This window comes from Erpetoichthys calabaricus, chromosome 13 (genome assembly GCF_900747795.2).
Source record: "Erpetoichthys calabaricus chromosome 13, fErpCal1.3, whole genome shotgun sequence".
Taxonomy (NCBI): Eukaryota; Metazoa; Chordata; class Cladistia; order Polypteriformes; family Polypteridae; genus Erpetoichthys; species Erpetoichthys calabaricus.
This window is the reverse complement of record NC_041406.2, coordinates 90,239,330-90,360,945: the sequence shown is the minus strand read 5'-3', so window position 1 is coordinate 90,360,945 and position 121,616 is coordinate 90,239,330. Positions and strand designations below refer to the sequence as shown.

The 121,616-nt window shown below is 38.8% G+C and overlaps 3 protein-coding genes across 4 annotated transcripts; 2 read left to right on the top strand and 1 right to left on the bottom strand.

The window, feature by feature from the left end:
* Positions 1-7,949: 7,949 nt before the first annotated feature.
* Positions 7,950-74,853, top strand: LOC114663470 (ATPase family AAA domain-containing protein 2-like). The gene is made up of 28 exons (XM_028817220.2): positions 7,950-8,444; positions 13,732-13,886; positions 14,314-14,363; positions 16,674-16,827; positions 20,635-20,728; positions 20,823-20,919; positions 24,959-25,057; positions 28,959-29,070; positions 31,729-31,827; positions 32,150-32,258; positions 33,447-33,562; positions 33,734-33,908; positions 39,083-39,171; positions 42,537-42,696; positions 42,852-42,942; positions 47,232-47,546; positions 49,722-49,839; positions 51,188-51,374; positions 53,684-53,869; positions 57,144-57,273; positions 62,014-62,207; positions 63,277-63,436; positions 66,222-66,344; positions 66,634-66,780; positions 70,334-70,660; positions 73,819-73,943; positions 74,080-74,208; positions 74,314-74,853. The coding sequence occupies exons 1-28, from the start codon at positions 8,250-8,252 to the stop codon at positions 74,356-74,358; spliced, it is 3,981 nt and encodes a 1,326-aa protein (XP_028673053.2). The 5' UTR covers positions 7,950-8,249; the 3' UTR covers positions 74,359-74,853.
* Positions 74,854-81,398: 6,545 nt separating this feature from the next.
* cdca8 (cell division cycle associated 8) lies at positions 81,399-96,672 on the bottom strand. Of its 2 annotated transcripts, none has more exons than XM_028817221.2 (11): positions 96,569-96,672; positions 93,695-93,785; positions 93,126-93,254; positions 91,803-91,843; positions 91,057-91,129; positions 90,828-90,898; positions 89,603-89,679; positions 89,406-89,501; positions 86,694-86,817; positions 85,923-86,009; positions 81,399-81,897 (listed from the first exon to the last, which is right to left on the bottom strand). In XM_028817221.2, the coding sequence occupies exons 2-11, from the start codon at positions 93,774-93,776 to the stop codon at positions 81,880-81,882; spliced, it is 798 nt and encodes a 265-aa protein (XP_028673054.1). In that variant the 5' UTR covers positions 93,777-93,785; positions 96,569-96,672; the 3' UTR covers positions 81,399-81,879. The 2 variants fall into 2 exon arrangements, with proteins under 2 accessions (XP_028673054.1, XP_051791685.1); XM_051935725.1 differs by lacking the exon at positions 96,569-96,672 and adding an exon at positions 96,420-96,540.
* Positions 96,673-97,595: 923 nt separating this feature from the next.
* snrnp48 (small nuclear ribonucleoprotein 48 (U11/U12)) lies at positions 97,596-120,495 on the top strand. The gene is made up of 9 exons (XM_028817219.2): positions 97,596-97,849; positions 100,413-100,526; positions 103,725-103,785; positions 104,307-104,384; positions 108,387-108,572; positions 114,094-114,215; positions 115,192-115,313; positions 116,939-117,052; positions 120,291-120,495. The coding sequence occupies exons 1-9, from the start codon at positions 97,685-97,687 to the stop codon at positions 120,340-120,342; spliced, it is 1,014 nt and encodes a 337-aa protein (XP_028673052.1). The 5' UTR covers positions 97,596-97,684; the 3' UTR covers positions 120,343-120,495.
* The last annotated feature ends 1,121 nt before the right edge of the window (positions 120,496-121,616 follow it).

The following is a 121,616-nucleotide window of genomic DNA, read 5'->3' as shown; positions in this document are numbered from 1 at the left end:
CAACTGAACATTTTAGGAGTAGCTTCAGTGGCCTGATGCTCAGTTCTGCATAAGTCTGGGGAGTGGGGAGTGGCAGTGGGAGACAGAAGGAGCAAAGTGAGGCTCAGCGTGGCGTCCTGCTGGAAGCCATGGACAGCAGGGACTGGAGCCTGTGGGAGAAAAAGATTGGTCAGGCCTGTCGGCAGGACATCTCCTCTGTCTGCAGGATCCCAGGGTAAGCGTTGGTTTTAGAAAGGATACACCTAGGACTGAGTCTTTAAGAAACGTTTCTGTCTTAGAATTTTTACCCTAAATTGTAATAGATATTTAATTGGATTTGGTTTTAACCTTCTCAAATTGCACAATTTTATGGATAATTTACTGCACTGCACTGTTTTGGACACTGTTGATTAGTGCTTTTATAAAAATCAATCGAAATAACTTTTTACACCTACCCCTTTCTGCCTGTGTGTGTCCTCATTTGCCCGGCTCATCTCGGTTATGATCATCGATGGTGGCAAGTTAAAGGCGGTCCCAAATGGAACAGGGAGCGTGGAGCCAACCTGCAATGTCATAGTAATCTTAACACTAATTACATTGTTGGATTGATTGGAAACAAAGAAAAGGATGTAATTCTACTGTAGAGTGGTTGACACGTATCAAAAAATATAAATGGGTTTCTACAACCCCACAAAACCCCCAGCACTTGGGGAAAAAATCTGTTTCCTAAAAGACTTTAATTGGAATGTGTTGACAAAAAAAGGGGGGGGGGTTCTTTATGCAAAATATCACATTTTATGCAAATATGGGATAGTAATGTACTGTAAGTGCCACATGGGTTGGACGGGCATCCCGACCAGAAGAGGAGATTGTTTCTTACCCGGATGGGAGGCTCCTAGCAGGCAGACAAGCATCCTGAACAGGGGAGAGAAAAGTGCCTGACCCAGAAGAGATGGTCAGAGTGAATGGATGGACAGCCCACCAGAAGAAGAAGATATGGCTGGGGACTCTTTATTCCCCCCAGCATACTAGATAGCAGTAGCCCTGGATTTCGATACCCAGTCGGAAACCAGCAGGGCATGTTGGGATGTCCGTCAGAGCAGCCCTGCTGGGGTCCGTGGGTGCTGCAAGAGGGCGCTGCATGGAAATGTGCTCCCTGCAGTAGCCCTGGCCCCGGAAGTACTCCCGAGTCAGCAATAAAAGGGACCGCACTCCGTTATCCAGGCGAGTCAAAGCTGGGAGGAAGGACGGCAACACTCAACTGGAGGAGGGCAGTCCGGTGATGAGAGTAGAGGAATTGTGAGAGAGATTACTTGTGCTTTGTTACTTTTGGAGGTATGTTTGGTTAATAAACCACCCTTTATTTGAACCCGGGACTGCATTTGTGTGATTGTGCTGGGTTTTGGTGCCCCAGTTCAATCACAGAACATAAAACTTTAATTACTTAAGTTAAATCACCTTCATTTAACTGTGCATAAGGAAAATTGGGTTACCATGTTTTGAAGATTAGAATGTACTAGGGGGCTCCGCCCCCTGCTCGCTTCGCTCGCCAACCCCTGGCGTTGGGACATGAGAAAGAGTCAGATGTATGAATTAGATATAGAATAGTGTGCAGCTTTGGATGATGCCCATAGAAATAACAAATAGAGTGTTTGTCATATATTAATGTTTTATTGGAATATTTCTTTGTATACAACATTAGCAGTAAAGATGGTGTCTTGTCCTTGAATGAGTCTTCCTTGGCATGGATTATTTATAATTTTAACTTTAACGTCAGATGAACGGCGAACACGTGAGAAGGCAACATAAAGTTGTCCATGTCCAAAAACGGGTTCAGAGAGGTAGATGCCAACCTTGTCCATGGTCTGTCCTTGTGATTTGTTGATGGTCATGGCAAATGCAGGTTTAATGGGGAACTGTCGGCGTTTCAATGTAAAAGGTAATTCTAGCTCAGAACTTGTAAGGTCAATTCTAGGAATGAGAACAGTATTGTTAGCATGTGATCCTGTAAGAACTGTCGCTTGAATAACATTGCGTGTCATGGTGTTGACGACTAACCGTGTGCCATTGCATAAACCCTGTTTTGTGTTAAGGTTTCTTAATAGCATGATTATTGTTCCGTTTTTAAGGGCAAGGTTGTGTTGTGGTAATCCGGCAGGGTTAATAGTGTTCAAATATTCTAAGGGGAAATTTATATGTTCATTGTCGTCATCAGAGTCAACTTTGTCTGAGCTTAGAAAGATCTGTGTCTCTCCAGGAAGTAATGAAATGACTTGGTTATTAATGTGATTAACATTAATATTTTTTGGACATAATATAGTGCATTGTGTTAACAGGGGTATTTGGTCTAATGTGATTGCTGTTCCAAATATCTCTTTTACTAAGTCGTCTGAGATAAAGGATTGTGGAATGGAAATAATATCTGGGTGAAGTCCATCTGTATTTGTGAGTGTACCATTTCCCAGTTGTATTAGCCAACTGTTATATTCTGGATCTGGACATCGCATGTTTTGTACCAACTGTATTGTTTTAAAGCAATGCCAATTGTCTGCGTATTTTAAGGTGGACTGAACAATAGCTGAGCGCATGGCATGTGGAACAATAGCTAAGCATTGTCTAAAATCTCCTCCTAATAAAAGAACTTTTCCTCCAAAGGGAATATTATTATTCATCAATGTTTGTAGAAGTTTATCAATGGTGTTGAGTAAGTGACTGGATGCCATTGTACATTCATCAATAATTATCAGTTTTGCAAGACGGATGTCTCGGGCATTGCTACTGTGAATGTTCATAGTGGATACTGATGTCTCTGTGATTGGGACCGGTATTTTGAATATTGAGTGACATGTACGACCATTTATTAACAGATTTGCTGCCACTCCGGAGGATCGTAGTCACTGTTAATATGTTTCCTTTTCTGCAGTTGAACGGTTAATAGTGCTTTATTGTAAGGAGATCCACCTATGCTGACACCTATGCTGTCTAGTGTGAAGGTGTTGACGTTCACTTTAGAATATGTGGCTTTGGGTGTCACTTCTTATGGATGTGTGTGTGTGTGTGTGGGGGGGGGGGGTGGTGAGGATTGTTGTTGCGCGAGCGTCTTCTTTCTTTTTATGTTCCTGTGTCTTGTTTGAATCCCCCTCTTTGTGTGTGTCCCGTCCGTTGCTTGTAGGGTCTGTGGGGTGGGCTTCGCTCGCCAACCCCTGGTGTTGGGAATGACAAAGAGCGTGATGTATGAATGAGATATAGAATAGTGTGACGGTGTAGATGATGCAAATAAAAATCAAACAATAAAGTGTGTGGCACAGTGTAAAGGTTTATTTGAAAATTTCTTTGTACACGCCGTTTAAGTGTAAAAGGTAATTCCAGCTCAGAACTTGTAAGGTCATTTAAGATGGTTATTGTTGTGATCAGAGTCAAGTTTGTCAGAGCTTAGAAAGAGTTGTGTCTCTCCAGGAAGTAATGGAATGACTTGGGTATTTATGTTTTCCACATTAATATTTTTTGGACATAATATAGTGCGTTGTGTTAAAAGGGGCATTTGGTCTAATGAGATTGCTGTTCCAAATGTCTCTGTAACTAAGTTGTCGCAGATAAAGGCTTGAGGAATTGTAATAATATGTGTCTGAAGTCCATCTGTATTGGTGAGTGTACCATCTCTCAGTTGTAATAAGCAATTGTTATGATCTGGTTCTGGACATCGTATCTTTTTTACTAACTGTATCTTTTGAAAGTAATGGCAATTGTCTGCGTATTTTAAGGTGCACTGAACAATAGCTGAGTGCATGGCATCTGGAAGAATAGCTAATCACTGTCTAAAATCTCCTCCTCATAAAGGTACCTTTCCTCCAAATCGAATATTATTATTCATAAACGTTTGTAGAAGTTTATGAATGGTGTTGAGTAAGTGACTTCATGCCATTGAACATTCATCAATAAACAACATTTTTTCAGGGCTGTTTGTTGCGCCGGCGCAGTACGTCTTTTTGCAGCTACGGCCCATGGCCGGATGTGCCTGCGTCCATCATCTGGTTTAGCATTCTCGGTTAGTAATATGGATTAATTTTGAGTAAGGCTAACATAAATTAAGTGAGGAATGACAACAGTCCCTGAGATGGATTGAGCTTCTGTTGAGCAAAAATAATAGAAGACCATTTGGGAACAAGTGCTACAGGTCATGTTTATAATGTCGATCATGCAAGGGCTCATAATAAAATGCAAACTATTTACTCTTGCTTGGTTACAAAACTTAAGACAGCCATTATTAAAGAAATTCACCAAACAAAAATGTCTTCATATGCTTCTTTAACGCATTGGGGGAGTCAACAGTTTGAATGGAGGTGATCAGCTCAGCTAGGAGCTACACATGAAGAGTCTGAATTATCTTTGACACACTCAGACACAATGGCTGGTTTGTGGATGTGAACTGCTCCTTTCAGGTCTTACACAGCATCTCTGTTGGGTTCAAGCTGGGACTTTGACTGAACTATTCTAAAATGTGAACTTTTATTTTTCTAAGCCACTCAGTTGTAGACTAGCGGTTGTGTTTTGAGTCATTCTCCTGCTGCATGACACAATTACACTTCAGATTCAGGCCACAAATGCAGGTCTGGACATTCTGCTTATAAATGTTCTGGTAAAGTGCAAATTACTTGCTTCCTTCACTTTGCCTTTGTTTCTTATCCAGTCAGGCTGATGCTACTCCCATCACTGTGCCCACCATCAGTTTATTTATTTAGTCTGCTTCAGTCCACACCATCCTCAAGTTGCCCTTAAACTGTGCTGTTTCCTTCAACTTTTATCCACACTCAGATCTACTTTTCTTGTATAAAGGTTTTGAACACATAGCACGAGGGGGTGCTCAGCCTACAAATGCTTCCCAGGGCATGGGTACTACCAAGATGGCACAGGGTATGGCTAAATTCCACAACTGACTTCCAAGAGAGGCAGAAAAGATCCTACTAGTTTTGGAATGTACAATTCACTACCCCATGCGTGTGCTGTGTGGCCCCCCGAAAGCCAGTTTGCAGAGGTGAAAGAGTGAGAGAGACAGAGAGGGATGAAGCCCAAGTGGAAACCTGCAATGCTTCCTCAGGGCAGTAGGGGACAGTCAACTCAGCAGAGGGCAGGGATGCATGACACTTAACTAAAGAGAAAGAAAGTTCAAGGAGGGACTGGCAATGGTGGCAACTCCTCTTGGCAAGTAGAGTGCAAAAAGTCCTAGAAGAGAATGCCGTGGATGCCGAGAATGCAATTTTTCCTGAAGTTCTGTCTATCTATCCATCTACAATCCTGTTTTCACTTTGTCATTTTGGGATATTGAGTGTCACTTGATGTGGGGAAAAAAATAACTTAAATGATTTTAACAGAAGGAATCAACAATGCAAAATGTGAAAAAGTGAAGGTCCCTGAATATTTTCTGAATCCACTGTAAATACTGCATTTACACAAAATGCAAAATGAGAATTTTACTATATCAACTTTTTAGTACAATTTTCCTCAGACGTGGTGACAGTAACAACTGACTCACCTGATTTGCAACTTGAACACTGTCCAGTCACATTTGATTCTTAAATACTAATGCGTCAAAATACAGAGTGGTGGCTCAGAGGCGAAGGATCTGCACTGGTACCAGGAAGGTTACTGGTTCAAATCATGAAAATGCCAGAAGGGATTTTACACACTGTAAAAAATGTTTTGTTGGATCAACCTACATAAATTACTTCACAAGGTAACAAGCAATTTAATTGATTTCTTTCAAATTTTAAAAAATATTTGCGTAAACTTAATTCATTTGAGTTTGTTTTAACCTTTTCAAAAACTTGAATAAAAGCAAAAAATGTATTTAGCTCAAACCAAATTTCTTTAAAAACTCAAATTAACTGCGGTGGGCTGGCGCCCTGCCCGGGGTTTGTTTCCTGCCTTGTGCCCTGTGTTGGCTGGGATTGGCTCCAGCAGACCCCCGTCACCCTGTAGTTAGGATATAGCGGGTTGGATAATGGATGGATGAACTCAAATTAAAATTTTGTCCATTATTGTATTCACTGTAATGCCAACTTAAATTCTATATATATAGTCACAAACTCGAAGCACAGTCATATAAAGGTTTGGGGCAGCCAAGTTTCCTGGCTGCAAAGTTGCTTTTCAAAATAATACAGCACCGATGTGCACAAAACCGAGTCCAAACAGAACTGAGGGAATAGGGAAAAGGTGGAGGCTTTTAAAGGGGGAGACAGGAAGTGAAGTCAGAGGGGTCGGGCTCATGTAGGTCTTCTGCCATTGGTGTGAGCCCGGACGTGACATCACAGGGGTCGGAGCCGGCAAAGTCTCCAAAGCGATTTTTTGCTTTAGACTAAATAGAAGAAGTTACATTAAGCGACAGCAAGGTTTTTCAATTTGAAGTAAAGCAAAAAATTACGTTAGGTGAACAAGCGTATTAATATAGTTCATTACAACTACTAAAATTACCTTAAATCAAAAAGAGCCCCTTTTCTCTTTTTAGAATGCACTGTTGGGCCCTTGAGCAAAGCCCTTAAACTGAAAATTGCTCCAGGAGTGGGGTACAATGGGTGACCCCCAAAGGTCATGTGAAAGGAAAATTTACCCTCTGGGATCAATACAGTGTACCAAAAAATTACAACTAAATTCGTACAATTATAACTGATTTTAATATTACGGAACACCCCCCTTTTTATTACCTTTTCCTTTTTTCTCTCGCTGCCAGAAAACAGCAACGGGGATAAATGTCATAATAATTTAAACGTGATTATTATTAACTCGTCTTTTTCATTAAACAGTGTAGCTTTTAATGTTTTCAAGTTTGCAACGAACATTTTCAATTTAAACGACAGTGTAACTAAGAATGCAGAAAAATTAAATGTGTTACAAAAATCCTGTGACCTAACAAAAATGGTGGTAGCGAAATTACATAATATGGACATGTCGTTCATTTTCAATATGTAGGTTATAATGCGTTATTGTTTTGTAATGAACATGTTAAGAGTAATTTAAACGTGAACTTAAAGTCAAAGCGAACTTTATTGTCATCTCAGCCATATACAAGTATACAGATAGACAAAGTTGCGAAGTGTAACAACATGAAGTGCAAATACATTTATAAATAAATAAATCAGCAGAATTAGATAGGTTCTATAATTTATTTTTACAATTTTCCCGGTTTTTTCTCTCTCAGTCTACAACATACGTAGAAGCCTTGGTTAACAAGCGCGACTTGCCCGATTCCGACATCGGTTCACATAAGCGAGGCTCCCTCGCTAACAGCGCTTCGCGGAAAACCTCTCATGTGTCTTGGATGTGTGGCAGGACTATATATCCAGTTAGCCTTCAGGTATTATCATGGTTTAATACAATATACAACGTACGCACATAATTTTTGTAGGTACTGCTAGTAAAATGTAAATAATGTGCATATTACCTTTTAATAGTTAAACGCGGCATTGGCTTTGTTGCCTTATACTGTCAAAGACGGGATCAGGGCATATTTCACGGCTTTCCTAATTGTACCGACCCCCCCAATATAAAGCTATCGTGTCGCTACTCCTGACACAGACAGCCATCAACATTTCTGCTGTAAGGACTTTCTTGTGGACGAAAAGTATCTCGAGAACAGCAGCTCCATGGAGAGATTTCCTAAGGCACGTCCAATTGATTACAAATCCTGAAGGGTGTACACAAAATCTCGTTTTAAAATTATTTGACATTTTAGATTAGTATTGGAATAATATGGTCTAAAGTCGCGCAGAAGCCTCTCGGCAAACACAGGTGACAACCAAGCGAGCCACAGGCTTTCTTTAATGTCTTTGTTATTGTTTTGTGTCTAATTTCCCCCCTATTTTACCTGTCAGCCAACCAGAGTTCAGTCTCTCACAGTGGGCGTGCCTTACCATATCCAATCATATTTCAATTTTTGGCTTCATTTAGGATGCGCCAAACGTGGTTTTGAACGCAGTGTGTCTGTACTGTTCCGCGCTTTAGTTACATGTCCTATTTGTTCAATACATGCTCATAAAACATACTTTTAAGGCTAGTTTGGAGGTGCGGAACATCGTTGTCTTGAAAGCGAGAATAAATCTATGGTTTAACTTGAAAAGTTGGAATAATAATGAAGCAATTGCGCGGGAACTAGTTGTTGTGGCGGCAGAACAACATAGTGCGCCAGGACTCGGTGACGTTTGTGGCGCCAGAAATCAAGAAGAGGAAATATTAGGCAGTTTGGGGAGAAGTAACAAAAGCGGACTCAGAATAGGGCGATGGGGGTTATAAGAAGAACGTCCGCCGAAGGGCTCGATTCGAGCTCGGAGTTTTTATCACTACGATCGCTTCGATCGAATCGAAGGGTTTTGGAGGAAAATGGGAGCAACGGTGGCAGCGCTGTGACACCCAGGGCGCTGCGAGCTGCTAGGAGAAGTCAAGAAGAGTGCGAGCCTGATACCCGACGTACCAATGTGAGTCCCTGAAACTACCGTGTGTGATGTTTGAGTGGGTTATGTAAAACCGCTGCATGCTAGGTTTCAGTGGATTATGATTTTTAACTTAACATTCTGCCCCTTCTTTCAGTTTACCCGTCTGTATAGATGTTCCGGATAATTTGTGTATGTGAATATCACAAATTGTATTATTTGTTCAGTCTTTATTTTAATATTGAATTTAGTATTTTACTCTGGTTTAATTTTTTTCTTCTCTTTATTTTATCGATTGCTTTGTCTGTCCTGTATTTATCTGATCTAGTGTTATATGCAGAATATATTTGTATCCAATGTTACATATATTCTGCCGTTTTTTCTGCGACTCTGTGAAGCCTTGAACATGGAAAAGGCGCTAAATACATAAAATGTATAATTATTATTATTTTTATAACGAAATCAACCGCGGTTGGCACGGACTGGTATTTGTCGTCCTGGTAGATGGTGTGATTTTGTGAAGTTCACGCGGGCTCAGCGACTTGATATTTGAAGTATTATCTTTGGCTGCATCGGTAGTTTTTTAGGGCTTGCATAGTTGCTGCTGTGTGTTTAGTCACCAATTGCTAAGTCCAGAAAAGCTTAAGTTACTGGAACAAAGTGCATTAGTAATCGCGCGCGTTTTGAATACGTTGAAAACTCATCGTTTGATATTTCTTTCTTATATTCCACCATGTTAATGTACGCAGAACGAGGTGGCCCTGCCAAGAGACAAAAGCTGATACATTCTAATTTTCACTCCAGTCAAAAGAAATTCTGAAATTCAAATCACCCTAAAAGTGCGCCAAGTCCAGGGATCACAGCTCGAAGCAGCTACTGCGCAGAAGGGGGGGCATGGCCTACGTGTCCCATAAGGGGCGTGGCTTCGGACAGACCGGCGTTTAGTGGGCGTTCCTTAGACCATAGTCGCCTTGGGGGAGAGCGGTCTTTAATGTAAAGCTGCGTGTCATCAAAGCTAGGATCGGGTGTCATAGGCATAGAAAACTGCTGTTTCTCACGCTTTTATTTATAAGATTTTGTTTGATTAAGGTCTGCTGAATGATTCCTCCTTTTTACATCTGTTTAGACTCCCACTGGGACAAAGCAGAATTCAAACCTGTTGCGCTGCAAGTCCATTACAGGGCACATTTGAACACACTCAGAACTAGAGCGGCGGTTTAGAGACCCTTCTGACTTAGTCATTTGTTTGTGTATGTTATATAGCTTTATGTCAAAAGTGTCATACTCAGATCTTGGAGGGTCCTGGTTTTCATTCCAGCCCATTTCCTAATTATTAACCATTTACTGCTGCTAATTTAACAGATTTTATTGTCCTTGATTGTAAATAAGGGGGCGCTTTTTTCTTAACCAGCAGCCAAACAATAAAAGATATACAATTCAAGTCAACAGATTACCGGCAAAGTTAGGGGGCCTCAAACAGTTCTGGAGAGCCACCATTTTAACTCGAAACCGTTTTACCCGTTCTTACATTCTATGGCTCTAAATGCTTCCACTCTTCCTCACCTGTCATTTCCAAAGCTGCTTTTTTTTCTGAGATCATACAAATAATTTGCAGAGCAATATTTTTTATGACTTTTTTCTTTTTAAACATTTTATTGAGACAGATAATTTATGAAAGACACTGGTGCAAATGGGATCCAAATTAGTCTGGTTGCCTGTTATCTTGCTTTGCATCTCACTTCTGTTTGGCTGCTGGACAAACAAGAAAAAAAGACAATTGAAATGCAAGTTAGTGAAAATTCAGGCAAAACAGTTTGTTACATTAGCATTAGCAACTGGTTACTTATGAAGAAAGTGACTGGAATGAAAAGCTGCAGCTAGAGTTTGACAGCCCAAGTTTATGGAGTCATTATTGTCTGGTTTAATGTTGACATAACATGTTTCCATATTTAGTGATAATATTAATTTATCTTGAAAATCTTTGTTTTCCACTTTACAAACCAGCCTGAAAATATCTTTTGAAGTTGTAACCCTACTGAATGGGCCACTAAATCCTTCATTTGGACACAATTCCGTTCAGGACACTTTTACTAAGGCCTCTAAAGAAAAATCAGTTTACAGTAACTAAAACTTCATTCTTGTATTTTCTGCACCTAAATTTAAACAACAGCTGCAAGGTGACTTCAGTCCACCTTGTACTAAGTATTGTGACTGAAAACCACAGTCTTATTACACATGAAAAACAATACCCTTAAAGTTACTGAAAGTGTGTGCTACCCCTGTTTATCAGTATATATTCCTGTCTCCTTTTCTCTTCACTTTGTACACCTTGGACTATAAATATAGCACAAGGTCATGTCACTGGCTGAAATTCTCATATGATTCTGCAGTAATCGGATGTGTTGATTAGGTGGATAAGGCAGATGAGAGAAGTCAAATGGGGAACTTTATTTCTTGGTGCAGAAAGGATGGTCTGCAACTTAATATCAGCAAAACCAAGAAAGTAGTGACTGACTTTTGCTTCACTAAAGACATTGTACACCTGATCACTTATCTGGGAGTGGATGTGAAGATGGTGATCTGCTACGAGTACTTAATGGGAGCCCACATCAATGATGGGCTGGATTGGTCCTCTAACACACAGAAACCTATATAAGAAAGGTCAGACTTTTATTTCTTAGGAGACTGAGCTCCTGGATAGTGACATCCTTTACATGTTTTAAAACTCTGATGGCCAGTGTGATTTTCTATACAGTGGTGTGGTGTGCTGGGTCGGTAATATTACTTACTAAGGCAGGCACAGTTATGGGATGCTCTTTTGAACCTCTGAAGGTAGTAGCAAAGGAGAGAAGGAAAATAAAACTGAGTATCATTATGAATAATGCTGTCCATCCTCTCTGTGACACATTAAGACCTTTCAGTCAATTAATTATTCATACTTACAGCATTAAACTTTTATTTTTCCTCACAGTTAATGTGACTGCTATTTTTGACTGCTCTTTTTATCTTTAGCCGTGTGAGAAGTTTTATTTCCTTTTAGTCAGTCTGATGTGTATTTGAGAGTTGGTTTTTTTTTTTGTTTTTCAAAATGTTGTATTATTTTTTTATTTGTTTATTGTGCTTCTGTAAAATGATAAATTTCCCCCTAGGTCAAATAATGCATGTATCTATGTATAGTCTGAGATTTTTCAGGTAACAAAGACACAAGTTTCAAATTAATGTTGTTTTATAACTGGCATCAGAGAGTGGTGATGTGTTGCATGTTGATTAGTGCATGCAAGTAAGAATTTGATTGAATTCTGACCACGTGACAAAAATGACCTATAACACAGATGTCATCATATCTTGGATTTAAACTTTAAGACCTGAGGCCCATCAAGTAGAAACCTTTTCTGATGGTCTGCCAACTCATTCATTCATCCTGGTATTTTGCTTTGTTTTAATGCTTTAAATTTCAATACAAGTCTTATTTGTATTTACCGATAAAGGGCTACAGAGTGTGGAGAATGAGGCATTAGAGCACAAACACTAACATTATGTGACCATGAGCAAGTCACTTCACCTGCTTGTGATCCAACTGGAATAACAAAAATCATATAACCAATTGTATATTTAAATGTTGTAAGTCGTCTTGGATAAAGGCATTAGTTAAATAATAAAAATATAAATAGGTCACTGGAGCTGCTTTCTCTTGAACTTGCTATATATAATTTTCCAGACGTTAAAACTTTCCTACATCAGATCAGTTCCTGCTTTTTTCTGTTATTCCTAGTGACTCGGTTTTGTTGATGGTCATTGCAAATTACAATATTTCAATTGTAGTACTAGGGTGTTGTACCGTGATAGCCATTATGAATGTAGAGAAAAGCCAAGCAAAATGACACCTTTTATTGGCTAACTAAAAAGATTACAATATGCCAGCTTTCAAGGCAACTCAGGCCCCTTCTTTAGGCAAGTGGTAGGGGCAGGCCAATATAAAACAACAAGAGGAAAAATTTAATATTAAGACCGGACGCCATTTTAAAATCAAAATTTCGGCCCCAGTCTACTATTTTAGGTTTAGGGCCCTGGGTAGAGGCAAGCCCCATCCCCACGAACCTTAAGGTATCTTGCCTGAAGAAGGGGCCTGAGTTGCCTCGAAAGCTTGCATATTGTAATCTTTTTAGTTAGCCAATAAAAGGTGTCATTTTGCTTGGCTTTTCTCAATATTTCAATTGAAAAGAATAATCAGTAGGAATAATGTGAAATTAGACTATTTTATGAATGTGTTGAGAGAGGAAATGCAGGTGGTGAGTGTCACAGAGCAAGATGCAGAGGACAGGAAGATATGGAAAGAGATTATCTGCTGTGGTGACCTCTGTCGGGAGCAGCTGAAAGAAGAAGATGATGATGATGATTAATCATCATTAAATGTTTGTGATTTTTGTTTGTTTTTCACTCGAGTACAGGATTTCCTTTTATGATTTTCGTTAGTTGTGTGTAGCCCCCCCCCCCTTTAAAGTCCACAGATGTTAATGTAGTTGTAAAGCAGTACTTGAAGTGAATATAGACCAGTGCTGTTAACCTATCTTATGTGTAGCATTGATGTATTAATGTGAAGAGTGAGAAGTGCGGAACAGTTGCTTAGAGCGTGTGGCACAACTTCAATTCAGGCAACCCAAACTAAAAGTGACTCTGGAGTGTTGCGCAATTTAAGTGATGTGATTGAAGATTAGGGGTGCTTAGCCCCTGCCTTAGGGTTTTTCAGTGCCAAGAAGTCAAAGCGTTTTTTGAAATTTTGGGGATTTTTATTTCTGGTGTTGGGGGCAGGGTGGGGTTTGGGGTGTTTGCCATCACCCATGATATTGATATATCAAAATGTCCTTTCTTAGTGGATGCTTCATGCCCTATTTGTACCATCCTGTCAAATTTTAGCAATTAAACAATGCAGGAAATATATAGATTTTTTTTCTTGATAAGCGTGTATGCTATTATTAACTAAATGTAAATAAAAATGAGTGCATATAGTATATAAAGAGACAAAGAGTTAATTAATACAAGAGTATTTTATAGCAGGTTGTATCAAAAATTGTTTAAAACTGTATACTTGTAGAGCATTTAGTTTTTAGGCAGTTAAAGTTCAGACGATGTGCTCCCTAGGTTGACTGGGGATGTCATGGGTAGTTCCTCTCCTGGGTGGTTTTCTGCTTTGTGATCATTGCCCTGTTGGGTTAGGATCAAGCCCTCTGTGACCCTAAATTAGATGCTCCTGGGTTGATAATATAATTTCATGTTTTGATCATGACTATATGTCTTTATCTTCGTCACTTCTATCACTTTTATTTTTTTTTAGGGTTGCATGTCCATCAGGGATGAAGAGGACTTTGGTAGACATTACTTGAGGAGTAGAAGGCCACTGGTGGAAAAGCAGAATGTGTCAACTGACTCAAATGACAAAAGCTTGGCCATGTCAAAGCAAGAAAGCTTGGAGCCGAAGCAGTTTACCAGGTGAATTGATAATCAATTAATGAACTGAAGTAAAGAATACAGCTTTGTTTTCTAGTGATCAAGAAGCTTGATTTATAACCTCAGAGGACTGTAAGTCTACTGGAGATATTTACAAGTCAATTAACTTGACTGTCCTGACTGACTCTATTGTATTATAAAGTGCATTGAGTTTGTCTTTCTAATAAAACACACAGGTCTTTTTATTTGTGTATTTGTTTTTCTTATGATGTTTTTTTCTACTTCTGAGGCAATGAGCTGTACGAATTGTGCAAGGCAGTTTGGTAGAAGTACCAAATTTTGGTTGCAAAACTTGATGTCTCAGCATTTTGTTCTCTTCAGGGTTATCAATAGTATTAAAATGCGTATAAGTTACTTTCAGCAAATAACAAACTGACACATAAATCGTTTTTGTTTTGTTTTTTTATAGGAAATCTGCCAGACTGCAAGCAGGTGCACAGAATGGGGTTGCTACAAAAGGTGAGCACAGAAATACAATTGGAAGTGGAGATCCTTTTTATGCTCTACTTAAGCTGTGTAGTTACTGTGATGTTTTATTTTTAATTCAGAACAAAAATTCTGATTGTTTTGACTTTGACACAGTATATGTATTTATTAAATGGAAAAAAAATCAATTGAAGTTACATTAAGATTATGTATTTTAACACACTGTAATATGATAAAGTCAGGAGCATTTAAAGTTTAAAGAAATTCAGCTGTAAGTTGATGTGTGTATACTAAAAAAGCATATTAAAAAATTGCCATCCTACATTACAGTTCAGCTATGAAAAAGTCAAAATTAAAAAAGTTAATTTTTAGAGTTTTTTCTCATTCAGTTTATTTTTGTAAAACACTCTTCACTGGGTGCAGGCACAGAGTGCTGTGACATGTTCTTAGGTAAGATGGAAGTAAAGATTTTACAAATAACTAAGTATATTTATTGACATAAATGTAAACCATAACTAAGTTATTTTTACAAATAACTAAGAAATTAATTAAGATACATGTAAACCAACAGTATCTGTCTGTTAATTAAGTGTTGAACTATTGCCATGGTGCGGTGGGCTGGTGCCCTGCCTGGATTTGTTCCTGCCTGTGTTGGCTGGGATTGGCTCCAGCAGACCCCTGTGACCCTGTGTTAGGATAGAGCGGGTTGGACAGTGACTGACAGACTATGGCCATGGTATCTCCTTTTGGTAAATCTTTGCTGATTTTTGGTGGATAACAGCAAAAAGGCCACCTCACCACTTATTTATACTTAGCTTTTGGGATAATAAGCAAAACACTAAATATTAGAGAATCTAAGGTTACAACTGGAAATTGTAAGTAGGCAGACTCTACAAAAAATAGGAAGGAGCAAAATTATTTAGAGCTTTATATACCATTGATAGTATTTTAAAATCATTTCTAAAAGACACTGGTAACCAATGTAAAAATATTTAAACTAAGATCCTTGCTGCTGCATTTCGGACTAATGGCAACTGATTAATGTTTTTATTATGTAGTCCTGTTAGGAGTGCAGTACAGTCAACTTAAAAACAAAACAGTAAATTTCTCTGCATCTTGCAATGTTATAAGAGGTCTTGAGCCCAAGGGCTCTAGGGCAAGGGACTCCATGATCAGGTGCTGAAACCCATTGCAGAAGCTATCTGCATGGGAATTATAAGCAGACCAAGAACATGTCTAACCATGCAAAAATAGGTGTGCAACTTCATGAAGGCTGGATAGCTTCCTTGAGTAAGAAGCCATAGTGAGTCCTGGCAACTGTTCAAGATTGGCAGCTCACTGTCAGTTTGAAGTAGAGGCTGGTATTTCCTTGGTGCATCACCCCATCTTCCATGAACCAGACCTCCTCCCCATCTCTAAAACAACTACGAACATTATTATTTTGGAGCTGACAGTCCTATGGGAGGACTGACCACAGAAGGCCCATGAGAGAAATAATATAATATAAATTCACTCTATAAAGTATTCTGTATACTTTGCATCACCAGTGAGTGGAGGAAAAAAGCCATAAATAACATTTCAGAGGCAGCAGAAAAGTCCTTTGGATCTGGAGAGGTGGGCCATGGGGGCAGGCAAGTGTCACCTGAGCACAAGCCATGGCCTCATTAAGCATGGCTGGGTTGCCTGGGAGAGGGTGACTGCTAGTGAAAGGCCCGAAGCGCCCGATGACACCAGGTAACATCACTGATAACATGGCTGGGAGCATTGAGAGATGTATCTTCATATAACTTTTGCAATGTACATTAAATGAAAAAATACAGTCCTATTAATACAACATATATAACAATCAAAAAGCAGACACTGTATTGGTTACTGCAACTTAGTAGGGCCTGATTTTTTTTTTTTTTACATTATCTTCTAGACAAGTGTTGTGCGACGAGTGTGGATTCAGTTTACCATTAGAGGTGTTGGTGACTATATATGAAATCATTTCAAGGACCTTTCAGGAAATATTGAGACTAACTTTGGATCTTGGCCTGCTCACCGTGTTTGTGGAATTTGCACATTTCCCCTTGTCTGCATTGTTTTTTTTTTTTTTCTGCTGTTACTTCGTTTTACTCCCACATCTCAAAGATTAGCATGTTGGATTAATTGGCAATTTTAAACTGGTTTTAGTGTTCTGTGGTAGAATGGCACCCCATCAAACGTCATTTCCTGTCTTACTCTGCCTGAGGCTACCAGGATAGGCTTCGGCATCCTGTAATGATTAAACAGTATAAGTGGGTCCACTACATGCATCTAAAAATTTATGTGTACTTTGTTTATTTTTTGACTCTTCAACAGAGGCTCCTCCTATTGAGCCTTCATCCTCTGCAGCAGTGAAAGACCGACAGCCAGAAGAAGAAGGAGACAACAACGTTAGACGCAGCTGCAGAGTTCGTAGATACCGATACAACACTTTAAATCAGTCTGTCCTATATGATCGCCTCATCACTAAGTAAGGATATTTAAATTGCTGCCTCCCTGTTTCAATAATCCTTTAATGGGTGGTTATAGGCATTTATCCAGCAGGTTCAACACTTTCACAGTCTGCTCTAATTAATCATTGGCTTATTATCTACAGTTGGATATTGCTGAAAGTTGTTGAATGACCGCTTCTGATTCAGGGAGTGGAACTTTTATTAACCTTAAAGTATCTTTTAAAAATTCTTATTTTTGGGGTCTTTATAAGTCACAAGCAAACACTTACTTTACATACTTTTTAAACTTTTTAATCCAGTTTTTAGTGAATTATTATTAATTTTTTTCTTCAAAATTACAGTGAATATAGAATATATTTACCCCCATAGTTTTTAAATCCTATATCCTATTACATGTTATATGTTATATCCTATTACAATATGGAATCTTACTTTTTTCTCCAAAAATGAACATGGAAAGTTATGGAACAGCAAAATTAAACAATCTATGGGTATATAAAAATGATTTGGAAGGCAAAACTAATTTAGATTGTCCACTCCCATCCAAAGTTGTTTATTTCTTGACTTGCACCAGGTGTTATTGGAGCAGGCTTGTATCACCACATGACCTCACGGTGGAGAAAGAAGGTTTGGAAAGTCATCTTGAGCCAATATATGTTCTCTCTGAGACCTTTGGGAGATCTTAAGCTCATAAGCATTATCAAAAAGTTTTCATTGGTTTAAATATCTGCTTTGAAAAAAAATGCTCTTAAGTGGGATGAGGACAACCAGTGAAGATTAATTTAGTCTAAGATGTGGGCTTTGACTAGGCAACACTAGAACTTTGACTTTGTGTTTTGTAGTAACTAGTGATGACAGAAATGGAACATTTGAGAGATCAAATCAACTGAAACAAATCATTCAAGAAAAGATTTGATCTTTCAGAATGTTTGAAACATCATTTCACAGTTACATCCAGTGGCAGAACGTAAGAAATAAATGTTGCTTTGAAGCCAACACATTTTCTTGATTTATACTGCCTGATGATGTTGTATTAAGTATATATCTCTATATTTGGGTGGCACGGTGGCGCAGTGGTAGCGCTGCTGCCTCGCAGTTAGGAGACCCGGGTTCGCTTCCCGGGTCCACCCTGCGTGGAGTTTGCATGTTCTCCCCGTGTCTGTGTGGGTTTCCTCCGGGCGCTCCGGTTTCCTCCCACAGTCCAAAGACATGCAGGTTAGGTGGATTAGCGATTCTAAATTGGCCCTAGTGTGTGCTTGGTGTGTGGGTGTGTTTGTGTGTGTCCTGTGGTGGGTTGGCACCCTGCCCAGGATTGGTTCCTGCCTTGTGCCCTGTGTTGGCTGGGATTGGCTCCGGCAGACCCCCGTGACCCTGTGTTCGGATTCAGCGGGTTAGAAAATGGATCTCTATATTTGTACACATCTTTATCTATCTGTACATATCTACATCATACCGTAGATAAAAGAGAAAGATGTATCAAAGAACTTTTTATTCCTGAGCTTTTGACACCTGTCTGGGATCTTTTTCAGACGACAAATTATCAGACATTGGGGGAAAGCAGCATATCATGTGGAAGGAGGTGTGAGTCTTTGATGGCATAGTTTCATTAGCTTTGAGTTGGGCTTAAGCAGAATTCGGGGAGATGTGGATGTTATTCAGGTTCTCATCTATGAATCTTGCCACCAATAAAAATCTCACTAAACTCCTTTCCTTTTGTCCTAACTCGAGCTGCGTTCCAATGAAAGTTATGTCTGGATGAGTCAATGTGGCCGAACACTATTGATTTTGGGTCTTTTCTCTTCATAGCATTTAGATGGTCATAGATATGTGAGCCCAGTTTCTTAGAACTCTTTAAAAATGCCTAAGTGATATGAATGATGGACCTAACAGTGCATTATAGATCTCGGAGTCACAAAGAGAAAATAGTTGGTTCACGTAAACAGACTATTGGAATAACGGCTCTGCACAAGACACTCGGGAGATTAAGACAAGACTTTGCAATAACAGTCTTTTATGTTGTTGCAAATTGGGTCCGGTCAGGTAGCATCCAGTTAAAAGTACATGGAAGTAAAATGTAATTTTGTTACCATGTAATTTTGTGACTTTTAGACTACTTAAGTGTTGTTTTGTGGTTAATATTCTGAAGGAAGGTCATTAGCTTTCATTTAATCATTCATTGTTAAAAGGACAGCTGGAGCTTTTTGGAATAGGTATTGATGTATTTAATGAAGCTTTACTCAGCATAGTCGCATGATAACACGAACTTCAGAACAGTGTTTTAAAACCAAAGTATTGCAATGGTTTCAGAGTGTTTCAAATCAAATTTCAAATTTGCCATCACTAGTAGTCCCCCCGGAATGGTTTTGACCAGGGGTGCCCAACTCCAGTCCTGGAGGGCCGCAGTGGCTGCAGGTTTTCATTCTAACCCTTTTCTTAATTAGTGATCTGTTTGTGCTGCTAATTAACTTCTTTTGAATTCATTTTAATTGACTTTGTTTTTTTAAGATTTGTTTCCCTGAATTTCTTCATCGTTCCTCTGATTTGCTTCATTTCTTCCTTCAATGGCACCCAAACAGAAGTGAAATGTGGAATGTGGGAGCCAACAGAAGACCAACTAAGTCAGGGCCTCAAACTCCAGCCAATTTCACTCCAACCAGTTGCTTAATGAGGTGGCGAGTCTCATCGTTAATTAAACTCGTTCTTTAATTGTGTGGCTTGTTGCGGCTCTCATTGTGCAATAGCAGACATGTCCGAAATTGTGTATTTTCTCTTTCTAAGAGCAGATCAGCATTCCTGAGACCTTCACCTTTCTTTATTTTCAGATATTGTATGATGGTCGCAAGTTGCTGGTCCTGTTTTGGCTCATTTTGTATCTCATTATTGTTTGGCTGCTAATTAAGGAAAAAGAAACAATTGAGGGGTCTGAGTCTGAGCAAGTCAAATAAAATGAATTCAAAAGAAGTTAATTAGCAGCAAAAACAGGTCACTAATTAAGAAAAGGGTGAGAATGAAAACCTGCGGCCCTCCAGGACTGGAGTTGGGCACCCCTGGTTTTGACTATATGAACTGGGTTGTTGACTGGGTAGTGTGAAATATACCACGTGTTATGCAGACCTCATCCATTTTGCCATGTATCTATGTAAGTCTTTGAAGTCTTAAAGCAGGAATTCTTCCCATGTCATTATGCTGACAATACAATTCTTCATGTTAAGGGTGGTATACTCAATTTTTCCCAATAAAGAGGTTAACATTCCGGCTGAAGTCAGGAACGTGGAAATTTCCATAAATAAGTATGTTCAGTTTGAACTCCTGTGTAGTACCATCTCTGTATCTATGTTCAACAATTATTCTAATCATGTGATTTCTAAGGACATATGGTTGTGTCAGAGAACTATTTATATATGCCATAGCAAAGGGAGTAGAGGGATACTTAAGCTTAAGTAATCAGTTCAGCAAATACTTTCTTAAGACACCATAAAAATGTGTGAATTGTTTTAATAGATGAACCAAAGCTGCCTATTGCAATGCCCCAGCATATTCCAGTTGCATTAAATTCATAAATTGGATTTACCACACTTACCTTCACATGTTTAGCCATGTTATTGTTATTAGCATTTTTCTTTCATGTCAAAGGTGAGGTCCTCCCATAACTTATTTCTAATTGACATTTTTACACCAGTTGTTGACTTGAAGACTTTTTCAAACATACTTTCTGATTATTATGATATCGGTCCATAAATTCAGGCAGGTAAAAACTGATGTATTATCTGATCTGTGGACGTCCAGTTCCTGGTCTAACTCTGCATTTATTACTTCATTTCCAGTACTGCAGAGGCTGTTTTACAGAAAATGGATGATATGAAGAAAATGCGTCGTCGAATGAAAAACTTCGATAACCTGCATGATACAGAAGAAGAAGTATGTATCTCTTGTCTGGCTAATGCCATTTTTACAGCTTAAAAATTACAAATGATAAAACTCGCTTATCCTAATTTTATCATTCTCATCTCAGGAAAATATTGATTTGTATTCTGAAAGAAAGAGAAAGAGAGGAGCTGTAACCATGGATGAAGAAACTACAGATAACCAAGATGAAGATGGCAACGGAGGTTTGTGTCCAGTGCTCCTTGTGTTTTGAAATTGTTTTAAATTTTTCTTTGTGTCGACTCCCAGATGGGGGTTTTACATTAGTTCCAGTTCCTTCAGTGCTTTTAACACTTGTGCCCCATTTAGACAGGGTTAGTTTTATACCAGGAGCTTAGTCAAAGAAATTATTACCAAAGTACCTTTGTAATTTTAGTCCTCTGAATTGCTTATGTCCATAACTTTTCACAGACCGTGCATTCACATCTCTGCAAAGATTACTGAGCCTTTTACCTTTTATAAATCTATATATAAAAGTCAATGTGTGTGTGTGTATGTATGTACAGTATGTTCCAGCATCACTTCTGAACTGCTGATGCAATTTTCATGAAACTTGGTACACATGTTTCTCATTGGTCGACTAAAAATACTGTAGTGTGAAATCAACCCTAACCCACCCCCTTCTCTTGATCTTGTGGTCTTGTATGCATGTTATCATCCAGTTGACACTCGGAACGACCACCAGAGGGCGAACTGGAGGTGACTGCCAGCATTCTTATTGTCTGAGCACCACTGCGCCCATGTTGCTTTTGAAATTAACTAGAGTTGGCCAGTTCTGAGCGTCAACTGGATGTTAAAATACATACAAGACCTCAAGACAAGCACATTAGTGAGTCTTATTTGTTTGTTAATTTATTTTTATTTTTAAAGTTTTGTTTTTTTAATTATATTTTTTAGAAACAAAAAAAAAAAAAAACTGTTTTCCTCCCGGGCAACGCTGAGTATTTCACTAGTAGTCCATAAAAAACAACCCCAGGTTGAACTAGGCATGTGCGAATCAGCATGTCAGTAAAATTCTTTGAGTAGTTTGGTGTTTTGTCGTGATAGGGTACTAGGTGACCCTATTCTTCCCTTTATACTCTTTATTTTGTAGACCTTAACAAAGTGCCTCTAATCCCATATTCTTACCACACTGTCAGTTACAGTAGTTCAGCACTTTTCCTCTTCCTTGTATATCTGTAACCCCCAGGCAATTAGAGAAAGTAAAAGAACAGGCAGGAAAAATAGTTACACATTTATTTATGTACAGTGCATCCGGAAAGTATTCACAGCGCATCACTTTTTCCACATTTTGTTATGTTACAGCCTTATTCCAAAATGGATTAAATTCATTTTTTTCCTCAGAATTCTACACACAACACCCCATAATGACAATGTGAAAAAAGTTTACTTGAGGTTTTTGCAAATTTATGAAAAATAAAAAAACTGAGAAATCACATGTACATAAGTATTCACAGCCTTTGCTCAATACTTTGTCGATGACCTTTGGCAGCAATTACAGCCTCAAGTCTTTTTGAATATGATGCCACAAGCTTGGCACACCTATCCTTGGCCAGTTTCGCCCATTCCTCTTTGCAGCACCTCTCAAGCTCCATCAGGTTGGATGGGAAGCATCGGTGCACAGCCATTTTAAGATCTCTCCAGAGATGTTCAATCGGATTCAAGTCTGGGCTCTGGCTGGGCCACTCAAGGACATTCACAGAGTTGTCCTGAAGCCACTCCTTTGATATCTTGGCTGTGTGCTTAGGGTCATTTGTCCTGCTGAAAGATGAACCGTCGCCCCAGTCTGAGGTCAAGAGCGCTCTGGAGCAGGTTTTCATCCAGGATGTCTCTGTATATTGCTGCAGTCATCTTTCCTTTTATCCTGACTAGTCTCCCAGTCCCTGCCGCTGAAAAACATCCCCACAGCATGATGCTGCCACCACCATGCTTCACTGTAGGGAAGGTATTGGCCTGGTGATGAGCGGTGCCTGGTTTCCTCCAAACGTGACGCCTGTCATTCACACCAAAGAGCTCAATCTTTGTCTCATCAGACCAGAGAACTTTCTTTCTCATTGTCTGAGAGTCCTTCAGGTGCCTTTTGGCAAACTCCAGGCGGGCTGCCATGTGCCTTTTACTAAGGAGTGGCTTCCGTGTGGCCACTCTACCATACAGGCCTGATTGGTGGATTGCTGCAGGTATGGTTGTCCTTCTGGAAGGTTCTCCTCTCTACACAGAGGACCTCTGGAGCTCTGACAGAGTGACCATCGGGTTCTTGGTCACCTCCCTGACTAAGGCCCTTCTCCCCCGATCGCTCAGTTTGGATGGCCGGCCAGCTCTAGGAAGAGTCCTGGTGATTTCGAACTTCTTCCACTTACAGATGATGGAGGCCACTGTGCTCATTGGGTCCTTCAAAGCAGCAGAAATTTTTCTGTAACCTTACCCAGATTTGTGCCTCGAGACAATCCTGTCTCAGAGGTCTACAGACAATTCCTTTGACTTCATGCTTGGTTTGTGCTCTGACATGAACTGTCAACTGTGGGACCTTATATAGACAGGTGTGTGCCTTTCCAAATCATGTCCAGTCAACTGAATTTACCACAGGTGGACTCCAATTGAGCTGCAGAAACATCTCAAGGATGATCAGGGGAAACAGGATGCACCTGAGCTCAATTTTGAGTTTCATGGCAAAGGCTGTGAATACTTATGTACATGTGATTTCTCAATTTTTTTATTTTTGATAAATTTGCAAAAACCTCAAGTAAACTTTTTTCACGTTGTCATTATGGGGTGTTGTGTGTAGAATTCTGAAGAAAAAAACTAATTTAATCCATTTTGGAATAAGGCTGTAACACAACAAAATGTGGAAAAAGTGATGCGCTGTGAATAGTTTCCAGATGCACTGTATTTTAGGTAATATGCATAAATTATAAGGAAGCAGAGTACAATGAGTGTTGGTTAGAAACCAATACATTTTGATAGTGCTTAATATGTAGTTTTAGGAGGCAACTAAACTTGTAGGTACACTAAGTTCTTAGTGGTTAGCTCATTTCTGGTCAGCTCTGCTCAGATCATCATTTTGGCCTGCTTTCTTCAGGTCATCATCTGGTCTGCTCTCTTTAGAATGGAAAATGACAGATTGAGCATGCCTTTACATGCTTCCTTCTTAATGTGTCTGTAGCTCCACACACACACACACGTACACACACACCCCTCCTGGACACTTCCTGGGTCATTTGCCAATGAAACAGCTTTGCCACAGCCCCATCCCCAGGTTAGCTGCTTTATTGCACCTATAGGGGTGTAGTATTCACCATTTAAATATTTCAGGCAGATTCAACCCTACTAAGTCCAACATTTTCTTCTACTTTTAAACAAAAAAGTAATAAGGGATGTAATTAGGTCATAAAGCTATCTCTCTCTGGTTGTTCTTATCAGTGAAGTTCTGGGGGTCGCAAATACTGGTTCATCCAGCTTCCTTGCACTTTACAATTAGTTAGACAATTGTTTGAATGTGTATGTTGTCGGACATTAATAATACAAAAATATTATGAGCCCATATGCTAGATATGAGTTTGTTTTATGCACATTAGACTGATCCTTGTTTTATACAAGATGCATTGTCAAGAACCCAGTTTATATTTGGTTGAATTATTGTGCTTAAGGGCAGCCTAGTGGTTCAGTGATCAGCACTGGTTTCTCGTAGAACTAGTGTTCTAGGCTTGAAGCTTATGTCTGCTTCCTCCCTGTGTGGGTATATCACATTCTTTGAATTTCCCCATAATTTCCTCTCCATGTGTTTTGATTTTCTTTCCACATTCCAAAGATATGTAAATTAGTTATACTGGCTGAGCGTCACTCTAGTTTTGAGTGGGCCATGTGATGTGCTGATGCTCCATCCATGGTTGATTCCTGCCTTGTGTCTAATGCTACTGAGAGAGGTTTTGTCCCACCAAACCACCATGCCCTTCTTGACCATGAGATTATGTTAAGTAGTGCTGAGTGTGTGGTGTAAAGTATGTTATGTATGTTTTAGTATTATCTGTAACTGTCCACTGTTGTCCTTTTCATAAAAACAACCATAAAGGCATTCTATGCATTTGCTTATTTACTGTAATTAAAATGGACTTCTTAGTTTTTGAACTCGTTATATCATATGAATACTTTATCATTACAATTGTTGATAGCACAATTTAAAGAAGAGTGTAAAGGCTTAAACAAAATTATTTATATTTGTATTTGCAGAGTTTTCAGGCGATGATCAAGAAGATGAAGAAGATAATCAGAAGCGTTATGATTTTAGAAAACGAAAAGCTATGGTGCGCTACCAGGCACCACTGGATGGTAAGCTGGCTAATATAACAGTTTGTTCATTTTTCCATTGTGATCCTGGAAGACTATTCCTTTACTTGAGTTTGATTCAGATTACGGTGGAACCTCGGGTCATGACCGTAATTCGTTTCATAACTCTGGTCGCAACCCGATTTGGTCGTGACCCGAAGTAATTTCCCCCATAGGATTGTATGTAAATACAATTAATCCGTTCCGGACCGTACGAGCTGTATGTAAATTTTTTTTTTTTTAAAGATTTTTAAGCACAAAAATAGTTAATTATACCATAGAATGAACAGTGTAAATAGTAAACTAAATGTAAAAGCATTGAATAACACTGAGAAAACCTTGCACAGAGAAACTAACATTGCAAGAGTTCACGCTACAGCCTTACGAACCGCTCCCTGTAAACACTTTTTTTAATGAGTTTTAAGCACAGGGAAAAAAATTAACATTTGAAAAATCCGTAATTTATACAAAAACTAACCATAAACAACCAAGAAAACTAACCTTGCATGAGTCGAGTTCTGGCATGAAGGAAGTGTGGAGGAACTGGGTGGAGAGGAGATTACAGTTTTGAGGTAAAGTCCCTCTGCGCGATGCACGTCTGACCGAGAACAATGTACTGTACAGGGAGAGACTGAACACATGCTTAATTCACCGGCGTGTACGAACCAGAAGGGAAACGAAATAGAGCACAAAGAGTTCACAGCGAATGCACAGGGAGAGACTGAACACATGTGGAAATCATTGACACGTACGAACCGGAAGGGAAACTGGCTTGTTCGTCACCCGAGTGTGTGGTCATGAACAGATGCAAAAGTTTGGCGAACTTTTTGGTCATAACCCGATTTGTACGTGTTCAGGGACATTCGTGACCCGAGGTTCCACTGTATGTACATTGTAGAGAGGCGAGCAGAGTTTGTGTGAAGCCCTTTTTATAAACTTGTCTTTGCTTCCAAGTACTTTTAAAGTGATATTGATTGTGTGGAAATGTTTTGCTAATTCGGGTCAAGACTAATTTTAAAATAAAATGTTTTCCCAACAGTTTGCTTCAGAAAAGGAAAATGGTCCTAACTGGCTCAAAAATCTCAGAGTGATAAAAATTTGATATTACTCTTAATGAGTTGGCAGTAATAGCGTTTTATCAATTCTCCTAATTTAGGAAACCACACCTAACTTCACCAGGATTTAGCAGGGCTTGTGAAGTGCCCTAATTCTCTAGGAGCTATAGAAGATGCTGTTCATGCAGAGACCGGCACACATATCCTAGAAAAGGCAGAGTGTTTTGGAAACGCTAAGCAACAATGAACTTGTGTAAATATACTGGTTTGAGATGGAATAATATTTGTAATACTGTATATATTGTAGATCACATGATCGCTCCATCTATGCAAATAAGCCATGCACTGTAGGCTGAAAGGAAAGTGTTGGTGACATTACATTTTTTGGACACAGGGGAAATGTTATTTTTCAATAGCGATGGTTTGGGAATATCATAACCAACAATTTTACACAATTAGGACATGAGAAGCAGTCATGAAGTGTCTTACTTCTACTACCGGTAAGGAGTAGGAGGCTACATTTGAGAATGAATGATGTCAAGATTTTATGGCACCCTGAGATGAAAAATTGACACTCACGATGTTTTTTAGTTTTCTGATATTAAAGCTAATGCTTCATCTCATGACAATATTGATAATAATAATAATATTAGGAGAAGAAGAAGGAAAACATAATAATGTAGGATATTGTGCACATAATTATTGTCACATCACAGCAACATCAAGAATAATACTGTAACAAACACTGAGATAGAAAAACTAAGATACACACAGAGTAAAGCCCAATAGTGGGCATGTTTATTTAACAATGAATAACCCACAGCCATACTTTCAGAAGAAGCACCTTCTCGCTGTTATGGCCACAGGAAGTGCCCCTAAAGTAACAAAGTTACTTAAACTAGCCATGACCATTCTGGCACTGATCCCAATGTTGTGTTCACTCTCTATTGTTCCCAATCGTCTTTCAGAGTTGCATGCTGTGTCTGTCACTGTGACTACCCCTTTTATGCCCTGGGTGTCTCTGCATGCCGTCTTGAACCTTCCTGGTCTTGTAAAGTGAAAATTCCAGGGATTTTAGGAATGCAGAGCTCAGTGTACTGTTGTAACATTTTGCTGTCAATCCCATTCAGCCCCGCTTGCCTTCAGAGTAATGTGCTTGCTACTACAGTACAGTTTGCACCCATGACCACCTGCATATTGATATTGTGATACTGCTTTTGATTCACATATGTGTGCTCATCTACACTTACATGAATGCAGCTTGCTTTAACATTACGCTACATGACATCCTAGGGAAATTTATAAATCGGCATATTACCTCACATTGTAAGAGCACTTAAAATTTGATGCCGAATTTGAGAAATGGTAGCTTGTGACATTCCCAAATCATTGCTATTACAAAGCTGCTTTTTCCTGTAGTGAAAAAACATAAATGCATAGATGGAGATGCATAGATGAAGTTTTTTTACGACTTTTATGACACCTTTCCTGCAGTGTGCAATCCGATCTCTGCCTGAATGCCATCCTTTGGCAGCTCCTAGTGTTTTGAAATCCTGGTGAGGTTAGGATTTGTTTCCTTAAACAGGAAAATAGGTGAAATGCTATTTCTACTACTCCTAAGAGTATGAACAAATTTACATCATTATGGGGTTTTTGAGATAGTTATGACCCTTTTTGTACTCTGAGACACTTGATAATAAGGGCACAGGTATTCTTCCACATCTCAGAGTTCTCCATATTATTGTAATAGATTATTCTAAATTGGATTTTTACTAGTATAAATTTGTTTGTAGTTGAGCATTCTCTGCACTAGCCTGGTATTTTAGCTACAGTTGGTTACTGAATTGTGCCTTCTGCGGTGACAGCGCAATGGTAGAATCTTACTAAGAAAATTAATGGATGGATTGCAGTTTGATAGTGGCACTGTTTGCACCACTGCCTTATAGTTCCAAGGACTTGTTTTCATTAGAACCTCTTTATTTACTCACTGTACAGGACTGCTAACATGGGAAATCTGCCTGACTGAAATAGACTGAATCCCCATCTAGCATTGTTTCCTGCATTGTGCCTGACACTGCTGGAATAGATTGATGATTGTTCATTTGTTTGACTGATTGATTAATTATGTGGCAGCATATGGAGATCTATTTTGTCCTTACTTTGTTTGGATTGTAGTTTAATTTCTGATTAAACAGCTTCAACTCTGTGTGTGCTTTGATGACCGTAGTGTTCTTGGTGGGATAAAGAGATCATCTTTCTCTCTTCTCTTCTGTTTTGCTATAGGATGAAGCTTCATAAAATAGATGGATACTGCGAGCAATGAATTTTATGTGTGTGTAATATATATATATATATATATATATATATATATATATATATATATATATATATATAAAATACACACACATGTATGTATATGTGTGTATGTATATATATGTATGTATGTATATATAATATATTTATAAATATATATTTATAGATATGCAATATATGTATGTTTATATGCGTGTGTGTATGTGTTATTAAAATTATTTTCTTTTTTTTTTTGTTTTTTCACTATACAATGTACTGTTTTTGCTGGGAAAAGAGACTCTGTTTCTCCTTCCTGTCTTGCACTGAGGGAAAAAATATTAAGAAATAGATGGATGTTTACAATATTTTCCATTAAAAAGCAAAAACATACTCAAATAGTCTGTTCATATCATTTCCTTTAAAAGAGCGTACATCGGCCTATAAAGTGCTACTCATTAAAGAGACGAGTGGATACTTGTCAGAAGCATTTTCATTCGTCTCTGTAGCGGATTCATTTTATTTTATTTTTATTTATTTATTTTTTTATTTTTTTACAGAACCAAGAAAGCAAAACATATTCTACAGAGGCCATACCTCTCCTGCTAGGCGAAGGTATCGGTTCCGCACTAATGCTCCTCAGAGCTCTTATTGTAATGGAAGAAAGAACAGGTTAGAACAATTTGACTTTTAACTAAAACATTTAATGTAACCACATTCTCTAATAATGAAGTGAGGTGGTCGGATTCCATATCTTGTGTGCGAATTACAAATAAATGTTTGATTGATGCCTATAGTAATGCATTATAGGTGAGTTAATTTTTTTCCTGTTACGATTATTTAAGTTGTAGACCACATTACACTAATACTACAATAAAGAGAGAACACTTTGGCATTTTGCAAAAGTTTTTTGGTAAAACAGTAGATTCACTCACTGTCAGTGAATGCTATGAAAGCTTTATCATTTCTAAACAAAATGTGTATTAACAAGCAATGAACTATATTTTCTTTCATTGAATATTTCAGATTTTATAATTAATAATTGTATGTCATTGTCATCCTATCAAGTTTTTTATTTACTCTATTCAGCAAAATAATTAGAATTGTTCAGTTATTAATAGGATAATGTAAATTTGTTATAAAATGTTATGTCTTGTTTGCTTACATAATGTATTCCTTATGGCACAGTGCTTAAATCAGTAAAAAAAATGCCTGTATATGCATGTGTGTGTATATACTGTAACACATATCCATATTTTCTTGTATGTGTTGCTGCCTGTATGTTGATATGTCCAGTACTGTGCAAAAGTCTTAGGCACTTGTGAAAAATGCTGTAAAGAAGGTTATGTCTTCTGAATTAGTGTGCCAATAGGAAAGAGAATATTGTAGAGTTCCAAAAATAGCTTTTGCAATAAGATATTTAAATGTTCGTAAAGAAACTAACATAGTAATAGACAACTTTCTAGTTTACAAATGACAGATCTGTGTAGGCACACAGCCCAGTGCTTGAAGAAGGAAATATAACAGGTGCTACTGATCAAGGCCATAATATGTAGGTTGAACGAAAAGTGAAGAACTGAAACAGACAGTTGTAAAACTAAAAAGGTGAGTTTGTGTAAAATGTGGCAGAGCGGAGTATAGTGCCGAGACACAAGGCAGTCATCTTACATCATCAAAGTCTCTCTGAAGCAGAAATTCCATGACAGACAGATGTTCCCAGATGTGCTATCCAAGCCATTCGGCTGAAGCACAAACAAATGAGCAAAGCTGGAAACACAGTGGTCAGGCTAAGTGTAACTAACCAGAAATACATCACATTTACTTCCTTTTGAAATCAGAAGATATATAGCACTGCCATCGGCTCAGAACTGACCGAGAACTTTTATTAGAAATAGTCTTCATGGAAACAGTTTCCATAGAGGTGTTGCCACAAATAAATGCATTCCTCTGAGGTGGAAACAACTCACCTATGCACTAAAGCACAAGGACTGGGATTCAGAAAAATAGCAGCAAATGCTCTGGACCGATGAATTAAAATTTGAAATTGTTGAAGGGCAGGAGAACAGTAAATGGATGAATGTCTTCAAGCAGCAAAGAAAGACGTTGTGGTTTCCTGCAGATTTGGGGCTGCATTGTAGCAAAATTGGATTTGGTGATTTGATCAGAATTGATGGGCTCCTCACTGCTGAGAAATACAAGCAGATTATTATCCATCATGCAGTATCATCAGGGAGAATCTGATCAGCCCCATCTTCATTCTGCAGCATGACAATGACCTCAAACACATGTCCAAAATCATCAACTGTAGCAAAATGAGGAACAGGGAATCCTGCAATGGATACCATGGCCCTCACAAGCCTAGCTGGTCTAGAATTACTTGAGAGACGAAAGCAAGTAAGACCACCAAATTCTGGAATTGGACTTGGGCAAGATCTTCAAGCTTGGAACAACCTAACATGCAAGTCCGTTGAGAAAGTGCATGCAAGTGTACCTAAGAACGTTGCTTCTGTTTTTAAGACAAAGTGTGGTCACACCAAATATTCATTTTTTATATATATTTAGGATGGAATTAATAAAAACATGTTGGCATTATTTTTAAAAGCATTACTGCTTTGCAGCATTTTTTCACAAGTGCCTAAGACCTTTGCACAGTGCTGTGTTTGGTTGTGCATCTACTGTATTTGCTTAATTTTACATGATTTTTACTACTAGATTTGCATTTGTTTTTTTTTAGCCATATTTAATTACTGTTTAAACTGCTGCACTGTTAAGCAAAAATGCACCTAATTAGAAAAAAATAAATTTGTTTGAACTGAAACAGTTTTGGTCATATACTGCCATTGTATAATTATAACTACAAACTCCAAATTGCTTTATGTTCTAGCAGCATCTTTAAAAATGAAGCGGTGCTGCCTTCATATGAATCTGTTCAAACAGCATATATTTCACGCTCTTCCAGATGTGGTCTTGGAAGGATTCATGTAGGTTGAAAGATCAAGTATGTTTTAGGCTTAATTCAACTAAATCATATCTCATACAGTAAAATACTAGAGACTTTCTCTATATTTTAACTGTTTCTGTTTTCTAAAATATGCATAAACTTGCTTGAACTTTTATTTCTTTAAGGCAGGCATATTCCCCCCATGCCCACATGACTTCTCTTCCCTCAGTACTCCAGTATTTTTAGTGTTTTCTCCATCCTGCATACATTACAACTGGTCATGGAACTAACTAAATTGTACTATTATAATTAATATATGTAATTTATGTTTTAGGCAGCTGTTTTAATTTCTGGGATAATGATGAGTTTGTTTTTTTTTATTTTATTAGACGAAGACATGCTGTTCACAGCAGTGATTCCACATCTTCATCTGAATCGGATGATGAACAGTATGAGAGGCGCAGGAGTAGAAAAAGAATTCAGAACGGGTAATGTTTGCAAATTGTGAACAATGCTACATAACGTTTCATTTCCCAGGAATATTCTTTTATTTTCTAAATTCTTAAATTGTTTATTTCCTTTAATTCTCATTTTAAGTTTTTTTCCTGTCCTGTTTTTACCAAAACGTCTGTCATGGTGATGGTACGTTTCTTGCTTATACTTGCAACATGTATTAGGTATGTTTCTACATTGGTAGTGAACATGAAAGTGTTACTCTGCAATAATTTGTGTAGGTAATGTTATAATAGATATTATTTGGTTTTATCAATACCTCTATTAAATGGTTTCATTTAATTTTCACATTAACAGGTGCCTTCCACTGAATTTCCGAAAAGACGATTTACTGGGAATTCACAAAGATCGCATGAAGATTGGCTCGAGCCTTGCCGATGTTGATCCAATGAGCATTGATAAAACGGTAAAGTGTGAATGCTGGATCATTTGTGATTTCATCCACTCATTAATAAGTCTGCAAACTTCTTAATCCTGTTCAGGGTTGCCTATTAAAGCTCTCATTCACTTGTTTCAGGGCCAACATAAGGTTACTAATAATGTTAATCAGTGAAATTTGCTAAAGTGTTTTTTGCAGCAAATATGCGTGATTTGCCAGTGACCTTGCGAGTTTTCCGAACTCACAGTGAAGCGAACTCTGTAGGGTTTGCTCATTACTAGTTACTAATTCGCACACACATTTTGTTTTTTTCTCTCCATGCTTTACATACCAGGGTTCATAAGAAAAAAATAATCGGATGTTGGTATAGCGTGCTATCTCCACAAACTGAAAAGGTTGGGGTTTTGAACCTCGTCTAATGGAGCATTGAGGCAGCAGGGCTAAGAATCCCAACACTGTGCCATCCTCAACTACACAAGACCTCGCTCACCTGCTTTACATTTAAATTGTAAAATAACTTCAGGGTTTTTTTAATTTGTTTTTAGCAGTATGTTTTATTTGGTTGTGAAACTACAGCCCTCCATCTTCTCATCAAAAGTATATACAGTATATTCTTCCATATCATAACCAGTTTTTCCAGTTCAGGGAGCCAGCACTAATTCCAGCAACACTGAATGAATAGACAAAAATAATTCCGGGTTGGATACAACCCCATTGTTTGGCTCATTTTCACATGCGCACTCTCATTATCGTTCACACTATGACAATTGCCAGTTATTCTAACATGCTTGTTTTTCGGAATGTGAGAGATAAACTAGGACACACAGGGAGAGATTCTGACTGACATAAGGAGAATGCATAATCACCACACAGAAAATTCTCAAGGCCAGCATTTTAATCTGAGACTGGATCTGTGAGGCAGCAATGCCAACAAATGCATCACCATCGCTTATCATGTTGACTACCCTGGGTGGTATGTTGACAGAGCAGCTCTCTATGTATTGAGTTTGATTCTTTCTGTAGGTGTTTCCTTGAGAACTATCCAGAGCCTGATGATGTTGTCAGAGGTGCCAGCTATCTGTGACCCTGTAATGGACTAAGCAGTTTCAGAAAAAGCAGTGGATGTGCTGTATGAAAGAAAGAACTGATTTAAGGGAGGATTCATTAATTGAAGCTGATGAGTAAAAGGGATATATTCCTCTGTTTTTGTAACAGGTGACTTTTGACAGTATTGGCGGTTTGAAAAGTCACATTGCACTTTTGAAAGAAATGGTGCTGTTGCCCTTGTTATACCCAGAAGTGTTTGAGAGGCTGAAAGTTTCACCTCCACGGTGAGTAACTGCTGACTTGAATCAATTAACATGCATATTTATGAGAGACATTAGTTTGTAAATGCTTGGTAGAGTGAAGTGAATATGCATTATGTACTCTGAGTATATATCTATGCAGTATCTTATTTCTTCTTCTTTGCTTTAAACTTTTCCTTCTTTTTTTGTTTTTAGAGGCTGTTTATTTTATGGACCCCCTGGCACTGGCAAAACATTGTTAGCCAGGGTGCTGTGTAATGAATGCAGTCAGGGAGGACAAAAAGTTTCATTTTTTATGAGAAAAGGTGCAGATTGTCTGAGCAAGTGGGTTGGTGAATCAGAGCGACAGCTCCGCCTGCTTTTTGATCAGGTAATTTGCACATTTTGTTGTCTTGTCTAATTTTACAGTCATCATTTTTATACTAGCTATATCTCGACAATAGACAATAGCTAAAGTGGGGTATAACTTTCACATACATCTATCAATTATAACATAATTATACTGACAGGCGAAGTGATTAACATTGATTATCTTGTTACAATGGCACCTATCAAGGGGTGGGATACATTAGACAGCAAGTGAACAGTCAGTTCTTAAAGATAATATGTTAGAAGCAGGGAAAATGGGAAGCATAAGGATCTGAATGACTTTGGCAAGGGCCAAATTGTGATGGCTAGATGACTGGGTCAGATCATTTCAAAACAACAGGTCTTATGGGAGGTTCCATGTATGTGGTGGTTAGTAACTACCAAAAGTGGTTCAAAGAAGGACTACTGGTGAACTGGCAACAGGAGATTTTAATGTTGTGATTGATTAGTGTGTGTGTGTGTATTCAGTCAATTATTATTTTTTTCTTTTAGGCATTTCTTTCTAAGTGATGTCTGTGGATCAGGATTTGAATTTCACAATAACTCTATGTATCAACATTGGCATAATTATTATCATTGTAAAATGCTAGAGAACATTTTTGAATAAAACTGCTCCAGTAGATACTTGCTCTGCAGAGATAACTGTACATACATTGGGAAAGCATTATGGCAAGGTCCGATTAATGTAGGGTAAGCCGTGTGCTGGACAAATCAGATTTTTTGCATTATTGTTATAAAAGATTGCTTTATTGCTTTCTTGGTAGGTTTTAGTACTTAAAGAGGCATGTACATTTGAGTCATGTGGGCCCTTGCCAAAGTATATTTATTATCCATCCATCCATCCATTTTCCAACCCGCTGAATCCGAACACAGGGTCACGGGGGTCTGCTGGAGCCAATCCCAGCCAACACAGGGCACAAGGCAGGAACCAATCCCGGGCAGGGTGCCAACCCACCGCAGGACACACACAAACACACCTACACACCAAGCACACACTAAGGCCAATTTAGAATCGCCAATCCACCTAACCTGCATGTCGTTGGACTGTGGGAGGAAACCGGAGCGCCCGGAGGAAACCCACACAGACACGGGGAGAACATGCAAACTCCACGCAGGGAGGACCCGGGAAGTGAACCCGAGTCTCCTAACTGCGAGGCAGCAGTGCTACCACTGTGCCACCGTGCCGCCCTATTTATTATCCTTTCACATATATTTTTTTTAACTGCAGTGCTTTTCAGATACCACAACCATCTCTTATGTCTTAATTTCTCTAACTTGTGTTGATGTCGCATTACATGACTTCTAGTCATGGGCTATGTTTGCTCACTGCTGTTGCTGGATCTTATCAGTTGAAATGACTGAAAATCACTATCCATATCAAATTTGGCGATTGCATGCTAACCTTCCAGCACAGTCATGCGCGTTACTTTTTCTAACTGTCTGTAGCATGCTGCTTGACGGAGCCCAAGCCATACGATGGGTTGACAGGTACAGTAAATTCAGCTGTAATCTCTGCCCTCCCCTCCCCAAGCCCCCCCCCCCCCGCCATTCTGTCTTGGTATGGAAAACAAATGACATTAGACAAATGAGTTCCTTTTCTGTTTGTGAGGTCCATAACCCCATGTTTTATATATCTTGTCACTGCATTATATGTATTGAATGTCTGTATATAGACTATGAATATTAGGGGTTCTTGAACCATCTAAGAATCCAAATAATACAAAAGAATATACATAAAATAAGAGGTGTTTTATTCTAAATTAAAGGTATTTACACAAATATTTATATGAACAGGAGATTAATAATGGTCCCTCAGTGGGCCTTCCCACAAATGTGGTGATCTTTGACTACCACTAGAGCAGGTTTGGTCATTTACCCACAGATTCAAATAATGATCCCAGCTTATCTCACATGTTCAGATTCTTCTCTGACTAGGGGGCTTCGCCCCCTGCTCGCTTCGCTCGCCAACCCCTGGTGTTGGGAATGACAAAGAGCGTGATGTATGAATGAGATATAGAATAGTGTGAAGGTGTAGATGATGTAAATAGAAAGCAAACAATAAAGTGTGTGGCTCAGTGTAAAGGTTTATTGGAAAATTTCTTTGTACACGCCGTTTAAGTGTAAAAGGTAATTCCAGGTCAGAACTTGTAAGGTCAATGAAGATGGTTATTGTTGTGATCAGAGTCAAGTTTGTCAGAGCTTAGAAAGAGTTGTGTCTCTCCAGGAAGTAATGCAATGACTTGGGTATTTATGTTTTCCACATTAATATTTTTTGGACATAATATAGTGCGTTTTGTTAAAAGGGGCATTTGGTCTAATGAGATTGCTGTTCCAAATCTGTCTGTAACTAAGTCGTCGCAGATAAAGGCTTGAGGAATTGTAATAATATCTGGGTGAAGTCTATCTGTATTGGTGAGTGTACCATCTCCCAGTTGTAATAAGCAATTGTTATGATCTGGTTCTGGACATCGTATCTTTTTTACTAAATGTATCTTTTGAAAGCAATTCCAATTTTCTGCGTATTTTAAGGTGCACTGAACAATAGCTGAGCGCATGGCATGTTGAAGAATAGCTAAGCACTGTCTAAAATCTCCTCCTAATAAAAGTACCTTTCCTCCAAAGCGAATATTATTATTCATAAACGTTTGTAGAAGTTTATGAATGGTGTTGAGTAAGTGACTGGATGCCATTGTACATTCATCAATAATTAACATTTTTGCAAGACGGATGTCACGTGCAGTGCCACCGTTAATGTTCATAGTGGATACCGATTTGTAGGATCTAATGCAGTTGATAAAGATTTCACTTTCAGGTACATCGTTAGTTATAAGCTTCTGTAGATATTCAGGATATGAATGTAAAGGAGGCAGTCTAATTTGACCCTTTTGACAACAACGTGTAAATGTATTACTTGTATTGCCAGTTGTTTCTTCAGGGAAGTGAACTGAATGACAATGATTGCAAATGACATTCATTAATCCGAATGAATTTTCCTGGTGTATGTTTTGCTTGTGCCGTTTGAGAGGCGCGTTGTTGCATGTGTAGTATTTGGGACGTGTTGTTTTGGAGCTGTAATCGATTTGCCTGTGCTGTGTGAGAAGCCTGTTGTAGCCTTCCTTGCCGTTAACGTATGTCTGAGACGGGAGATGTTTCGTTTTGAATCCGTGCCTGTTGCGATGCAGCACTTTGATTGATAGATTGCGTCATGTGGATCTAGGATGTAGATTTGTGCATATTTGCGTTGTTGATTTGTTTCAGGGTGCACTCTTCCAATGCGATGCAGTATTTGTGCACATATGCGAAAGCAGTATGGGCCATTGCCTTTTGGTGGCCTGATATTTACTCCGGTAGATGCAAAAGCAAATGAACTATTGTAGGATCTAATGCAGTTCATAAAGTTTTTACTTTTAGGTACATCGTTAGTTATAAGCTTTAGTTGAGCTTTGCGTTTTTGGAGCCGAGACATTTTTTCTTCTCGAAATATGGATAAGTAATAAGGAGTATTGCACTCACTGTTAATATGGAGCCTTTTCTGCGGTTGAACGGTTAATAGTGCCTTATTGTAATGAGATCCACCTATGCTGCATAGTGTGAATTGTGTTTGGTCCCGTTATCCGAGCGGTATCGTTTTGTACCTGTGATCGTGAATTCATGACTTGTTTGTTCTTGAGCGTGAGAAATATGGATAAGTAATAAGGAGGATCGCACTCACTGTTAATATGGAGCCTTTTCTGCGGTTGAACGGTTAATAGTGCCTCATTGTAATGAGATCTACCTATGCTGCATAGTGTGAACGTGTTGAGATGACGTATGTTTAATACGGACGGTTCATTTAGAAATGGGGCTTTGTGTGTCATTTGTTATTTATGTTACTGTGGTCGTGGGTCTGAATCGTCGTTTTTGTGTACGTTTCGTGTGCTATGTCCGTAGTCTGTCCCGTTTCGTGTCCAATGGGCTTTGTGTGTTGCTCGCGGCTTCTTTTTTTTTGTGTGCTTGTGGCTTGTTGAATCCTCCTCTTTGTGTGCGTCCCGTTTCGTGTGCAATGGGATTAAATCCTCCTCTTTGTGTGTGTCCCATCCGTTGCTTGTGTGTGTGTGTGTGTGTGTGTGTGGGTGGGTGGGTGGGTGGGGGGGGGGGGGGGGGGGGGGGGTTTGCGGGCTCTTTTTTTTTGTGTGCCAGGGGCTTGTTGAATCGTCCTCTTTGTGTGTGTCCCATCCGTTGCTTGTGTGTGTGTGTGTGGGTGGGGGGGGGGGTGTTTTGCTCGTGCGGCGCTGTGTGTGTCGCCTGCGTTTGACTCCTTTTTTCTGTGCTCACTCCTTTTTTCTGTGGTCTTGTCCGCCTCTCGCGGCACCTCATTTCTTGGGGCGCCTGCGCAGTATGTCTTTTTGCGGCTACGGCCCATGGCCGGATGTCCCTGCGTCCATCTGGTTTAGCATTCTCGGTTAGTAATATGGATATAAATGTCCACCTTTTTCACCATCTGTGCCTAAGAATCCCTCATCTCCTGAGTCAGTAGGCCAAAAGGAGCTTTTAAGCTCTGGCCAGTGACTTCTTCAGTGTATGCAAAGGGAAAAACTTCCCAATGTCCCAAATGCTATGTAGACATCCTGGAGTCACATAATTGAAGCTTCTTCTAGCATTTCCAGGCATGTATACACTGCTGTTTTTTGATCTAGCCAATTAAAGCACAGGATTTTTTGCTCATTGCATTAGCAGTTTTTCTGTCTTACAATCCTGCCATGTTCCTCCTCCCCAGCTCACCTTCCGCCTCTAATCTAAGCACAGCTCTGTCTGGTTTAAGGCAGCTTTACATTTCCTACTGGTGCCATGAGTAACCCATCTTTGACACCTGAATAATATAATCACCAAGCCCTCAGTAGACTATAAAGGGTCAGAACTATCTGTACTGTCCTGCCTGCCCTCTTAAAGGGATATCAGTTTTTTGTCCTGGAGCTGTGTGTCCTCTAGTGACCATATCTTCATGGGGTCAAAAAAGCTTATTTTTATCCCCTGTGTTTACTTGTAACTGAACATATGAAACACATGTTTAAATTGAATTAATGGATTTTTGTGGAATGTTCATGATGAAGAAAATTGGTGAAAAAAAATAGTTTTCCTATATTTTTAACATGTTCTTTGTAGAAATTAACTTTTTTTCATTTCAATCTCTCTCAGGCGTACAAGATGCGGCCGTCAATAATATTTTTTGATGAAATTGATGGGCTGGCTCCTGTTAGATCCAGCAAGCAAGACCAGATACACAGGTAAGAATGCAATTGGTGTGCACCACTTGAGCATGCAGAAATCTGGATTAATGATATATTTCAGAATTTTAATTCCTTAGTGATATCAATGGCATTTGAAACCATGATGGAGGAGATGATTGGTTCTGTTACAAATATATGTGCTGATTAAAATATATGGTGGCACACAAGGGGGCTCCGCCCCCTGCTTGCTTCGCTCGCCTACCCCCGGCGTTGGGTATCCTGAAATACATTAGTTGACCCAAGCAGCACATTATTCCTAACTTCACTCCGCAGTAGTGCCACTCACAATATGGCGCTGACGCCTGCGCCTTCCGTACTTTATGGACCCGTGGGGCCTCCGTAGCCTCTTCCGTTTGAATGTGGGCTGCAGCGCAGAGTCCTCTTTTTTGTGTGGCTGTCGGTAGTCGTTAGCCATGGGCGCATTGTTGCTTCATTTCTCATTCACGTCAGTTGAGCTCTTTCGTTTTTGGGCCGTGACTCCTTCGTGCGTGGTGGATACAACTTCGCATGCGGTTTATGATATGCGCGCTGTACGCGCCTGTGCAGTACGTCTCATGATCCCATCGCCGTGTACCTGTGTCCATGCCATCCGGTTTACCATTCTCGGTTAGTAATATGGATAATGTAAATTATTTGAAACATTCAGGTACAACTATAAAACTAAGATTAAAATTTGTCATGTCATTTTCTAACCCGCTTAATCCAGACCAGGGATATGGGGGTGCTTGCTGGAGCCTATCCCAGTTAGCATAGTTCACATGGCAGGAACAAACCCTGGACAGGATGCCAGTCCACAGCAGGGCGAAGACACACACCAAACACACAGTAGTGCTAATTTATCATCGCCAATACACACCTAACCTGCATGTCTTTGGACAGTGGGAGGAAAATGGAGCACCCAGAAGAGACCCACGCAGACACAGGGAGAACATGCAGACTCCAAGCAGGGAGAACCTGGGACACAAACACCGGTCTCCTTACTGTGTAGCAGCAGCACTATCACTTGTCAGTTTAAAATAACATTAAGAATTACTAGAAAGCTGATAATAAATTGCAAGTTTAGAAAAAGACTAAGCATAGCCTAGTGGCTATGATACTGAATGGTGAACTACAAGGAAGGATTCATGTTCTTGAAATGGTTACATTTGTCATCATTCGCAAGTCAGTGAAACAAATGAAACAAATGTATACTCTTTAGAAAATGCATTGAAAAGGGATATAAAAATGGCTATGCAAAAGTAAACATATTATAGTAGTTAGAGAGAAAAGAATACAGTAATCCCTCGCTATATCGCGCTTCGCCTTTCGCGGCTTCACTCCATCGCGGATTTTATATGTAAGCATATTTAAATATATATCACGGATTTTTTGCTGGTTTGCGGATTTCTGCGGACAATGGGTCTTTTAATTTCTGGTACATGCTTCCTCAGTTGGTTTGCCCAGTTGATTTCATACAAGGGACGCTATTGGCAGATGGCTGAGAAGCTACCCAACTTACTTTTCTCTCTCTCTCTCTTGCACTGACTTTCTCTGATCCTGACGTAGGGGGATTGAGCAGGGGGGCTGTTCGCACACCTAGATGATACGGAAGCTCGTCTAAAAATGCTTAAAGATTATCTTCACGTTGCTACCTTCTGTGCAGCTGCTTCCTGAAGCGACATGCTGCATGGTGCTTCACATACTTAAAAGCTTGAAGGGCACGTATTGATTTTTGATTGAAAAACAAACTCTGTCTCTCTCTCTCTTTGTCTGCTCCTGACGGAGGGGGTGTGAGCTGCCGCCTTCAACAGCTTTGTGCCACAGTGCTTCGCATACTTAAAAGCCAAACAGCCCTATTGATTTGTTTGCTTTTCTCTATCTCTCTGACATGCTCTGCTCCTGATGCGCACTCCTTTGAAGAGGAAGATATGTTTGCATTCTTTTAATTGTGAGAGGGAACTGTCATCTCTGTCTTGTCATGGAGCACAGTTTAAACTTTTGAAAAAGAGACAAATGTTTGTTTGCAGTGTTTGAATAACGTTCCTGTCTCTCCACAACCTCGTGTGTTTCTGCGCAAATCTGTGACCCAAGCATGACAATATAAAAATAACCATATAAACATATGGTTTCTACTTCGCGGATTTTCTTATTTCGCGGGTGGCTCTGGAACGCAACCCCCGCGATGGAGGAGGGATTGCTGTACTATGGGTTCTGCCCTTAATAAGTACATTAAAAATTATAAATGGCACAATAGGTACATTTTAATTAATATGGTGATCTAAATCAAATTGTAGTGAATTGTTCACCTGATTGAAAATAGCACAACATAAAAAAGAGGAGCATTGCTTATTGACATGCAAGACTTGAGTTTGAATTGTAAACAAAATGGAAACTCTAAAAGGTGAGCCTTCCTATCTAGGTCTGAAAAGTATGAATAGTTGACTGAGCTAGTGAGAGAATTACAGAGAATAAACTAATTGGAATCCTCACAACCTGTGTTTGACTTTCTGATGCGTTATGAGCTTTTTTAGAACATACACTAGACAGCCAGAAGTTGAAAGTGATTTTCTGCCATGTATGAAGCAGCCAGAATGAGGATCAACACTTCCATGTCTGAGGTCAAGGTTCTCTCTTGGAAAAGAATTGATTGCTTTCCCCAGGTTAGGACAGGGGAGGGGGGCTACCTTTAGTGAAGGAGTTCAAGTACCTAGGGATCTTGTTCACAAGTGATGGAATAGGGGAACATGAGATCAGCGAGCAGAATGGAGTGGCAGCAGCTGCTCTGCAGGTATTATACTGGAGGTGAAATGGAGTGGAGTCTAAGGACAAAACTCTTGGTTTATCAGTTGATCCACACCCCTATCCTCACCTATGGTCATGAGCTACTGTATATGCAATAGCCAAAAGAGTGATTCTGCAAGTACAAGTGGAAGAAATAAGGTTTCTTCAAAGGGTGCTGGACTGACACTCTATGATAGTGAGAAACTCAGCTATTCAGGAAACCCTCAGAGAAGAGTCACTGTTCCTCCGGTTCGAGCAGAGCCTGTTCAGGTGATTTGGGCATGTCATAAGGATGGTCCTCTGAACGGCACCCCCTAAAGCTATTCTGGGCACATCCTACTGAGTGGAGAACTTGTGGCAGATGCAGGACATGCTGGAGGGATTATATTTCTCTGCTGGCTCGGAATGCCTGGGAATTCTTGAGGAAGAGGTGGAATCTGTAGCTGGGGACCGGGAAGTCTGGGGTGACTTGCTTGGCATGCTGCCACCACAATCCCCACCAGAAAAAGCTGTTTTAGAAAATGAGATGAGATTTACATTGCTGGAATATGCAACCATAAGAAGTGTTTTTTAATGAACATTTTGATTGTTGCTTTTCTTAGTTCTATTGTGTCCACCTTGCTGGCGCTGATGGATGGTTTGGATAATCGTGGAGAAGTCATAGTGATAGGTGCCACGAACAGGCTAGATGCCATTGATCCAGCATTGAGACGACCTGGGCGCTTTGATCGAGAATTCCTCTTTGATCTCCCTGACAGAGAAGTAAGTGGCTTATAAATTCTCTTATGCTAAGCTAGCCTCACAGTATCAGTGGTCTGTTATTAGTAACTACCATGCTACTATAATGTGAAAAAATTGGCTTTGAAAATAAGACTTTGAAAACATTTATTGTAACAAAACTCACTTTTTAATTTCAGGCCCGTAAAGAGATATTTAAAGTTCATGCTTCCCATTTCCATCCAAAGCCCTGTGATGCTTTGCTGGAAGAACTTGCTGAGAAGAGTGTCGGTAAGATGGTCTTTGCTGCTTAATTTTACTAAATGTCACATACCTGTGCACCTCATGGCCATTTCTGAATTAAAATGAGGGATGAAGTATCTTAGATTATTTAAATTTGATTTTATTTATTTGTTTTATTCTCTTTACCAAGCTCTTCAGGTCCAGGACCTGGGTGTTTTTATAGTTCTCAACCCTGTAATGATTATAAGTGGCTCAGTCATTGAAGGCTCTACGACATTGTCGTCCCAAAATTGGAAAAAAGGCAAAACATATGTTTACAATTCCCAATTCAGGAATACACCGTCCTACTCATGGCCCTGGAAATAGAAGTGTCAGTGTGCCAAATTTACAGTACAGTAATCCCTCCTCCATCGCGGGGGTTGCGTTCCAGAGCCACCCGCGAAATAGGAAAATCCGCGAAGTAGAAACCATATGTTTATATGGTTATTTTTAGAATGTCATGCTTGGGTCACAGATTTGCGCAGAAACACAGGAGGTTGTAGAGAGACAGGAACGTTATTCAAACACTGCAAACAAACATTTGTCTCTTTTTCAAAAGTTTAAACTGTGCTCCATGACAAGACAGAGATGACAGTTCTGTCTCACAATTAAAAGAATGCAAACATATCTTCCTTTCCAAAGGAGTGCAAAGCAAGCAGTCAAAAAAAAAATCAATACGGCTTTTTGGCTTTTAAGTATGCGAAGCACCGCCGGTACAAAGCTGTTGAAGGCGGCAGCTCACACCCCCTCTGTCAGGAGCAGGAAGACAGAGAGAGATAGCGAGAGACAGATAAAAAAAATCAATACGTGCCCTTGGAGCTTTTAAGTATGCGAAGCTCCGTGCAGCATATCCTTCAGGAAGCAGCTGCACACAGCCCCCCTGCTCACACCCCCTTACGTCAGCGCAAGAGAGAGAGAGAGAGAGTAAGCTGGATAGCTTCTCAGCCATCTGCCAATAGCGTCACTTGTATGAAATCAACTGGGCAAACCAACTGAGGAAGCATGTACCAGAAATTAAAAGACCTATTGTCCGCAGAAACCCGCGAAGCAGCGAAAAATCCGCGATATATATTTAAATATGCTTACATATAAAATCCGCGATGGAGTGAAGCCGCGAAAGGCGAAGCGCGATATAGCGAGGGATCACTGTATATGAAAATAAACTCCGATCACAGCTCTGTGCAAAAAGAAGCTTCATTAATTAATATTGCATTGTTTAATTCGAGATCTCTTCATGGCAAAGCATTGGTGCTGTCAGAATTCATCACAACACCAAACTTGATATGCTGTGTTTAACGGAGACTTGGCAAAAACCAAATGAATTTACGTCTCTAACAGAGGCAACACCAACTGGTTACACTTTCCTCACAGAGCCTCGTAGCTCAAGACAAGGTGGAGGACTTGCAGTAATTGTCAGAGTGGAGTTAAACATCGAAAGAATCCCAATTGATTGTCCATTGTCTTTCAAGTGTCTGGCTCTTAAACTAATAACGGAATCAGGTCCTGTCTTACTCATTGTTCTTTATCGTCCTCCAAAATACAATGCGTCCTTCTTATCTGATCTGACTGAACTATTAACCCACTTAAGTTCCTTTTCCCAGAGAGTCATTCTTCTTGGTGATTTCAACATCCATATTGACATCCCCACATCTAAACTGAAAAATGAATTCCTATCCTTACTGGACTGTTTTGACCTGACACAACATGTTGATTTTCCCACCCACTCTGGTGGTCATATACTGGATCTGATCTGTACATCTGGACTATCTGTTGCCAATACTTACAGCACTGATTTGGGACTCTCTTACCATAAAGCAGTGCTTTTCACTTTCATTACCTCTCTCTCCTCTTACCTGAAAACGACAAATTTCTTACAGAAACCTTAAAAATATCTGTCCCTCTATCTTTTCTGGATCCATTTCTGATCTTTTACTACCTTCACCTATTCCATCAACACTAGATAGTCTTGCTGACCACTATAACACAGCCCTTCATTCAGCATTAGATACAACAGCTCCTTTAAAACATAAGGAGGTTTCCTTTAAGTGTTCAGCTCCTTGTTATAATTCAGAATTGCGATCTATGAAAGCAGCTGGCCGACACCTTGAGAGAATGTCACGTAAGTCTGGCCTTACCATGCACATCCACGCTTTCTCTGACCACCAAAGAGCTTACAGGGAAGCACTAACTGCTGCCAAGAACACCCATTATGTCAGAATAATAGAAAGTGGCCACGATAACCCAAGGGTTTTGTTTTCTGTAGTTAATAAATTACTCCAACCTGGATCTGGCCCAACTACCTCTTCTACTGAAGTCTTTGAGAAATTCCTCCACTTTTTCCGTAACAAAATTAAAGATCTAAATAATTCAACTAGCATAAATACATCATCTGTTTATGTCTTTCGCTGTTTTCCCACTCCATCCAGCTCCTTCTCTAAGTTCTCACCAGTCACATCTGCTTTTGTTAATGACCTGCTTTGTAAGATGAGGCCGACTACTTGTGTACTGGACCCCATCCCCACCACACTACTTAAATCCTGCCTTCATGCCATAATCTCGACTATTACAACAATAATAAACTCATCCCTTGATACTGGCTTTGTGCCGCTCAATTTTAAAACCGCTTCTGTAACCCCAATGTTAAAAAATCTGGTCTTGATGCTGACAATCTTAACAACTTTCGGCCTATTTCCCACTTGCCTTTTCTGTCAAAGGTTTTTGAGAATGTTGTAGCTTCCCAACTCACCATCTACTTAACTTCTAATAATCTGATGGAACCCTTTCAGTCTGGTTTCAGAGCACAGCACAGCTGTAAAACTTCTCTGCTATGGGTAACCAATGATTTGCTTATGACAGCAGACTCTGGACAAACCAGCATATTAATTCTGTTAGACCTCAGTGCAGCATTTGACACTGTCAGACATGACATTCTACTGTCCAGAATGGAGAACATGCTGGGTATCTCTGGCACTGCCCTCCAGTGGTTCAAGTCCTATCTGACTGATAGGCAAGAGTTTATTAGTCTTGGCAGCAGCAGGTCCAGCACAGCGCCAGTCATACAAGGAGTTTCTCAAGGCTCTGTCCTCAGTCCTCTGTTTTTCTGTATTTATATGCTTCCCCTTGGCCATATTATTCGTAGCTTTGGACTGGGTTATCATTTTTATGCAGATGATACTCAACTCTACTTCAATGTTAAAAGTGGAACTTCATCAGAGCTTTCTCAGCTCACAACTTGCCTCAGTGAAATTAAAGCCTGGATGGAGCAGAACTCTTTAAAATTAAATTGCAACAAAACTGAACTCCTGCAAATTGGGACTAAAGTGCAACTTAATAAAATGAGCTCCTTCCCAGTCCATCTTGGCGGTGATTTCATCAGACCTGCCTCTACTGCAAAGAATCTTGGTGTCATTTTTGATTCCTCCCTTATTTATTCCGCCCACATAAATCACATTAAGAAACATTCTTACTTTTGTAACATATCACATGTTCGCTCCTTCCTCTCCTTTTCTAACGCTGAGAAACTTGTCCATGCTTTTATCACATCCCGCATCAATTATTGTAATTCCCTACTGGCAGGTGCCCCTTCTAATCTTATATCACAGCTCCAGCTTATTCAAAACTCGGCTGCAAGAGTCCTCACACGGACCAGCAGCAGCGAGCACATCACACCCATCCTGTGATTATAGCCTCCTTGTGCCCAATATCCAAAGAATCTGCAAAAAATGAAAAATTATACATAAACATAGATTCAACTTCTTAAGTTGCTGCTTTTTTTATATGTACATTTTTTTTGAAAAGCAGAATATTCCAGTAGAATACTATTCAATCAAACAAATAATAATATAACAGGTTTTCCCATTTACTGCAAAATCAATACAGAGAAGACAAAAGAAAAATTTAAAATACAAAGGGAAAAAAAGGAAAACGAGATTTAACCCCCACCTCATATACTGTGTTCTTAACGCCTTAAAAGGAATTAATATTTTTCACCCAAACATTTTACTGATAGCTAAATAGAAATTTATCATTTATTTGAAACAGGAGGAGAGTAATTTCCAGATTCCAAGCCCAACTAAAAACATAACCAGCTGCTACTGCACAACTGTTGGAATTTGAAAGAATTCATTATACTGTAATCCATTTCTGCTTAGAGTGCTTATATATTAATCTGGAAATATGCCACAAATTTAACTGAGGTTATATTTCTCTGTTGTGTTTATAAAACTATTGTTGGGAATGGAAAATTGTAATATTACAATTAATGTATCCATTTACTTTTTTTTTTTCTGGAACTGCAGGGTACTGTGGTGCAGACATCAAGGCCGCTTGCACTGAAGCTGCACTTTGTGCTCTTCGTCGGCGATACCCACAGATCTACTCAACAAGTGCAAAGCTGCAGCTGAATGTGGAGTCAATTGTTGTCAGTCCCAGGGATTTTGCAACAGCCATGCGCAAAATTATACCTGCCTCCCAGCGCTCGGTAAACTCTCCTGCAGAGGCTTTGTCACCCATCATGAAACCTTTGCTAGAAAATACTTTGCAAGAAATTATGGAAGCACTTAAACAGGTCTTCCCACATGCAGAAGAAAGACTGAAGAGGAAGCAACCCAAAGGTAGGTATAGGATTCAGGTCATAAACATCCTGGTTTAAATGAAGAAATGTAGTTCTAATTACAGTACAGTAATCCCTCCTCCATCGCGGGGGTTGCGTTCCAGACCCCCCCCCTGCGAAAGGTGAAAATCCGTGAAGTAGAAACCATATGTTTATATGGTTATTTTTATATTGTCATGCTTGGGTCACAGATTTGCGCAGAAACACAGGAGGTTGTAGAGAGACAGGAACGTTATTCAAACACTGCAAACAAACATTTGTGTCTTTTTCAAAAGTTTAAACTGTGCTCCATGACAAGACAGAGATGACAGTTCCGTCTCACAATTAAAAGAATGCAAACATATCTTCCTCTTCAAAGGAGTGCGCGTCAGGAGCAGAGACTGTCAGAAAGAGAGAGGAAAGCAAACAAATCAATAGGGCTGTTTGGCTTTTAAGTATGCGAAGCACCGCGGCACAAAGCTGTTGAAGGCGGCAGCTCACACCCCCTCCGTCAGGAGCAGAGAAAGAGAGAGAGAGAGAGACAGAGAAAAACAAACAATCAAAAATCAATACGTGCCCTTCGAGCTTTTAAGTATGCGAAGCACCGTGCAGCATGTCGCTTCACGAAGCAGCTGCACAGAAGGTAGCAACGTGAAGATAATCTTTCAGCATTTTTAGACTAGCATCCGTATCGTCTAGGTGTGCGAACAGCCCCCCTGCTCAATCCCCCTACGTCAGGATCAGAGAATGTCAGCGCAAGAGACAGAGAAAAGTAAGCTGGGTAGCTTCTCAGCCATCTGCCAATAGCGTCCCTTGTATGAAATCAACTGGGCAAACCAACTGAGGAAGCATGTACCAGAAATTAAAAGACCCATTGTCCGCAGAAATCCGCGAACCAGCAAAAAATCCGCGATATATATTTAAATATGCTTACATATAAAATCCGCGATAGAGTGAAGCCGCGAAAGGCGAAGCGCGATATAGCGAGGGATTACTGTATATTGCAAACTTAATGTTACTGAAAATAAAACATTCCAATGTAGAGCTAATTTGTTCTCTTACAAATTTGCACTTTGATACTGTAAGAAAAATAATGCTGCACGGATGTGATGTTTGTCAGTCAAATTCTGTAGAAAATTGATATAAACATAGTAGATTTTGAATGAGTATTCATTAATGGTCAAAACTTACAGACATACCAAACAAGTAGAGAGAACATTAGACCTGGTATGATGACCCAATAGCCCTCCTAACTGATTGGCTTTGGCTAGTGAAAAGCGAACCCTGTTAAATTAATTTTACCTTGAGTTAGGCAAAATCACAGAAATGTTTAGGAACTTTGCCAGATTCGATGAAATGCTATGATGTCCGTGGGTTAGGAGAAACTGTACTAGTTTTGAGTGGATTATAATGGTTTAATGTGTCCATGAGGGCCAAGGAAGCATTTGCCAACTATACTGCAATAAGTGTTGTGGTCAAAAATGTGACCTGAGCTGTGAAGCAGGAGTGCTAACCACTGTACCACCATGCCTCTCTGAAATACAATTAATATAATTAAATTTCAGACCATGTTTTGCAGACAGGAAGCATTAATTCATTAAGGTTTGGCCCTTACAGATTTCATAGCAGATATTCACCTCTCTTCTTCGCTGCTACTGCTACCAAAAAAGTGTAACACTAAAGAATGTGGATTCTACACTCCTTACAGTAAGACATTACCTTTAAAACACTAATATACTGACACATTTCCAGATTCCTTATGCATCTGTGATGTCATGTTGGCCTTACAAAGCACCATGGGGGACAAGAGAAAGAAGTTCTTCCAAGCCGGCTGTCCAACAGATTTCCAGGAAAATAATCGGTGAACACAGCATATTCACTGCAAAAAAAACTTTGGCAAATTTCGACAATCAAAACTATCTTTGCTATTACCAAATGAGAGTTTTGAGTTGTCCATTTGACTATTGTCTTTGAATTAAACTTTCCCAGCAAAATTACCTCAAATTAATGTTAAGCTCTGAGCAGAGTTTAGCCACCTTTGTCTGATAATATCTCAAAGAATATTGTCTGAATTGTACTGACCCATGATAGTCCAAAGGTTGTTAATTAATGTTGACTTTGTCCATTCATACAGTGTATTGTAATTTAGTATTTGGAAATGTTCTTCAGTGCTTATGGTCAGTGCTTATTTTCTCAGACATTGCAAGCTTTGTTTTGGAAGAGGCAATGATGTACTCTGATGACAATCAAGCAGTGACTGAAAATACCTCTTGTCCGGGTGAGACCCAGCAGGTGGCTGTTCTTGATTTGAACAGGTACGAAATTTCTTATTGACAGTTTACTTCATTGTAAGGTTCTTCTCTACACTGTGCTTGTTAAGTCTGGTATATTTGTACTGTTATTATTTAGTTTTAAATAATTTCCAATAGATTGGTTTTTGTCTTTCTTTGATTGACATGACACTTACACATATTCCAATCTCCACTAGCTTGGAAGTGTTTGGTCATCTCATATAGTTTGGTATTTTTTAAGTCAAAGTAATTTACATTGGTGGTATACATTAACTTGCCTTAGGAAATTGTGTTAGCTGAAACATTTCATTATTAATTTAAATATAAATTTAAATATCTTTCAGTTTAAAATGGGGTCTACATGTCATCACTCCAGACATAAAAACATACGCTTTAAAACCAAACAAATATGTCAGTTCTCAAGCTCTGATCTGTACCTTGTGTTTGCACACATACTTTAAAACCCAAGTATACATTTTTATTTTGTGTGATTTTTTTTTTTGAGAGATTCTGCCCTTTTCAGTGAAGACTGGCTGTGCCCTTCACCTCTTTGTATGTCTCTTTCTGCAACAACGTTTTACCCAAGGGGGTGGTTTACTGTATGTCATTTTGTGAATGGTCAGTTGTCATTTTTTATAAGAGATTTATGCATTTAGGATAAAAGTTTCTCGGCATTTAGACAAATAAACTGTCATTTTATATGACAGTAATAGGTCTCAACTAAGAGGAAGACAATACATTTAGCCCTATTGCTGAATTGTATTTTTGTAATTTGAGTATTTGGATCCCTGTTAGTCATTTTTACAGTTTGTGTACATTCATGGAATGTTTATGCACCCCAGATTATTTCATCATGATGATGTCACTACAGTGTTATTTTGAATTGTTTTTATTCTTTCTGGCACCACAATTTTGCTAGTTTAGCATGGCTGCATTCATGGTATGTTGTTGTCATTGTCCACTGCTAGTCGAATGATTGGATGTGGCCTTATGTGTGACTTCATTGCACGATTTAAGAATGCATCTCTCACTCACTGCATCACTGACTAGAATGCTGGCCCCACTGTCTGGTCAGAAGGTGTTCTGTTAGAATTGGCCTAAGTTCTATCAAAGGTAATCCTAACCAGAACCTTTTGAACATATTGAATCTTCACCCTTGGGACTTCATTCAAAACAACATTTGATACATACACCACAAGTATCGTTTTGCTATTTGTATTTCACTTACTGCCAGAGTAAACCCCATGATATTTTGTTCAGTTCGACCTTGTGTGTAGGTCTAATAATGTTTTTCCTCCTCTTACAGCATGCCCTCCTAGGAAATATTAATTAATTGGTGACATCTCATTCCCCCTTCTTTCTTTCTTTTTAGACATGTATTCTATCAACCAACATCCTTTCGCCCAAGACTTCTTTTAGCTGGAGATTCAGGGTCTGGTCAGAGTGCCCATTTAGGTCCTGCTGTCCTACATGTTCTGGAGGCATTTCCATCCTACTCATTGGATATAGCATATCTATATGGAACAAGTACTACTACTCCTGAAGAAGCCTGTACACAGGTACCTGGACATTTCTAGTTTTTTGCTTTGCTTTTTAATGAGTAAAATCTGCTTTTTAATGAGTAAAAGTATCTCTTCAAATTAGAAATGGACATGTTGCATTTGTTCAGAGGGGTAAGTTAGTTACTGTAAGATTTGTTGTCCAAAGCCAGTAAGTGCAAATGTGTTTTGTCTTTAAATTTGCAGTCATCAGAGGCTTGATGTATATTGTAGATATTAACGTCTTACCTTCACCCTTGCTCTGTAATGTGTAATTGAAATATTTAAAGCAACTGAAACATTAGATTAGATTACATTCAACCTTATTGTCATTGAACACAGTAAACATGCCATGACAACAAAATACAGTTCTTCCTTCTAACCTGAAGAGTAAATACTAGTTATTTGCAAGTAATCACATAAATATGATGCTTCGTGCCCTAAACAGGTAATGTTTGCCCTGGAGGTCCTTAGTGGCAGGTATCGAGGCACCAATGATGTGGTGGGCAATTTTCTCCGCCTTGTACAGAGACTGTGCAATTACCATACCATAACCTGTGATACATTTGGTCAACATGCTTCTGATGGTGTGGTAGCAGAAGTTCACTAGACTTCGATGAGACAGACAGCTGAACTTTCCTCATTCTCCTTGAAAAGTAAAGACCCTTCTATGCCTTCTTGACCAGGGGGGTTGAGGGTCAATAAAAGATCCTCAGAATCGTGAACACCTAGGAACGTTAAGCTGGAGAAAGTACTTGAGCATACTCCTGTTTCTAAAGATGGGGGTATTCCCACAGCATTTAGGGTTCCTGTAGTCCACAATGAATTCTTTTGTCTTTTTGATGTTCAAGACCAGGTTGGAGCACCATATCTTTAGGTTACCTGTTACTGATTAGGCCTACATGTCATTGTGTCATGATTGTGTTAGATCTATTGGGAATATGCCTAATAGATGCTTTGTTCCTTACTTGAAGTTGCCAACATTCGGAATGATATTGGTACAAAGTGAAATATTTTAGTTGCTGAGTGATTCACGATGATGTAACTTACTTTCCTGGGCAGTGACATGGACAAATTCAGTCCACATTTCAATGACTTGATCACACATTTTAGTTTTAATTGGACCATGCTCCCTTTTTCACTATTGCACATTGCATAAAAGTCCCCCTCCTGTTTTTTTCCACTTTGTCTGATGAAACCCGTCCACCATTTAACATAGCGTTGTGATGGTTGAAGTTTAAATGATATTTGAAGAAGCAGCAGCTTGAGCACAGGTCAATAGCTGCTGGTCTTGTACCTTATTAATACGCATGGAGAAGTAGAGGTTTTTGAAATGGAGTGGATAATAGATGGAATAAGGGAGCTCAGGGAGGGTATGGATGCTGATTATTCTTTACCACAACCAGTTGAAGCAATTGCTTCAATTACACATTTTGATGGAGCATTGTAACTTGAAGTCTTTTGTAACTGACATCATGGTGGAGAGATTAAACTGGTAGCACTCTCTCTTTCAATTCATCCCCTACCCCACATATCAGTTTTTTTACTCTATCCAAATGATTTAAATTTAAATGTACAGGATGCAATTTGCAGACCTACAAATGAAGTGCTCACTAGTTTATTTCTTTACCTTGTGCACCATTGTGATTTGTTGTTTCCTAATTGTGCACCAAGATGGGATAAAGAAATTTTAGCAGCCTTTATTTTAAATGTGACCATCTTTCAAATGCTCCTCGAATGTAATAATTTTCAAACTGTTTTTGTGTTAATGCAGTGTACATGGATGTAGTTTTCATTTTATTTAAAGTACAAGTTTTAAGATCCAGTCTTCCCTTTGATTGCTGTCTGATTTAGTGTCTACTTACTTTTAAAACATATAACATGTACCAAGGGCAGCCTCTTCCTTATCTGTCATCCAGTGTTCTACTTATTCTGGAGATCATGTTCAACTGTCATTACTGTCTAATAAGTAAACACCCTGTTTCACAATGGACTGGCTCATGTAGAGCATTTTAGATACTCCTTGGCCCCTCGGGTCTCTGTACTGGATAATAGAGTTTCACACAGTGTGTTCATTGTTTTGTGTTAGGCTTTTATGTGACTAATTTAAAAGTTTTTAATTAAAAAACCTATTGAGAAGATCTAAAATGACTATGTAATCTAACTGGGATAGAAACATCTGGGTGTTGTGTTTGCAGTACAGTACCAAAAGAGACAAGATAACACTATAATATCGGTTTAACATAAATGTAAATGTAGTTGAAGCTCAGTTTGCTGTGGGCCATGTTACTGACTGTGCAGATTTTCACTGTGTGTATTATTACTTTCAGGTACTGCGTGAAGCAAAGAGAACTGCTCCTAGTATTGTGTACATTCCTCGGATACAGCGCTGGTGGGAGACAGTGGGTTTGTCTCTCAAAGAGATTTTTCTTGTCTTGCTCCAGAGCATCCCTTCTTACACTCCTGTCTTTTTGCTGGCAACATGCGATTTACCTTATGAGCAGTTGCCGACTGAGGTATTTTTATGTTATTTGAATTTTTAAATTTGCAACGTAAACACACTTTTCATTCACAAAGAATTTCAGTTTATATGATATATCAGTTCATGTACTGTAGTATTCAAAAATTTTGAATCACTTGCTTTGGTGTAGCAGGGTTATAGTGTGATATATTAGCATTGTCAAACCACAGACATTTTAGAAAACTGCAGCAAGCCTAATTTTGCAGTAAAGACTTAAAACGAACTACCATAAGTTGCCATTTTGGGGTACAAAGTGCCATACGCTTATACTAAAAATTATTTACTTAAGAAAAATGATTGTGGTGTAATGTAAGATAATACTGATATGTTGCTGCTCACTCCATTACCTTGGCATAATTTCAAATACTGCTGTGTAATTGTGCAATTTTATTTCAACTGGACAAAAAACATGGCCTTAATATTGTAAAAAGTAAATTACATTGTCATGGTGGCACAGTTTTTAGTGCTGCTGTCCCACAGCACCTGAGTAAGAGGTTTGATTCCCACCAAAGTCATTACCTGATCAGAACTTGGATGTTCTCTTAGATTATTTAGTAATTCTTAACTGACCCAGTGTGAATACATTAGAGTGCCATCGGATCAACTGGTGTCCTGCCCAGGGTTTAGCTCTAGTTCACTAAAACTATTTAAAAATAAAACCGGTTATGAAATGGAATGTTTTGATAATGTAAAAACAATACAATATATGTTTTGTAGCCTAAAAAAGCTCTCAATTAATCATTATTTTGGAATTTAACTAAATATTTTAATGTCATATTACAAAAATGTCATAATAATGTTCTAATAAATCTCTATCAATGTAAAGCTACACAGGGATAACTATGCATCAGTAATCATTTATAGGGACAGAGAGAGAGCGAGGTTAGGAGCGCGCACTGATATAGCACATTGCTGCACCCAACACATGACAAACCAAATCAAGAACCCAAGTGGAGCCATGTGGCAGGTGACACCTCAGCACCACACTAGTTCAGATGGAATGGAACCACTGAAGTTTTTTTATGGTGGCTTGAGTACCAATTCTGTCACCAACCCCCAGGTTTTTCCCTGCAGGTTGGAGGGCCTACATGCAGGGCTCATTGCAGATTAACGTCATAACCCAGGACGGAGTACTTGCAGGTTAAGGGCCTTGCTCAAGGGCCCAACGAAGTACAGTCACTTATACAAATAAATATATATATATATATATATATAATGGTTGAAATAGTTTACTGTCAAATAATGCAAACAGTACGCGACACGTGTTTCGCCCTAATTCTTGGCTCATCAGGCGTACACACTCTACTGCACTCCCTCTCGGGAATCGAACCTCGGATGTCAGCGCTAGAGGCGAAGCCCCTAACGTTGCGCCACGGCGTGTGGTTCGTTTATTTGACAGCATGTAGATTGGGGTAATTACATTCACGGCATTCGTAGTCTGAATCACAATCTGATTGTATGGGTGGTTACCTACCAGGTAACGCTTGTGGTTGGTCAGCAAGTCGGCTAACATCCGCCACGATGCCTTATATATATTATATAATATAATATAGATAGATAGATAGATAGATAGATAGATAGATAGATAGATAGATAGATAGATAGATAGATAGATAGATAGATAGATAGATAGATAGATAGATAGATACTTTATTAATCCCAATGGGAAATTCACATTCTTCAGCAGCAGCATACTGATACAATAAATAATATTAAATTAAAGAATGATAATAATACAGGTGAAAAAAAACAGACAATAACTATGTATAATGTTAAATATTAACGTTTACCCCCCCTGGTGGAATTAAAGAGTCGCATAGTTTGGGGGAGGAACGATCTCCTCAATCTGTCTGTGGAGCAGGACAGTGACAGCAGTCTGTCGCTGAAGCTGCTCTTCTGTCTGGAGATGACATTATTTAGTGGATGCAGTGGATTCTCCATAATTGATAGGAGCCTGCTGAGCGCCCTTCGCTCTGCCACAGATGTTAAACTGTCCAGCTCCATGCCAACAATAGAGCCTGCCTTCCTCACCAGTTTGTCCAGGCGTGAGGCGTCTTTCCTCTTAATGCTGCCTCCCCAGCACACCACTGTGTAGAAGAGGGCGCTCGCCACAACTGTTTGATAGAACATCTGCAGCATCTTATTGCAGATGTTGAAGGAAGCCAGCCTTCTAAGGAAGTATAACCGGCTTTGTCCTTTCTTGCACAGCGCATCAGTATTGATATTATCAATATTGATATTATATATAATATAATATTGTGGCAACTGGCCCGGACACAGACAGGCGGACAGCGATGGTTCACCCAACACATGTTTATTCATGTTTTCTATTTACAAATAAAGTGCCACACAACCCCAAAACTCCCCAACAGTTCAGGCCTCTCACACAATGATGCCTCCTTTCCTGTCCTCCCAAGCTCCGTCCTTCTCCGCTCCCGACTCAAGCCATCGAACGGAGGGAGGCGGCCCCTTTTATAATCACCCATACGTGCTCCAGGTGCCTCCCAATAATCTTCCGCCGACACTCCCCAGTGTGGCCGAAGTTCCGGCTGCGCACCCAGAAGCACTCTGGGTGTCCCTGGTAGTCTTCCCCCCAGCACTTCCGGGTGTGGTGGAAGTGCTGAGGACCAGGACTCTCCAGGCATCTGGGAGCCCCCTGGCGGTGACCACGGGCCCCTATAGGGTTGAGCTGCTAAGCTCAGTTCCCGTGGTCCCAAAAGCCACCAGGGTGGTCGCCCCCTCATGGTCTGGAGGAGGCGTAAGCCCTCCTCCGGTCCTCCTGGGCGTCCCGGCTGGGTACCACCCCCAGCCACACGCCACAATATATATATTATACAGGTGAAACATCCTGGGGTCCACTGTGAATCGTCTGTGTGAATTTTGCCTGTTCTGTCTGTGTCTGCGTGGGTTTTCCAACGTGCAGCTTATAATAATAGACAGGCTGCTTGTTAGTGGGCTCTTTAATGGCTTAATACTTTGACAACTTTTGATTCCTGTCTTATACTCTGTATTGCTGGGATTGGTGCTGGCTACCAATAACCCACAGAATGAAGTGGATTTGAATGTCACATTTATGTTATCAAAAAAAAATAAAATTTTGGATAAATCATTTGAAAATCATTCAGAACTAACATCTGTTTATCATGCCTTTTTAGACAAATGTATCCATTTTCTTTTGTTTTCTTGCAACTTTGTAACTACCTTGTGGAAAATGTTTTGATTTAATATTGGAAAATGTTGTAATTGTATTGTGTTTATTTATATATTAGATCCAGGATATGTTTCGTAGTCATTATGGAGAAGTTTTCCATATTACTGTGCCAAATGACAATGAACGAAGGAAGTTCTTTGAGGAGCTCATTTTAAATCGGGCAGCCAAGCCTCCGGTTCTAAAAAAAGGTTTGTTCTTTTTGTCAGTTTTTGAGTGCTGTCAAGCTAATGTGGTTCTGTGCTGTGTATCACTTGTTTGTGACTGCATGCAAATGGGAATGTGGGTCGAGTGTAGATAAAGAGAGCTAAAGAAACCAGTGTTTCTTAAACTTGATTCTGTGGTTGCTGGGTTTCATACTAGCTAGTGGGCCACTGTCTGCTGGTAACTTGCTCTTAATTGCACTACATTGCAGGTTCCCGTTTGCTTTTTTTGGTAACTTGTTCTCTGATTTTTTTTTTGTTGTTTTTCTTTCCAAATTGTAACTCTTGCAAGACAGTGAATGGTGTAGACCTGACATTTGGCAATAATTTAAATCGGCTGCTAAGCTCCTAAAATACAAAGATCTATTTCTTGGAGACTCAGTGCCTGAGCACAAGCAGATTGCAATTCCATCTGTAAAAGTATACCGTGAATTTAACGCTGATCGAAGCCCATTTGGAGCCGTAGGTTAATGGCAACCCTAGGTGTGCGTAGTGGGCAGTCTGTAATATTAAGACTATGACAACCCCACCTGGCGTTCTTAGATTGCGGCTTTCTGAAAATAATGCAGAATTTAAGAGTTGTGTGCATACCCCGTTGCTTTCATAAATTGTCAGATTTCGACACCCATGCCTAAATCCAACACTGGCTGAATACATGCAATTAGCAGATCTCCTCCTTCATATTTCTTCATTATAAAGTATTGTGTCACATCTCAAATTGGATTAGGTGAATTATGAGGAGAATGATTGACATATGAGGTTTTGAGTTGCTTCTGATTATGAAGCCTTGTAACTTCAGTCTCTGTTTTGGTTTATAAAATTTAGACTCCTTTAGATTTAAATAAAAAGACTGACATGGACTGTTGAATACTTTCCTCTGTTGTGTATCTGGAGGCATTTTCTTGTATGGAGGAAATTGTTCCCCTTTTCCCTTAAAGCCATTCTGATGCTGCAGGCATTGGTTCTTTTCAGTAAACGATGGTCAAGCTGGTTCCGTAAATGGCAATGCATACCTAAGCCATGGCATGACCTTCATAGTTCTTCATAGATGATTTAGATTGTGTATCATGTGCTTCCTTTTCTGTGTGCTCATTGTTGTCTCTCCTGTTCACAGCACCTAAGAAATCTGACAAACGAGGAGAGACCATTCAGTCCATTAAACTCATTTGTTTAGCTAATAGCTAAGCTATCCCAATATTTCATTCAGATACTGTTGATGATCTCTGTCTTTATTACTGTTTGTCGATTACTGGGACTTGATAGGCAGAGATTCCAAATCTGAGGTTTGTTTTAGAGTTTCATGCACCTTAACAAAGTTACGTCAGGAGTTTTAAGGTTAGCTCATGCAGCCATGTTTTACGCTAGTATGACAAATAAACCCTTGAATTACTTTCCAAAGACCCTTTTTAAACATTTCTTGGTCAACAAATCCTTGCTGTTGTTTTTTTGACTCCGAATGTTTGATTGTGGGTTTACTTTCAGTTCTGGCTAAAAGATTGTTTTGATGTCTCGTTATCAAAATTGTTACAAATCTTGTCTCATAGTCCTCAATTTAAAATACTATACCGTCTTTGAAATAGTATGATGCTTCCTAAAGGTTAGGGTTTCTGCTTTAACTTCGTATCTCAGTAGTTAGTTCCATATTCCCAAAATTCTTTGCATAAAGAAGCATTTCCTTTCTTCAGTCCAAAGTCAAGCAAAATGACCCCTTTTATTGGCTAACTAAAAAGATTACAATATGCAAGCTTTCAAGGCAACTCAGGCCCCTTCTTCAGGCAAGATGTGAGGTTTAACGAGGGTTATCGATTATAGAACAGGCTCCTCTAGGTGGTTCTGAAGCACCGCCAAGTTCTTTGGGTTTTAAGCTTGCGCTCGTAGTAACCTGGCGGACGACTAGGTACTTATGCCATCTTAGTTTAACTCCAAGCATAGTGGGGTATCTAATCCCTTAGATCTTGCCTGAAGAAGGGGCCTGAGTTGCCTTGAAAGCTTGCATATTGTAATCTTTTTAGTTAGCCAAGAAAAGGTGTCATTTTGCTTGGCTTTTCACTACATTCATTATGGCTAACATGGCACAACACCCTAGTACTACAGTGGTAACTCTGGATGTGACCCGATTTGGTCTTGAACCCGAATGTAATTTCCCCATAAGATTGTATGTAAATACAATTAACCTGTTCCAGACCATACAAACTGTATGTAAATATATATATTTTTAACCACAAAAATAGTTATATATAGAATGCACAGTGTAATAGTAAGCTAAATGTAAAAAACATTGAATAACATTGAGAAAACTAACATTGTAGGAGTTGGCGCTAGACCCTTACGAACCGCTCGCTGTAAACACTTTTTTATGAGTTTTAAGCACAGGGGAAAAAAATTAAATGCCACTTCTCTTGCAAAACTTTTCAAACCATCCCCTATTGGCTTTAAATTCCTCACCTTCTCCACTCGAAGAAGGGTTATTTTTTCCGCAAATCGCCATGAATCTTCCTGGCTTTCTCACATATGATCGCCTCGCTTACACTGTCCCCTGCAAGTTGCTTCTCGTTCAGCCACACTAGCAACAGTTTTTCCACCTCTTCCAGCACTTGAGGCCTCTGCTTTGTTAACATTGTAACTCCTTTTGCAACATCAGCTGCTTTGTTAGACCCTGTATACGCAAACAAAAGAAAATGGGAAACGGAGAATGACAAATCATTGGCGCGTACGAACGCGCGTAGGGAAACTGGCCGCCAGTGTTTTTGTTCGCCACCAGAGTGTGTGGTTATGAACAGATGCAAAGTTTTGGCAAACTATTTGATTGTAATCTGATTTGTACGTGTTCGGAAACGTTCGTGACCAGAGGTTCTACTGTACTTTCTTCAGTCCTGAATTCACTTCCCCTTAATTTCCACTGGAGTCCTTGAGTGATAGATAGATAGATAGATAGATAGATAGATAGATAGATAGATAGATAGATAGATAGATAGATAGATAGATAGATACTTTATTAATCCCAAGGGGAAATTCACATAATTTAAGTCCTGGGATGTATTTGGTTGTTCTCCTCTGCACAAATTTAAGGTCTGCTATGTCTTTCATGTAGTGTGGTGACCATACATATAGCATAAGCATAACGGTTTTTACGATATAACCTAACGTTTTATTTGCTTTTAAGTTGATGAAAATGATGTGTCAACATAAAACCCTAAAGTCATTTTAGAAGTTATTTCCTGTAGGACGTTGTCTCCCATTTTGTATTTATAATTGACTAGCCGTGCCCCGCGGCTCCACCCGCGTATTAGTGATAAAGGACAGTGAGGAGGGCCCGGCCCGGCTCCCCACTCCTGATGTCATTAATCACACAAATGCACAAATAAATCACTCCTGCAAACAAACTATGATTCTTAGCGCGATGAGAGAAGTTGCAAAATCAACTGGAATGTTCAAGCAAATTATAGAAAGAAACTCAATCTAAATTCATTAAGTAGTTCTCTCTTGAAAAGCGGACAGAGATACACACAGACATTGGATTTTATATATATAGAGATGTTCCTTTTGCCCATGTGTAGCACTTTGCGCTTTTCTACATTAAACTGCATTTTTCTAAGTGTGTGTCCAGATCAGAAGCTTGTCCAAGTCTTCTTGAATTGTTGCTGCTGCCTCCTCCGTGTCTGACGCCCCTCAAATTTTAGTCTCATCTGCAAATTTTATAGTTTACTAACTATACCAACATATATGTCATTAATAGAAATCAGAAAAAAAATGGACCCAGGGCAGGTCCCGAGGGACTCCAGTGATGACCTCACTCCACACGGAGCACTCTCCTCTTCTCTGTACTCTTTTTTGTCTCTTAGCCTCTGAACTCTAATCATTTGCATATTTTTAAGCAAGTTCTAATGTAGCCTCTGCAAGTTTTTGTGCTGAGAAACACAATCATAAACCTGCTGCCCCAATACTTATGAAAGTGAGTTTATGTGAACATGTAAGCTGTTGTCCCACTTTGCTAAAATGCCTCCTAGGCATTGTTGGCATTTCTGCTGTCTGCACGCAAACAACGGTAATCCATAACCAGATTGAGATTATCAATATGCGGAGTTATGTTTGTAGTTTTTAATTGTCATAACAACTTAAGAGTATTTGAAACAGCTTAAAGAGATATTCTATATATCTATCCCAGAATGGTAATACTATATAAAAATCTATGAATATATGTGATTGACAATACTGAAGTGTTCACTCATGTTTTAACCCATGCCATAAACAACTCAAAGCATACCTTTCCACAGATTACTTTAAAGGAAACCGGGCGTAACAAGCCAAAAATGGAATTCAACCACAGAGTAATTATTGTAATCAAAGATTTAAAATGTGATGATTGGCAGCTATGCCTTACCTTTTCACAGATGAGCACACAAATTCCAGTGAATGGAATCAGCTCAGCTAGAAGTCATAAGAGAGAACTGCTGAGAGCAGAGGCACTTGATAGTGAGGTCAGGAGGAGCTGAGCCAGTGACACCCAGAAGGTGGCTGTTCTTAGGTAGTGTCATGCTTGCCCTAGTTATAGCTCACTTTTGGAGCTCAGAGTTAGGTGTGCTTCTTAAAAACCCCAAAACTTATTTTATAAAAAGACTTGGGTATCTACACTCAATTTTATTTTTCTCCAACTGATGGATACAATTTCAGTCTTCGTTTCTATAATTAATTGATGTCTGATTTGTCATGTCTGTCTCTTGTATGCAGCCATGCCTGTACTTGAGGATCTCCCTGTGGTACCACCTCAGCCCCGCCAGCTGACACCTGAAGAGGTGATTCAACTGGAAAAAGAGGAGGAAGACAAGTTGCGGGAATTAAGAATCTTTCTCCGTGATGTCACCAACAAGTTGGCTGTAGACAAGCGTTTCCGTGTCTTCACTAAGCCAGTCACGCCAGAAGAGGTATGTGTTATCTTGTTGTGTCAGCCATTGGTTCAAACTGACAGTATCAGCTTTAGGTGCTTTGTAGGTAGAAGGTGCCAGTCCACTATATAGTTTGCCCACATGCACACCCATATGATTTCAGTTTAGAGTCACCAATTAAACCTACTATGAATTTTTGTCTTGGGGGATGTGGTAGGTATATTATATTTATTACTGTTATTGTTGATTTTATTATCGCAATAGGCTTCTATCAACCAGTGGATTTACGATTCGTGATACAGCAATTTAAGGTGCCAGGTAGAGTATAAAAGAAAATGATAGAAGACTCAAAGAAGTCCTCTAGGATGTATTCTTGTCAAGTGCTTGATGGGACAAATTGGTGACATTTATAAAATAACCTGTTATCCTCAAAAGAACTTGGTATTAAAATGGAAATTCAGGTTCAGGTTCTCTGGCCAGTGTAAACTTATCAGACACTTGTAATGCAGGAATTGTTCACAGTTATTAAATGCTGCATTTTATTCATGGTATTGTTATTGTTGTACCACTTCTATAAATTATTGATGTACTGTTTGTCTTCATGCATGGTGTATGACAAAGTTAAAAAGAATAATTGTACATATCTTGGACAACCCTTAAATTGTTTTGTTTATTTAAAATGCATTATTTTTTTATTTATGTATCATATACAATTTCTTGTATTAGGAATTTATTATTTTTCACGTACCTCTTGGGGTCAGAGTGCAGAGTCAGCCATTGTACTGTGCCCCTGCAGCACTTGCCGGTTAAGGGACTTGCTCGAGGCGCCAACGGAGTAGGATCTGTTTTGGCAGTAATGGGATTCAAACCAGGAACCTTCCAGATACCAGCGTAGATCCTATGTATTAGTTAGAGGAGCCACGTCATTAAAAACATGACCTGCAAAACAAATAAAACTCCTAAAAAAGCACCCGTTTTGGTTAAATCTCTTGCGCTAATTTCTACACTGAAATTATCAGAAGCATTACTGCCTCGATGTAGATGTTTTCAATAAATGTATCTTAACTACAAGGAGTCTTTTCTTCATACACCTTTCTGTATATTTTAGGTTCCTGATTACAACACTGTTATCAAGGAGCCCATGGACTTGTCTACTATTCTCAGTAAAATTGACTCCCACAAGTACATGACTGTAAAGGAATATTTGTGTGACATGGATCTCATCTGTGCCAATGCTTTGGAATATAATCCTGATAAGGATCCTACTGGTAAGAAAGGCTTTAACAAACACTCAACCCTTGATGTGTTTTTAAGGTGATTTCCATAAATAAAGTTTCAATGTGAATTATGAGTCTAAGCCTGAGATATCATTTTTGTGCAGTCTTATCCAGGGTATCGAGGTTGTCACATAAGGGCAAGTATAGTGAGCAGCACATTCATGTCAGAGTATCAAGGGTTCAAATTTGGGGTCTTCAAGTGCAATCGAACATTGATACAAAACTAAGACGCTCTGTTTAAGTAATATGGTTACACTTAAATATAAACAAATGGATAGAATACATTTTTCCACCTGCAGAATTTTATTTTCTTAAAAAAATACTTTAGTAGTCCATGTACAGTCGTATGAAAAAGTTTGGGAACCCCTCTTAATTCTTTGGATTTTTGTTTCTCATTGGCTGAGCTTTCAAAGTAGCAACTTCCTTTTAATATCTGACATGCCTTATGGACACAGTAGTATTTCAACAGTGACATTAAGTTTATTGGACTAACAGAAAATATGCAATATGCATCATAACAAAATTAGACAGGTGCATAAATTTGGGCACCCGAACAGAAATATGACATCAATACTAAGTTGAGCCTCCTTTTGCAAATCTAACGGCCTCTAGACGCTGTCCTCCTATAGCCTTTGATGAGTGTCTGGATTCTGGATGGAGGTATTTTTGACCATTCTTCATACAAAATCTCTCCAGTTCAGTTCAATTTGATGGACAGCCTGCTTCAAATCATCCCATAGATTTTCGATGATATTCAAGTCAGGGGACTGTGACGGCCATTCCAGAACATTGTACTTCTTTCTCCGCATGAATGCCTATGTAGATTTCCAGTTGTGTTTTGGGTCATTGTCTTGTTGGAATATCCAACCCCTGCGTAACTTCAACTTTGTAACTGACGCTTGAACATTATCCTGAAGAATTTGTTGATATTAGGTTGAATTCATCAGACCCTCGACTTTAACAAGGGCCCCAGTCCCTGAACTAGCCACACAGCCCCACAGCATGATGGAACCTTCACCAAATGTGACAGTAGGTAGCAGGTGTTTTTCTTGGAATGCGGTGTTCTTCTTCCGCCATGCAAAGCTCTTTTTGTTCTGACCAAATAACTCAATTGTTGTCTCACCAGTCCAAAGCACTTTGTTCCAAAATGAATCTGGCTCGTCTAAATGAGCATTTGCATACAACAAGCGACTGTTTGTGACGTGAGTGCAGAAAGGGCTTCTTTCTCATCACCCTGCTATACAGATGTTCTTTGTGCAAATTGTGCTGAATTGTAGAACGATGTACAGATACACCATCTGCAGCCAGATGTTCTTGCAGGTCTTTGTAGGTGATCTGTGGGTTGTCTGTAACCATTCTCACAATCCTGCACATATGCCGCTCCTGTGTTTTTCTTGGCCTGCCAGACCTGCTGGGTTTAACAGCAACTGTGCCTGTGGCCTTCCATTTTCTGATTCCATTCCTTACAGTTGAAACTAACAGTTTAAACCTCTGAGATGGCTTTTTGTAGCCTTCCCCTAAACCAGGAGACTCAACAATCTTTGTTTTCAGATCTTTGGAGAGTTGCTTTGAGGATCCCATGCTGTCACTCTTCAGAGGAAAGTCAAAGGGAAGCACAACTTGTAATTGACCACCTTAAATATCTTTATATCTCATGATTGGACACGCCTGTCTATGAAGTTCAAGGCTTAACGAGCTCATCCAACTGGTTTGGTGTTGCAAGTAATCAGCATTGAGCAGTGACAGGCATTCAAATCAGCAAAATTACAAGGGGACCCACATTTTTGCACAGACAGTTTTTCACATTTGATTTAATTTCATAAAACTAAATACTGCGTCACTAAAAATCTTTGTTCGGAAAACACCCCAGTACTCAGATGTTCCTATCTTTTTTTTGTTGAAAGGAGAGTCAATTATTACGCAGGCTGAGAGGGGTTCCCAAACTTTTTCATATGACTGTAAAATGCTTTTTTGCATGATTTTTTTTTATTTAGTATTCTGTCTCCCTCAGAAAGCCTATTCTCAATTGACATTTACTATTTATTTAACATTGAAAGTCAGTAAGTGTTGGCCTTTTAGGTTGGCTATTAAATTTTGCATCTATTATGAATTTATGCAGATTGTTGTAATTGTTTATTTTATCGCTTTAAACTTCAGCTGTCACATCTTTGAACTAATAATGAAATGAAGGTGCAGATCTCTGAACCTCCTTGGCCTTAACCCACAGTGTCTCTCGGCTGAGAATTCTATGTAAAAACAGTTAACCCCGAGTCTTTCTTGGGTTGAGCTATTTTGATATTTGGGGTGTGGTATGGAGCATTAAGCCCGAATAACACTCAAGACTGTATTCTGCTGAAATCTTCTGGAAAAAAATAACATGAAACTGCAAAAAAAAAAAAAAAATCATGCATTTTTCTGTGCATTCTGTTACTCTGTGGTAGCTCATCAATAATCATGAGTGGGACAGAGCCTTCATCCAATACACACAATTGCATGGAAATAAAATTTAGTTGCATAAAGCCCCAGCCGGGCTGCTGATTCAACACTTAGGATATGCGTCCATACTCAAGTCATTTATGGTTAGGTAATTAATAAAAATAATATCCTTGAACACCATAGCATACAGATAGATATTTATATTTCAGGTGAAGCTTAGATGGGTTAAGCAATGATTTACAGTGTTGCATAAATATTCAGTGCGCTCCTTTGCCACTCACTCTTTGACACAACTTGAATATGTCCCTTTTTTCTTTTCATGGTGGGTTTGGTGCTACAGATCGTTTAATCAGACACAGAGCTTGTATGCTGAAGGATACAGTTCATGCCATCATTCGAGAAGAGCTGGATGAAGACTTTGAGAAACTATGTGAAGAAATTAAGGAGTCGCGTGAAAAGAGAGGTATTAAATGTGGTTTGTGATGTCTTAGGAACTTTGTTAGCCTACTTATTTGGAAGTCAATGTGGATCTGTCATCTACTTACCGACTTTTGCATCATTTATATAAACATGCAGTGTTTCTGGGGAAATCCCAAGTGTGTTAGAATGGAAGGTGATGCATGGGATCTCCATGAGAGCAACCAATATGCCCTTTGGTTATTTTTATGGAAGCTGATTAAACATGGCTAATAATTCAACATGAATTATCCTATATGTACCTTTCTCAAAGTCAACCTCTTCTCCATTTGTAGGTTGTTCAGCTGCAAAGTTTGCTCCCTCCTATTATCATGTGCAACCAAAGCAGACTCTTGCAGCAGAGGGAAAGAAAACCTCTGATGCATCCAAAGCCATTGTTTACACGTTACCAACAGCCTCAAGTACTCCAGCTAACCCGGCAGGTAAAGCAGCATTTGTTTTTAATTGTCATGTCCATGCTGATCATGGCTTGTTGATCAAAACAGGGTCTATACTGGCGTCTATATCCTTTGATGAAAAACTAATGGACATTAACCCTTTCCAATCAACAAACTAGAGGGTTTGAAAATAAAATGATAAAATATTTAATCACGTTTCATCTAGAAAGATGGCAATGCTAAAGCATAACCACAGACCCAAAAGCCAAATTTCATCCATCCATCCATTATCCAACCCGCTGAATCCGAACACAGGGTCACGGGGATCTGCTGGAGCCAATCCCAGCCAACACAGGGCACAAGGCAGGAACCAATCGTGGGCAGGGTGCCAACCCACCGCAGGACACACCCACACACCAAGCACACACTAGGGCCAACTTAGAATCGCCAATCCACCTAACTTGCATGTCTTTGGACTGTGGGAGGAAACTGGAACGCCCGGAGGAAACCCACACAGACACGGGGAGAACATGCAAACTCCACACAGGGAGGACCCAGGAAGTGAACCCAGGTGTCCCAACTGCGAGGCAGCAGCGCTACCCACTGCGCCACCGTGCCGCCCCTCCAAATTTAATGGCCTTGTTATTTCATACCCAAATATTTTCCCACGTTTGGCTAACATTAGTCTTTGGCACATATTATTTTGTTCTAACAGACATTGACAAGAAAAAGATTTTTACCATAAACATTATTGACTCACAAATCTAGAACTGATAGTGTTGTTGACCTGGACTGAGTGGCAGCCTAATCTTTTCTGACATATTCCTTTGTTGAATGAATTAACTGCCTTAACACTTGTTCTACATGTATCCTATGTAGCAGCAGTAAGATAAAAAATTATAATACAGTTGATGACTGAAAAGAGCTTCCAACCGTGTTACTTGCACTCCAGTCCACTGTTCTTTTGTCAGTTGAGATCTTAAAACATAATGAAAACAAAATCCATTACTCTGCTTGTGGCACCATGTTTCCTAACAAAAAAATGAGAAAACAAAATTCAGAGCATGTTATTTTATATGACTTCTCGCTGAAACTAAGATAAATCGAAGGTCAGAAATATTTTAAGGAAAAATGTTTACCTTAGGGCCGCATGGTGGCACAGTGGGTAGCGCTGCTGCCTCGCAGTTGGGAGATCTGGGGACCTGGGTTCGCTTCCCGGGTCCTCCCTGCATGGACTTTGCATGTTCTCCCCGTGTCTGTGTGGGTTTCCTCCGGGCACTCCGGTTTCCTCCCACAGTCCAAAGACATGCAGGTTAGGTGGATTGGCGATTGTAAATTGGTGTATGCTTGGTGTGTGGTTGTGTTTGTGTGTGTCCTGCGGTGGGTTGGCACCCTGCCCGGGATTGGTTCCTGCCTTGTGCCCTGTGTTGGCTGGGATTGGCTCCAGCAGACCCCCGTGACCCTGTGTTTGGATGCAGCAGGTTGGAAACTGGATGGATGTTTACCTTATTTTATTAATCAGAGGATCAAGAGGACAAAGGGAGAACATGCAAACTCCAAGCAGGGAGCACTCTGTGTGTTATTCCTGGTCTCTTTGTTGCGAGGCATTAGTGCTCTGTGTCACAGTGCCACCCACACGACATACTAAATATCAATATTTGGTATCACACAAGATAGACCACTTATCGGTGTAAACCCAGGAGTTGCATGTTGGTGCAGGTCTAAATAAAATCTTTTTAAACATACAGAGGTTTTAGTCTTCACCTTCCCCAACAATTCACATGACACTGAATAGCTGGGCACTTCTACCTTCAGAGGATTTAGGAGCCAACCTCACATTTAAATGGATTTGACAAGTAATTTAAAGGAGTTTTTTTAAACTTAATGAAGTCTAAGTCTATTAATAGGTCATAAATGGTGCCAGACACGTAAAAGTGCAGTGAAGGAAGTGGGGCTTAAATATTATGTTAGCAGAAAGCTCTCATCAGTGGAGTTCTGTGGCTTGCCTGTACTTCATCAGTTTTAACAAATATTTTGAACTGGGATGGTACAATTTTTATCATTTCCATCCTACCATGAATTGGTTTGAAAATGTAAATAAACATTAATTTCACTTAACAGACCAATGCATTATACAAGGATTACAAATATAGTATGGCTTTATGTATATATTGCATAGTTTACTGTCAAATAATGCAAAGAGTACGCGACATGTGTTTCGCCCTCATTTGGGCTCATCAGGCGTACACACTCTACTGCTCCCCTTGTGGGGATCAAACCTCGGACATCAGCGTCAGAGACGAAGTCCCTTTACGCTGCACCACGGTGTGTAGTTCGTTTATTTGACAGCCTGTAGATCGGAGTAATTACATTCATTGCATTTGTAGTCTGAGTCCCGACCTGATTGTATGGGTGGTTACCTACCAGGTAACGCTACAGGCTGTCAAATAAATGAACTACACGCCGTGGCACAGCGTAAAGGGACTTCGTCTCTGACGCTGATGTCCGAGGTTTGATCCCCACAAGGGGAGAAGTAGAGTGTGTACGCCTGATGAGCCCCAATGATGTCGAAACACGTGTCGCGTACTCTTTGCATTATTTGACAGTAAACTATGCAACATTCCATGATCTGCTTCTCGCAACTGAAGAGGGCCCTGTGCCGAATGTTTGCCGAATGGCAGACCAACCACATGCGTTACCTGGTAGGTAACCACCCATACAATCAGGTTGGTACTCAGACTACGAATGCAATGATAATAATAATCTTAATACATAATTCGCCTGCCTCCTCACTCACTCACTCACGTCCGGCCGAAGCCGAATGCGCAGTCACCTTCTGCGCGCGTCTGAAGCCGAATGTGCAGTCGCCTTCTGTGCAGCTGCCCGAAAAACCTTACGAGACCGACATCCAACCCCAACATCGCTGCAGGTGGCGGATTTACGGCCGCAAAAATTCAAAGAGAAAGGCGACTTCAATTAAAGCTCTAGAGGCCTGAAAGGCGATTTCGACTACAGCTCGAGGCCTAATTACGCATTCTGATTCAATTACGCATTCATTCAATACACCTATATCAGGTTTGTGGTGCTTATACTTATTACTATTCCATATTGTACTGGAACATTCATCATTCAATATTATACTATAGGCCTGGAAAATTCATCAACTAACAGTACAAGCCTGTACAGTAATAAGTAAAGCGGACTACAATCATTACAAAACAACTTCTTCGTTACTTATCATTTGTTCTTCATACACTGCTGACACAAACTCGTGCCCGTTTCATCTTACGTTGTCGAAACGGGCTCTTTGTCTAGTGTATATATATATATATATATATATATATATATATATATAATATACCATATGCTGAATTGATTTTGTCCAAGTTTGTGGATTTCTGTAGTTAATATGCTTGTGTTATAAAATATACTATTATTATTACATATTGCTTTCTATCTTTTTTGAAGCTGTGTGAAATTTTATTCTGAAACTAATTTTTGTACTAATAACAGTTCATTTTGCCTTGTCAGTTTTAGATTTGTCGACTTGATCACATTTGCTTAACAAATTCAACTCACTATGTTTTGTTCTTGATAGTTGTAGCTACAAAAAAAAAGAGAAAGAGTCGAAGATACCTCTGGAGAGCTGGCTTCTACAAAAAAAAGAAATTATTTCACAATGTCCAAGAGAATGTTACGGCTGCGGAAGAAGAGGAGGAGGAGGAGGAAGAAGAGGAAACGGGTGCAGATACAGAAGATGCAGAAGACCGACTGGATTCATTAAGCCAGTCTAGCCTTAGTCAAGTTGAAAATGAGACTGGAGGGGATTTGTCTCTTGACTGCACCTCTGCTCAAAGTGAAACCTCGGCAGAAGGACCACAAGGTGTTCTTCAAAATGGAGAAATATCCGAAGATGCTAATAAAGGTTTGTATTGAGCCCTTTTTTGTGTTACATACGTGTGCATTAGAGGTGTCAAATAAGCAGTGCCATTCAAACTAGTCTAATTATCTGAGCTAAGAACAGGTTATCGACACAAAGCTGAAAACAGATATTCTTTGTTCACACCTATCTGCAGAAGTAGGTAGTCCATATCTCTCTATTATAATAAAAAAAATCCTGGGATGAGACGTGACTTTTTCAGAGAGATACTTTCACGTCCTGCAAGACGAGACTTTATGCCTTGAGATTTAACCACACCCGGGGCCGGAAGTAAAAGACAAAGAGTAGAACATTGTAAAGAATTCAAAAACGTTGGTGCGATACACATGCAGAGCAGGTTAGAGATAATGAAAGTACTAAAATTTGAAAGTCTCAAAAAAATGATAGTAAAGATCACATTGGTGAAAACAAACGGAAATTATTACTCCGTGAACTAACAGAACAGAGAAAAGAGATCGAAAATATTGTTCGGATTTAAACTTTAAGTTGGAGTCTTGTAGATCGTCTAATTCGTGTTGCCATCAGGGAAAAGTAGTGTTTCTTCCCAATGAAGAGGCGTATCTACAAGAATTAAAAGATTTATTGTTTGGTGAAGGTGAAATCCACATATGCTGTCACGGTTGGGTCACAGAATTGTACAGATACGCAGGAGATTTGAGAGACACAAACGTTATTCAGACACTTCAAACAAACATAAGTCTCTTTCAGGAGTGAATCGGGCTCCATGTGTGGTCAGAGGGGACAGTTCCGTCTCTCAATTAAAAGAATAGAAAATCTTCCTGTTCATAGGGGAACGCCTCTGGAGCGGGACCCCCCAACAAGAGCAGAGGATGTCTGGGGGGGTAAGAGAGACAAGGCAGTGAGACAAAAGGACAGCTGCTGTACAGGCTTTTAAATGTTCGAATTGCCGCACGAGATGCAGCACAGCACAGGTTAAAAAATAAACGTTTGATTTCCATTGTATCACCGTTTTAAGAGGGAGTTTCAGGGGAACGACTGTGTCTCCTTGGGGTGCGTTCAGCCCCCCTGTTCACAACGCGAGTGGCAAAGACACTAAAATTATTTCATTTTCATAAAAGAGTAAGTTATTTTTTTTTTTTTAAAAATTGCTGGGGTTTTTTTTCGATTTATGAATACTTTTTTTTAACATTTTACTGAATTTATTAAAATCAAATAACATTCCATACAAGCAAGTCAAATTTTACAAAACTAGTTTCGAATCAAATCGATTAGTGAATACGAGTTGTAATTAGTAACACCAAACACATTTCTTTTATACAAACTGGGGGGCTCGGCCCTCTGCTCACTTCGCGGCTCAGCCATTCGCGTATGGGGATGTGGATGTACAATTTAAACAGATTGTTATTTTCATGGGAATTGTTACGTAAGCATAATAGACCTAACTATTTTACATTACAGCGAGTAATTAACCATAGTAAAAAAATAGTAAAACATAATAATTTGAAAGTAAATTTGGCTTTGAAATGAACAGGCAAATACTTTTTAAACTTACACTTTTACTGTAAAACTTCAGTACAAACTATTTTTTGAATTAATTTTTCGTCAATATCGCATTGAATTTTGATTCCGTGTTTGGACTCGCATCGTACAACGCAACGTTTAACTGCCCAGGAGTGAATATCGTTTCTTTGTCTCTAATAAATAAACTGACTTTTTTGAATGTTTGTCCCTGTGATTTGTTAGTTGTCTTTGCAAAAGCTCTTCTAACGGGAAACTGTAAACATTTGAATATGAATGGCATATCAAGATCTCCTTTGGTGCCTAATGTTATCCCCTGAAGATGTACTACATTACCTTTCTTGTCGCCTGTTAAAATTTTAGATGTCAGAATTGTTCAACCAATTTTGAATACAACTAATCTTGTCCTATTACATAGCCCATCACTCAGACATAAATTACGTCATAACATTACGATACAGTCTTCTTCTACGGTAATTCAGTCAGTGAAAGACCAGACGGTGTTAATGGTTGTAGATATTCTTCGTGATATTGTAAGTTGATGTTTTCATCTTCCGCACCATCACCACCAACTGTTTCAGCAGAGTCTATTGATACGCATTTAACCAATTTGCCGTGTATCTGATCGACAATTTTCGCATAAATTAGTTTGACTTCATCGTTTCTCGGTGCTAGGATTCCCCGTGTACTCATTTCTTCTGTTGATTACCCTTGGGGATGAAATTCTTCAATAAGATTTGGACACAATAAGCCTCGAGGAAAACGTAAAAATTTATAAGAGCTGAGAGTGCAGGAAGCGTGTCTGACAAAAGCATTCACACGAATGAGAGGCCAGAGGACCGTGTGTGTGGGCCATTAACCGGAAATGGTGGAGAGGAGGACACGACTTGACAAAATCTCTTGGCAATAGTCTAGCCTCAAGATATTCTTTTATAATACAGAGATTTAAGACAACATTTTGCTGTGTTTCGATTTCTTAATACTTTTTTTAACATTTTATTGAATTTATTAAAATCAAATAACATTTCATACAAGTAAATCAAATTTTACAAAACTAGTTTTGAATCAAATTGATTTGTGAATATGACTTGTAATAAGTAACACCAAACACATATTTCTTTTATATAAATTTCATAGGGCGGCACGGTGGCGCAGTGGGTAGCGCTGCTGCCTCACAGTTAGGAGACCTGGGTTCACTTCCTGGGTTCTCCCCGTGTCTGCGTGGGTTTCCTCCGGGCACTCCGGTTTCCTCCCACAGTCCAAAGACATGCAGGTTAGGTGGATTGGCGATTCTAAATTGGCCCTAGTGTGTGCTTGGTGTGTTTGTGTGTGTCCTGTGGTGGGTTGGCACCCTGCCCGGGATTGGTTCCTGCCTTGTGCCCTGTGTTGGCTGGGATTGGCTCCAGTAGACCCCCGTGACCCTGTGTTCGGATTCAGCGGGTTGGAAAATGGATGGATGGATGGATAAATTTCATATTGTATTGTGACGTCGGAATCACAATACAGTTGTATTTTGGGGTGAGTGGATTGTAACGTGCCAAACTTTAATTGTTTTATGTTGTCATCTTGTCAGTTGTGTTTAACACAATATGATTTCGACTCATTTTATACTTTGTTTTTGGTACATTTTGCAAGTTTTTAATATTTCTTCCCTACTTTGGCAGTTCTGACACGGCAGGGAAGACCACATGCCCTGGCAGCTAAACTCCATCACCCTAGTGAAGCAGTAACTGTGAAGGCGAGTTCAGGGAGCAGCGACACACTAACTGTGGACCACCAAAAGCTACAGGTATTGGCAGATATTTTATGTGACCAGGGCACTGGGCTGTGAACCTAAAGTGGGCGCACCACTACTGGTTTACAGTGTTTGCCAGCAAGTTGTTTAATATATTTTTTTAAATTTATTATTATTATTTATTTCACAGGATCTGCTAGAGAAGCTCAGTGTTAAGGCACGCAGCTGCACTGTCCTGGAGCTGGAGAGGCTTCATGCTGTCGTCGCTCAGTGTGTCTTTAGGCACAGAAAGGAAGATAACAAGGCAGCACTAATACAGGTTGGCATGCTTTCTTTGAAAACATCCAAGTGTACACCAAGGCTGTTTCTCTTTTAATATCTAAAAAGGTTTTTTTTCTTTTTTTCCCACCCCATTTCTCTTTAGGAAATAGAAGCCAAGATTGAAACTTTCAGATCAATGGATCAATAATTTTATATTGTGAAACTTTTTCATATTTAAGAATTTCGATGAAATAGGTTTTTTTCTGTTGCTACAAAGCAATTATCTATTGTATATGGAAAAAAAAAAAATTATATCATTGGCCTTTGCCCAATCAGATCTTGGGTTCTTATATCTTAACTGATGCCGACTGCTTTAGTAATGACAACGCCGTATTTAATGCTTTATTTTAGGTAATTTATGGAGCCCGTAAAACTAACTCTTTATGAATTCGCATGAAACCAATTAAATGATAATACTTTAAAATCCAGACTGCGCTCACTCTCTCCCTGTAAAAAAAACTCGTTCATCATTTCCAAAGTGCTTTTCATAGCATTGCTGTTCAACCCCAAACGGTCTGAAGCTTCTTCAAGTTTGGACGCCATTGCAGCCGATGAAGAAGAAGACTTGAACAGGTCAAGGCTGCAAGAGGCTGAAGACAGTGCGGAGTAGCGGGTTAAGGCTTTGGAACTCAAAGCCTGCCACCGACGGTGTGTGACCAGGAGCAAGTCCCGTCACGTCACCTGCAAAACAAACAAGTAATGTAACCAATGGTAGCTCACCTTGGATAAAAATGTCAGGAAAATAATGTCCTCCAGTTTTATTAGCCGTATAACAAGAGCCATCCTGGTTACTGTTGTGTGACGCAGAAAAGGACAGCTTTGGCTTTCCCCCCACAAATGAACATTCCACTACAAATCTCAGAGGATCACTGTAATCAACTTTTAAAACACTTTTTAGAAGCCAAATTTTGGTAATTGTATTGTTAATATTAAAATGTGACTGTTACTATATTTGGTCTGCAGTTGTGTTGAGGGTCTAGCCATGCTAAAATATTTAGAAACTACTGTACATAGAGCTTTTATAGAAGTGTATTTGTAATGTTGTACAATACAGACATCTGGCATATTACAATTTATTATTATTATATACTAGCTAATATACCCAGCATTGCCCTGGAGGAAAATACATTTTTTTAATTGTTTGAGAAAAATCTCTATTATATATATAAAAAAAAAAATCCTGTGACGAGACTTTTTGGAAGTTTTTTTCAACTCCCGCCCTCCTCTCAACCATTTTGAACCCCCCCCCCCCACGGTCCTCTCACCTCTCATTCGTGTGAAAGCTTTTGACAGACACACTTCCTGCGCTCTCAGCTTGTATACATTTTTACATTTTCCTCACTTTAAAGTTCCCAATTAAAGAAGACGTATTATGTCCAAATCTTATTGAAGAATTTCATCATGAAGGGTTATCAACAGAAAAAATGAGTACACAGGCAATCCTACCACCGAGAAACGATGAAGTCAAACGAATTTATGCCAAAATTGTCGATCGGTTACAAGGCAAATTGGTTAAATGCCTGTCAATAGACTCTGCCTGTGGTGGGTTGGCACCCTGCCCTGGATTGGTTCCTGCCTTGTGCCCTGTGTTGGCTGGGATTGGCTCCAGCAGACCCCCCCCGTGACCTTGTGTTTGGATTCAGCGGGTTGGAAAATGGATGGATGGATGGACTCTGCTAAAACAGTTGGTGGTGATGGTGCGGAAGATGAAAACATCGACTTACAATATGACGAAGAATATCTACAACCGTTAACATTGTTTGGTCTTCCACCGGCCGAATTACTGTAGAAAGAAGGATGTATCCAAGAAAGGTAATGTAGTACATCTTCAGGGGATAACATTAAACAACAAAGGAGATCTCGATATGCCATTCGTATTAAAACGTTTACAGTTTCCCGTTAGAATAGCTTTTACAAAGACAATTAGCAAATCTAAGCCAAACATTCGAAAAAGTCGTTTTATTTATTAGAGAGAAAGAAACAAAATTCGCTCACATTGTCACGATGAAGGTTCAAACACAGAATCAAAATTCAATGCGATATTGACAAAAATTTAATTAAAAAAAATTGATTTTACTGAAGTTTTACTCATTTACTGTAAGTTTAAAAAGGATTTGCATGTTAATTTCAAAGCCAAACAGAACAAAATCGTATTATCAACAAATAACTCTTTAACACAACATGAAATTTAAATTTACTTTCAAATTATTATGTTTTACTCTTTTAATATGATTAATTACTTGCTGTAATGTAAACTAGTTCTATTATGCATATGTAACAATTCCCATGAAAATAACTGCAAAGAGGCTAGCGTGTCGTGCAGGCACGGGGGTTGGCGAAGTGAGCAGGGGGCTAAGCCCCCTAGTATAATTAAAAAAAAAAAAGCAAAACTTTACTCACTAATGTGTTTGTCTTGCAGTCTTGTATTATGTTGTCATCCAGCTGATGCTCGGATCCGGCCAACTCTATTTAGTTTCAAAAGCAACAGGCCGCGTGGTGCTGCTCAAACCTAAAGAATGCTGGCAGTCACCTCCAGTTCGCCTTCCGGTGGTCGTTCCAAGTGCCAACTGGATGATGATATGCAGACAAGATCACACACACACACAACCCCCCCCCCCCCCGAATGGGGTGGCTTAGGATTGATTTCACCCTACAGTATTTTTAGTCAACCAATGAGAAATGTGTATCAAGTTTCATGAAAACGCTCCAGCCGTTTGGAAGTGATGCTGGAACATGCATACATACATAAGAGTTTTTTATCCTCTTTAATAAAACCCCTGTGTGCGTCCATGTGTCTTCTGGTGAAGTGCGCAGGTGCGGGGCAGTCTTTAATAAAGGACATCATTGCTAAGGAGAGTGTCGATTGGGTACTCGCGGCCGTGCACATAAAATCCGTTGCTGGGGAGATGCCACACATAAAATAATCAGCTGCACGCCAGCACAGATTAAAATACTTGCTGGAGAGACACCACAGCCACCATTATCAGCTCCACGCCACACATTACATCAGTTGCTGGGGAGACTCTGCTCATTTCCCATATTACGGACAAGGCAGAAGTACAGGGAAGGGCAGAATGAGTGGCAGAGTCACCGGCCTCTTGCAGATGCTTCAAAGGCCGCCTGACACGTCATACAAGACAGAGAGGGCAGGACCTATAAAATATCGCGCAGCCGATCCAATCAGATTTCGGTAAATGAGGTAAGACTTAAAACATAAGGCACGAAAAATCCAATTGGGTATTGAGACGCGGAGACCGGCTTCTCCAAAGATGTGGGATTAGTGTTTGTTGTTGTGCAAGTGTTCACTCTGAGGATGTCGGATTTGCGATTAAGAAGCTTGGCCCGGTAAAGTGTCAGTCGTTGAAGGGGTTTTCCTAAATATACAAATCTTCATGATATTACAATAGGATGACTTTTAAAAGTAGATTTATTGCACACATAAAATCCGTTGCTGGGGAGAAGCCACAGCAAGCTAAAATAAAGAGAGGCAGAATAGGAGATCTTCAAACAGACACAACACATCAATCAACAGCCAGACAGGACAGGATAAATGTAATATTAATTACATTTGCCATTGAATATAGACTGTTCCTACTAATGTTTATGCACTGCTGTTCTAGCACCTGTTATTGTAACGGGCTTAATGTCTAGTATATATACAGTGGGGCAAAAAAGTATTTAGTCAGCCACCAATTGTGCAAGTTCTCCCACTTAAAAAGATGAGAGAGGCCTGTAACTTTCATCATAGGTATACCTCAACTATGAGAGACAAAATGAGGGAAAAAAATCCAGAAAATCACTGTCTGATTTTTAAAGAATTTATTTGCAAATTATGGTGGAAAATAAGTATTTGGTCACCTACAAACAAGCAAGATTTCTGGCTCTCACAGACCTGTAACTTCTTCTGTAAGAGGCTCCTCTGTCCTCCACTCGTTACCTGTATTAATGGCACCTGTTTGAACTCGTTATCAATATAAGAGACACCTGTCGATTGGGTCCTGTGTGCTGGATCACCCTCGGGGAATCGTGGCACATGGCCGTACTGCTATAACTGACGCTCCCCGACAATGCAGGTAATGTGCCTCATTCAGGACTCCATGAGCAACACTGAGTCAAACCAACGATTCTCAAAGAGACATGAGGAGTCCCGTCTTTGTCTCAGATCACTGCATAGCATCCATGTTTTGCCACCATATAGACAGGAATCTCCAGGACTCTAAAGGACTCTTCGTCCTTTTGCAGAGATATCGGGAGCGCCACACACCCCTTTCCAGCGACCTCATGACCCCCGCTCTCTCAATCCATCTACTGACTTCATATGTCACTGCCGAGGTAAGTAAACCTCTCGATGAGGTCGTCACTCTCTGCAGAGACAGACACCCTGCTGATGGCCGTGCCCAAGAGGTCATTAAAGGCCTGGCTGTTGGTTTTTATCAGGACACTCGGACTCCGCGCTCAGTCTCTCGAAAGATCCCCAATCATCACAGCATCATCAGCAAAGACAAGATCAGTGAATCTTTCTTCTCCCGACGGATGCCCCACAAGCGTTACTTCATGGGATGTACTTACTCTTTCCCATGACTTTTTTTTTAACGAGACATGTTTCTTCCATTTAATAGTTTATAAAGCTGTGATTTTTATTTACTAAAGTTAGGGTTTGTTGCTTAATGGGATGACAGAGGAAACAAAAACAGGAAATACATGTTTTAGGATTAAAACACAAAAATAAGTTCAGAATCTGAACAACTGAGTAAACTAAAGTGATGCATTAAAAAAAATGTCACTTCAGCAGAAAATGGGCTAAGGGTGAAGAAAAACTGGCAGCCAAGGTGGCCACCCCGGACCAAACTTGAGGACCCCCTGCTGTAGCCTGTATGGTTCAAGGATGAGCCAGCGTCTGGCAAGCGTTACCTGATAATACATTTAAAATTAAACAAGGTGGTCAGCAATGCTGGGGTCTGCTGTCATTATCCACACTCTGATGCAGTGGTGTACATTAGTGAAAGGTCATGCCAGGACATTGCAGCGATGGAAAAGCAGGATCAGGACACATGGAATCCATCGGTGCTGGCCACTGAAACAGACGCAGAATGCAAACCAAAACCAGCAGCAAACATTTTAGCTCAGTTGAAATAATGCAGCATCATTAAGTGATTAACTTTTACTACATTTAGTGGGTTTAATTTTCGTGTTTCTGTAAATTCCTGTGTCATATAGTCAATCTGAAATTATAGCTCTAAGCTATCCTAATCACAAAAAAAACAAAATGTGTTCCGTGTCATGTAAATGAAATCCGAGGGTGAGAATTGTTGGCAAAAAACCACTTGATAAATATACAGTATGACAGACGAAGGGGAGTTTGTTAGCGGATTAGCCTGCTCTCACACCTTAAGGTGAACAAACACACACACACACACACACTCTCTCCTATCCACTTAAACACAGCTTACACACTGCACTGTTCATGAGTGACGCTGGTCACTTGTTTGTACTGCACACAGGGATTCACCCAGTTGTCCCCAGAGATACTGCAGACCCAAAACTATCCTAGATGCATGAAGGCTGATGCACCCTTTGGTTATGTGCCACTTACCAACCAACACCACCTTACCTTCTACTGAACTGGCACTGTCCTCCTACTGGGGTGTCTCCCTCAGTCTGATACCCCTGTGGGAAAAAGAATAGTGGCAATCTCCCCTACACCAGGATTAGATCACTCAGTCACTCTAGATATAAAGACAAAGTACAGAAATTTAAAATAAACGTGTTTATTAAAAGTAAAAATATCAGAAGAAAATATAATACAGCCTTAGGAAGCTTAATGAAAATTTGCAATGTGTAAAGTAGACGTTGTCTAGGGCAGCTTTTAGATGTTGCAGTCTGAACGATGCACAAGTATTGGCTGTTATTTAGGTCAAAAATTTCAGGCCTCATCGTATCACATGATTGGTTGGCTATCCCGGTGATGGATGGCTCTGCCCAAACGCTTTGATCCTTGTACTTACCTGTGCAGTCACGTTTTAGGTTTTTTTTTTACATATAAACCAATAATTTGTTAAATGTCTATTTTAACCTAAGAACACGAGGCGAGAGACAAAAATAACCGGACTGAGCTTGGGGCTTTCCTGGAAAACCGTCTGGAGGTTGGCCGGACGTGAATCATAAAACTCTCTCCCCTCCTACCTGCCCTCTCAAGCCGCCGACCGGCCAGGCAAATCCTGTGAAGAGCCCAGTCAGTATTTGCACAACAATCGCTACACGAGTTGCAGCAAAAATGTCAGGTGAAAAAAAATAAATCGAACAGCGAATCAACATCAAAATTTCTTTTTCCGTAAAGCAGTTTTTGACTGACTGACACATTCCTGTCCTCGATCGTCCTCCTTATTCAGCTCCCTGTGAGATTTTTACTTGTTCCCAAAAATCAAAAGTGACCTGAAGGGAACACATTTTTCTTTCAATGGAGGAAGTGAAGACAGAAACGGCAAGCCTGTTGAAGAGCCTCAAGCAAGAAGACTTCCAGCACTGTCTCAATCAATGGAAGATACATATGGAGCGGTGTAGAGATCAGGGAGGGGCGACTATATAGAAGGTGACAAGGTTTAAAATGCTGTAAGTCATCAATAAATATATATTTTTGTACCAATCCGGTGATTTTTGTATCATAAATTACTTACAAAAAAGAGAAAGAGAAATGAACTGAAATATTTGGTTTCTTTACCGCCAGTTTGTGAAACAGAACTGATAAAAATCAACCTTCTGCTTGAACAGACTTGCCATTACCTTCGCATTTCAGAGTATCTAAGCTTGCTAAATGTCCTTATTTCTAACGGTTATGACATTACAAATTGTTAACATGCACTCATTTTATTGAAAGTGTTTCAAGAACCCTCATAACTCAACTAAAAACATTTTACTGCATAAGCGAGGGCCTGCAAAACTGCCCATACAGCCAAATACATGTCGCCAACCCCATTAATTTAGGAAATTAGAAAGGCAGACAAGCAGACACAGTAGACCAATCAACTCATCACACACGCGTGCAGGCGCTCCTCATAATCTGATCGTCCAAAGACGTCCACAATGTACAAAGCCTAAGGTGCAATAAAATGTCTTCAGTAGACATTTACCTACCTGGCATTGCCATTTTAAATTTATCCTAAATTAATATAATGACAAACTCTAAACAGCTCCTTCTTTGCACAAATTTAATACAATATTTACAACTGCTGTGCTTGACGTTTTGTTGTAAATTGTCTTCGTTTTTACAATATTTCTATGAAAAACATTCACAAATATACATATAGTATATTCACGAAAAAGTATCAGATGCAAGGCGGTAATTACAGTGCGTACATTTCTATAACATGGAAATCCGCAAAACTAAACACAAAGCAATGAAATATTCTAAAACTTATTCAGTCGAAGAAATGGGCTGAGGAGCAACTATTTAAAAAGTACAAACTAAACCAAAACAAAACTTAAGAAAACGCGTCTCTTCATGTATATATAAATACACAAACATGATAAAATTCTTTTACACGTTGAAACGTGCTTAGAAGATAAAAAAAAAAAAAATATTAAAAGGATTAATGGTTTTAACAGGAATGGATTAAAAGGATTTATATACATTTCGTTTTCTTGAAGAAAAGAGATCAAGTCTTGGTGCTCTTCATTTTGTAAGCCATTTCTGAAAAAGAGAAAAAAGTCACAAGGATCACTTTAAGAAAAAAACATTTCTAAACAAACTTGAACAAAACTCCATTATAATGATATTTTTATATTGTTTAGTACACAATTATAATTAAGTATATACACAAATAAGTAAAATGTTTTGTAAAGTTCCATCTTATTTTCTGAAACCGCTTTTCCTGGTGGGAGTTGTGGTGTGTAATTTTGACATAAGACAAAAAAAAAAAAGAAAAACCAGCGATACACATGCATAAGGAATACAGCGGGTCAGGAAAATGTGTCTTAGTTGCTCATTTCTTCATTTATTTGCTTTTGTGACCCCCACACAACAATAAAATATGCCCTGAAATGAAGACGATCGTTTTCACCCATCAAAGTCAAGGAGGGGTGAGCTCCAGCAAATACTTTGTTTTGGACAGTCGGAAGAATTAAAAATGAAAAATCTCCAGCCATCAATTGGTACGTTTATAAGCAGGCATCGCATGTCAGATGAAGACTCCCGAGAGGACGATGAATTCAGGTGCTGAAATTCTGGACAGTTTTTTTTTTTTTTTTTTTAAATTTTAAAAATGGAAGTCCACTGGCTTACAGGTGTACACAAAGTTGCAACAGTAAGCATCTACTCGATGTACAATTCACAGATTAAAACGCCATACTCTCTAGAGTGATGCGTATTAAAATTTTGATTTCTGCATTGATGCCATCTTTCAGACCTTACTACTGACACCAAAACAAATACTGAGGCAGGCCTGTAAGCCTGCATCGCCCCTTGCTCGGCCGTATTCTACAAATCATTACAAGGTTGGTGACTCTCACCCTTGGAGTCTGCAATTTGTGATGCTCCGATCGATCGGTCTCAAATGAAACTGGCCACTTTTCATTATTAAAATAGACTCGATTGGTCCTTGGTAAATTGGCCAATCACAAAAACCAATATTTTTAAAAAACCTGCTTTTCTAAGCTTTATGGTATTTCGTTGTAATGCTCCTTTATGTGAGCCGGCACAAAAAAAAAAAAAAAAAAAAAAAAACACAACTGTTGCAGAAAACGTCCTGCAGTGTAAACAAAGAGCAGCAAGTGGAAGCTTGTTTTATCAGTGAACAACAGCCAAGTAATGTATAAGCCTTTACGTTAAAGAAAGTGGAGTGATAAACTGAAAAGAAAAAAGTAGTCGGAGAAGTCATCCTGTGCAACTACACAGACTGCAAGAAGAACTACGAGGGACATTCAAAAAGTTTCCGCACTTTTATATTTCCATTGGTGACTATGTAGAAAAGTTTTGTAATTTGTTTTTGAAATTCTGAATTGGAAAAAAAAAAAAAAAAAGTGTGGTAACTTTTTGAACGTTCCTCGTCCTTTAGACCTTTATTTTGTCCTTTAAATGAAAATGGACACCACTCGAGTTTAGACAGCGTGCTTGTTTAAAATGCAGCAGCTTACACTATTAATTGGAAAAAGGAAGACATATTTGAAATTGCTGCTTGGTTTTAAAGATTTGTACTGTGTTTATTATTTGTTGCTGTGTGTGTCACACAGCATAATTTTTGGTAAGAAACAAGTAATTAAAAGGGTAATCCATATTTCATATTTACACCTCAAGAACAACGAATATCTAGCTGATACACTGAAGAAAAAAGTCACCTGTATAAATACAGCATATGTATACTTTCACAGCAAAAAACTACTGCAATTATTTAAAATTATTAAAACCAATAAATGCAAGTATTTCTACATGTAAGCACTGTTAACTGCCAATATCAATTAAACTGACTGTGTGAGATTATATATATATATATAATTATATATAGTTTTGTATTTTTGTAGTTTTACTCCTGAGCTTTCAACCCCTGCCAGGGGTCTTCATCAGAGGAAGATGCTTAGACTTACAAGAATCAAAAGGCAATATATAGCAACACATTACGTGGAGGGGGTGGGGGGTGGCTAAGTCAGTGTGATGGGGGGGAGGCGGGTATTGGGTGTACAGTTTATTTATTATGAACATGTTCTTCTTAAGTTTGCATATGCTGGATTTATGTCCAAGTGTCTGTTGATGGCATTCTCATTTGATAACCAAGATTCGGCCAGCTCTCTGGCACTTTTAGTACTGGCCTTAAATTTTACTTGTACATTGTCCTACTTAAATGTATGTCCTGTTGATTTAGTATGCGTGTAGATCAATGAAAGTGAGTCCTTTCTTCTGATGCCGTTGCGATGTTCCTGTATACGTGTTGCGATTCTTTTTGAAGTTTGTCCTATGTATACCGCTGAGCAAGAACTGCATGGAATGCTATAAACTGCGTTTCGTGTTTCTGCTATCGATTTCTTATTTTTAGCATTAAACAGGACCGTGCACAGACTGTTCATGGGTTTGTGTGCTATTCTGACACCTGACTTGGCCAGGATGCGCGCTGTACCTTCAGACACCTTGTGGTGATAAGGGAGTGAGTGCCAGGTGGAGTGGGGGTTCTGATTCAATTCTTTGCTGAGTTTTTTAGCGTCTTCTGTGTAAGCTCCGATTAATGAATGTTTTTGAGTATCCGTTTGAAGTGAAAAGATGGAAGAGATAGCGTCTCTCATTCATTTTTGTTTCCTTCGTATTACAATGGCCAAGTCAGGCGTCAGAATAGCACACAAACCCATGAACAATCTGCGCACGGACCTGTTTAATGCTAAAAACAAGAAATCAATAGCAGAAACACGAAACGCAGTTTATAGCATTCCATGCAGTTCTTGCTCAGCGGTATACATAGGACAAACTTCAAAAAGAATCGCAACACGTATACAGGAACATCGCAACGCCGTCAGAAGAAAGGACTCACTTTCATTGATCTACACGCATACTAAATCAACAGGACATACATATAAGTAGGACAATGTACAAGTAAAATTTAAGGCCAGTACTAAAAGTGCCAGAGAGCTGGCCGAATCTTGGTTATCAAATGAGAATGCCATCAACAGACACTTGGACATAAATCCAGCATATGCAAACTTAAGAACATGTTCATAATAAATAAACTGTACACCCAATACCCGCCCTCCCCATCTCACTGACTTAGTCACCCCCCCACCCCCTCCACGTAATGTTTTGCTATATATTGCCTTTGATTCTTGTAAGTCTAAGCATTATCCTCTGATGAAGACCCCTGGCAGGGGTTGAAAGCTCAGGAATAAAAACTACTTTATGATACGTGATTAATTTTTTCTCCCTTTGTGGATCTCCAGCTGCAAATATGCAAACCGTATCACCGACCTTCTCTTCCATATTATATTGTGTACATTTTATTAGTTAAAGAATGTATTTTTAAAGGAAATTTTATTTTAGTATGTTATGGCCACTAAATTTTATTTTGAAAAAAAAAAAAGTCAACGCCTGTGGTCTATAGTTTATACTTAATATAGGACATAAAACTGGTATAAAGAAGGGATTATAAAATAAAGTATCAGTATCAGCTGATCAAGTAACATGACATTGGCAATTGGTATCAGCCTTTAAAAAAAAAAAAAAAAAACCTGATCAGAGTCTCCCTATCTGCAACATATCTACATAAATAAATACTGTATATATGCTTTCAAATAGTGGATTTTGGGAGGGTGGTCCCCCTTGGTGATTTGAGCTAACTATAGATGCAATAGGTATTGAGTTTGAATCACACTAAATTAATGACTGAGCGTGAGGTGCTTGAAAACTGACATTTATTTCCAGTAGTGAAATACTACCTTTTTTCAGTATCAGTTACCACCCTCTGAACTTTGACAAGTGAAAATGACAGGCATATTTCATGCTGTGTGCAAAATATTGATAAATGAAGAAATAATTAAATACATAAAGAAATAAGCAACAATTTCATGACAATTTTTCATGCTTGCAATTTCATTGTGGTTTTATTTATTTATTCAATTTCACAAAATATTTGTGTATTTATTCAATTCTGTCCAAACTAATCCCCCAAAGAAAAAGACTGTGCTTGTCTGCCATAATTTAAAACCTTCTATTTTTACAGAAAACAAGAATTGTCCACATACCAACAGCATTTTGAGGGTCCCTAAAGTCTGAGGATCAAGCTGTGCAGGATCAAATGTATGCATTTCATTTGCAGAGATGTGAATGCTCTGAAGACAAATAAAAAGATTTTATAAATACAGTACACGGTTACAAAAACAGACCAATATCAGGTTTAGGTTAAATTTACAGATTTAACTGGTCTTAAAATAGTCACAATTATATAGCAGTACTTAAAAATCTCAAATCCACTTCATTTAATTCAGGTTTACGGAGTCACTGCGCGTCTGCCTGGGGGGTTGCCAACCAGGATCCTGACTTGTTTCATCATATCAGTGCATGCTCCCCCAACTTGACTTGACTTGGGTCGAAGAAGGAAAAATAAATGATGCACGGTTTCCCCAGTATTGCAAGCCCTAAACCAGCATTTACCTCAGACGTGAATAAATCTGGGGTTTATCAACATCAAGCTTGCAATTTACTATGTTTAAAAAAAAAAAACAGACCAACTGAAATTTTCTTTTATTTTTATATTTTATTAGAGTCAAAAAAAAACATTCCATACGTGCAAGTCAAGTTTAACAAAACTGGTTAGAAACAAATTGACCCCCCACCCATGAGAAACAGAAATCTTAGACACAGTTTTAGGTTAAGTAAATCCTACACTGTTAAGATGAACTGTGAGAGCATGTCAATTTATAGCTTAATTAACTCGCACCACTTATTTTATTCACCAAAATAGAACAAAAACATTGCAAGAACATTAGAGATGAACAGGATTTATTGTTACTTACCGTTCCATTTTTCATAGGAATATTGATGAATACTTCATTTTCTAAAACAGAGCTCTCATTTACCGTCATGTTACAAGCCTTTTTCCTGCATCTCTTAGTATTATCTACCGTTGATGTCATTAACCTGCATAAGATAAACACAATTTTACTGGTAAAATTATTTTTCCAATTATTGCCAAAAGGAAAATTACTCCAGAAGTCAGTTCTGTTAGTTCATTAAGTGTCTGCCATTATCATCTACATTTAGTCCACCAGAGTCAGATGCTTCTCCATGTGAGTCAGATACCAGTGAGCCTTGATATTTGATCCTAATTGGCTAAAAGTATCTATCACCTTAGCATGTATAAATGAATGGGCTAAATTTCATTCCTTTCCCTTTTTTAAAACCTGTAATTCATGTTCACAAAAGAACAAAAACGTAACGCAGCAGCACCCCAGGTACAAGGAAAAAACAACTCTGGACAAGTGCGCAAGTCCAAATGCTGGGTTCAATAAAGATAAACAGCAGTCCTAAGAGCTGCACTGTCAGTTTTCAGTTAAAATGCACTTCTTTGGAGCAGTGAAGGATAGTAAATTTTATCTAATTTACTACATAAACTGAACATCCATTTTTAATCCAGGAACAGTGTGATCATAATACAAATGTGAATGGGGTGCCAGGCTATAGAATATTTCCCAGTACACCGATACTTTCCTCTACTAGACTAGTTTAGATTTGCCAGTTCGATTAACATACATATCTTAGGGATATGAAAGGAAAACTGGAGCTTCTCATGAAAAACCTGCTAGCACAACATGTGAACTCCATAGGGGAAGTTCCTTGGACACTGTTTTGGATAGAGGCAATAATACACTTTATATTTTTAAATTCATACGGCTTCCAAGTATAAATAAACTAACTATAAAATGTCCTAAGACAATGGGCATCAGTTAATCAGATGCAGCAGAAGTACTATGTAACCAAGTACTTTTCTGTGCAGAAAAAAAGGGGTAAGCATGTTGTAGTGGTTAAGGCTTTGGAATTAAAACCCCGAGTTTGTAGATTCAAATAATGTTACTGATGCTGCGTGAGCGTGACCAAGGCACATCACCTGCTTGTGCGCCAATTGGAAAAAAACAAAAAAAAAATGTAACCAATTGTATCTCAAATGTGACCTGCCTTGGAAAAAATAATAAATAACTAAGAATATCGAACATGCTATACACAATTATCCATGAGTAAAACATTCCTACATTCCATCAAGTCCTACTTTTTTTCAGCTTTTCCTAGTGGCTGGGCTTTTATTGATGGGCACTGCAAAACAATTTTACAAGAAAGTATATTCTTCCAAACTGAAATGGTTAATCATGTGAAATGTAAATATATATTATCATTCCAAGATGTATATAGCGGGTTGGACAATGACTGACTGATTCTAAGATGTTTTTGATTTTCATTTCTTTACACAATTCACTCGAGTATTTGTTTTTCGTCAGTTGCACGTGGTCCCCTACTTTAAGGTCTACAGATGTGATGGTATATACAAAGTAGAGCTGGAAGTAAATATAAATAAATACACACACAATGCTTCTCCTGTGCCCTAAAAATATCATTTTTTGCATCCGACTCCGTTTCATTCACTCTTAAACCGAGTTCCCCATCTGTTGTTTAATGCCAAGACCGTCTTAATAACGACGTTCCTTTTATTACAATGCTTTAAAACTTCAACTTTAAAGAGACTCGTCACTCAACCTGCCTTGTCAGACAATTAGTCTCCATAGTACGTGTCTGCTCCTTTGACACTGAATGCCTAAAACAAGGAAGTGTAATTAAAATAACTCAGACAACCTTTATTAAAATATTGCTGCATCAGTAAAGGAGAAAAAAAAAAAAGTAGACCCTGACTTGATATTGTGATGATCCTGTTTTTCTGGGTGAGCCCAAAGCTGCTGACTGGCTCTTTATTCTGAGTGCTGCAATATAAATGGCACCCTACCACTGCCCGCCTCTTGCCTACCTTTATCGTTGCTCACTATTCTCACCCTGCTGCTGTCTTACTAACAAACCCATGATTCCTCCTGATCTTAAAAAGCTCTGGCTGTGCCTGTTTGGCAGGAAGACACGTCACAATACGTTTGCACTATAGGACTCCAGCTCAGTTTTGCAAGTGGTGCCTGTGCAACAGTGTTATAAGCCGTTCATGATATGCAGATGTACAAATAAAAAAATAATACTGTAACAAAGCATAGTCCCAGTGCATTCAACCCTTAAAGACTTCAGCTCCTTTTCATGGCTGCGGTTATGGCTTGCTGTCCTGAAGAGGATTTTCACACCCAATCATTTGTACTAAACTGAACAAATTGATGGCGGTGCAGATACTTGCCAACTTTGATGGCTCTTGTACAAGTATTTAAGCTGCAGTTGCCCTAGTACTGCAAGATCCCCCCCCTTCCCTCCAGTCTGTGTTTGTTCTTGCTGTAGACTCCAGTGAGACCGTTACCATAATAAAGTTTATAATAAAAAAAAAAAGCATTTACAAACATAGATTAATGATTCTGCATGTTAAATGTACTCAAAGTTTGTAGATATGAGAATATTTACTTATTTTTAAATATTCTAACCTTATTTTTGTGCTAATCTGACAGACTTAGCAAAACATTTTACCACAATATTGCAAACCCTTAATCTGTGATAGTCATCCTTGCTAGTGCTGCCAGTTATGACATCCCTACCTTGGCTCAAGATGTGGTGTAACAAAAGTTGTCAGTCCCATTATAGAATCATTCTGTGTAGCTCTACCAGGTGTAGTTACAGCTTTTCTGTTAGACCTGATGAATAAAAACATATATTAACGCATTAAATTGTCTCTTAGTAGAAAAGCTAACATATGAGCAAAATATCAACTTACAAGAAAATTTATAATACATACTTTCTAATGCCAGAACTCAGTTTCACGGATAGGACTTTTTTCTTAGAAGTTGGAGGCTTCTTAGTGCTTGGTTTCACCTAAAATACAAATTTGTTTAATGAGATATTGGTGGATGCTACATGACAAGAAAAAAATAAAATATGACAAGACAATGTACCATAGTATTAACACTAAAAAAGAAACACACACACACACAACACTTTGAGGGCTGAATATTTTTTCCAAAAAACTCAGTTTTCTGAAAAGCACACAATGCATTAGTTTCACACATAAATCAAGACTGCTGTTGGCGCCTGTTCGGCATCCCTGGTAGCACTGGCTGAGTGGGGGTGGGGTTATCGATGGCCAGCTGGAATGCACGGCGAGCCAGCTACCTTTTTGTCTTCACACAGCAGGTGGGTGATGGTGGCAGTCGCAGTGTGACGCTATATGGTTTGTACCTCGTCATCATAAGTGGTGGTCCTCCTAGGCGAACGCTGCTGTAGGCATATCAGCTACACAAACATGTTCAGCACCACAATCAGCTGGGGACTGTTGTGAGGTACCAGCATCAGCCTTTTCGATATCCATCTCCAGATCACTTACATCAAACTCAGAGTCCGAAAAGTCAGAGTCTGATTCAGCGATAATACGTAAAATGTCCATGGAGTATTTTACTTTGCACATTTGCTTTAGTCTCACCAGATGTCGATGCCATTTTAGAGGCCGTTTGCTCTTCACTACTCAGGCACATGCAGGGAATTGAGGTCAAATCAACAAAGCTAACTTTCCCTCAACCAAAGAGTCAAACTAAAGTTTGACGAGTTTTGTCACAATTTACAGCCCATTACCATAAGCCCTGAAAGAGTTAAGGAGCCAATCCAATCAACAATAGCTTCAGTTCAATGGGATCAGACTTTAAAAAACGTCGTAGTATTTCAGTTAGGGTTAAACTATAATTGGTCATTTGAAACCTATGATATTAATTGTTGGGCAATGATTCACATTAAAACAAAGAAGAAATTTGTCAAAAGTGTTTTAAAACATTACACAAAAAAAATGTATTTCTGTCTGGAGTAAAAACTCAAGTATTGCAGGTTTTAATGTTTAGATTTTCAGGTAAACTCTAAGCACACTTTCAACAGTCCTTGCCAGCTACTTTAAAACAAGCAAAGTCATGGGCACTTAATATAAAGCCACAATATGCTGAAAATGTCAGTTGTGGTAACTTATGAAGATATCTTACCTTTTTTAAAATTGAATCGGGTGGCACATTTTCTTCATCAGAAGCCATTCCATTGCCTTTTTTACAGGTGGCTAAGAAAAAAACAAGTTACATGAACACTAATTAGAAGGTTTGAAAAAGAGAAAGGAGGCTACTAATTAAATCTGAGATCAGATAAGTTGTTGTGATATGAATTTGTCACAAGACATGGCAAAATATGTTTAGTTAGCCAAGTTGTTGTTCTGCTAACCTTTAAGTGCTGATTTGTGTTGGGTCTTGAGTTCAGCAATAAAGTTTATATCTTCACCAATATTGGCTTCTGCCTGCAATACACATTAAAATTTGGTTAGTTACAACTCAAACCACATTTGTATGTGATGTGCCATGTGTGTATTAACATTCTATCGACTCACTTGGAGACGGAGGTATGCAGGAATATTTTGCACACTGTGCTATTTGTAAAAAGCAGAGACCACACTCAGCTTGCATATTAATGGAACATTTCTAATCCAGGCAGCTCAAGTAAAAAATAAAATGTCTTTAAAACATAAAGAAGAGGGACGCCTCATGCCTGGACAAACTGGTGAGGAAGGCAGGCTCTATTGTAGGCACGGAGCTGGACAGTATGACATCTGTGGTAGGAGCCTGCTCAGCGCCCGTCGCTCTGTCAATCATGGAGACTCCACTGCATCCACTGAACAGGATCATCTCCAGACAGAGGAGCAGCTTCAGCGACACACTGCTGTCACTGTCCTGCTCCACTGACAGACTGAGGAGATTGTTCCTCCACCACACTATGCGACTCTTCAATTCCACCGGGGGGGGGGGGGGGCGGTTTGGGGGGGTCAAACGTTAACATTATACAAAGTTACTGTCTGTTATACCAGCATTTTTATCACTCTTTAATATTGTTTTTATCAGTATGCTGCTGCTGCTGGAGTATGTGAATTTCCCCTTGGGATTAATTATCTATCTAAAGGGAGCAGTAACACATACCTTTGCTACTGCTTCAACAGCTTTAGATTGTCCTCCAGCAGCTGAGTTGATGAAGGGGAAAGAGGAAAAAACAAAATGTATTAAATCCTCATTGATAACAATGATTTTTTGAAACAGAATGATGAAACTGGCCGTTTAAACAGCCAGTCCTAGATGATTATTTGAATCATGAATAGAAGTACTGTACAGTAGAACCTCTGGTCACAAACGTTTCCGAACACATACACTTCGGGTTACAATCAAAAATATCGCCAACATTTTGCATCTGTTTATGACCACACGCTCTGGTGGCGAACAAAAATACTGGCGGCCAGTTTCCCTTCCAGTTCATACGCGCCAATGATTTCCAATTCTCCGTTTCCCCATTTTCTTTTGTTTGTGTAACAAAGCAGCTGATGTTGCAAAAGGAGTTACAATGTTAACCAAGCAGAGGCCTCAAGTGCTGTAAGAGGTGGAAAAACTGCTGCTAGTGTGGTTGAACGAGAAGCAACTTGCAGGGGATAGCGCAAGTTAGGTGATCATATGCGAGAAAGCCAGGAAGATTCATGGCGATTTGCTGGGGGGAAAAAAAAAATCTTTCTTCGAGTGGCGAAGGTGAGGAATTTAAAGCCAGTAGAGGATGGTGTGAAAAGTTTCGCAAGAGAAGTGGCATTTAATCCCCAACCCCCCCCTCCGCTTAAAACTCTTTTTTTTTTTTTTTTTTTTTTTTTTTTAAATAAGTGTTTACAGCAAGTGGTTTGTAAGGGTCTAGTGCGAACTCTTACAATATTAGTTTTCTCTGTTGTTCAAGGTTTTCTCAGTGTTATTCAATTTTGTTACATTTAGTTTACTATTACACTGTGCATTCTATGGTATAATTAACTATTTTTGTGCAAAAAAAAAAAAAAAACCAAACTTTAAATATATATTTACATACAGTTTGTACGGTCTAGAACGGATTAATTGTATTTACATACAATCTTGTGGGGAAATTACGTTTGGGTCACGTCCAGAGTTTTGGAACGAATTATGGTCGTGACCAGAGGTACCACTGTTCAAGCAAATCCCAAATAGCCCTTAGCCTTGACAAGCAGCTTTCACATGTTAACATTATACTAATAAAGCAAAATGATTAAAACACTGCAAAATGCACAAATGGAAAATTGCTTGTAAATGACCAGATACAAATGCTGTTGTCCTTAGGACAGAATGAGCATTTATGACATTCTTTACAAAGTCTAACCGCTCAGAGGCAGCTTACAAGCTCATCTGTGTCACATAAAAATGCCGAATTTTACAGATCATCAATGACGAGCAGATTTCCAAACAGGAATGATAACATACCAAAATAATCAATCCACTTCATTTGTCGTACACTTAGTGGAAGCTTAATGATGGCAAGGTTGTATGTGTTTTCAATTTCTTTGTGAAGATTGTCTCTTTTGACCTTTAAAGCTTCCAATATGCTTTCAACTGTGGAAAGAAAATTTTAAGGAATCAGCGAATACTGTTTTCATTACGTCATGCATTTACAAAAGTTAGTAAACAAGATTCCTAAACAAGTTACAACTTTACTAAACACATAAACATGTAGGCAGGCAGTGTAGCGCAGTGTTTAAGGCTTTGGGCTTCAAAAGTTGAGGTTGTGGATTCAAATCCCACTACTGACACCATTTAACCCTGAGTAAGTTACTCGACCTGCCTGGGCTCCAATTGGAAAGCCAAAAGAAACGTAACCAATTGTATTATAAATGTAAGTCACCTTGCAAAAAGGTGTCAGCCAAATAAGTAAAGGTAAGCTATGCAGTATTGTAACATCCTGCACATTTATAAGATTTTAACATTGAAGTTTGGGAGTAGTCACCTGGCAAAGATACCAGAGCAGTGTAAAAACCCAGTAAAGGATCACATACCTTCACTGTCGTAGTCTTTTAAGAAAGCTGCCATTTTTCTCTCTTTCTCAGCATTCTTTCTTCCTCTGGTAGATTTACCCATTTTTGCTGCCTATTTAAAAAAAAAAAAAAAAAATTCAAAATGTAACTTTTTAAAAGACCAGGCTCCCATGTTGGCTGTCAAAAGAACTGCAATTTAAATTATTTAAACTGCAAGTTAAAAAAGAAAAAGTATACTCAAATGTAGAAATACACATTAACAAGCATTATTCTCTTTCTAAGCGACTTATGGCAATGGACATCAGAATTCCTGTAAAGTGGGGCATGTATAATGTCTAAGCAATGTGATAAATTGAATCTAAATACAAATCACAATGCCAAATACCTCAATGTAAGTGGACAAATGCAATAACATTTTGTAGCAGCTGTTTATAAGATTTTAATAAATGATACATAAGGATTTTGCAACCTTGGTCTTACGGGATTTATTTTTTTAGTTTCTGGTTTTGCTTCAAATATCAAAGTCTTTGGTAGACTATTTCATCAAGTTTTTAAAATTCCCCCAGGTAATGCCAATGTAAGATTCTTCCTCCAAGAATAAAACCAGTTTAGTCTCAAACAGAGGAGACTGTGTGGGGACCTAATCCAGACCTTCAAAACCCTCAGAGGCATTGATAAAGAAGATCCGGTAGAATTCTTGTAGTTTAAGAGTGAATCAAATATGTGAGGACACCCATGAACATTAAGGGGAAGACATATAGGACTGAAGACAGGAAGCCCCTCTTTACTCAAAAATGTGTTGGAATCTGGAACAAACTATCAAGACAGCAGCTAATAACTGAGACAACAGAGGTAAAAAAAATCCAGCAGACAGACTAATATTAGCAGATCTAACGTTTGGCAGCACAGAGTTCAGAGTCTGGACAGCCAAGGTGTAGAAGCTGTTGCAGAACTGGTTTAAAACACTACAGTACCTTCTGCTGGATGGAAGTAGGCTGAATAGGAAACTGAAAAGGGTGGAAGCGGTCTTTCATGATACAACGTTCAATAAACATTTCTTTAATGGAAGGTAGAATGGTCCTGGTGATCTTTTCTACTTTGTGCACTATTACCCTATAGTACTCACACCAGTCCTCATAAAGTACTTCGAGATCAAGTCTTGGAAAGCCAGACTTCTGCCATCACATAACCCTTTCCAGTTTGCCTATCGCCCAAACCCTTCCAGTGAAGATGCCATACCTTCTACTTTCAATCTAATTCTGTCCCATTAGGACAAAACAAATACACTTATGCTGGAATGCGGTTCATAGACTTCAGTTCAGCATTCAGCACCATCATCCCTCAGAAGGTCATAGGGATGCCGAGACTGTTGGGCTAAAACACTAACCTTTGCAACTGGATCCTAAGCTTTCTGACAGAGAGACCCCCAAACACTCTGCATTGATAACACCATCTCCATGCATCATTATGCTGAGCACTGGCGCCCCCCAGGGCTGTGTACTCGGCCAACTTCATATTGAGAAACAAATGACACTGACGGACTGAATGGTCTGCTCTAATTTGTCAACTGTGTTATGTTCTTAATGCTCACCTTTGGACTCAGCGGCAAAAAAAAACAACAAAAAAACACAAGATGTCCACTTCAGAAAGAAACATTTAGCACACCCATTTTTAAAGATTAAATTTCTCTTACTTCAGATCTGAAATTGATTTTACAGACCGAACATTCTGAATGGAAATAACGTATTAGGAACTTTACCTGGAATTTTCCTTGCATCCTAACTCTCTTAACAATGCTGTATTAATTTATTTTCAATGAATGCTATTGTATTTTTAACGGACTATTTTACAGATTTAAACTTATTAAAACTTAAACATAAATTGATATCTGCCTTAAATAAGTTGTTTGATCTTGTGATATTATACAAGGGCCTTTTCAATTTTTTTACCTAAGGCTTTCTGTAGGATTTTTATATTTAGCAGTGAGACTTGCATGCAGGTTACACAATCGGAGTGGTCTTTACTTTCCTTAGTAAAAACAGTAATTGACACTTGGCATAGTGTTTTTAGTAAAATGCCACCTTCTCTCACTTTCTTAACCATAGCTAATTTAAAAGAGGCAACTTTCAATAAAACTCTGCCCATTTGCTATCGGGACTTGCAACACAACTGTCCTGTAGGGAATTTATAGTATCGATTTGTCCATCTCTCCATACAGTGCATCAAGCTTTAACAATTTTTATTTAATGAAGAAATAATCGACACGACGTTCAGGTTCAGCTTCATTACACAATTAATTGATAAACATCATTGGTCTACTGAAAATTAACTGCATAATAAATAATATCTTCATACTAAATAATACTATCCATACCACGAAACCTCTGCATAGGAGTAATGCCACCGATAAAGTGAAGGAAGCCACGCGCGATTTACAATGCAACTAAACGTCCAGCTATATGAACCGAGACTGGCGTGTTGTGTTCATATGTTTCCAGTCTGAGAAGATTTTTTTTTATCATTCTCAATCTTTACTTCGAATAAATTAACAGCAACGGTCATATATGGCCCACATATAACGCTATTCAGAGGCTGGTAAGTACTCGTCTTTTCATGTTTCTCCCAAGACTTCCTTCCAGCAACGAGGATATCGCAAACCATATAATACAAACATTAAAAAAGAGCGAAAATTAATAAATGACTACATTTATATTTTAAATGTTCCTAACATTCTGCAACTTAGTACCTTTATATGGAAACGTAAAGAATACAGCAATCCCGAGTTCAAATAACACCAATTATAGCGTACCACGCGTAAAACGCTACTAAGACAAATTAATCAAACTCTCCTATTTAATTAAACAATGCATTTCAGTGAAAAAAAAAGAAACATACCGGGAGATGTAAACTGGCGGGTTACTTCAAATTTTCTGTAAGCGAATGACGACCAATTGCTTTTTTCCTTACCTTAAACGTGTTGAATACTTTTTTTGATTTTAACCAATCCCGCAACCTCCCTGCCAAACAGTAAAATATCTTAACCAATGAACGTACGAGCTTTCGTTAGCTGAACCTCCCAATTCACGTCGCTCAACACAACTGACGAATAGATATTTTAAATTGCTTTCAGGTGGGCGTTAACCTCATGTTCATCCGGTCGATAATTTTTGACGCAATTGTCCACGTGACAAACACAATGGCCTCGCCCACTTCCGCTCGGCCTTTAAAATCAAGAAAATAAAAGTCCCAGACCTTTTTTTTTCTCTCCTAAATTCAAGACTAAGACAGGTGCTCGATTTATATAAAAAGGCGATATCATTTTGGATTTTAATTTTTAAGCGAGAATAAATATTTAAACTATTAAATAAATAAAGCCAAGACTTTACTTTTGACCATATTATCACGTTTAATGGCATGTGCACTTACCACAATACAATTTTAAACAAGTTTATATTGATGTTTCTTTAAACAGAGCTATTAAATGTTCTAAAAGCTGACGAAAAACGTTTTTCCTATTTTAAGCCTTAGCTCTAATGGAAAAGTACTGTAACGTTTGCTGGTTCCGAGGGAGCCCCCATAACAGTTCAAGCTTCAGGGTCCCAAAAGTGTAGGTCTGGGCTTGTAGTGCTTGTTCAAGCCATGCCACTAAGCATCGAGGCTGTTTTCAGGGAAAAAGAAGAACCTATCCATTAGTTGTATAGGGGTCCTAAGAATTTGCTCAGTAAGGGTAAAAAACACTTATACAAAGAATGAAAATATACTTTACTATACCTCTGAAAACATGTATGGGGTGCAGCTGCAAATGGAGTCCAGTAGATGGCAGTGTCACTATTCTAGGCGCAGAACGTTTCTAGTAAAACTTTTATTTTGATACAACGATTTGCGCTTCTGCTCGGATGACGTTTACGAGGTTGCGCCGTGGTCAGGCGCGCAAGCGTGAAATCGAGAGTTGTGGGACTTGCGGAGCATATCCTGTATTTATCTTAATTTGTAATATATTGTTTTGTTTAAATGTGTGATACTCCGGCCGAAACATGTCTGCCCGACAAGCTGCAGAACAGGCTGAAGCAGCTACAGGAACTAACGGAGTTTGCGGGGAGTTGCGAGAACAAACTGAATGTCTGGTTTGATACTTTGGGATGGAGCCGACACATGCAAGACACCGACGATGTATTGGTATGAGCCAGTATTGCAGTTTTATTATTCAAAATAAGAATACAAAATTACAGTTGTAAACCATCTTTTTAAGTTACGCAGTCCCCTACGTATATGAACATTTTTGCCCGGTTCTTGTAAAGAATTTTCCTCTGCAACGCGATAAATCGCGGTGGCTGCAGGTTTTCGTTGCGTCCGGTTTCACAATGCGCGACGCATAACCGACTTTTATTTGAATTCCATGTTGAATTACCTTTCAGTTTTGTGTGGAATGTTTTTCTCAGAATCGCTGTGCAGTGTACAATTTACCTTAGTATGCATAAAAAGGTATATTAAGAAAAAGAGGACCACATCTGGAATAAGAGGATTTGAAAATAGGCAGATGAATTGTTCTGTGTGATGTTGGTCAAGAGCTTCACTCTCACTACTGACCCCAAGAGGAAAGAGCACACAGCAATTATCATTAGGAAATCCTGGTCCCAACTTGTTCTTGTCACGTCTCGACCACTGCGACTTTGTGCTGACAAGAATACCAGCATGTGTCACCAGGCCTTTACAAATGATTGAAAATGCAGTAGCACTTTGTGAATTTCCCCTTGGGATTAATAGAGTATCTATCTATCTATCTATCTATCTATCTATCTATCTATCTATCTATCTATCATGTCTGCTGTTTACACGACCGAGTCAGGCAAATGCAACTTCTCTTTTCAGATCACAACGCTGGCTCCTTGTAGTGGCACATATTAAGTTCAAATCCTTGATGCTTACCTACAGAGTAGTCCGTGGGTAAGCATCTAAATACTGTATATGGGGACATTTGTGAGATCGTGCCCAGCTTCTTGACCCACCCAGGACTGCAGATGTTTGGTGTCTGGTGATGTCACTTCTGTATGGTATCAAAATCAAATCTCAGTCCAGACCTTTCATGTGTTGCGCTTGGCTGGTGAAGCAAGCTTTCTACCTCTATTGAAAATTCTGACTCCTGCACTATGTTTAAGAAGTGTTTGAAGGCTGTTGTTTGATGAATTTATGTGTAACTGATTGGTATTTGTAATCTAGGAACTGTAACCTTCAGTACTGACTAGTTTGTGCAGGTTTGCTATGTTTTCTGTCCTCACAGGCTGTATGACATCCTGGTTTTGCAGCTGCTCTGCCCAGGACTGTACAGCCTTATAAAAGGTTTGGAGAATTGCACACAGTTAACCAAAAGGTCAGGATATCTACACTACAGCCTGCCTCAGAGAGGCAGAGTGCCTCATGAAGGGCTGAAACCATCCTGCCGTGGACCTTTTCTCTTTCCTTCAATCTGGAAAATGACTCGAGACCATCCATACACAAACAACAAGGTTCAGCGACCCTATTTATCCCCAGTCAATGAGACTGCTGAACAAGCATAGATCGGCAGTATTGACATTATTGGCTAACAATGTTACTCTTTTTAAATTCTAGGTTTTTGTTTACCAGTTATCTAACTAGTAATCTGCATATTCATGTCACATACTTTTGCCCATATTGTCATATTGTCAGAATTGGTCATTTATTGCTTAACCTGTGATCTGTATGCTGTATCTGGGAATACATTATCACGCAGTGTCACTTACTGTACCACTAAATCCAGAACTCTCACTAATATGTGAGACATTTTCTAAGATCTACAAAGTGCATACAATGGTAAAGCTTATCTGCAATGTGTTTATTATACTGCACTTTATTATTTCTTTTGTATCTCAGAACTGTCAATTGCTTAATTCCTAAGCTGCGACAGAGATTACAACCTCTCATTTAACAACACTGGTCACTTTTGTTGTATTACCATATTCTACCTCATTTTTACTGCTCCAAGCTGTATGTCACTAGGTGCTGCGCAATATTTTGTACTCTGTAGTTTATTGTTCTTTATTGTTGCAAGACGGTACTGTAACTTTACCATTGCACCAGTATTTGTTAGTAAATGTTAGTACAGATGTTCTATCAAACGGTTGTGGCGAGCGTCCTCTTCTATGCGGTGGCATGCTGGGGAGGCAGCATAAAGAAGGACGCCTCACGCCTGGACAAACTGGTGAGGAAGGCAAGCTCTATTGTAGGCATGGAGCTGGACAGTCTGACATCTGTGGCAGAGCGACGGGTGCTGAGCAGGCTCCTGTCAATCATGGAGAATCCACTGCATCCACTGAACAGGATCATCTCCAGACAGAGGAGCAGCTTCAGCGACAGACTGCTGTCACTGTCCTGCTCCACTGACAGACTGAGGAGATCGTTCCTGCCCCACACTATGCAATTCTTCAGTACCACCTTGGGGGGGGGAGGTAAACGCTAACATTATTCAAAGTTATTCTCTGTCTGTATACCTGCATTGTTATCACTCTTTAATTTAATATTTTCTTTATCGGTATGCTGCTGCTGGAGCATGTGAATTTAACCCTTGGGATTAATAAAGTATTTGTCTATCTATCTAAATGGTTGTACTGTGCGAAGTAGTCCCTCAAATAATAATTTGAATATACTTGTGCACTGTACTCTGTATGACAATAAAGACTGATTGATAATACATTGTCTTAACTATTTTTTTTTTTTGCTGCAGGAACCTTTTGTTATTTGCCCCTATAATAATAATCACCGCATTCCAAAGAACTCCTTGGAAAAGCACGCCACTTCTTGCAAGCTGAGAATGATGGGTTATTCACAGGAAGAAGAGGTCAGTCCAAGGATGTCGAAAAGTAATATGTGAGCTCATCTTTAGGGACGAGCTGTAGAAATGATTGGATAACATTCTGAAATCTGTGTAATTCATTCCAGATTAGGGCTGGGCAGAAATGATTGTTGCTAGTATAATTTTTTATCAGAAAGCATGTTTAAATTAATGTTGTTGTATTGCTTTGAATAGTTATATGAATTGTATTACGCATAACACAACAAAATTTATGAGTATTTTTTTGTGTTTTCTACCACCACAGAGAAATAGTTAGGGATTAGAAATGCCACCGTGCCTTTTGATTTGTGGCTTGCTCACTAACAGTAAAATCTCTAGTGGTTTGGTGCTTATCTCGGGAAAACTGACAACATGTTAGAATATTGTAGCATTCTTCCTCCTAATCCTGGCCGCACTAGACGCCCCCAGGACATTGCAGAGCCCAGTTATGCACAAATCCACATCCACACAGGGATCAATTAGAAACATAAAACACTTTTACAATCATACTTTTATTATGAACTTACTTGTGAATTACAGTAATCCCTCGTCCATCGCGGGGGTTGCGTTCCAGAACCCCCCGCGAAAGGTGAAAATCCGCGAAGTAGACACCATATGTTTATATGGTTATTTTTATATTGTCATGCTTGGGTCACAGATTTGCACAGAAACACAGGAGGTTGTAGAGAGACAGGAACGTTATTCAAACACTGCAAACAAACATTTGTCTCTTTTTCAAAAGTTTAAACTGTGCTCCATGACAAGACAGAGATGACAGTTCCGTCTCACAATTAAAAGAATGCAAACATATCTTCCTCTTCAAAGGAGTGCGCCTCAGGAGCACAGAATGTCAGAAAGAGAGAGGAAAGCAAACAAATCAATAGGGCTGTTTGGCTTTTAAGTATGCGAAGCACCGCGCGGCACAAAGCTATTGAAGGCGGCAGCTCACATCCCCTCCATCAGGAGCAGAGAGAGAGAGAGACAGACAGAGAAAAACAAACAATCAAAAATCAATACGTGCCCTTCGAGCTTTTAAGTATGCAAAGCACCGTGCAGCATGTCGCTTCACGAAGCAGCTGCACAGAAGGGAGCAACATGAAGATAGTCTTTCAGCATTTTTAGACGAGCGTCCGTATCGTCTAGGTGTGTGAACAGCCCCCCTGCTCAATCCCCCTACGTCAGGATCAGAGAATGTCAGCGCGAGAGAGAGAGAAAAGTACGTTGGGTAGCTTCTCAGCCATTTGCCAATAGCGTCCCTTGTATGAAATCAACTGGGCAAACCAACTGAGGAAGCATGTACCAGAAATTAAAAGACCCATTGTCCGCAGAAATCCGCGAACCAGCAAAAAATCTGCGATATATATTTAAATATGCTTACATATAAAATCCGCGATAGAGTGAAGCCGCGAAAGGCGAAGCACGATATAGCGAGGGATTACTGTATTGCTGCATTATACATCATGCTTTAGCGCCCTGAATATGCCTTACAGTTTTAGTTTTTACATTTCCAAAAAAAAAAAAAAAAAAATTTTAAAATAGTTACTGCAGGCTTAGCTTATGAATGTTAGTTTTGTATTGTTGGTATCTAAAAAATGATTTATTATCAGTAAAATTTGCCTGATAGTGTCTAAAGTTGTATTTAGTTATAGAGAGACAAATAATTAAGCCGGCGGAACTTTACATGACTTGTAGTTGTAGAGGATGTCAAACTTATTAAATCTAGTTGTGAGATCTTGTAAACCTGAGAACAGAAAGCACATCTAGGAATCACTGGGAAGGGTGAGAAGAAAAAAAAAAAAAAAAACATGACTCTATGCAGACATTTCAACACAGTGTCATGTTTCTAGAGTCATTGGAAGCTTGTTGCATTCTGACAGGGCCTGTGCCTGTATGAAGGCATTACAGGTTTGGCGAGATCAACTGCAATCTCTGCTTTTTTTTTCCCATTCTGTTGTGGAAAATAAAATGTAAGGCATCAGACAGATGAGCCTGTCTTAAGTTGGTGAAGTCCAAAACGCCCCTGATCTCATGCGATCAGTACTCCAGCCTTCCACCCCGCATGCATTTTATTTATATCTCTCTATAATAATAAAAAAATGTTCGGTCGAGACGTGATCTTCTTGGAAAGACACTTTGACGTGCTGCGAGACAAGGCAGTGAGACAAAAGGACAGCTGATGTACAGGCTTTTAAATGATCGATGCACAGTGCGACAAGCAGAACACGCAGCCCGACCGCAGCAAGCCAGCAGCTGATCCGACTGCATCTCCTTAGCATGTGCTCAGCCCACCCTTCACAACGCGAGCGGCAGAGACGCAAAGGGGATGGGCAAGCAGGAGGCAAAGTTTAAAAAAAAAAAAAAACTTGCAGTGTTTTTATTTAAGTGGTGTGCATTAACCGAACATATTGAGAATATCATGAGTACTGCCACGGGATATACTCCTATAACACAGATCCTTGTGCAGGCAGCTCAGTGCCATGGCTGATTTGTATATATTATTTGCCATGTGCTGCATGTGCCATGCAAACCAAACCTTAAAGGATCCCTCCCCATGAAATGAAACACCTGCAACTCTTGTTATAATATTATTATTTTACAAAGATTTATTACTGGGTGGCACGGTAGCGCAGTGGGAAACGCTGCTGCCTCGCAGTTGGGAGACCTGGGGACCTGGGTTCACTTCCCGGGTCCTCCCTGCGTGGAGTTTGCATGTTCTCCCTGTGTCTGCGTGGGTTTCCTCCGGGCGCTCCGGTTTCCTCCCACAGTCCAAAGACATGCAGGTTAGGTGGATTGGCGATTCTAAATTGGCCCCAGTGTGTGCTTGGTGTGTGGGTGTGTTTGTGTGTGTCCTGCGGTGGGTTGGCACCCTGCCCAGGATTGGTTCCTGCCTTGTGCCCTGTGTTGGCTGGGATTGGCTCCGGCAGACCCCCGTGACCCTGTGTTCGGATTCAGCGGGTTGGAAAATGGATGGATGGATGGATAGTAATGATGATGTTGAAGGTGACCATTGCTTTCTGCGACCCTTAAAATCTTTGAGTGTCCCAGAAAGAACAGTCTGTCTGAACGTTCTTGACCTACTATACAACACTTCAGAAGTACTGAATACCAAATGTTTTTTTCTGTATTGTGCTTAGTGACAGCAGTATCCCATTATGTTATTTTTTGCGATTTAACCTGGAATCTTTTTTTTTTCTCCTTCATTAGGCTGAAATGTACGATCCATCCTTTTTTTATTCAAAGGCAAATGTTCCTTCTGTGACTATAGGTATGTAAATAAAATTTTAATAAAAGAAATTTTAAGTCCTTCTAAAAATGTAAAGTAACAATTTGTTAAACTTCTACATTTTGTTAGTTTTGTTACTCCTTTCTAGATTTTGCCTAAAATAGCCACTTTAAATCGGTTTTCTGTGAATTAGCTTTCCAGAAGTGAAATGTATTTTCATTTGGTAAACATCAGATCTCGTATGTAGTGTGTAAGTTAACAAATTTAAAAAAAAGCTGCCAGTTTGTAACTATTGCAATTCTTTTACTTGCTTATGCTTTGATGCTGTTTTGAAATGTATATGTATTTAAAGCATACAGTATATATATTTTCTTTTGGTATCAGATCTGTCTTTTGTTGCATGTATTTCTGTTGCAAAGTGCATTATGGTCACATTTAGAATAATGCTGATATTGGCTTTGTGAGGGTTTGTTTATTTTTTAAATGTATTTTAATTGTGGTTCTGCTTTCTCCTTTTGATTAATATTCTTGTGGGTGTAATAAATTATAATTTTTAATTTCAGACAAAACTTTACAGAATCAGATAATACTCCAAGCAAAAAGTAATGCACCTTATGAAAAAGGAGAAATATACAGCCAAAGTAAGAGCTTAATTCTGAAAGCTGATATTGTTGGCATACAGTTGAGTGAACAGAGATGGAATGACAATGAGGTGCTACTAGTACAAGGGGCAATAACAGACTGGACACACCTGGGCATGTGCTGTTGGTTGATTATTATTATTTTTGGTAATGAAATGCAATGAACAATATGTATCCACACCACTTTTTCTGTAATGTATTGTGGCTGCTGAACTGTACTGCCCACGAGTCTTGTGCTCTGGGGTTACAGCCCATGTCATGGCCTGCCATATTTGAATTGCATTTCTTGTACTTAGTTTTCTTCTTTTTTTTTTAAACTAAGGATATTGGAGAGTATTGTGCTTAGTTCAAGATATTATTTGAATTGTTGAGAGAGATGAAAAGTAAAGTTCAAGCAATTGTTCTTAGTTTTATTAATGCATATAGGTTATTTATTCTCCACACTTATCAGCAGTATTTTCATTGTAAGCAGAATGTTATTGCCAAGGAGGCATGATCCATCTTTGATTAACAAAAAAGGAGTCCTGGATAAGTATTCTTGTAATTTTTGAGGTTTCTTCTCCAAGTATGTTCTAAATTCCAGAGCAATTCTTTTCTTAAAACATATGTTTTAAAATTTTTTAACACTGTGCCTTATAACCTTTTTTAATATCCTAAAATGAATTGAATTTGCCTTTGTATTGCATACCTCCTCTTAATTTATTTATTTATTTTTACTATTAAGTACAAGCACAAGTTATTTACGTAACATGTAAACTAACAAATACCAGAAATTGTCAGGCCTGTGCTTAAGGTAGTTATCTCTGTCGAGATTATTTAATCATTTTTTTTGTTCTTTATTTCGCCTTATACAATTTCTTGTATTAGGAATTTGTTAGTTTTTGCATACCCCTTGGGGTCAGAGCGCAGGGTCAGCCATTGTACAGCGCCCCTGGAGCCATTACAGGTTAAGGGTTTTGCTCAAGGGCCCAGCAAAGTAGGATCTCTTTTGGCAGTGACAGGGATTCGAACCGGCAACCTTCTGAATACCAGCACAGATCCTTAGCCTCAGAGCCACTGCCAGGATTTCATTACACCAACCTATCATTTTAGATGTAGAAGAGACTATACTATATACCCGATATCCCTTGCTTCAACAATATGAAAATTTAGGATAAGGGCACAGTAGTTAGCGTTACTACCTCATGAATGAAGTGTCTTAATTAAAATGATGTGGCTGCTCGATGTCGGCGTAGAATTTGCACATAGTCTCCATGTCTGGGTAGACCTGTGTGAGTATGGTCGCGTGTGTGATTAGGCCCTGCAATGGACTTGGTGTCCAGTCAATGACTACTTTCTGACTTGTGCCCAGTGCCGATGGGATAGCCTCCAGTGCCTTACATCCTTGTATTGGATTAAGTGGGTTTGAAAATGTCCTGTTATGTTAAATTTAGATAACCCGAAGTACGCATAGAATTTGAATAGTGAGTTTGTTACGTTTACCTATTTTTACTATTTATAGTCAAGCGAAATATAACCATAGTAATTCTAGCTGTGGAAAACACCCTAACCAAAGTATTAAATAAACATTTTATTGGCCATCTCAATATTTCTTTGTAAGAGCTATTGAAATCTCAGCCCATTTTCCTAATAGCTAATATGGTGTGTCCAGATCTGATTTATTTTCTTTAATGATTTGTCCTTTGACAACCATTTTTTTCATAAATCAAATGATGCTTAATATTCTTTTAAAGCCTTTGATTGACATTACATGTCTAGTATGTCTCTGCTTTATAATAAAGGCAAGAAGTCTTTTCCCCAATGTTTAGCTGATTAACATTTATCACAAATAACATGAAAGGTGGTGTGATATATCACAACTGTTTTATCACTGTATTTTTTCTTTTTCAGTAACAGGGGTGAGTATAAAGATGAACGTTGAACGTGCTGGTTCTCCTCTATTAAAGAGTATTTACATTCAGTATCCTTTCAAAATGATATCCTTTTAAACAGATGAGATACCAAAAAGGCAGTGGATTTTTGTAATATCTGCCAGTTCTTTATAAAGGCTTCACCTATTAATTGTTAATGAGAATATTAAAGTTATTGAGCCAGTGTAGTGTTTTCATTAATATAATTTTCTGTTTTTCTTCTGTAATTGAAATAGATTAATTCAGATGTTGTAATCGACGTCCTGTCAAAAATATTTGCTACTTTATGTTCTATCTAACTTCTGATTGCTAGACATTTAGACTTTTATTTTCATCCTGTCTTTTAGTAAAATAATTGCCAAAACAGCAAATATAAGGCAATTTGGAGGTTGTGTCACAGTTTGTTCAACATGTGCTTCACATTCATGTACATCAGTGTGGGTATAGAGCATTTTAGTTGAAGATATAACTTGTTTCCGATTAATTTTATGTAGCGCACTTCAATTTCCATTTAGATATATAACATGTAACAACACAAAGAGACTCTTGCTTTGCCAAAAAAAAAAATATGATTTTTGATTTATCAGTTTTGTGTGTGTGTTTGTGTGCGCACCCTGCGGTGGGCTGGCGCCCTGCCCGGGGTTTTTTTCCTGCCTTGTGCCCTGTGTTGGCTGGGATTGGCTCCAGCAGACCCCCGTGACCCTGTAGTTAGGATATAGTGGGTTGGATGATGGATGGATGGATTTATCAGTTTTCTGGCTATATACACTGATTACTAAAAACTAGTACTTCAGTAACATTAATACAAAAAATAATACAGAGCTTGTTGATCTAAGGCTAGCTAACAATGGCAAAAAAAAAAAAATCTATTATACACGTTTAATTTGCACTGGTCACCTGGTTTGAGCCCTCACTGAGTCTTCCTCAGTACTGTACTTTTCACACAGATGTCCACCTTTCAGGGTTGATGTGCTAAAGGGCAGCATCTCTTTGCTGGATCACCCATATGCATACCCGCAGGACGCTCTGGGAATTGTAGTCTGGTTGGGCAGCCCTCCTGAGTGCTATTGTTGCGGTCCAAAGGCAGCTGTTAAGATTGGATGTCTTTATTCTGAGGGTGCTTTGCTTGACATGGAAGTGCTTCCTAGTAGCAATGTCATAGGGATGAAAATACTCCCAAGGTCCAACATAAAGGGAGCTGCCTCAGCTCACTCAGGGAGTCAGGAGAGGAGGTGGACAACGCTTGCCTGGGGAGGAGTAGAAGAGAAAGGAAAATAAAGAAAACTAAAATTGTATTGTGAATGAAACCTGTTTAAGGTATTTGTTTTAAAACAAAAGGCCAGTTTGAACCTGGGATTGTCGTTGGCATAGTTGTGTCTGTGGTTTGGGGGTCTGAGATACCCCATACAGGCCATAATATATACATATTTTTGTAAAGGTTTGTGTTGCAGTGTTTCCTGACTTAACCATAGTAGGTCAGTACTAGCACATGTCGATTTTCACAGTATTATCTTCCCTAAAAAAGTTGTTCTCTTCTTACAGATTAATTCATACATACTTGGTGTTTCTTCATTCTCTTAATCCTACCTCTGAATGATTGCGTGTGTTCATAATTGCACTGAAGTCTGCAAATGTCCCAAAATGACCAACTGTTATATTTGTGCTTGAAAATATTATTCAGAAGCAAACATTTCATGCCGTCTTCCTATGTGGAAAGGCTATTTTAAAAAATGGCTTTCGACCCCAGATTCATATATATTAACAAACAATAAAAATGTACTGTTATAGGAGTTTACTTTAAGGTAGGTTTAGAAAATGGCTGAACTGATTTAATAATCTAATACAAGACTTAATCATTGCAGTTTTTTCTAGAAAAAAATAAATGTGTGATGAAAAGGTAAAATCCGTTAATCATTAGATATTCTGGAGGTAGTGAATCTTACTTGCTTACACTCGTAAATAGAATAATAGTACTGCATTAAAGAGTATAAATATTTTGGGAGGTACTTATATTATATTATTCTTGCAAAGTATTTCTTGTTCTGCCTCTTTTTTCTTCTGTGTTTGTAAAGATCTTGCATTTCTGCTACAGGTGAGTATTCTGCATCTCAATCTGAAGTTCCGCAGAATCACAAGCGTGCAATTTGTGACTTGACAGTTGCTGATCGACTCGCAGTTTATGACCATGTTGTGAAAGAGGCAAAGCCTGAAATGCCTAGAGCAGAGGTTGACCCAAATGATGACTTATATGTGGATTTAGCTGCAAAATTGAAAAAAGGTATGAAACATTTTTGTCTTCATTTATTACCTAGACTTCATGGTAGATGTTGTGTATTTTTCTCTTTGTTTTGAATAACAGGAAAAGATATATACGTATGCTTATGCTACGTTTAAATCTGTTAGTTGCTGGTTACCAGTTGTGCTGTTTTGATAAATATGTCTTAAAAAAAAAAAATCTGTATTAATACATTTCTGGGAACTTTGAGAACAGCATTGTGCGCATGAATTCTATGATTTTTGCATTTTTTAAGACTAATTGGATTCTGCCCTGAATCATACATCTTTTAGTCTGTATTGTAAAATCTTGCATTTCAAATGTCAAACATTTAACTTATTGCTAAAGCTTTCTATTTTCGACTCTCCAGAAGTTTGTGACTAGTGAAGAACCCAGCCAACAATTGATGTATGCACAATCTTTACCATTTTAACCATCAAAGGTGAACTCTTTCAGAGTTGTCATAGGTCTCTTGGGAGGCCTCTCTTACTACTTTATTGCACTGTCATACAGTTTTTGAGGATGGCCTGCTCTAGCTATATTTAGAACTGTGCCATTTTCTTTCTATTATTTAATGATGTACTCAACTGTACATTAGAACAGGCCAGTCATCCTAATAAGCTTGCCAATCCTATTCTAATTGATTCTCCAAAATAACATTGAGTCATGGTTTACAGGTTCCCAAAGCCCTACTCTTCTGTCCATCTACCTGACAATGTGTTTCCACATGTCTATGGTTCTTTGTGTGGGAGGGGAAAAATTTTTCTTCCATTTGTTTAAGTTTACTCTTAAGTTTCCAGCATTAACTTTGTGTTCTTAATGAAGAATTTATTTTAAAGTAACCACCGGGATTTTCTAGGTCGTCTATGATAATATCTTAATTGTTGTTTTAACAATGTACGAGCTGAAATTAAAGAGTATTTTCCTCATATTGCAAGAAAAGATCAATAGCACACCTCTTTGTCTGTGTTATGTTACCCAGTGTCCATTTTGTTAACTGTGAGGGGAGGAATTGTACTGGCAGAGTTTGAACACTCAAATGTTTTCTGTTTTAACATTTTACCCAGTTAGATAGATACTTTATTAATAATAAGCCTTAACAGAAAAAAAAGTTCTATATAGTTTCATTACTCCTTTATGACAGTTCACATGAAGTGGCACATCGTGAGTCACAATGCAGAAGCTTCAGAAGTTAACTGGATTCAAAGCCAGAGTGCACTAGTACAGTGTGTGCAGTAAACACCAGTTACAATGGGATAACTTAAAGTCCCATGCGATCGCATTCACTTTCTTTCCTCCCTCATACTGCTTGATCACCTTCATTTTTGTGTCAAGATTAATTGCCTTTTTTTCCTGTAATTGTAACAGAAATGCAACTAAATGTAGTCAAAACCACTGCAGGTAATAAACTGAGATTGAGATGAGTGAGTCATGGCATACGAAACTGTTGTTCTTGTATAAAATGCAAATGTAAGTGAAATTGATCTAGTATGGAGACCCATAGGTGTTGGAACAAATTATCAGTCTGTTTGGACGAATTATTAATCTGTTCAAATTGATTATTTTTATTTCCATAAGAAGCATATGCCTATCGGGTGTGTTTTTATTTTGCGAGCTGTCTTGTTTGGGGTCCTCGATTCCAAAGTACAATTTTTTCTTTCATTATTTACAACACTCGCACAGATCCTCACCCCGCTCCATTCCACCCCTGTGGCTACAGACGTTGGAGCAGGTGATGACAAGGGAGGGAGCAAAAAAAGAAGAAAAGGTTTTTTAGCTGCTATTTCAAAAACACACAGGAATTCAGAGAAGGCTAGTCTCTGCACACTGCCATTGAAAAAGAAATCAAGACTTACTTGATGACACTTGAGGTGGACAGTGATCTAAATCCACTTGAGTGGTAGAAAACAGAATTTTAAGAATTTAATTTCCCTAAACTGGAGAAACTTGCAAAAAAAAGTACCTGTGCATCTCTGCCTCAAGCAGCCCTTCTGAAGGGGCTTTCTGCACCGGAGGAAATGTTGTAACATGTAACTGTGGTGCTCTGAAGCCCGTTGCTGTAGGTAGAATGGTGTTTCTGTCACACAACTTGGAAGTTTCCTCAATATAATTTTACAGTTTTTGTTTTTTCTGATATCTTTGTGCAGTATTGGGCAGAACCTGAAGTTAGTTATTTGTTTAAAATGTTAGTTTTGTTTTGTGTCTTTGTGCCTGCATGACAGAACTTGTTTATAAATGCTATAGTTTTTTTTTTTCCTGTTCAGTATTTGACAGAACTTTGGATTTTTACACTATAGTACAGCTTGCTAGATTTTTGTTCTTGCTTGCTGTACAATTCAGCTTATAGCAGAGCAGTTTATCCAGATTGTAATGTTCATGCTCTATAGTTCAATTCTGATTAGCATTTTATTCCCTTTGGATTCATATCTTGATAACATTAAAGGTTAAGGGGGGTGCTGTCTTTATAATAGTTTTATTGACCTTTTGTGTAAATCCTGTAGGCTGCTTTGAAATGCTTTACTCATACTTGCATGATCTAAGTAATACTTTGACTGGTGATTTTAATGTTTTTGTGTTATTTTACTTCAGTTTTAAGTAAATAAATAAGACCTGTTTTCCTTAACTGTTGTTTGCATTAATTTAATTAGTAAGCTATAATTAATAACCTAGTAATAAGACCAAGCTAGATCAAGAGGACTTTTGCAAACACATTTGTAAAATATTGCCCACTTACTGTTTTTTGTCAAAGTCACAAAAAATATTTAGGTATAACTTTTTTGCAAATGTTGCACACCTCTACTTCATAGTTTTACATACTTCAATTATACTACCTTTAATCTCTGTTTGCTTAAATTGAGAAGGTTTTCAACTTTATCAGTCTTTCTTCAGCTCATATCTCTTTTCTGAATCGGCCTGTTCATTCTCCTCTGGATTTACTTTAGCACTGTTATCTTTTTTGTATGCTTAAAAAATGTATTATCCATATTTTTGCTGAAGCCTCACTACTAGTGTGTTATATAGCTTAAGCATAACTTCCATTAAAGGAGGGTATTCAGTGACTTGGAAATTTTCTGCTATCCATCTTCTTGGTAGTAGTTTTCAATAACTTTGTCATAGATTATTGTGGAGTGCCTCTTTGTGTGTGTTCATACTATAATCAATTGAAACACCTTGGTGTCATCGCAGGGGATCTCCATTTAAGTATTTATGAGACTTCTAAACCAATTGACTACACCTGTGATGACTGAGGTGGGTCACAGTAAAGGGAGTGAATAATTATGCAGTTATGTTGTGTTTAGTAATTTATAATAAACTAGACATTAAGCCCATTACAATAATGGGCGCTAGAAAAGTAGTGCATAAACATTAGTAGGAACAGTCTATATTAAATGGCAACATGCCTGTGGCGTCTCTCCAGCAAGTACTGTGTAGTTCCCCAGCAAGTATTTTAATCTGTGCTGGCGTGCAGCTGATTATTGTATGTGTGGCGTCTCCCCAGCAATGGATTTTATGTGCATGAAAATAAATCTACTTTTAAAAGTCATCCTATTGTAATATCATGAAAATTCGTATATTTAGGAAAACCCCTTAAACGACTGACACTTTACACTTTACCGGGCCAAGCTTCTTAATCGCAAATCTGACGTCTTCAGAGTGAACACTTACACAACAACAAACTTTATTCCCACCTCTTTGGGGAAGCTGGTGTCTGCGTCTCAGTAACCGATTGGATTTTTCGTGCCTTATACTATAGGTCTTACCTCATTTACCGAAATCTGATTGGATTGGCTGCGCGATATTTTATAGGTCCTGCCCTCTCTGTCTTGTAGGACATGTCAGGCGGCCTTTGAAGCATCTGCTAGAGGCCGGTGACTCTGCCACTCATTCTGCCCTTCTGTGTACTTCCGCCTTGTCCGTAATATGCGTTTAATTTTTTATCACAACAGTGGGCAATTAGCAGAGTCTCCCCAGCAACTGATGTAATGTGTGGTGTGCAGCTGATAATCGTGCCTGTGGCGTCTCTCCAGCAAGTACTGTGCAGTTCCCTAGCAAGTATTTTAATCTGTGCTGGTGTGCAGCTGATTATTGTATGTATAAAGAGTGCCCCACGCATGCACACTTCACCAGAAGACACACACACGGACACATGGACGCACACAAGGGTTTTATTAAAGAGGATAGCATTTAAGAGTCATTTCGTGATGAACATTGGCAAAAAAGTGTATTAAACCCAAAGTAATTTAATGTTGCAAAACAGTTAAACATGAGAAAGTCCAAGTGGTGAGTACTTTTTATAGGTAGCATAAATCAGTATCTACTGGCTTATATGTGCTTGAATTTTAACTGTTGTATTGTAAAATGCTTTTAATGCATAGAATATTTCAAAAATATTCTATAAACCATAAATGTGTCTGTCCCTTTTGTGAACTAAATAAAAAAAAAAAAAGTTCCACCTTTCAAAACAGTTTGTCCTGAGTGCACCTGCATATTATGTCATGCTTACATTTTCTGAGCTCTAAAAACTTGCCTTCTGTAATACTGAAGGATCAGAAATCAAGATGTTTAATTAACTAAATGTAGAAGAGAACTAGTTATGCAATTGCTTGTTTTCAACTAAGCATGTACTACATTTCTAACTTTCTATGCAAAAAGAAACCAAATTGTCTTTATAGTCTTAACATTTAAGACAAAACAAAGTTGGCAAGAGAGCTGTAAGAAGGTGGGAGGGTAAAAATGTAATAATGCATTTGCACATGCTTTTGCATAGAGATTTAGATTATTTTGAGCAAGTTAAAGTGGAAAAGATTTGTGTTGGTCATCAAAGCAGAACTGGAAGTTAGGACAAGCAACAGCACCAGAGTAGTTGAGAAAAGGAAATGTCAACTGTCCATCTGTGCTGGAAGTTTGGAAGTTCAGTACATTCAGCTTTGTGGGCTGTATGAAAGGATTAAAAATCTTGTTTGAAACGAGTGGAAATAGAAAGAATTCGGGACAAAGAAAACTAAACTCAAAGTACACAATGATTTCTAAGGCATGCGTGCTTATACAATGCAGTAAAAGGGTATCCCACCCCATTGCACTCTTCACAGAGGTGTGTAACATTCTCATGATTGCAACCCTCACCACTAGGCCTTCACTCCCAACCATAAAAAAATGCCCAAACAGAAGACACATAAAAATCATAAATATAATGTAGAACCCCAGCCAAAATGTTGGGAATCCTAATACGAGTGCCCTTATGCTTGTTTATTTATTTCTCTTGTTAGATTTTTTTATTGTATAAACAATATTTCTGTTGTTTTGTGTAGTTTAATTATTTCAATTTTATTGGGATTATGGGTGTGGGATTTTTGGTTGATCAGCCTGTTTTTTTTGTGATGCTGTATGTCAATATGAAAATAATGATTTTTAAAAAGAGAAGAAATATCCCAAGACACTGTTTTTGCACACCATGCCTTTGGTTGTTTTAATAGACAGTTTTTGACTTAAATTTTTTTTCATTACCTTTGTCTGCTTTTTTTAGATGAACATCTAAATGAACCAAAAACACGTCTTGAAGTTCTTGCAGAAATGAGAGACTATAAGAGGAGGAGGCAATCCTACAGAGCAAAGAATGTTCACATAACAAAGAAGTCATATACAGAGGTTAGAATCAGTAGCTGTTTTATTGTACTGTACATTAGTTAATGAATAATTAATATTGTGACCACTAGGGGGCATTGCAGCACCCCAATCCCCAGACACAAGTCCCAATATAATGAAAGGTTTTATTTGCTTTCAAATACATTGTCACACCAGTCATTTTCCTTCACCTTCCACTCCTCCAGGTAAGCTTTGTCCTCTTCCACCCTACACTGACTCACCTGGCTGAGATCGGGCAGCTTCTTTTATAAGACCCATGAGTACATCTGTGCTAGGGCATAGCCAGTTGGAAGCACTCCTGGGTCAACCGGATGTCCCCGGAAAGTAGGGATTATGAATCCCAGCAGCTCCCACGGAACTCAACAGGGCTGCCCCATGGGATTACAGATCCCAGCATGCCATGTGGGTGTCTGTGTCAGAATTCCCAACCCAAGGATACTGCCATCAGATAAATTGAGGGAGAAAATATTCAGCTGTACTTGGCTCCCCCAGTCCTTCCATTGTACTGGGCTCCCAGATGGATAAGGATCCTTGTTCAATGCCAGTCCACGTGTGCCATCCATTACAATATATTGTACCAGAGTAAAGTGTGTATTTATATACATATTTTAATGAATTAGAAAAGATAAAGTTACCCCTGTGACCTGGGATTAGAGTAAGGTCACCATCCTTCTTTTGTGTTGTAAAAATCAACTAAAGAAGTTTGGTGTTAGGGAGGGCATGTGAACGTAAACTTTAATGCTACTTTACCCTTAGTCTTTTGGGTAAATCCTGCAAACTTGATGGAACCTGGAAAATCGCTGTTAAAATGGCAGAGATGAAGAAAAGATGTGTGTTTATATGAACTTCAGGCAGAAAGGAATTGTGAGGAAATGTCACATGCATTTTTATCATGTGCATATGAGTTTGAGGATTGTTTCCAAAAACATTTAAAGATGTAATGAAATAGCAAATTCTTTTATCTCTTTGGCTCTCTCAGGTAATTCGTGAAGTGATCGATGTACACTCTGAAGAATTATCTCTGCTCTGGCAAGAAGATGGCGATGACACCAAGCAGAAATCGGAAGAACATGGAGATGTGTCTTCTGGCGCTACTGGAAGGTAAGCTTAACACACCTGTGTTTTTTTTTTTTGTTTTTTTAGACACTTTTCATGGTGATCTTTCTTCTGATCACCTGTCTTTTTAAAAATAATACACATTCATAACTTTAGATATGCAATAATAACTGATCTCATTCTGTTGTGTTTTTAACCTGAAAGCATAGTCACAATTTTATTTACAGTATATTTTCATCTTCTGTATTCAGCAAATTAAACTGATTACATTACCACTGTTCCTTAAGAAATCAGAATCATCATCTATCTGTCTATCTTGCATTTTAATGTAAATTTATTTATAGAGCACATTTAAAACAGCATCAGTAATGCTGTAGCCAGGGTGCTCTACATTAAAACATACAATAAAGATAAATTGAATAGAATAAAATACAATAAAACGCAATATAACCAGCAGTAACTAGGAACCATCAGTATCACTGAAAGTCATTGAAAGGTAGAGAATAGAAATGCATCTTCAATCTCGTTTTAAACAGTTCAGTTGAAGGAGACTCCTTAACGTAATAAGATAAAGAATTACACAGATGAGGTACAGCAGCTGCAAAAGCCCTGTCCCCCTTAATTTTGCACTTAGTACGAGGGATCACAAGAAACACCTGACCAGTAGATCCACGCTATCTGGATGGCTGGTGTATAACACACAGTTCAGATAAATAGACATGACCATACCCAAGTAATGACTTTCAAAACCAGCAGCAACATTTTAAAGTCAATTCTGAAGCTAATTGACAGCTAGAGTAAAGAGGCAAAGATTGGACATACAGAGGCAGACTTTTTTGCCCCAACCAAAAAAACGAGCAGCAGCATTCTGAACCAGCTGCAATCTGTGTGTCAGGGATTTGCTGATCCCGGAATACAATGAGTTAAAATAAGCAAGCCGAGAATAGGTAAAAGCATGAGTAACTTTCTCAAGATTCCTAGGTGATTTAAAAAAAGGCTTAACCTTGGCTAAAAGACAAAGCTGGAAAAAGCAGCTCTTGACCACAGAATTAATTCATATTTCAAAAGAGAGGTTACTGTCAAAAGTAACCCCAGTACTCCAAACTTGAGGTTTGCAAAACCTCACCTTTTTTATTTAGCATGTTAGACTTGCCCCTATTCAATTACTCAGTTGGCAGTTTAAAATTGTCACTCTGCTTCATAAGTATGTAATTAATGCATGTAAAGACGCAGGTTTACATAATATTTTCATGATAGCTGCATTATCCATTTCACTAGAAAAACAAAATGGTTTGCAGAATTCAACTTGTATTTACTAGTAGTTTATCTCTAGAGCTATATGCAAGCTGTTCTTTACTTATAAAAAATATTTTAAATGAAATACCTGTATTTTCTGCTTTTAATCCTCTTTGCAAATGTGTTCACAACGATTATTTCAGGAATAGGTGCCTTAAAGTAAAATCTGAGAAAATCTGAATCCTGTTGCACATAAATCTGACCTGTCACCATAGGGCTTTGTTTAACTATATTATTTGGGATCATTTATAGTGCTAATTATCACCCGGTGCTTTCATACTTTCCACACGTCTTTTATTCTTCTCTTTTGCATTTAAATGACCTAGTTATTAATGAGTTAGAAGTGTCTCAGACTTCTCCCATTCAACTTGCAGATCACCATCTGTCGATTCCCATCATTCTTATGGAAGTTCAAAAGGATCTGGACACTCTTCACACCGTTGGAAAAGAAGAAGCAAGGAACGTGAAAGAGACTCGAGAAGGAAAAGGTGAGAATATTTATTGTAAAGGAAAGTCTGCTTCAATTTAAAAATAATTAATATTACATTTTTAAGATTTTAGTTATAATTCTTCAAATGAAAGAAATGACCACTTTAGTCTCAGGTATTAGCCAGCTTCAAAACAACAACAAAATTGAGTCTTAAAAGATGTACTGGAATGGTTTTCTTCAGCATGTTAACCCCAAACCTGACATATATTTGTTTTTAAACATTAGTCATTATAGCTTTGGTTAATGCAGAAAAATAAATACATGCATATTTGGAAATGCTTCAGTTTCTGTGTTCTTAAAGCTAGGGGCTGTGTCAGGTTTGTGTTAATTTAGAAACAGTTGTATATTGAAATATTGTCTTAACAGTTGATTTTTATAATTGTGCCAATCATGAAGAACTAGCTCAGCCCACAGCACACCACCTTACTTTGGAAGTAGATGTATCCACACCACCAGTCAAAAGTTTTATAACATCTCTGTTTTTCCTCCTTTTCTTCAAATTTAATCAGTTGAAATACAACGAATGACTTTAAATGGTAAAAAGATAAGCAGTAAACTGCTGAAGCTGTAAATGTAAAGTTTGTTAGAAAAAAAGGAAAATATCAAAATATTTAAAATGGGCATTTTTCAGGAAACAACTAATTGGTTACATCCTAGAAAATTATGTGCAATTAAAGTAAGTTAAGCCTTGCAAGCAAACAGTTTGTACCTATCACATAAGCTGGTGACCCTCAGAAATTTGTCTTTTGATTGGGTTGTGACTTTGGGTCTGCTAGATCTCTTCCTACAGTATATCAGTTTCTTCCATTTTCCAGTTGCCTTTGGGTTATGTAGGATACCACTGTACTCACTGACACTTAAATTTGTTTTTGTAATAATGCTCTATCTCATTTCATTTGTTAATTGCAATTTTCTTGCTATTATCAGTGGAGGTTACACCTTTCTAGGGTGCAGTAACACAGTATGTTCCAGTTCTGCTTTAAGACACACAGAGGGTTTTTAAGTACTCGGCAGAAGTTGGGCCACCTGTGCAAATTGTTTGCTTCAACTTGTAAGGCTTAATTTACTTTAGTTGCAGAACATCTGTAGATTGTAACCTATTAGTAGTTCACTGCAGAAGGCCCATTTGTAATATTCTGAAAATGTCCATTTTTCAGGTTTTGCTAACCTAAACTTTAAATTTAAACCCCTGGCAGCTTACTCATTGCATTTCAACTGATTACATTTGAAGAAAAACTGAGATATTATAAAACATTTGACTGGTAGTGTATATGCATCAGGTTTTTAAACTGAGAATTTATTTTTCAGTTTATTTTTTTACAGCAGGAAATGCACAAAGGCTAAAATTATTTCAGCATATTAACAGTTTTAAAAATAGTAATACGGTTTACGTTGTTGAGCCGCGGTGATTGCTTCATTTCGACATTGTGTCTTTTCAACTGTGTCATTAGCACAACGTCATTGTTGTGTGGTGGGATTTGCTTTGTCTTTTGTAGCAAGCACCGAAAAAATTTAAAAGTGCATGCATGCGCCATCTAGTGGCTGTGGCTGAGTGTGAGCAGAGAGGACTGCTCCATACACACATACAGTGGTCTTTTGTTTTATACATTTCTAATCTATATCAATGTTTAAGGATTAAACCTCCCCCTATAATAGAAACGCTAAATACAGTGATCCCTCGCTATATCGCGCTTCGCCTTTCGCGGCTTCACTCCATCGCGGATTTTATATGTAAGCATATTTAAATATATATCGCGGATTTTTCGCTGCTTCGTGGGTTTCTGCGGACAATGGGTCTTTTAATTTCTGGTACATGCTTCCTCAGTTGGTTTGCCCAGTTGATTTCATACAAGGGACGCTATTGGCAGATGGCTGAGAAGCTACCCAACTTACTTTCTCTCTCTCTCTCTCTCTCTTGCGCTGACGTAGGGGGGTGTGAGCAGGGGGGCTGTGTGCAGCTGCTTCCTGAAGGACGTGCTGCACGGTGCTTCGCATACTTAAAAGCTCAAAGGGCACGTATTGATTTTTGACTTTGTTTTTCTGTGGCTCTCTCTCTCTCTCTTCCTGCTCCTGACAGAGGGGGTGTGAGCTGCCGTCTTCAACAGCTTTGTACCGGCGGTGCTTCGCATACTTAAAAGCCAAAAAGCCCTATTGATTTTTTTTTGACTGCTTGCTTTTTTCTCTGTCTCCTGACGCGCACTCCTTTGAAAAGGAAGATATATTTGCATTCTTTTAATTGTGAGACAGAACTGTCATCTCTGTCTTGTCATGGAGCACAGTTTAAACTTTTGAAAAAGAGACAAATGTTTGTTTGCAGTGTTTGAATAACGTTCCTGTCTCTCTACAACCTTCTGTGTTTCTGCGCAAATCTGTGACCCAAGCATGACATTCTAAAAATAACCATATAAACATATGGTTTCTACGTCACGGATTTTCCTATTTCGCGGGTGGCTCTGGAACGCAACCCCCGCGATGGAGGAGGGATTACTGTACCCCGAAATCTCAATTTGGTTGAAATTTGGTGATGTTACAGAAAATGAACTGATGTGTTTTTTTTTTTTAATTTATTGCTATTTATTAATGTTATGCTAACATAATGCTCTGTGCTGCACTGAGAGATGGATTCTCCTGTGTCCTTCATTTGCATAAAGCCATTTTTTCCAGTTGAAGCACAGGCAGGTGAAGTTACTTGCTCATGGTCACACTGTGTCCATAGTAGGATTTGAACCCATAACATCTGGGTTTGAAATCCAAGGTCATGAACTCTACAGCACACTATCTGCCAGTTTTATTAGTCCTTGGTTTATTTAAGAAAAGAAAAAACAAATTGTATAGAATAGCACTTAGCTGCATCGTACTTCTGCTACATCTTATTAACTGATGTCATTATAACTTGAGTCTTACAAAATTTTCTGGGCAAAGCTGGGTAACACAGCTAGAGATTAAGTAAAAAGAAAAAAGGTTAAACAAATTTTATAGTTGGTGTCAAAAATTGCATGTCAGTGTGACCATTTTGCTGTGTTTCTTGTGCTTTGTCCCACACACTGGTCTTTTTTACAACAAATTTACTAATCACTGGACTCTTTTGAGAATTTCTATCTTTAACAAGCTTTGTGTATGTTTTGTAATACTTTATAACAGGTATCAATTTTTTCACAGAAGTCCAAACACAAAAAGGTGCTAAAACAAGAAATGCAGTTTTTAACTTTATTTTTTTCTTCCTCATTTTGTTTCAGGGACTCACGATCACCTGAAGGAAGGCACAGAGACCGTAAAAGGCGAAAGTAGAGTTTTTATTTTTTTTGTGCCAGATTGTGTTCGTACATGCTGTCCTCAGGGCAACATACACAGTTAATAATTTGTTTTCATAGTTTATGAAGTGTTTGTTTTCTTACAGTGCATTCATTCCATCAAGATAATTAAACTTGTCTTTATCCAAAACTCTAACCTCATGAAGTCTTATTTTTTTCTTAATATATCAATTGTGGTATTGATTCAGCTGAGAATTGACCAACATGTGGTCAATTCCCTTTAAGATTTTTCTTTTGTTTAACTGACATGTGGAGGTGAGTTTCTTAAATGACATGTAAAATTTGTTTGAAGATGTTTAATAGTTAATGTACATTTTGGTGTGGTTACCTTGAAAAAGATGAAACCGCTGGACAGAGGAGGCTAATGGGTCACATGAAACTAATATAACCAAAAATTACGCTTCTCAATAATGTACAATTTAAAATTCTGAAATTGTTTACAACCTCAATTTTTGTTCTTTTTGTGAGCGTAACATTAGAATTAAAAGTGAAGCGATTAGCTCCTTGTTTGTTTTGTTGAATTTTTGTATCATAATAAAATCATAAACATATCGGAATTGCAGATTGAGTTTTACTTGACGAATGAGGAGGCCTGAGTGTTCTGCAATGTTACATATACTATGCTCAAAGTTATAATTTGTAATTTTTGTTTTTATCCTTTACACATTGAACCCAGAAGAAATACCTATTCATTTATTGTACGTGTTTCTAAATAGCAACCGAACAGAGAAATGCAAGGATCACTCATAGATTGGTGTAGCATATGGAAGCGCAGACCTCAGATAGCATTTTACATTAATTATATATGACAATGGTCTTTGTTGATACCTTGAAAACTAATGATTCATTGGAGGAACGTGATTCTATTATGTGTAAAATTTCCACTTAAACACACTGTAGTGTTAAGCCCATGTCTTGATTGGATTGCTGGTATGTTTAGCTTGTGTATTTTCTGTAGAGATTCAGTCTTCTGACAGATGGTCTCACGTTGTCCTCGAGCACCCTCTGGTACAATGAACAATCATTCATGAATTCTGTGATGGTTTAAATTATTTACTCTAACCAGAGTGAAAGGAATTAGTTTAACATAACTTATTTGAGTTACTGTACTCAGAATTATTTAAAACGAACAGCTGTAAACGTAAAACAGTTTTGTTAAACCAAATTACTAAATGATAACAAAATTTAAATATGTTGATTGCGCACTCATGCATTGCATGCCAATTTCTAACCAAATGAATAAATAAAAAT

Excerpts from the sequence above, each read along its gene's own strand:
- LOC114663470 (XM_028817220.2), top strand. The coding sequence starts at position 8,250 with ATGGGGGTTATAAGAAGAACGTCCGCCGAAGGGCTCGATTCGAGCTCG. Across the intron at positions 20,920-24,958 it reads AGATGAAGATGGCAACGGAG|AGTTTTCAGGCGATGATCAA; the intron begins GTTTGTGTCCAG and ends TTGTATTTGCAG. Across the intron at positions 32,259-33,446 it reads CAATGAGCATTGATAAAACG|GTGACTTTTGACAGTATTGG; the intron begins GTAAAGTGTGAA and ends TTTTTGTAACAG.
- cdca8 (XM_028817221.2), bottom strand. The coding sequence starts at position 93,776 with ATGGGTAAATCTACCAGAGGAAGAAAGAATGCTGAGAAAGAGAGAAAA. Across the intron at positions 93,255-93,694 it reads AAAAGACTACGACAGTGAAG|TTGAAAGCATATTGGAAGCT; the intron begins GTATGTGATCCT and ends TTCTTTCCACAG. Across the intron at positions 89,680-90,827 it reads CCGATTCAATTTTAAAAAAG|GTGAAACCAAGCACTAAGAA; the intron begins GTAAGATATCTT and ends TTTGTATTTTAG.
- snrnp48 (XM_028817219.2), top strand. The coding sequence starts at position 97,685 with ATGTGTGATACTCCGGCCGAAACATGTCTGCCCGACAAGCTGCAGAAC. Across the intron at positions 103,786-104,306 it reads TGTTCCTTCTGTGACTATAG|ACAAAACTTTACAGAATCAG; the intron begins GTATGTAAATAA and ends TTTTAATTTCAG. Across the intron at positions 115,314-116,938 it reads TCTTCTGGCGCTACTGGAAG|ATCACCATCTGTCGATTCCC; the intron begins GTAAGCTTAACA and ends TTCAACTTGCAG.